Here is a 132,244-nt window from a genome sequence, read left to right on the forward strand (position 1 = left end):
CAATCATTGCGGTCTATTTCTGAGTCTTGCATCTTTCTTGAAAATTCAATAATTTCTTGAAAGTCTAAAAATGCAAACCAATCAAAGGCGGTCTATTTTTTTTACGGATATTTTCATTACTGAGAAGACAAGAGTGAAAGACAACTTGGGTGTTATTGACCTACCGTAAAGACAAGTTAAAGACAAGTTGGACGTGATTAACATACACTCTCCAACTTGAGGGGGAGTGTTGAGATATATTATTTATGGAATATATCCTAGATATTATATCTTAATATTCTTCCATTTATGGTTAGATTTATAGTATATTTTATTTTATTTTAGTATTTAATTATTTTATATTTTCCTCATTTGTACTAGCTTGTATCCTATTTAAAGGATATCAATATCAATGATAATACACACCTTCCCAATTATATTTTCTATCTCATTCTTAACAGTTTTGTTTCCCTCTCCAACCGATATGGGATCTCGAAATCCACCCCCTTTGGGTACCCAACGTTCTCGCTGGCACATCGTCCGATATCTGGCTCTTATACTATTTGTAACAACCCAGACCCACTGCTAACAGATATTGTTCGCTTTGGTCCGTTACGTATCGTCGTCAGCCTCACAGTTTTAAAATGCATCTATTAGGAAAAGGTATCTACACCCTTATAAGGAGTGTTTCGTTCCCCTCTCCAACCGACGTAGAATCTTATATGCTCTTATCTTTACAGTATATAGTTTACAATAGCATTGGTTTAAGTCTCGAGCAACGAAACATCCTCGATTAAGAAACTGGTTTAGTTGATAGTTTGATTATGAATACTTGTTGGGCTCATAAAAATAAGTAAATAGGAGTAAAGTAGACATTGAATTAATCATTTGAATTAGTCATTAATTACCTAACTTGGAATCTCCTTACGGAAAGAAATTTAATCTGAACTCCCAAATTGAATAAATGGATTAGATCCATTGCTAAAATAGTGGATTAGAATCATTATTAAAACACACCACTTACACCCACGTAGGTCCCACCCTCACGCCTTTCACTTGGATTAATTACTTCATCTAAACATATTTTAATTACCTAAAATTAATCATTATCAAATAAACCTTAAATTATCACAACATAACTTTTAAAAAATTATATTGTGGTAAAAATGATAGATTTCTCTTATTTTAATTATAAAAAAAAATATTAAAATAACATAAAGCTAATTTTATCTTTTATCCTATATTTTTTATATAAAAAAAAAAAAAAAAAATTGACCAAATTTAATTTAAAATTAAAACATTGATTTAGTTCTAGAAAAAAATAGATATGGTTGATAAAAAGAATTAAAAAAATAAATAAAAATATTAGCACGATAATGTGTGGAGGACCATGTGTCACGTAATTAAAGCCTCCTTAAAGTTTGCAAATCATAGTGTTTAGAGAGAAAAAAAAATGATGCTTTGGAAATTTTTATTTATTTCTTAATATTAAATTAAATAAAGTTATATAATTAATTAATTAAAGTAGTTTTAGGTGTCGACTGCCAAAAGCCACAGCTGTGCGCCACTGNAGTTTTTTTTTTTTTTTTTTTTTTTTCTTTTTTTTTTTAACCTTTTGTTTGCCTTAATTTTTTTAAATAAAATTCTATTTATAACCTTAATTAAAACATTTTTAATGCATTGATTAACTTAAGATTATAAAAAATAGTAATAATAAAAAAAATTTAAAGATAATGAAATAAAATGTAAATAAAAATTGAATGACCAAATATAAACCAAGTTGAAGCCTCCAAATAAAAAATATATTTTAGCTTTAAAATAATATTTACAAATAAAAATAAAAAAATAGCTGAAATAATAATCCTATAAAAATTGGTCATTTAAAATTATGGTAGAAAATTTAGAATTGGGTCCACTAAAAAAGTCCAACCTTTTGGGCCCAAACTTTGGGCCCATATTATAGCCCAATAACAACGGCCCATTAGGGCCTATAGCCCATATTTGTTCCAGCGTCTATCGGTCATAAGGACTGTTCTGATTTCTGGATCTTCTTCTTCCTGAGAAAGTGGCGAATCCGGCGGTAAAGCTATCGAAATGGACGTTTTGGCTGTAATTGGAGTTTTGTTGCCATTTCCATACTATTACGTGTTATGGACACGGCCACAATTGTGGGTGAACTTGTGCGGAAAATGGTGCGAGCCTTCCAAATTGATGGCTCAGGTATCGGTTTTCCTCAAGCTGCTTCAGTTCCTCTCCATCCTCCATGTCTCCTCCTTCTCGTGGCCGCCGCCTCTCTACTTCTGGCCTCTCATGGCCTTCGGACAGTTCTTGAACTTCAGGTCTCTATCTCTCTCTCTTCCTTTCTCTCTGATGTTATTTGCGATCTGGAGGTAGAAGTGACAATTTATTAGGTGTTTTTGTTTACTAAGTAGTATGAAAGTGATATAAGACGTTAAATCTCGAGAGAATGTGGTTGTTAAGATTGAATTTAATGCCTATTGGTTTTGGAGATGATGATTAGCATTCTGAAATTGTGAATTTGGGATGAGTTTTGAGGAATTTTAAGTTTGGGATGTCTTTTGAGCAGTGTAGAAAGTAAAACCATTTGAAGTAAAAGTGTCTTTACAATTTTAAATGAAGATTCTAAAGGTATCTCGAATTCATTGTAATTTTGTTTCTTCATCAGGGAGAAGTGAAACTCTAATTCAGTACCTATTTTGAGTCTAGCGACTGTGGATCAGATCAATGACTTCAATACTCCAATTAACCATTCCTTGGATGTACATATGAAAAGGTTATCTACCTTTTTTGGATAAGAATTGGTTGTAATGCACCAAAAGAAATTATTAGAGAGTGAAGCACTTGATGGGAGAGAGACCAGCTTGACCTAGAGATTTGAATGATTACAGACAAAAGATTAAGACAATTACGAAATTCTTTGTCAAAAGATGATTACAAAATTATTTAGTATAGTAAAGCCATAAAGAAACATGAAGGTCAAGATTTTGCTCGCATTCTTTATTCTGGAAGGCCTTCCTCTTTCCCACACTTCCAATGAAATCAGAAAACATCTCAAACTACTGGTCACATCCTATTGATGCCGAAATTCCTTATTGGGCAATCTGTGGAAGGACAATAGATGCATCCTACAGCCTATTTATGTTGGATGCATTGTTCGGGGTATCCTCTTTCCACAATAGGATTGCTACATTGTGCTTCCAAGTACCAATGATCTCGTCCTTGCTATCCCTCTTTCAAGAATGCAACTTGGTTTTGTGTTTCCCTAAGAATGTTTTCCCTTTGGCCTTGAACAACTCTTGAGATCGTACAAAAAGTTAGTCCTTTCTGAAAATGCTATTTAGGGATTATCTGGGAAATTACCGACTTTTCAAGGATGTTGATATTGAAAGTGAAGAAACTTGGAATGCTTTTCACTTTATATTCGTTATATAAAGTTGCCTATTAAAATATTTTTGTAACTTTATGTGTGTGTGTGTGTTTGTATGTATACCTATATTCTTTATTAATTCTAATTGGAGCTAACTTTTAATCCTCCACTAGTTTCATTTAAGTTGATGAGTCAAGCACCTAGTGTATTTCTTGTGGTGTTAATGAAGACCTGTTTCCAATTAAAAAAAAAAAAAAAAGAAAGAACTGAGGCGGACGGGTTTACAATCTAGAATATCAAGATTTGCCCCTATCAATTACATAGTGCAATTGTAAAAAGTGAAAACCTGTGGAGCTTGTTGCATCGAAGTGAGCATCTCAGCGATTCAAACTCTGTAGCTGAAAAACTATTTCCATGCCTAGGATTCTGTGTACCTTAAAGACGAAATTGATTGCAACTTAAGAGGCTTTATCATAATGGTTAACAACGTCACACATTAATAGGTGGCTGGTAAGGATTAAGTACCTGAGGAATCGTTAAAGAATGTTCAATTTGATGGTGTCGAACTTTATTTCCTCTCAGATCCTTTTTTGTTGATTTCAGAAATAGAAAAGTGATGCTTGGAATAGTCAAACAAGCTTTATAGAGACCATTTTCCCAGTACAATTGTCTCGTTTGGTTGTTAGTCTTCACAAAATACGCCACCATTTACTATTATTGGGATATCATAAAGTACACATAACTAGGCTTACTTGAATGTTCATTTCTTATGCTCATGTTTGCAAATTCGAAAACAAGATGATAGGTAGAAATCAAACTAGATCCAAATGAAAAATTACAGTACCCGAGCACTTCAAGAAACTTGGACGGTGAGATCCCATATTGGTTGGAGAGGTGAAAGAAGCATTCCTTATAAGGGTGTGGAAATTTCTCCCTGACAGACACGTTTTAAAACCTTGAGGGGAAATCCTGAAGGAAAAGCCCAAAAAGGACAATATCTGCCGTTAGCTGTGGACTTGAGCTGTTACATGGACTCCCCATCCAAGAATAGACTAAGCATCAAAATCAGCTGCCTGAGTTTCCATTCAAAGGGAAGGAACTAAAGCACTAGTGCAAATCAAGATTGAAGGTTTAGGACATTCATAACTGTTATGTAACTTCACTATTCCAGGCACTGCTGGTGGTTTATTTTTACAATGTTGCTGCAGTTTTGCAGACTTGATTGGCTAAAATCTATATCGACAGCTGTGGCTTGTAAAGTTGAGTAATATTTTCTTTATCTTCTGCCATGCAACAGGGTCTACCAGTTACTCGGTGAAGCAGGTGTTTACTATGGAGTACGATTTGGGAAGAATATTCCGTGGGTAACAGAGTTTCCATTTGGATATATAAAAGATCCTCAGTACGTGGGAAGCATTTTGAGCCTTCTTGCTTGTCTTTCTTGGGTACCCTTGCAATATATTCTGCTCTGGACAATGGGATACGTCTTTATGATGCAAGTTGAATCCAAGGAAGATCTCACAACTCGAGCAAAGCCTCAAAATTAAATTTGTGAGAGACTAATCTTGGAACAGCCAAACATTGGATCAACACGTGGTCTGTGGAGGCTGCTTCAAGCATCCGTTAATAACATCCCCCAAATCAAACCTCTTGAAGTTTTGAATGAAATCCCGGGTTGAGTTATAGATGATATCCTCAACTTTATGATTTTGCCAATACTTTCTTAGAACTACTAGGAATAAGAATTTTTCCACCAACTTTGTGGATTCCTCTTCATTATGATGCCAGTTCTTCTTTTGGAAACTGGAAATCTAGAAAATTAGTCTACTTTCTTTGTGATTTACTTCAACAGCTTTGTTTTTGTAGTTTAAAAGCAAGCAGGAACTTAACTCTTGACAACGTTTCGTGCTACAAGAGGACTTTGTGGACCCTGTTCTTCGCTTTATAGAATCCGAAATGAAAATCTTCGTTTTGAAACATTTGATGTTCGATCACGAGACTTTTCTTTAAAAGTTTTTTATGTGATTCAAGACACAAGGGTGACAAGATTTAAGCGCAAGATATGGTTGGTTGAATGGTTACCTTTTCAAACATTGTGGCTAGATTTGTTGCTTTTGTTGACTATGTTGGATGCTTGTCTTGCCTGTTAGGATGCTAGGTTTAGGTGCTTTTAAGGTCATTTATTGGTGTTGCCCTCTTTTGACCATTTTTTGTTGTTAATTTCAGAATATTATTAAATTTTATTTTAATTTTTTTTTCTAAACTTTTAAAATTCATTCCTATCAAATTCATTCAATTGCTTCAATAATTTCGTCAATACAGTTGGAAACAAGAACGTCTCGAACACCCCAAAACCGTGAACCAATTACCCAATTTGAATCTCGTTCCTTTTTGGATAAGAAAGTGACTTTACTAGTCATTTTTCCCTTATCATTTTTCCCTTATCTTTCTGACTCAACATCGAGTTATTGTACTTTTTTTCTAAGGTTTTTTTTCTTCAAAAATCTCAAAACGATCTTCCCCATCTCCTAAAATCTGTCAAATCTTCTCTTCTTTCAATGTGTATTTACAGATTAATCTCAAAGAAAATAGTCCCACTTTCTTAACTAACTAATGTGGGAAAATCTTCCCCGAAATCGCCGCCGCCAGCGCCGCCGTGAAATTGGGGTCCTTCGTCAATGAAGACGCCATCTGTTCAACAAGAAATTGTTGCATTTCCGGCGACTGAAATCTTGGGCTGGAGGTGGTTTTAGCTTCAGAGGGTGATTTGGGCTTTCTCGAGTCGAGGGGAGTTGTCGGCGCCGCTGGAGTTAGGCCGACGCAGCGAGCAGCAGCAGTGCCGGAGGTGGCTTCCATCAGAGAAGATTGTGGATGGTTGTGTTCACCTTCGTACGTAGCTACCAGAATCGACTGATCCTCTACACTTCTCTGAACCTGCAAATTCATTCCAATCAGCCAAGAAATCCTTCAAGTTCGAACAATGCTTTGAATTCAAAAATTTACCTTCTTTTTGACAGGGCAGGTCGGAGCAAAAGAACACTTAAAATAAGCTCGAGGACAAGGATTATCTCTAGTGACCTTCTGGCCGTATTTCCGCCATTGATATCCATCTTTAACAACCTGCAAAATCCAACAGGTAAGTTTCATACAAGAATCCCATCTTCCATTACAAAATTGGGTACTTTTTCTGTGTAAAAACTCACCAAATTTGAATCAGAAGCACCAATTTTGACTTGAACTCGAGTGGTTTTAGAAGATTTGTTAATGGTTTCCTGTTTTGGCTTCTTGTATGATTCTTCATCAGTTGAACTACTCTCAGAATTCCCATTAATTCCAACCATATTATTATTGTTACTACTCTCAGATTTCCTCTTCTTCGAACAAAAAACTTCCTTTTCTCCATTTTTGTTCATTTGATCCACCAGATGACCTCTCAAAGTGTTGTAATTTTCACACACAACAGTCAACATTTCAGTTAATTTCTTGTTCTCTGCACTCACTCTCTTCAGTTCCTCCATTAAAGCACCAGTCTGAGATCAAAAACAACAAACCCATCATCAAAATCATCCCAAAAACAGCATTAAAAAAGAAACCCAAAATCTCTACCAAGAAACTGAAATCAATACCTCTTCTTTGACAGAAACCTTCTCATGATCCAAATAATTCCTCTCCTTCTGCAAAAACAAAAAGAAACCCAATTCAGAAAACAAAAAACCCATTTGAGTATAAACAAGTACAGAGCTTGAGGCTGTCTCACTCACCGTCACCGGAGCTTCGCCGGTGAATCTTAAAGGATGAAGATTGAGATCCAGAGAAGTGTCAACAGAATCCAACCAAGAGGAATAAGAAGAAGCCATAGGCAAGGAAGAAACACCAAAAACCCAAGTCAAAAAACAAGAAAAGGTTCGATTTTTCCTCTGTTTGAGGGATACCCAGAAGTTATTTCACAGTGCAAAAGCAATTCCAAGAGGCAAAAGAGAGAAAGGAGAGAATATATAGAGGTGGGTCGGAGAGAAAGAGAGAGGAAAGTCGATGGAAAGAGAGAGAAATAGGATAAAACAAGCTGGCAATGACAATTTGAAGGAAAACTCATGGTGAGGTTCTGATTTGGTGGGCGCTGCTTCTGCTGGTTGAGCTAGTTGGGGCTTCAAAGTCAAGCAAAACCTCTGCTTCATCGTTGAATTTAAATTGTAATTAATGTTTTTGTGGGGTCCATTTAGGGTTTTTTTATTTATTGCCCTCACATTTTTTTTAGAACATTAAAAAAAAATATATCTGTATTTCTCTAATTCTCTCAAATTTAATTTTCTTTGTGTAATAAAATTAGAAATTATGACCAATTGAGTCTTCTTATTAATTCACTTTTGGTTGATAACCAACGACGGATTCAATTTCAAATATTTTGAAGGTTGACTTTTTTTTTAATTACCAAGTTGGGGTTGACTAATTAATTTGGTCAACTAAAACTATCCATTTGGTTGACAATTAATCTTGGTCAATCCATTTATTTTCTTCCTTTTCTTCTCAAAATAAAATCATGAGCTTAATCAAATTTAATGAAATTCGTGTCGTATTAATTAGAAATGGATAATATACCTAATAACAGTTTCTAATTTAAATTTAATTATTACATTTATAATTAATATAATTTAATATCCATAAAACTCAATCCATAATCTATTGTATAATAAAATTTGAATTAAAAATATTTATAAAAAAAAAAAAAAGGAATAGAATTAAAAGGAAAAAGAAAAGAAAAAAATGAAATTAGGAAGAGATATGTTGACCAGATATCAGTCTCCAGCTATTGTCTAGAGAGACAGATATCCAACTGGAGCCCTCTTTTCCGCACGTTTTCAAAATATTTCCCACGCGTCATTTTAATTATTTAAAAAACAAATAAAATAGCCAATCAAATTTTAAAAAAATATATATAATAATAATAAATTTCTTGGTAGGGCTGTCTCGTGACTTCCACACGGCTTGAGTGGACACGGTATAGTCACGTGACCACATCAGTTTATTTATATTTTATTGTTGTCTTGACATCGACATTTGTAACGAGACACGGAGTAAGAACCTTCCCCAAATAAATTGACATTTTTATTATTTCATAAAAACATTTAATAAAATATATCTTATTTATAGATGTAAAATATTTATTTATTAAACTTTTAAAATATTCATTTTATCAATATTTTCATAAAAGAATTTAAGATATTAAAATTTTAAAGATCAAATATAATATTTAAATTTATTAAATTGGCTAGTTGGGCCCACCAAGGCAATATTATTAAAGAGGGTGAAAAAATATGGCATGAATTCCACATTTTAAACCTTTACCTTTTTTTTATTTATTTATTTTTTTTTTTTTGTTAATTATTATTCTTTTTCCATTTAGATTCATCCCCTTCCCATTATAAATCCAAAAAATAGTTGTTTTTTTTTTTCATTAATATCCAAATTTAGAGATCCTAAATTTAAATAATTTGACTTATTAGCATAATATAATATATATATATATATATGAACGGGTGGATCAAAATGCACATTTTAAATAATTTTTTTATTTTGTCCCTTTATTATTCTCTTTGATTATACTTATAATATAGTCGGTTATTGTATTTTAAAATATATATATATTCCATTTGACATTTTTAAAACTTCGTAAAGGATTTACATATCAATATTTATTTGGTATATTTCATCCTAATAAATATAAAGTATTTTAAAATTTTTATTTTGCTTAGAATATAACGGTAGAGGTAATTATTTTAATTAGATAGTAATACAGGATAATAAAATAATTATTAATTATAATAATCCACATCATACCGACACAAAAATTTGAAAGTAAAGAGACAGTGGGCGGGACCTGCCCGTCTACCAATGTGGACTTTTTATTTTATTTTATTTTTTTTAATAATTTTTATATTAAGCTTTATAAAACAGTGAAATAAGAATATTATTTGGGCGTTGTATAAGTTAATTGTTGGTATATAATAATGAATTCATTGTTAATTGTGGAAATTTCTGGTATTAAAGCAAAAACATAATGGGGAAAAAACGGCGTCGCATTGGCATGGAAATGGATGCGTAAAAATCCATAATTAGCCTTTGGGCCTAAGCATGGTAGAAACAACACGATGACTTGACTTTGACTTTAACCCTAAATTTTCACACCTTTTCAACACCGTCACACCTTTTAAACCATCTCATTTTGTAGCCAACCCATTTCATTATTATTTTATTATTCTATTTTTTTTTCCTTTTAAATAATAAATTATACCCAAAGAGAAAAAAAATCCCGTGTTTAGACATGCCCTTTGCTTTAAAATCAAACTTTGATGATTAGAGGTACTCAGATGAGCTATTGGATTCTTCACCATCATTATTGAAATAGAAAAAAACGTGAATTCTCTCTGTCTAATAAACACGAAAAAAGTTGGATAACGCTCGGGTCATTGACTTCCGGTACACGATCCGTAGGAGTGTTAATTATGAATAAAATAAAATTAAACTCGAGAATTAATTAAATTAATTAATTAGATGAAAAATTTGGAAGTGCCAAACAAGACCCAACACTGCAACACGTGGGATTGACTTGACTGGACCGACGAGATTTAGATTTTTTTTTTTTTAAATAAAAAATAATAATTTAAAATGCTGGATTACCAGTCAAAACAAAGCTCCACAAAATGACGTCATGCATGAGATAATTGTTTAAACAAAGTCTTGCACATTTGGAATGAGAACATTCATCCATATCCATCCAAGTAATATATTACGTGGCTCGCCACGTCACCCTTCCTATTTTTAATAATTCATTGTGAAATCCAATGGCTACTTGGCTTCATTTCATTTTTTTTTTTTTAAATATAATGTTACCAACAATAAAATTCATGCATTCATACATGTTGACATACTTTGAACAAATGACATTTAAGTAACGTTCAAAGAATATCATCAAAATTATTAATGTTTTCGTATTAATTATGTTCACCATTGAAGTTCAATGAATTTTATCAATTATTTAAAAAGAAAAAAAATCACGANATTTGGAAATGGCCTGAAGCTAAAAAACTCAAAAAAGAGATTAGGCTGGCGGGTGACTATAGAATGGATCTCGATTTTAGAATTATTATTAAAATTAAAATAATTTTTCAATAAATTATAACTTTTTATTATTTTCTAGTGAATATCGAACCTGTCGTCTCATTCCCTATGAAATGGGCAGACACAACAACTATAGAGACCTCTTCGTTTTTTTTTTTTGTTATTGTTAGCACTTTGTATATCAAGTCATAATTTTTTTTTTTTTTTCAAGCGACATCTATCGTATATAATAGGCCAGTGAGTCGTTTATAAAGATCTTTTATCAAGTACACGATCGAGATATGACCCAAGAATGAAACTCCAGCTAACTCCATACTAGCAACTAAGGTAAGACGAGACGGTGAGTAAAGGGCACGTTGACCGTTGATCAGACTAAAAATGATGGAATGCTTTCAAAATGATAATCGGTGTCGGTGTCAATTCAATTTTAACTAAAATAAGCATAACATGGAGAGAGGGAAAAAAAAAAGTTGTAGAAAATATGCATGCAACTCGTGGTAATCCGACAAGGATAGAGAAAAGTCAAAATAGAAGTTGGGCGGAGAGGCAGGTACGTTAAGAACATTGATTTCGACAGGACGCCGTCCTAACATTCCTAAGTCTTCACGATGGGCTTGACCATGACCAAACAATATAATAATTAATTAATTAATTATATTATATTGTTTCTTAATACTATTATAAACTTTCAATAAAATTTTATATTTAATATTTTAATTATGATATAAAATTAAAAGTTTAAAAAATAAATATTATTACATTAAAACTTTATTATAAAATGAAGAAAAAAAGAATACGATAATTTCCCTAATGTTTTTATAGTTTGGTGGTGGTCCATTGAATTTGCACTTATTTTCAGCCTATGTTCTGGTTCATGAATAAATGGAAACTGGCTTCTGCTGGATTTTTTTTTTCTAAATAAAATAAAAGAGAGAAAAAGACTCGTAAACTATATTTAAATCTTATTTTATGTGATCCTATTCTTCATTTTTTTTAATCCCGAGTAAATTAATATCAATCTTGCGTTTTTATTGTCGTAAATTTCTCATTTAACGAATGTACAACTCAACCGTTCTTACATAAAAGACCAATTAAATCTCACACAACACGAGACTCTCGAGTATTTTTTTTAATATTTGAGCTTTTTTTATAAATTATTGACGTATAATACACGTTTTTTCACTGATTTTTTAACATGGGTTATATACTCAATCATAATACAAATAATTAAAAATAATTTGAATTAATTGGGTTTAGAATTTGAAATTGAATTGAAAGTGAAAAGAAGAATATATATATATATATATATATATATATGTTAATGAAAAGTAGTTGATGGCACGTGCGAGAAAGTGATGGTCAAACAAGTAACGACCGACGCGTGTGAACGGGCGACAGCCGAATTTGAAACAGTTGGTCATTTAGGCCAAATTAGTCAAACAGTAGTTTTTATTTTATTTTATTTTATTTATTATAATTATTATTTGGATTTTAATTATCTAATTATTTTAAAAATTACACAGTATAATCAAGATGTAACATATATGGGACATCAATAAAGGACAAATTAATTATAAAATTTTGCATAATAACCCCTTTCCAAATTATAATATTCTTTTATAAGATTGTTAAAAAAAATTAAAATTATTAATTAAGTAATATCATATTGTAATGCCGAATATTTTCACGTTAAGCAATATAACACTAATTTATTTGATTATTTGAATATAGTCAGGAATGGTTTAGAATGAGAGTGAATTTAAGTATGCATGCATATAAGCTAAAGGATAATGTTTTACATGCAGAATCGCATACACACGTATGTTCATATAAGTCATGAAAGTAATGAGATTATAAGTACATAAAAATTATACGAGCAGAGTCAATGTATATGAAAGTGATGCATATCTAGAGAGACCTACGATATATAAAAATGACGCACGCTTAAATGGAAACCTTTAAATTATTTTACACTTTCTTATATTATATGTTTAAAACGTTTGTATCGGGATATCGAGTAAAATATTTTAATTGGTGTAACGAGTTTAGTTTAATCTAAGTTTTTAAGTTGAAAAGTTGGGTGATTAAGGAGAAGTAGCAAAAGGAGAGAGCCCAATGAAAGATAGGCCCCGCAGGCCTATTGATTGAGGGAAGCCGACAAAAATCGGCCCGTTATAGAATATAGCTCAAGTCAATCTAAATAATAAAATTATATAAGAAGATAGAAAGATTCTTCCAACTCTCCAATCTCGATGATCATAAAATGTTGAGCATCTTTGTCGATACGATCGTTTGTAATCATGACCATCACGTTACTTGATATAAGGTAGATCCATGTTCTCGTTTGGTCTAAGTAACAAATCACGTTAGCACGGATAAGTACAGCATATTTTTCGTCTTTCAATCAAATAACTTTTTCGATTTAGAACATCAGCTTAGCTAAAGCATGCAATCTACCATCATCAGGTCAAGCTTCTATTCAAGAGGTGTTTATTTCTCATACTAATGTTAATATCAACATTTAAGTCAGAGTTTCAAAACTAAAATTACTTATTTGTAGTTCTTCGTGAACATGCCAATATTTTTCGATGTTTCTTCTTCAGTTTTATCATTTTTTGATTTAATCATCGAAATATATCACTTGAACAATAAATAAATAAATATATATATATATATATATATATATATATAATTCAAATTTAATTTAAGAAGGATTAGCGGATCATATCTACTAGTGGATAGTTTCAACTATTACACTTTTTCATTTATGGATAAATAATTTAAAACTTTGAAATTCGTATTTTTTTAAAATTATTTTAAAAGTATTACAGTAATTTTAAGATAAAATACAAGTTTTTTTTTTTTTTTTTTTTAATAATTTTGCTAAATTTTATTAAAATATATGAACTAATGAGAAAATATAAAACTAAAATGAAATAACATTACTAAAAATGTTATTTTAGGAAAAAAAGAGATTAATTTTTCAATTGTCGGTTCAAAATCAAATCGGACACTGATATTTTGTCGGTATCATTGTTTTTTAATAAATTGTACTTGGGGAGTGGGGCCCAGAGGGGAGCTTTTGGTGACGTGGCGGAACGTGGGAGGGTAGAGGAGTGCGTTATGCATACGGCCGCCACACGTTAAGAATTATGCTTTTTAAAGCAAATTTAGAGGGAAAAAAAGAGTAGGAATCGGGTGTGTTCGTTTCTTGTATAACGAATGATCTGAACCCTACGTTTTATGGGCCCCTGATTTAGATGCTGAGTTCCTATTGGTCCACGGAATCTCTTTGAAAAATGCCATGTGTTTGGATAATAAAAAAAGGGTGATTTTTTTAAAAAAAAAAAAAAAAATTTATATTATACTTTTTGTTTTAGAAGAAAATTCTACCTTTTATTTTCGGAGGATAGTCGTGGAAATTGAAAAAGTTTTCGACCTTTGAAAAATCCAAATTTGAAATCCATTTCACTTTGGTGTAGAAAAATGGAGTTCATGTAGTCAAATTTGGTGGCTCGAGTAAATGAACAGGGCACAACTTGATCGAGTAGGTTAGATTACTGATAGATTTTGCATACTTAAAGGGCGATAGACGGTTAGTAGGAGAATGCGTGAAGAAAAAAAAAGGAGAGAGAGAGCAATTGATCGGTTGGTTTGTATTAAACCGAGAAACTTATATATAAAAATTAAGATTTTTAAGCGTAAGGGAAAATTTAAAACATGAGACGTGAATGCTTTTTTCTTAGAAGGCACGTTAGTCATGAAAAGTGGTTAACACTTCTCTAACTCTCGTAGATTAGATTACGTATAGACAATATTATGATTTTAATATTTTTTTTATGGAATATTGAGTTTTGAATTTATTTTCTATATTTGTATTAGGATCGCTCAAACTCATGAACACAAACAACATGATAGAGAAAATATAAGGAGAATATTGGCTAAAGTTTTGTATTGATGACTACAAATATATACTGATAGAATATAGAAAATACATTTTCAAAACTATATATTTATGGTTCAGTTTACTATATATAATTTTACCAGATATAACCGTCTACCATATATATATATATATATAATATAATTATCGAACATATAGAGTTTTTTTTTACCGTACATAGTTATTTACTATTTATGATCATTTTCATTTAACATATATACAGCGGATTAAACTATAAATAAGCTCCTAACGTCATTGGAATATTTCATTACAAAATTAATGTAGCATTAATGAAAGGGTTGATTTTTTTATTTTAAATAAATTGTAGAAAAAAAAAAAACCTCTATTAAATAGTCAACCATTAATTTAAGAATATATTAAATTTTCTCATTTAAAGAGGACCTCCTTGTGTGGATGGACCTAACTAGGTGAGGGTATGAAATTAAATGCGTATTAAAATTTAATAATTTAGAGGTAAAGTTTTTTCATATTAATTTCAGCCATTGACATCTTATCATTACAAAATAATTAATTATAATACGACTCAATTATATTATAAATAACTTCTTATCAGCAGAAATTGTTATAAACTAAGTGCAGATTTTTTTTTTTTTTTTATTACTTAATTGAAACTATAATCATTTTGAAAACATATAATTAAATTTCAAGTTGCGGGCTCTAAAATGAGTTATAAGAGGCAACATACTGTGTTTTAAGACCATCTTAAGTTGGGGGTTGCACTATTTTTCTCCACAGAAATTCCGTGAGACCTGAGTCTCAGCTCGTAGAGGACAATGATAAAAATCTAAACTTTAGATAGGTTAGCCTATATTTGACAAATTCAGGCTCGTAGATATTGTTCGTTTTAGCTCGTTATGTATCGTCATCAGCCTCACGGTTTTAAAACGTGTCTACTAGGGAGAAGTTTCCACACCCTTATAACGAATTTTTCATTCTCCCCTCCAATCAATGTGAAATCTCACAATCCACCCTTTTGGTGACCAACGTCCTCGTTGGCACATGACTCTAATACCATTTGTAACAAGTCAAGCAAATATTATCCGTTTTGACCCGTTACATATTTCCATCAGCCAGACGCATTTTAAAATCGTGAGGTTGACGACGATACGTAACGAGTCAAAACAAACAGTATCTACTAGCAATGAGTTTGGGGTGTTACACCGATGCCTGATTATTACTTTTCAATCATTCTCATTAGAGCTCGAGATTTTCAATGATAAAAAAAAAAGCGCAAACAGCAATCACGCATTAATCTTATTTTTAATCTAATTCAAATCTCTATCGAGTCGCATAATTTTACCCCTTTTGTTTTTTTTTGGGAATGAAATGACATGAAAAATGTTCCTAGGACTATAATTAACCAACAACAACTAATGATCAATGATTAGCCCAAGTTACACCTTAGAGATGCCTTAAATTATACATATTATTTGTAATTATTTGCATAAATGATGCTGAACAGAAAAAGGGAGGAGAGAGAGAAAGGAAGGCATGGAGGGTATTTAAAGGAGAGAGAAGTCTGGAAGAGTAAACAAAGCGGGAGCTCTGACCGCCAGCCTATCGAACCCACCCGACATCTTCACCGCCCCTCTCATATTCTCTGGATTTTTAAGGTTCGTTCTTCGAAATCCATTTCTCCAATTTCATTTTCTTTCCGGATTACTTGCCTCAATTCCCTGTTTCGATTCTTCCAAAACTATTTCAGAAAATTTAGCGACTCTAAATGCGTTCATTCCCAATTCTTCGATTAGATTATCTAAATCCGATTTCCTTTCCAGCTTTTGACCTATTCTGCTATGGAATATTGGAACAGGGGATCAGTTTTTAGTTCTGAATTTTGTGTAATTCTTCCTTATCTCAGTCCATGCTTACTTTATTTCGTTTAATTTCTGGTTTTACTTGATTTCTGTGTCTGTTTGTTTACTCTGAGCTTTCGTTCCTTCAGATTTAATATCTTTTCAAATAGAGGGGGAAAGGAAGAGGAACGATCAAATGGCTGCTGGAGGGCCTAATTCTGGGCAGCCACAGTTCTTTTCTAGGGCTGGAGATGAGAGTTTTTCGCACGCGCCATTGATCGAGAACACAGAAACCGATCAGATTGTTGTTCCTGATGTGAGCTTTAATTTTTGTTGTTTTGATGCGTAATACTTAAGAATTTACAAATTATTGGTGAACTAGTCATTTAGTTGTACTTTGAATGAGACGGTGTTTAAGCCTAAGCAACTTGTACGCTATGAAATATTGGCTTTGAACAAAAGTGCTGAAGGAGCTTTTTCAATTGAGAGCTACTGTTGCGTCTTATGTGCAGAAAAAAAGCTGGAAGAACCTTTTTGCATACATGGGCCCGGGATTTCTTGTTTCTATTGCTTATATTGATCCTGGGAATTGTAAGATCTGTAGTTTCTCGATTTGGGCACCACTTTCGGATTTGTTGTTTGTCTCTTTTATTCCATTATGAATCGGATTCTGAAGATCTCTATGGTTTTTCTCAGTTGAAACTGATCTACAATCTGGAGCACAGTACAAGTATGAGGTTCGTAAATGGTATTTTGTGGTTAAAGATCACATTTTGATATCATTTTGCATTTTTTTAACCCGCATCGTTCTATATAGATGGATCAATTATTGAGTAATAAACTGAATATGTTGCTATGAATTGCTGAGATGAACCATTCACCATAGACTTCTTCATTTACATCATTCTATTCAACTATTGAAACTGTCATAGTATAGGATAACCTACTCGAGACAAATTTCAGAACAAGAAAATTTCGAAAAGTTTTCTTTTGGCACAGGACATTCAACCACCACGGTTGATCTAGTGATTAATAATAGCCATGTAAATAATAAAGGGTTTAAAGGAAAGGGTTCAAGTCATAGTGGCTACCTAGCAAAGATTATTATCCTTTGAGTTTCCATAACAACCAATGTAGTAGGTGTGAGATCCCACATCAGTTGGAGAGGGGAACAAAGCATTTCTTGTAAGGATGTGGAAACCTCTCCCTAGCAGACACGTTTTAAAACCGCGAGGCTTACGGCAATACGTAACAGGCCAAAGCAGATAATATTTGCTAGCGGTGGGCTTGGGCTATTACAGTAGGGTTAGACGGTTGTCTTGTGAGAATAGTCGAGGTGTGCATAAGACCAAAGTCCTGTCTTGCCATCCGAATTGTGTGTGCTTGTTACGTTCCTTGTGTGTGCTTGTTACGTTCCTATTGGACCTGACAACTAACACTGCTTCTCCTTACACAGTTGCTTTGGATCATATTACTGGCTTCTTGCGCCGCCCTCGTCATACAATCTTTAGCAGCGAATCTAGGAGTTGTCACAGGCAATAACTCTGCGTAACTTTTTCCTCTTCTCTAAGTTTGTGATATTTTTATAGTTTCAAGACTTTTTATGCATCTTTCTTGTTGTTTTTGGTAAGTGTAGGAAAACATTTAGCAGAGCACTGTAAAGCTGAGTACCCCAAGGTGCAAAATTTCATCCTATGGATCCTTGCTGAAATTGCAATTGTTGCATGTGATATTCCCGAAGGTACAGTAATGTAATCCTAAATCTAATAGTTGAGTGAAGAATATGATAGAACCAAATATTGAAATATGAAAGTTAACAGAACTACAAGATAAAGATAACCCAAGTAATTCGTACTTGGACCGTCTCTCTCGAGTACTCTCACTGAAGCCTAAGCCAACTAAATCAATTCCTTCCTTCATCCTTTTTAACCCACTAGTTATAACAAATTAGATTCACAAACTCTTCAGCTAATTTTGATCGTACCTTACTACCCCAATAACACAACTAATTCTATCCTAATAGCAGTCTCATCAGAATACCCTTGGGGTCATAGGACGCGTATTTTATCTTTTGAATTTTGTGTACTCATGCTGGATGGTTTATTATTATTTTTCTCTGTGGAAGATTAGCGTTTAGAGTTGCTATTAAGGGTGCTATCTTCTGTATCTGGTTCATGACATTCATTGGTATAGAATCCTCGTTTGTTGTCGAAGTTATTCTCAAACCTCCTCCTTTCTGTTTCCAGTTATAGGAACCGCTTTTGCATTGAATATGCTCTTCAGCATTCCTATTTGGTGCGGGGTTCTTCTGACAGGGCTTAGTACACTACTCCTCCTTGCGCTGCAGCAATATGGGGTAGTTCGAGATTTACTTTTTTTCTGGATTATACTTATCTTTCAGCAGTAAAGATCATAAACATTGCTTCGATACTTACATTCAGCTATAATTCTCCCGTTTGTGCTAGGATAGCCAAGGAGATAGCATAATTTTAGATAACTAGACTTTAGCTACCTTAAACGCTCTCCTTGACTGCATTTCTATTCACTTTGCAGATTAGAAAGCTCGAATTTTTGATTGCATTTCTTGTATTGACAATTGCAATTTGCTTCTTTCTGGAGTTGGGCTACGCACAGCCCGATGTCGGAGAAATTTTTTATGGGTTATTTGTCCCTCAATTAAAAGGAAGTGGTGCCACTGGTCTTGCAATTTCACTTCTTGGTGCTATGGTTATGCCGTATGTCTCTTATCTGCTTAAACTACATTCTTAGCCTTCAATTTTTCCCCTTAATACTTCTCAATATTCTTAGTATAACTTCTTGTTCTGCAGACACAATCTCTTTCTTCACTCTGCACTGGTGCTCTCTAGGAAAATACCCCGATCCATTCCTGGCATCAAGGTGATGGTTTCGTCTTCATTAGTCTAATCTGCACGTTTCTCTAAGCTTAAAAATTTTCGAATGAGTTTAAAATCTTGAAGTATTCACTTGATATGTATCACATAACTCCATAAAAGCACGCTTCAATGCTTTCGTTGCTGATTTATTATTTTAATTATAACTCGACATTCTACTGTACTAACAGTCGAAATTTTCTTCACAGGAAGCTTGCAGATTTTATATGATAGAGAGTGGCTTTGCTCTTTTGGTGGCTTTCTTCATTAACGTGGCCGTCATTTCAGTTAGTGGCGCGGTTTGCAATTCCCCAGATCTAAATAAGGAGGACCAAATGAGCTGCAGTGACTTGGACTTGAATGAAGCTTCATTTTTATTGAGAGTATGTTTGATCTACCAACTTTTGCCTTTTCCTTGTTGTTTACCTCATGGGATTTGGTTCCTCATAAGAAGTTTTCTTTACTTTTTTCAGAATGTATTGGGTAAATGGAGTTCCAAACTTTTTGCCATTGCTTTGTTAGCATCTGGTCAGAGTTCTACCATAACAGGAACCTATGCAGGACAGTATGTCATGCAGGTACTCTGCTGGTCCTCTTTCCATGTTAAAGCTCTGCTTCTTTACAGTTTGAATTCTTGCTCTCGTCGGAGTTCGTAAAATTTTGTGAATGTTCATGATCATTAATAGGACCCTACTTGTGGGTACTCCATAATGCTTGATTTCAAGCAACTCTTTGATACTTGTGTTTCTTTGACTTTCCTTTGACGTATTCCTGTTTATATCACCTTTTATTTGAAGGGGTTTCTCGATTTGAAACTGATGCCATGGATCCGAAACTTTTTAACGCGAAGCTTAGCGATTGTTCCTAGTTTGATTGTTGCAATCATTGGTGGGCCTTCTGGGGCTGGAAAGTTGATCATTATCTCATCGGTAAGATATATACTTCCTGTCCTTGAATACACTTCTTCTTTCATATGCTTACGGTTTAATGCACTTCCTCCACCATCTAAGTTTCTTGCCGTAGTTCAATTGTTGTGTGCTGATCAGTTACTGCTTAAAATTGAAGGCCAATGCATTTTGACTCCCTGTAATCTTCTCTTTCGGCAGATGATTTTGTCGTTCGAACTCCCTTTTGCTCTCATTCCCCTTTTGAAGTTTACGAGCAGCAAGACGAAGATGGGTCCACATGTCAACTCCCTCGCGGTAATTTCGACTAATCCAAGGAGCTTCTCTATAACACTCGTTTTTTTTTCCCTTTTGTTAGATGATCCCAACGAAGCTCGAGCTAAACATCATTCAATTCTATATAACAAAAAATGTTGGATTTAAATGGTACTTCCTATCATTCACTAAAATCATGATTTTTTTTTGCTAAAAGTAATTCTTGACTTGAATGGTGCTCATTCGAGTTGATTTTGAAGCCTTTTAAGAATAGTTTGTAATAGGTTCAAGTCTTACTCGAGATTTAATGCCCTACGAACTACTTTGACAACCAACTGTAGTAAGATCAAGTAGTTGTCCCATGAAATTGGTCACTGTTGACAACACCAAGCTAATCTTATGCTATATATTTTCAAAATGCAGATTACGATACTGACATGGATCATCGGTTTCCTCATCATGGCTATAAATATATACTACCTCATAACCCGTTTCGTCCACGTGCTTATTCACAGTGATCTCCAACTCGCAGCAGTCATCTTCATAGGGTTACTAGGATTTTCAGGCATGGCATTATATTTAGCTGGAATTGCTTATCTGGTTTTGAGAAAGACCAAGGAGATCACTCATCTCTTGGCACTAACAACAGAAGAAAGTGAGCGATTGAGCATCGAGCCGAGCAAGACATCAGCATATAACCTCCCGAGCGAAGAAACAGTAAGCATGCAATTGCCTCAGAGAATTAGAACAACCAATGATGTAAACTGACAAATTATAGATAAAAAAAACTTCAGCCACAGAAGGAAGGAAGGCAGATCCTTTGGATGCATGCTGGTTTCATTTGTTTTGGACATAGAACAGACAGGTGAAACTCAAGCACAGCAACTGGAAAGGTGAAAAGTTAAATCAGCTTAACCCAACTCTACCTTCAATACTCCCTTGCTAGCCAAGGTAACTGCTTGAGCTTTCTAGGGCTCCTTTAGCACAGCAGTAAATTACATACCTTTTTGCCCCCTCTTTTTTCTCTCCTCCTAGAGATGACCTTTTATTACTATTGTATTTGGGTTAACATTTTAACTTTCAACTTTTAACCCAACATTAGTAGCTGATAATGAATGGTTGTTGTTTATTAGATATGTGCAAATTCGTGATTGTATAATTGATTCAACCTGGATTTTGGAATTCAAATTTGGCACTTGATGACCCGAACATTTTCTTACATTTCTTGCTATATGATTACGTTACTTACTTGACTTGAATTGCTTCTACTAGGGTCGACATGCTTACCAGCTTCTTCCTTGGTTTGTCCACCAACCACATCCTACTATGAGAAGAGGTTATGCTCTAATATCATCTATAATGTCTCATGTTTAAGATTCATACTAAGATTTGGAATCCATATTTAGCACCTAATAGTTCCGACATTTTCCTGCATATGACTACGTTACCTATTTCACTTGAGCTAGTTCTAAGAATGAAAAACGTTCTAATATCATCAATAACGCTCCATGTCTAGGATTCATACTAGGCTTTGGGATCTATATTTAGCACCTAACAGACATTCCCCTGTGATATGACTATCTTACCTATTTCACTTGAACTAGTTCTAAGAATGAAAAATTATTCCCATGAACCAACAAATATTCTTCGACGAAAATGTTCTTATAATTACTCTAAGAAGCGATACAAACTTAACTTTTATGATTAGAATTAATAAAACACATCTACTCGATTAAATGGTTAAAAGCTTGAATCTTTACTAATAAACGGAATGTAATTAAAATTTTAAATTACAAATCAATTTTCCCCCAATTTCCCAATATGAAAAGAATTACAATTTTTGAATATAAGCGTCATGAAAAATATCAATGTTGAAATTGGGAAGGAAGAGGAAGATGACCCTTTTCTTGTAAGCTCTTCACAGTTTCATATATGCATTGTTTGATAGGTGTAAACTCCATTCCCAATGACTTCAGCTTCTCCACAGTGTATTTGTAAGGTTTCTTCTTGGGATTCACCTCATCAGAACACCTACAAAACAAACCCAATTATTCCCAATTATTCCCAATTATTCCCTTTTCGGTTAAATTACAATTTTAGTCATCGAACGTTCGGGTCCGAGATTTGAGCCAACTTACTTGGTCGGAATGGGATATTCAGGGAAGAACTTGGTAAGAATCTCAACCAATTCACCACGGTGAAGCATGCTTTCCACACAAATGTATCTGCCTGAAGCTGAAGGAGTTTCATAGACCAAAACATGAGCTTTTGCAACATCCTTAACATCCACGTAACCTTGTACAGCATTTACATATGTCTTTGCAGATCCTGTCAGATACTTCATTATATGAACAACACTTGCATTCACACCAGCTTGCAGCAAAGGCCCCAAAACCAGCATTGGATTCACCACTACCAAATCCACTCCTTGTTCTTTTGCCACTTCCCATGCTGTCTGTTCAGCTATTGTCTTTGCATAGCAATACCAATTCTGTACATAATAATGTCCATGGTTAGGTTATATGGATGTTTTTTCTTTTAACTTCATCCAGGGTTCGTTAAAATATCATCACTAGGTTCGTTAAAATATCATCACTAGCCCAACAGAGTCAAGCCCAATAATTATACGAGCTCATTGTATATTCATTTTATGAAAATGGTTTAGATGCACCCTACCAATATTTTCATCTCAAAAAATACAAAGCACCAGAGTCTCTGCATAGCACAGACTCAGTAGTTTCTATAGAGTGTCTTGTAATCTCTTCTTGATTAGTGTTAATAAAAAGTGCTAGTGTTTCTCACAACACACAGGATTATTATGTTAATTACCTTGGTGTTCTTGCAAAACTCGAGATCACTCCAACAAGACTCATCCACCACTGTATCTGGGCTCCGGTTAGGGTTCATGTAGACGGTACCGATTGATGACGTGAACACTACCCGTCGAACTTTTGCTTCGGCGGCAGCAGCCATGACATTCTTTGTCCCAATTATGGCTTGTTCCACCTTTTCCTGAAAAATTAGAGTTTGAGTGGGTAATTTGATAGTAAGCTAAAGAGTTGGATAGGAAAGAAGAGAAGAGGATGAAGTTGTTACGGGATCATCGGTGACCGGAGAGGCGGTGTGGAAGACGCCATCGCAGCCAATAATGGCAGCTTTAAGGCTATCAAAATCAAGAAGATCAGCACTGAACAAAGACAGCCTCTCTTTAGCTCCTTCCAGCTCTTTCAAATGAGCATTCTTTTGATCATCAGCGTTTCTGACAGTTCCTCTAACAGTATAGCCCTTTTGGAGAAGGAGCTTCACAAGCCAAGAAGCAATGAAGCCTCCGGCGCCGGTGACACACACCGTGTGGCCTGAAACTGCAGAGGTGCTGATCGGCATGGCGGATAATTTGGGTGTTTGAAATGAAAGAGAGTTTCAAAAAATGATGCACAAAAAGGAGCAGCGGTTTGAGTGCTTTTTATAGTAACAAATGGGAACAAAACTCGCCTACCACCATTTGTACATTTCTAAAGGGTTTATTAAATATTGGGTTTTGTTAAAGTTTGAATCTTTGGGTCAAAACTTAAGGTTTTTCTTCAAACTCATCGTGCTCCACCGAAGCTGCCTTACCTTCTCTCTCTCTAAAAGCTTCATTGAATGTAGTCTTTCTCTCTCTACTTCCACTAATTTCTCATCATTTTGACTTATTCACCCCTCGTCAAAAAAATGTTCGTGAGTTAGATTGAATTGAGTTGAGTTTAACATTTTTTAGCCTCAATCAACTGCTTGAACCCAACTTAATCGAACCATAAAATTTTCATATTGGATTGACTCACATTCTGGTTTATTGTCATCTTTAAGAATAAAGTTTACACATCCTTATAAGTCAATCCAGATTCACTAAGAGATCTTGTCCACTTAAGACAAAATCTTTGTATCTTTATAAGAAATGTTTTGTTCTCCTCTCTACTCTCTACTAGAGACTAACGTGTGGCACACTGTCTAGTGTCTGACTCTAATACTATTTATAACCGTCAAAGTTGACCGCGGATAATATTGTATTTCTTGGGATTTCACAATAATATAATATAATATTATAAAATAATAATTAATAACCTAATACAACCTATAATAGAATTAAATTTAAAATGAGGGTTATGTGTAATGAGTTTGAGTTAGGCGGGTAGAAAGGCGGGAATTTCAACGGTCAGCAGTCTTTGTTTGACCAACACCACACCCCTAAGTGGCCGTACTAGACGACAAACTGGACCTAATTCCATTTAATTTCGCCGAAATTTCCATTAAAGTATTATGAGTCAATTTTGCTGCCTATATCCTACATTTTCTTATATTTATTTATTATATATATATATATATATATATATATATATATATAATATAATCTTCCTCCCTTACCTTTATCGGAAAAATAAAAAAAGTTTGAAAATGTTGAGTATCGAGTATAGTGACCCTTTGTTAGGGTTAGATATGCACACACGATCAATAACCTCGAATATGTACCTGAGAGATCTAAAACGGTTAGAATTCTTGATGAGTTTTAATCCAATTCATAGGAACTGACGCCCAGTGAGTAGAGTTGGACTATTCCAACTTACGACCCCTTGTGACAAAATACCGAAAAGCATCAAACTTTTGAAGTACATGTGAGACAGTTTTTGTAGATTTTAGATAGGAATTGACACCTATTAGTCAAACCGAGCCACTCCAATACATGACTATCATGATAAAAATAAATAGGTAATTACTAAAAAAAAAAAAAAGAGTTCACTAATAGATAACTTCTGTATCAACTCATGATGATGATGATAACATGGCGTGAGAGGTTTTTTACGAAAGATTAGGTGAACAATGACGACGAGCGTCTCGTGTAGCCCTATGGTGCCAACGTCGACTATCAAAATGACATAGATTGACGAGGTTGAGTTGGAAGATGACCCTTCTCTTGAAGACTCTTCACAGTTTCATATATGCATTGCTTCACAGGTATGAACTCGGCCATGCCCAAGTCCTTAACCTTTTTTACACTAAATTTGTAAGCTTTCTTCTTAGGGTTCTTCTCATCACAGCACCTACCATACCATATCAACACACAAATGCCTAATTATAATTTCGAATCTTTCGATATTTTTCGGTTTAAAATTAACACTTTTGATCCTTAGAGAAGGAGAGATTTAAACTTACTTGGTAGGAACGGGATACTCGGGAAACAAATTAGCCAAAATTTCAACCAATTCTGCGCGATGAAGCATAGTTTCGGCACAAATGTATCTACCGGAGGCTGAGGGAGTCTCGTAAACCAAAACGTGAGCCTTTGCAACATCCTTAACATGAACATAACCTTGAACTGCATTCACATAGGTCTTGACTGACCCTGTCAAATACTTCATTATATGAACTACACTTGCATTTATTGTTTGTTGTAGTAATGGTCCAAGCACCAACATTGGATTCACCACCACTAGATCAACCCCTTTTTCTTCTGCCATTGCCCATGCTGTTTGTTCTGCTATTGTCTTTGCATAGCAATACCAGTTCTGTCCAATATGCAATCAACATAGATTAGAGGGTAAGGCACAACGCCAGCAAGGAGATATTGTCTGCTTTGTTCTATTATATATCGTTGTCGGTCTCACAATTTTAAAACACGTATGTTATAGAGAGGGTCTAGCCTTACTCCGACTAGTGCCTCGTGTCACGGTCATGCTCGTCCAAGACGTGTTGTCCATGACCGCATGCCCATGACAAGCCCAACCCTTTATGTCTTTTCATATTCTAGTGTTTTACTTTTGTATTTTTAGGGAGTATGACGTTTCAGAAATATCATATCTAGACATGAAATGGCTAATGTAGCACAGGGGGATACGACTAGTTGTCAACTTCTCCCTACCCAAGGTTATATACTGTAAGCCGTTGTTATTTCTCTCTTGCTTGCTTATATAACGTCTTTTTCGAAAATCTCTCTTTGCCCTTGCTTTCTAAAACCTTCTCTTAAAACCGAGGCCAGAGGCTCGAGCATACGTCGCTTGGCCGTAGGCGACGCAAGAACGAATTGGCTTAGCTCACTTGTCGTTGGAAAATGAGTGCCGCATAATCGCAAGTCTGCTGTCATTAAAAGTGCGATTGTGACATATCGCACCGTTCGATAACTGACTCTGATACCATTTGTAACAGCCCAAACCCACCGCTAACATGTATTATCCTCCTTGGACTTTCCCTTTTTAAAATGTCTACTGCATAGATGTTTTCACATCCTTGTAAAGAATGTTATAAGGGTGCCAGTGAGAACACTAGGCCTCGAGAGGGGTAAATTGTGAGATCCCGCGTCGATTGAAGAGGAGAACGAATCATTTTTTTTATAAGGGTGTGGAAATCTCTCCTTTCTCTTCTCGAGAGTGAAAGCCCAGAGAGGACAAATTCAATTTTTATCACCTATTCTATTATTTTATTGTTTTACTCCGATCTTTAATTAAACTCGATAAATTTATAAATAAAAAATTAAAATAAAAGAGGGGGAAAAGACAACAAAAATATATTTTGGGAAAGAGGCAAAAGTTAAAAATGCTAGTTGCTTACCTTAGTGTTTTTGCAAAAGTCAAGGTCACTCCAACAAGACTCATCAACCACTATGTCCGGGCTCCGATTAGGGTTCATGTGCACGGTCCCAATCGACGATGTGAAAACAACCCGTCGGACGTTGGCCTCAGCCGCCGCCATTATGACGTTCTTCGTTCCAATTATTGCTTCATCCACTTTTTCCTATCGATACACATCGTCGTAAATGTTAAACTACTACTAAATTCAAAGATAGTCACGTTGTGATAGTCTCATTGAATAATTTCTTCACTTACAAGGTCATCGGTTACAGGTGATGCAGTGTGGAAAACACCATCACAGCCGAGAATGGCGGCTTTAAGGCTCTCAAAATGAAGAAGATCAGCAGCATACAACGTTAGCCTTTCCTTAGCTCCATCAAGCTCTTTCAAATGAGCATTCTTCGAATCACCTNAAAAAAAAAAAAAAAAAAAAAAAAAAAAAAAAAAAAACATAGACCAAGACACCAACCTGGGTTTCTGACAGTGCCTCTAACGTTGTAACCCTTTTGGAGAAGGAGCTTCACGAGCCACGAGGCAATGAAGCCACCAGCACCGGTGACACAAACTGTTTGGCCGGAAGCTACGGCGGCGGTTGCGGCGGCAAGTGGCATTTTGAATGGGTGAGAATGGAATAAATGAGAGCGTTAGGAGTAAGCAATTTGGTTTTGGTTTTATAAGGCAAAAAAGGAAAGGGCTTTACAAGAACTCCCACAATTCATGCACCTACTACCACCTAATTATTTTACCATTTCATATTATAACATCGACAAATAGTATTAGAGTAGAACCGTTCAGGGTCTAATTAAGGTAGATCTCGAGTAAACGAAACTCAAAATACATAAACCAGAAGCGACGCAGATACCATAAAAGGCTTTTTTTTTTTTTTTTTTTGTATGTGTGAAAGGAATCAAGCTTGTCGTTCAATAGAGAATGGCGACATACGACACTTAGAATTTCAATGAGGTAGGTGTCGTCAAGCTCAAGACTCCAACTTCAACTCTTTCTTTACCAAACTCATATTAAATTATTAGAAGAAAACGTCATATTGACTTTTTTTCCCCCTTAAAAATATAGCTTAGACGTTTTTCTCTTCGACATGTCGTGAAATTTCGAGACATTGTAAAGGACAGTAATCTTGTGGGTGTGGAGGGTTGGGTAAATTAATGATAAATTTGAATAATAATTCATCTACTTTTGAGAAAAATATACCAAAATTTGACAAAGAATTTGACTTTTGACTTAAATGAAGAAAAATTAGGGTAGAAATAAAGAATTTGAATGATGAATTCATTATAGTTAGCCACCTCAAGCTATTCTTTTCATTACCCACAACAACATTATAGCTAAGAAGCTCTCAAAGTCAAACAACAAGTTAACCACCACTTTACTTGTGCAACTAAGATAGAACATTCCTTCCATTTCCCGAGGTTGGTTAGATATGGATCAAGATTTGAAATTCGGGTTGGATACCGGATAGCCTCAACATTTTACTGTAACATGACTATGTTACTTGATCATCGCTTGTAAGAGTGAAGACTACCCCCACAGATGAATCATGGAGTTCCTATGATTGAGTTACCGAAAGGGTGCTAGGTGGTGACTTTCAATTCTTTTAAGTCTTCTTAATTATTCTATCCTCACGACTTGAAACCTCTCCCTAGTAGACTCATTTTAAAACATCTCCTTAGCAGACAACGTTTTAAAATATTGAGGAGAAACCCAGAAGAAAAAGTCCAAAGAGGACAGTATTTGTTAACGATGAGCTTGAGCTGTTACAAATGGTATTAGAGACAGTTACTGGGTGGTGTGCTCACTCGCTGGGTCTCTAAGGGGATGAATTGTAAGATCCTGCATTGGTTGGACAATATCTGTTAGTGGGGCTTGCATTGGAAACCTCTCCCTCGCAGATTCATTTTAAAACCTTAAGGGTAAGCTCAAAAAGACAATATCTGTTAGCGATAGACTTGGACTGTTACATATAATCTCAGTTCATTCATGTATCTCTCCTTTACTCGGTTGTTACATAGCTCATATATTCTGCACGATAAATGAGAAGGACCAACAAAACAAAGAGAAACATATGGGTTGTCCATTTAATTTTTATACAATATACATTTTTTGAATTCCACACCCGACCCGACCCGACCCGACCCGGTTTTTTAAACCGAGAGATTTGGCAGCGACCTCCTACTTAAACCTCTAAAACCTCTGTCCTCTGCTCTTCTTTTTTCTCGAGCTTCAATCCATCAATGGCAGTGCTGAAGCTCATCCTCACTCACTCTCGCGGCCATTGCCTGCCAAAACCCCCTTCTCTTTCACCTCCACAATTTCTTCAATTTCACCGATACCTCTCCTCTTCTCAATCCGAATCCAGCCCGGATCCTGATTCTCCCCCCAATGAATCCTCTCCAAAAACTTCCACCTCTCGTTCCGCTCCTATTCAGCCCGTCTCCTACGCCATTAAGCCCAAGCCCCAATCCGCTCAGGACCTCGATTCCCCAGAATCGACCCAGTCTCCGCCTCCCCGACGGCCGCCTCCAAGCCCGGAGGGTCGGAGGTCGTGGACTCGCGAGGATATTCGCTATATGAAGGATACTCCATCTATAGCTCCGGTGTCTTATCCGTCGCGAGTTGCTCCGCTTCCAGAAGACAGGGTTTCGGCCGCGGGCGAAGGAGAAGAGAGTGTGGAGAGTGCGCAAATGGAGGAGGAGAGGAAGAGAATTGAGGCGGAGAAGCAGTGGAGGAGGAGGGTTTTTAGGGCTTCGGAAGAAGATAAAGTTACTGCTCCATTTCCAATGCTGATCAAGGTTGAGAAAAAGGAGCAGAAGGTGGTTCTTGATTTGATGGATGCAATCCGTCAAGTGAAGGTCAGTGTTTAAGCTTATGATTTTAATTTTTCACCACGAATTTCTCTACCGAGGGCGTTTCTAGAGAATCGAAAGCTGTTTTCCGACAGTGATGAATAATATGAACATTGAAGTGGTAGATTATAACTTATGAAATGGCTCATTGTTTAATTTTAATTTGTTCTAATTAAGTTCAGGCTAGTACCAAGCGGAATTTTGATGAGACTGTTGAAGCACATGCAAGATTGGGGGTCGATGCCAGGAAAATGGTAATGTGCCTATTATCTCTGTACTTCATGGATTGTTATCTCTCAGTAGGAATAGAGTTTGAATGATTCAGTTACTAGCTTAGGAACAATGGAGTTTTAGGGGACAAAAGAAACCTCACAATTTTCTTACTCACTGGGTGATTGGAATGTGGCAAGTGTTGTTTGTTTTGATTGAAGCTGGCCTTGCAGCTGCACTAGTGTGTGCAATAGAGTTATCGAAGTAGCTTTACACGGCATATATACGAATGATTTGGTTGTCTGATTCATTGTTTGGACGATCGGTTGTTTATTCTGGCGCCTTTTTGTTCAATAATAGCCATGTCAATGAGTAGCTTAGAGAGAATGACTGAGAATGAGTTCAAGCTAAGATGACCGCCTGCTTAGAATTTAATATTATACAATTAGATGTAGTATAGCCTGATAGTTATTGTATAGCCCAAGCCCACTGTTAGTAGATATTGTCCGATTTGGCTCGTTATGTATCGTCATTAGCCTCACGGTTTTAAAACGCATTTGCTAGGGAGATGTTTCCACACCCTTATAAAGAATGTTTTGTTCCCCTCTCCAACCGATGTGGGATCTCACAATCCATCCTCCCTTTGGGGCCTAGCATCCTCGCTGGCACACTGGCCGGTGTCTGGCTCTAATACCATTTGTAACAACAAAAACTCACTGCTAGCAGATAGTCCTCTTTGACCTGTTACGTATCACTGTCAACCTCACGATTTTAAAACGCGTCTACTATGGAGAGGGTCTAGCCCTACTCTAACCAATGCCTCACAACATTCGGTGAATGGCTCTAATACCATTTGTAACGGCCCAAACCCAAACCGATTGTAACAAATATTGTGGGTGGCTGGTTCTTTCTGTGATATTCTAGGTAGATTTGACAATATTTTTTTCCACTGCAATATTGTTTGCATTCATATCTTTCTTTTTTATGAAATGCAGCAAGTTCTGGGTAACATGACTCTGCCCCATTCCATTGGGAAGGTAGCATCTGAACTTTGTTTGAATGAGCATGTCACATTGGAACTCAATATTATAGTTACTATGTTGAGAAAAAAAATACATTACTTTTCAGACTGTCAGAGTAGCCTTCTTTGCTGAAGGGGCTGACGCTGAGGAAGCAAGGGCTGCAGGAGCCGATATTGTCGGCGGCCTTGAACTTATAGGAGAAATTGCAAGTAAGAATTGACCCTGTTGGTTTTCCTTTTTGTTATTAGGGAAAATTTCATTTTCGTTCTTGTACTTATACTCGACTCAACGAGTCTATTTTATCCTTAAAATTTCAATTTCACCAAATTTAACGAAACTAATCCCTTTTAAGGCCTCTCTATATTCTCTAGGATTGTCATTGAAAAAAATGATCAAAAGCTTTACAAAATCTAGTTAGTCCTGTTAGTTTGATGATCAAACTTGAATATGTAGCTAATCAATGTTTGGGACTTCATTTCTCTAACTCTGTGTATGCAGCCAGTCGGAAATTCAATGTTGATAAGTGTTTCTCAACCCCTGAAATGATGAGGCGCATTGGAAAGGTGTATAGAATTTTAAATTTTTGTGGTTTGTTCTGCTGTTCTATGCTGATGGCTGCTTACAGAATATTATATAAAAAAGCTTACTCAAAGTTTGATCTTAATTACTGTTCAGATTTCAAAGATTTTGAGACAGCGTGGATTGCTACCAGATCCTAAAGTGAGCCCATAATCCTCTGTTTCTATGGTGCTTGGTTGCTTAGAAATTGAAATGAACTCAGATTTGCTGATATATTGTATAGTTAGGTACTGTGACCAGTGATATCAAAAGGGCTTTAAAGAAAGCAAGAGAAGGTCACATGCACTTTAAAATGGATTCCACGTCTATTGTTCATGTGGGGCTTGGGAAGGTAAAAATCAATTTAGTTGAACGTATATTGCTTGTTTTTACGAGGAATCAACATGGTGAATGTGAGATCCCACATCGGTTGGAGAGGAGAACGAAATATTCTTTATAAGAGTGTGAAAACTTCTCTCTAGCAGATGCATTTTAAAAACGTTGAGGGGAGGCCCAAAAGGGAAAGCCTAATGAGGACAATATTTGCTAGTGGTAGGGTTGGACTGTTACAAATGGTATCAGAGTTAGACACCGGACGGTGTGCCAGCAAGGACGCTGGGCCCCAAAGGGAGGTCGATTGTGAGATCCCACATCGATTGGAGAGGAGAACGGAGCATTCTTTATAAGGATGTGGAAACCTCTCCCTAGCAGACGCGTTTTAAAAACTTTGAGGGAAAGCTCAAAGGATCTGCTAGCGGTGGGTTTGGACTATTACAAATGGTATCAGAACTAGACACTAAGCAGCGTTGTGCTAGCGAGGACGCTGGGCCCTGAAGGGGGGTGGATTGTAAGATCTCACATCGATTGGAGAGAACGAAGCATTCTTTATAAGAGTGTAGAAACCTCTCTCTAGCAGATACGTCTTAAAAACCTTAAAAGGAAGTCCGAAAGGGAAAGTCTAAACAGGCCAATATCTGATAGTTGTGTGCTTGAGCTGTTGGAAGCTGAATAAAACTTTCTAGGAACATACCCTAAACTATTTCTTGCAGGTGAGTCATTCAGAAGAGTCCTTACGAGAAAATATCGGTGCATTTGTGAATGCTCTTTTGCTTGCGAAGCCTGTAGGCTTGAAAAAAGGCAAGTTCTCTCTTATTTGGATGAATATCCAATAATCAATGCAAGTTTATTTGTGACTGAACTTAAAATATGCTGTCATTACTTGCAGCCTCAAAATATGCTGGATATGTAAATTCCTTCCACATATGTAGCACGGTAATTCTTATAAACCTTGTTCCATTCATTGCAGTGTCCACATTTCATATGGGGCATAGTGATAAAACCATTGAGTTCAGCTAAAATGATTGTGTCAAAATCCCTCAGGAATCTACTAGGATATTATACAATACTCAAAGTTACTCAATCATTAGTTTCTAATTTCAAACTTGATGAACATGGATCTTGAAAGTTTTTGTCGACAAACATTGTGATAATAGACGAGCTTAGAGCTTAGCTTCTCTGCAACTTTAAGATATTCTATGCTTCATGCTGCTAAGGCAACTGCTAAATGTCTAATAAATAGTGAAGCAATTCATTATTCTTTTTGATGTGCAGATGGGTCCTGGATTTCCAGTTACGATACAATCGTTGTCCAAAGTTGCAGATCAATACAACAAGAAGTACTTAAGCGGCATGGTTCGATAATAAAGGTCGTTTCGTCGCCATTTTTTCAACTTTGACCTCCCCCCAACTATAATTTTATTGTCACAAAGCATGAAGTAGTAATTCCTTAACAAGCCTTCGAGCCTCTTTTGCAACTTTGACCTCCCTTCCCCCAACTATAATTTTCTTGTCACAAAGCATGAAGTAGTTCCTTAACAAGCCTTCGAGCCCCTTTTGCGCCGTATTCCTTGTATGAATATCAATGTCATTCTTTTTGTTTTTTTTCAACAATATATGGAGGTGAGGTGAAGGGAATTGAAACCTCCAACTGTCTTTTTTTCTTAATGGTATTGTGTTATTTCTTCAAATTAAATATCTCAATTAAGGATTCGAGCTAGCTAATAATTATTCAAATTTTTAGCATAAGTTCGAGAAGTGAATAATGATGACGAAAGAAGATTGAAAGATGTGAAATTCTTTGTCACCCAATTGGGAGAAACTTTGAAGATTAAGGCATTTTTAGGTCACACATGGACCCAAATATATACCACCTATTCATATTCTATCTTACTTCAACTTTTTTAGGGTTCTTCCCCACTTCTCTTGATTTGATTTTGATTAATAATTCTCTTTAATTTTGGAATAATCTTAATTGAATGTTAGAATTCAAACACTTGAAGAATTTGAAGGCTTAATTTTATCTATAAAATATTGATGCTTTTGTATTGAACACACTCACCATGCTTTAAACAAGCATCTTTCTTAGGCAAAAAGTAAGTCATTTTAGCCTCACAATATATATGCTACCAACGCACATGTCGGGAGGAAAAATATACGTGGAAGCAATAAGTTAGAATATCTATTTCCAATTAAGTTAAGTCATAAATAATAATAAAAGAGATACAAAAAAAGAGAACGATGTTGAAGGCTATACCTAGTTCGCTCCAAACTCGAATTAGGTCGGACCCTCAATAGTCTAACAAAAGCTATTGTTCATTGGAAATAAACAAAGTACACAATCCCTTCAATACAAGAAATAAACCCTCGAGGTCATACCCTAAAAACTCAATATACTCATTGTACATTTATTAAAGAAGAAAGGCTAACATCGCACTCTGTCCAAAAAAACCTTGTTGCTGGGCAATATATATATATGAATTATGTTATTTTGACCTAACTCGTAAATAAGTCGGACCCTTATAACTTTTTGTGCTTGTAAGCTTTAGATTGTTTTTCAAAACGTTGTTGCGTTGAAGCACTACTTTCAGCATCTTGACACTGTAACTTTTTGTATTGATTCTCTATATTTCTATGGTATTATGATGCTCTCTTTATTGTTACGAGGTCGTCCTCGTACCAAAAATATTATAATTAACATGAAAAAGAAGACTAATAAATTTAAGTTAAGAAACAATGGATCGAAACCAACCTACCTTAGAACAATATTTATGAAACAAACAAATATGGCATAAATATAAATAGTTTTTTTTGTAAATTAAGAGATTCTCTGCATCACCTTCCATAGTTTATTAATCTTATACTTGTTTTAATTAATAGGAGATTAAAATACTAATTAGCTAAAGAGCTTCAAGGATACTTCATCATATACCACCATTCATGTGTTCGAAACAATATTTTATGAATCAAATAGTTCGTATTGTGTACATACCTTATGGTCTTCATTAGAATTACCATCCCTGACCTAAACGACCGATTTTCTTTGTTTATTCGGTCGCCCGAGCCCGAGGAAACTTCCCGTAGCTGCCCTAGCTAGTTGCTAGCTGATTGCTAGTAGCCTTAATTTGCTCCCATTGACAAGGAGGGGTGAATGAATGGATGAGGGAGACATCTCATTTGTTATACCTCAGAGGCACATGTAATGTTTTCTTACCCTTCTGAGGCACACATGTCTTGATTTTCTAAGACAAAAAGGCACATGTTAGCTCAAATAATATTGGTTTATGTCTACTTTCTATATAGCCTTGAATATCAACATGTAATGAAATCATACATTCAACGTGCACAAGTGTTTGCCACGTTACAGTTTGTCTTTTCTAATAATTTCGAACATTTAAATAAAAAAAAACCAAATCTAATCATGAAAATTCATAGACTCAAGAACAAAAATCATCATCCAAAGGATTGTTTAGAACTATAGCATTCCATCGAATCGTTATACCTGATTTCAGATCAGATCATAGGAAATAATATCCAAGTGATCTTAGAAGATCCATATTATTGAAGGCAACAATGTAATAATGGCATTTGAGAGATGTACAATGATTATTAAATATCAAATCTGTGATATCAGCTCAATTATAACTAAACTAATCCAAAAAAAACTTTGAAGATGCAAATAAAAAAATCAAAACTATGATGAGAGAGGACCAATTTATTAACAGCCAGTGACTTATGTTCTCTCTCTTTTTGTCTTGGGATTCTCTTAAGTCAACCAATTTTCTTCTATAAATAATCAATCATTCAGCTTAGTTCACTCTCCAAAGACAAAGGGACAAACCCCAAAACCAAATTGAAAAAAGTTTACCTTTCTTTGTTCCCACTCTTTCTTCTTCTATCAAGCTTTCAAGTTATGGACACAGAGGAAGTTCCTTCGCCTGTGACGCCGGGGACGCCCGGAGCCCCACTGTTTGGAGGACACAAGGGGAATCACCATGGAAGTGAGAATGGTAAAAGGTCTCTTCTCAAGAGCTGCATCTCCTTCAATGTTAATGATTGGGGCACCGAAGAAGGAAGCTTATCTAAAGTCTCACTTGCAAGGAAGGTAACCCTACAAGGAAAGGTCATTTCGGTAGCTAAAGTTCAAAACTTTACACCGACCCACATCTCTTTTCAATGTCACTTTATATTTTAACCCTCTAATTTTTCATTTCAACTTCAACGGTGTAAAGGAAGAAGAAGAAAATTGTCTTCCCCTTAGTGTCTTATATTCAAAAGGATTCCTAAAACAGAGTGATATTCAAGAAGAGTTCCTTCAAATATTTTTCTAAATTTTTAAAATTGAGATTTTTTTGGGCGGAAGGATATGGATCTCAAACACTTTAGTTTAAGATATGTACCTTAACCAGTTAAGCTATATCAATAGGTTGGAGCGGAGTTCATTGGCACTCTGATGCTCATCTTTGCTGGAACTGCCACTGCTATCGTGAACCAAAAGATACAAGGAACTGAAACGCTCATTGGCCTAGCAGCCTCCACAGGCATGGCAGTGATGGTTGTCATCTTATCGACCGGCCACATCTCCGGAGCCCATCTGAACCCAGGCATCACCATTGCTTTCGCTGCACTAAAGCACTTTCCATGGAAGCAGGTAGCCGCCATGACATCTCCATGGCATTCAATCTTTTAACTTCAAAAAAGTTGCTTAAAATCTTTTGAGCTTTTCTGATATGCCTTTTGCAGGTGCCGGTGTATATTGGAGCTCAAATAGTAGCTTCTCTATGTGCGTCATTTGCATTGAAATGGATATTTGATCCCTTTATGGGTGGAGGAGTGACTGTTCCTTCATGTGGATATTCTCAAGCTTTTGCTCTTGAGTTTATCATTAGCTTCAACCTCATGTTTGTCATTACCGCCGTTGCCACCGATACTCGGGCTGTAAGTACCTCTTCTTTTCTCTTTCCTTCTTCAATAAAAACACAAAAAAAATAAGCTTTATTTTTATCCATACAACGTGCAAGTAATAATGCTCAATGTACTAAAACTAAGTTAAAATCTATGTATTCAAAACCTTAAAACAAAAAATGAAGTAACACCAAGCTAACCTAGGAACAATTAAACTAGACAAGATATTAATAAATTATTTCAAGATTCTAATTTTGAAATCATTTGGCAAGTTAAAACATAGAACAATTTCTTTTTTATTATTATTTTTAAAATCTTTTGAGTTCAACAACTATGGAGTAGAGAATTGAATTATCGACCTTTTAAGATGATAATTGATGTCTTTTGATTCACTGAGGAGCTATACATGGATTTACCAAACTATTTCTTCCTTGACACTACTAAAAAAGTCTTTAACATATCTAAGGATCCACTAAATTATTTCAAATCCTAAGCTCTTAATATTCTGAGTAGTCCTTAAATTTTTTTAAAGGTTATCTATTACAAGCATGAATAAATAAAGTTTTGGGATTGAATATGAAAAGAAAATGCAGGTGGGAGAGTTGGCGGGAATCGCGGTGGGAGCAACAGTCATGCTCAATGTCCTCATCGCCGGGTATGTTCAAACAATCCCATTAAATTATTGGACAAGGGCAATCATACTCTTGAGCTAACACTTTGTATTTCGCTAAATGTGTTGAGTTGACTGTATTAGAGCTCATGATTTATTCTTTTTCTAGTGTGTGGATTTTGAGTGTGTAAAACAGTATAATTGGTTAACCAAGTTCATTCATGTTCTTCAAAGAAAAAAATGTGGATCCTCCTGTATGATGCAATTAGAACTAGTTAAGTAGATGTCAACTAAGTGGCTCCAGTTTTGAAGAGGAAACAGTTTGAAATTTAGAGCATCTTATGAACAATTTCACCACCACCTTCACCAAACAAGGAACAAACTAAAAGCTTTTCATTTTGATCATGCTATAGGGAAACGACTGGAGCTTCAATGAATCCAGTGAGAACACTGGGGCCAGCCATTGCTGCAAACAATTTTAGAGCCATATGGATTTACCTCACAGCTCCCATACTAGGGACATTATGTGGAGCTGGAATCTACACTGCAATTAAGTTGCCTGACCAAGATGGCGATGCACGCTTGCCTTCCACTGCAAGAAGCTTTCGAAGATGACGACAGCTCCCTCGCCCGATCTACCTATATAACCTGAAAAACGTGATGATCATTAGATTGTTGAGTGATCATACAGATCATAAGAGAACAATAAGATGGAAAACCAAATGAATTATTGGTAGTAAATACATGACAGAACAGCGTCGACAGACTGGGTTCAGATATCGGTCTTGTGTATGATGATACAAAGGATTTCCAGTTTTTAACAATGAAAAAGAAACTCCCAAGAATTATCTTGTAATCTGAAATGAAGCAATAGAAGTTGACTTGTAAAATCAATTGGGGCAACATCCAGAAAACCACATAATCTGTGTTCTTTTCTATACAATAAGTTCTTGGTAAGCTTATATACACTTTTACTAATCTCATGAAATAACTACTTGACTCTACAGCATTTTAATTATCATAAAAACGAGTGTGGATTTCAGTCAGGGAGGATGGGATATCATGTTTACACTACTCAAAATGGGAAGGAAAAAATGAGCTAAACCATGAAGATCCTTTGATTCTATACTGCAATCAACCAGCTCAGAAAATCTAATCAAACACATCGCTAACTCAGTAATTAAACACATCGCTGATCATGAAATGCAGTACTTTAAGCATAAAACTATACCTTTTTTTTTTTCTAATTTACAATTCTCACCTTCGAATATACGTAGCACAGTAAATGAAGTTTAATATTTCTTCACAACACAAAAAAGAAGTAACCTCAACCAATCATGCCATGGAATCTCAGTTAGTGTATAATTTATAACCCAATTTCAAACATTGATCCGAAATGAGAAAAATTAAACCACATTCTCAAACAGAACACAGAAGTTCAATTCACCTCCAACGTATCCCTCCATTTCTCAAAATCGCCACAAAGGACTAAGTCCTAAATCGAAGTAAAACCGTTCACTTTCGTACAGAAGTACTCGAAAAACCAAGCCTCTTAGACCATTAAAATGTCTCGATTAGGGCTAGCTTCTTTGCCGCCACCCCTGCGGATCGAGAATCTGAGAGCGTGAAGAAAAAAAGAAGCGATCAAAACGCCGACGAGATCAGCAACAGCATCCCTGGTAGACGCTCCGGCTGACTTGAAGAAGCCGAGTTCGTCGGCGACCTCTTTGGCGGCTCCGGCGAAAAGAGAAAGAACGGATCCAATCATAATTGAATGGCGGCGGATGAATGGATACCGTGTCAGTGTGGCCAATGCAGCGAAGAAGACGGTGAGAGTGAAGCAGAGAAGGAAGTGGTAGAGCTTGTCGGGAGCAAACCATGGATCTTCGTCGTCGTCCATTCGCGCTCTGGTTTCCCTCTCTTTTTGGTTCGATGCTTCGCTTTAATTTGCTATTTCATTTATATTTTGTTCAAATTTTCAAAATTAATATTTTTACTTTTTTTTATTTATTTATTAAATCATATATTTTTTTTAATAAATACGAAGTTATATATCTTATTCAATCAACTACTGAAATTAAAATTATCATCCTTAACAAGGATGATGAGTGTCTTATCCATTGAACTATACCGAAATTGATATGAACATTAATTGCAAACAAACTAATTCACAATTCTATTTTGTTCTATAATGAATCATATCTATCAATCCCGAAAACATATAGAAAGTAATCCAAACATACATATATATAGATAATTGTAGTTATAGGCATATGAGAAAATATGGATCCAAGGATTTGTTAAGAGATGAGTAGCCACATAGCCACATTGTGCTCACTCCAGTGAATAATTCTAGCACCCGATATGACTAAATATAGATAATTGAAATTATAGACATACGTGTTTGAACATATACTATACTATTATGCATAGTCGTTCTTTAATGTAACTGTACATTCTTTAGTTTAAAGTTCTACTCTATAACGTAGAATACATGAGTATTTTATCCACTTCGGTTTCCAAGCGAGGCATCTACATTATTGATATTACATACACTCCATGACACCCCGACCCGACAAGGGATTAATGTACAGCGACACGACAATATGAAGAATATTTAATGAATTACTGAGGTAAAAATTGTTACAGATAGAGTCAATAAGAAAAGATAAGATGGACCCTGTAAAGAGTATGGAAACAACAAAAGCACATAACAACTTCAACACGGTTTCCAAGAACATAATCACAACTCACTTGGTCAACCAGTAGATAAAGATAAGAAATGTGCATACGGACGCCACAAGGGAGAGTATGATTGTGTCCATTGACTTTTTCCTCTTTATTGCTCCAAGAATATGATTTACCTGGATCATCATTCAAATTATATCAATCAAATGGATTCACCATTTGAATACAACATAACAAGGATTTATGCCACTGCTTAAGCTATATGTTCGACTAAAAGGTTAAAAATTTGAGTCCTCCAATCTACGTATCATTGAACTTTAAGAAAAAAAAGTGTCGGATGTTTTTTTTTTTAATTCATCATTGTCTTATTTCATCCGGAATCGAAATTCTTTCCACCAGATCTATTATGCATGTATGAAATCTCATTTTAGCAACTATTTGAGTTGAGAACTATTTGTGTTACCGATCGAAAAAACTCGTAAATATATATATAGAATCACTTACGGATGGAAGGCGACTGCTAACGTTACTGAGCTTTGAGTTGATGCCACCGAAGGTCGATCGCTGGAAGACAAGTGCACCTAGGGTTGCTTGAGCTTGTGAAATCACATTATCCATCTATAATACGAAATTCAGTAAAAACCCAGATGCCGGATTCCAATATGTAAGTAGCTGTTTACTAAACTGAAAATAAATGACAGGTTGCTGAACATGATTACTTATACATAAATGTCAAAAAACCATTTCAAAAACGAAACTTGGTCAAAGATATCAAAACCAAACCTTCACGTTGAGTATAATGGTGTTCATGCAAAAAACTATGACATAAATAGAAATACCTGTCCTGTGCTACGGCTAACAGATGCGTGCTCCTTTAGAAGAGCTTGTTCTGAAGAACCCGGACTATCTTCCAATTCGAGTCTTGAACGATCAAACTCCCTGAAGTCGTCTAGAAGTGAAGCATGTTCTTGCTTGGCTCTGAGGCCGGAGCGAAGACGATAAAACTCCTGCACTAAATCGACAAAACTTGGTCTAAGATTCCATATGAGACATATTCACAACCGAATTGTAGCAAAAAATGAAGATCAAAAGAAAAGGAACTTGCAGAAGCTGGACTATGTCTATCTGCTTAGCTTGATGCTTCCTATAGAGTAATTATAGACCAGGTCTCACAAATGAGCCTAAAGAGGTCCAATGGTTACCCTCATTCTCACCACTCTTCACATTCAAAAATATCACTAATTAGAGGGCAGAGATCATCAAAATAAGGGAAAATAAGAACATATGTGGTATCTTATTCAATTCAATTTCTTGTTTTCAAATTTATTAAATTCATTGAAAATAGTACTTGAATCAACATTTATACATTTTTAGTGTTTTCAAAATCTATATTCAACAACAGTAAAAACATGGAATGAAACACTGATTTCAATTAAATCCCTTGTGTTCTATATTCTTGTTTCTGAATCACCTACCATACACACCCCATGTTCCTATCATTACAGAAATGCCAAACCAAATCCATGAGTTCACTGTTGTTAAGGAAAATCTTCAAAACATGATTATCTAAAAAAAAAAATCAACAGAATGAATTGGAAGGAGACAAAAATTAACAAAACGAAGTACTCGATAGCAGTTCCTCCCTTATAATGCGAAAAGATCCACATTGCTAGTAGAAAAAGAAAATTAAGACATACCTGCGTAAGATCTTGAAGAATTTCTTGATGTCTAGTTAAGGTATGGGAAACCATTTCAGAACCACCAGATGAGACCCAAGCTTGCATCTGCGAATTCACTTGTTGTAGCTGCTTTAACAAACGTTCTATCCCAGATTCAACATCATTTTCTGCAGCATCAACATTTGTAGAAACTTTTGTTGAAACCAATTTTCGAAAAGAATTCATCTGCTCATCCAACTGAGCTTCAAGTTTCCTTGCCTGTAAGCACATAACAAACATTATCACTACAACAATGAAATCAAAGATTGGAGATGAGACAAAAAACATAATTTCTCATACGTGCAAAAGAAGTGAGATAAAATTGGCGAGACAGACAACGCCCTCCTAAAATTAGAGTATCTTATTATTTCCAGAAAAACAGATAGCATAAAGAAGCATACAAGAATTGCGCCGACAATTATAATCCTGCGATTAACGGCTTCAACAATGTCATTGTAACAGAACCCGCTCAAGAATACAAGACCATAATTACATCTCAAATTCCAAAACCCGATCCTCCAAATTCAAAACTAGCCAATCGCCGAACCTAAACAGCTATAGATCACGACCTAAAAGTCAAACCATCAATCTTTCCTGATTCCTCAAATAACACACAATGAAAACCGCTCGTAATCATCATTTCTCAAACGGCAATGTTCAAGGTCACCGACAATCAGAAATAGGGCCAAACATACAACCAAATCGAGAAAAATGAGTATAGTAAGACAAACAGAATCCAAAAACCGAAAAGAGACGAAAAAAATTGATGATTCAAACCTGTTTGCGAAGAGCATCCCACGAGCTAGGCATCTCCATGGATATGGACATCAATTTATCGATCAGAAACAAAAACAGGGGCCAATTTCTGCGAATCGAATCCTCTCTTCTCGAATCTTTTCAAATCCTCCTCTTTTTGTATGGATTGGTGAAATTTCCCTTTAGAGGACGGAGAAACGGATTCGTTCAGAGACGAGACAGATCGTCCGAAAATCAACCGGCAAATTTTGCGTAATCTGTAATCCTCCGGAAAGGGAAAAAAAAAAAAAAAAAAAAATTCAAATCCTCTACGGCGTTCTCATTTTAAAACTCTGCATTATGGCTCTTCGGTGAGCCCCATTATATGTCAACCGCTGAAATTTTTAGTTGACTTCTATTTATTCTAATCGCTTCAAGCTCTTCATGAAACGTCGTCGTCAAAGGCCGTTGCCGGTTTGTCGTCACTTGCGTGAATTTGGGCCCAATATTTGTCTGGACTTTTTCTAAGCCCAAATCCTCACGAAAATTGTAGTTTGGGCCTTTTAAGTGTTCGGCCCAATTATTTTATATTGGGCCATTGAGATTTTTTTCTAAGCCCAAGGTTTCAATTTAAATAGTTTTTTAATGGAAAATTAGGAACTAAATAATATATAAAAATAAATAAATAAACATAATAATATTTGAACCAAAAGCTAAAAGCATATAGTTTTGGTCCCAATTAACATTTTCCTTAGTCATTTCAAACTTTATTCTTTGCTTGCTTCCTCGAACAAACACTTTCCCCAAATTCGACTTTACAAACTTATGCTTATTCGACATCCAAGTCAACAAAAACCGAAGTTTTTTATTTTTATTTTTAAATTATTAATATTAGTGTGTAATAGCTCGAGTCTACTGCTAACAAATATTGTCCTATTTGAGCTTTCACTCATGATTTTTAAAACGCGTCTATTAGGGAGAGGTTTACACACCTTTATAATCCACCCATTTGGGGCCTAGCGTCCTCATTCACATTCGTTTGTCTCTCCAATAGATATGGGATTTCACAATTCACCCTTCAGAGCCCAGCATCCACCACCTTTATGGCCTGGAGTCCTCGCTAGCACACCACCCAGTGTCTGGTTCTTATATTATTTATAACAGTCAAGCCCACTGTTACCAAATATTGTCCTTTATGAGCTTTTCTTTTCAACCTTGGTTTCTAAAACGCGTCTACCGGTAAGAGATTTCTATATCCTTACCTAATCAATCCCACCACTATTTGTATAAACTTTATTCTATTGACAACGAGCATTGTATAAATATATAACGATAGAACACTCGAACCGTTGAAGTCAAAGTTGACTGCTAAAGCGAGATTTTATTGGTTCACAAGTGAGCTGACATCATTTCACAAGTCTTAAAAAAGATTGGACGTGATATTTTAGATAGAATATGTTCAAGTTCAATGGTTTTATTAGATTAATAAATCGTATTAATTGATTTAATTTGACATCTTACGGACAGAACAATAACTTTAATATATATTAGTGAACCACTTTAATTAACTCATCAATTACACAACCTAAAAGTGGACAAAGAAAATCTACACAAAGATTTTTGGAAGAAAAATTAAGAAAGCTATGCTAAAAAAAAATCATATACATTGGACTTTCTCTCCCATTGGATGACATTTTATAAAAGCAAAGTGCACTCTTACCCAATAGCATCTCCTTTCTTTTCGTTCAATTCAGTTCAAACACACTTAAAACACCGTTCCAACACGATCACGATTTAGTTACTTGTTCATTCAAGTCCATCACTAGTAGATATTATCCGTTTTAGCCCGTTACGTATTGCAGTTTTAAAACAACCCTATTAGAGAGAGTTTCCCGACCCTTGTAGGGAATGTTTAGTTCCTCTCTTCGACCGAGATGTAGTCTTGCAATTTCATAAATATTTGATGTAAGAGGAAGATTATGCATAAATAAAATTTATTTATGTGTTTTTTTTAAAAAAAAAATTGGCTCACTTTCTCTGTAATTTGATATAAAATTTCAATCCAATTGTCGGCCATTTGTCACCTTTTTGAAGAAGGCACAAGGACAAACCACATTTGCTATTCACACGTGGGGAGGTCCCATTGGCTTCTAAATTTAGTTGAAATCATATTGGAATTAAATTATTAAATTGTTAAATTAGCATTTTGTTATTTTTAAAATAACGCTAATTAAAATATTATAATTAAATTATTGAAATTATACTCGTAAAATTGTAGTAAACCGAGTTCAATGATTTGAATTCACATGGTAAAAGATTATAATATACTTAAATTAAAAAAATAATAGAAAAAAAAGGATATTCACATTTAATATTTAAATTAAAAATTGGGATAATCTAAGTTTTATTTTATGCATATGCAATTTTTATTTTTATTATTATTAATTTGGATTTATTTGAATTTTAAAAATGGTAGGAATTAGACTTTAATGAATTATTTATTGGAGGTTTCTAAATAAAATTATAAAATAAATTTTGGTTAAGANTCCAACACGATCACGATTTAGTTACTTGTTCATTCAAGTCCATTACTAGTAGATATTGTTCATTTTAGCCCGTTCCGTATTGCAGTTTTAAAACAATCCTATTAGGGAGAGTTTCCCGACCCTTGTAGGGAATGTTTAGTTCCTCTCTTCGACCGAGATGTAGTCTTGCAATTTCATAAATATTTGATGTAAGAGGAAGATTATGCATAAATAAAATTTATTTATGTGTTTTTTTTAAAAAAAAAATTGGCTCACTTTCTCTGTAATTTGATATAAAATTTCAATCCAATTGTCGGCCATTTGTCACCTTTTTGAAGAAGGCACAAGGACAAACCACATTTGCTATTCACACGTGGGGAGGTCCCATTGGCTTCTAAATTTAGTTGAAATCATATTGGAATTAAATTATTAAATTGTTAAATTAGCATTTTGTTATTTTTAAAATAACGCTAATTAAAATATTATAATTAAATTATTGAAATTATACTCGTAAAATTGTAGTAAACCGAGTTCAATGATTTGAATTCACATGGTAAAAGATTATAATATACTTAAATTAAAAAAATAATAGAAAAAAAAGGATATTCACATTTAATATTTAAATTAAAAATTGGGATAATCTAAGTTTTATTTTATGCATATGCAATTTTTATTTTTATTATTATTAATTTGGATTTATTTGAATTTTAAAAATGGTAGGAATTAGACTTTAATGAATTATTTATTGGAGGTTTCTAAATAAAATTATAAAATAAATTTTGGTTAAGATAGGGAGATATCACGAATGTAATTAGGTCAATAAATTAAACGACATGACTTGCTAGGCTACAACCACGAAGATTCAAACCCTTGAAACCAATTTAAAAAGAAAAATAAATAAATATTTCACTGTTCGAGTTAAGCTATGTTTGAGTTGAATCATGTTTCATATAAGTTTGGAATGTTTACGTATTGAACCATCTTACCATCTTTTGAGGATGGAAAATTCGAACTTTTGTCCTCCGACAATAGGCAAATCTTTACCGTGTTTGAGAATCTTTTATGTTTTGGCTTTTTTTAGGNGATAGGGAGATATCACGAATGTAATTAGGTCAATAAATTAAACGACATGACTTGCTAGGCTACAACCACGAAGATTCAAACCCTTGAAACCAATTTAAAAAGAAAAATAAATAAATATTTCACTGTTCGAGTTAAGCTATGTTTGAGTTGAATCATGTTTTATATAAGTTCGGAATGTTTATGTATTGAACCATCTTACCGTCTTTTGAGGATGGAAAATTCAAACTTTTGTCCTTCGACAATAGGCAAATCTTTACCATCTTTGAGAATCTTTTATGTTTTGGCTTTTTTTAGCTGTTTTATTACAAGAATAATGTATGATGTCGTTTTATTTTAAACTTTGAATTGTTTTATCATAAGTATAATCTAAGAATCGAAAGTTTTCTCTCCATTTAGTAAAAAAAAAAACATGAATTAAAATTAAGATTTGGATAGTAGATTAATTTAGGAAGAAAAAAGAAAAATTCGAAATTTTTTAATGGTTTCAAGTTGTAATGAAGTTGATTGATTAAGGCAACAAAATAATTGATTTTGAGTTGATTTGATGCAATGTGTAGAAGATGCTAAATGATAATTATAATGTCCAAATTCAAATACTTAGCAAATGGTTGAAGACACACAAATTAATGTCATTGCTTTTCAAACGATGGATGTGACATTAAATTTCTTCAAAAAATATATATATATATATATATATATAATTTAGCCCTTCAATTTTGTTTAAATTCACTTTTTAAAAGGTTATTATCTTCTTTGTCGTTAAATTTTCATTTAAAAAATTTAAATATATTTTTAAAATTAATGTTATTAGAAATAGTAAGTAATTGTTTTTCTTAAATAATAATAATTAAAGTTTAAAATTGTATTTTTTAAAAACTTTAGATATTATAACAAAATAGGAACGGTTCGAGACTCAATTATTAGAAGTAAGTGGAAAAAAGAAATTAAAAGCACTATAATAGTACAAGGTCAATTCCAATGAGCTACTTACCTAGGATATTAAAGTCCTCCGAGATAGACAATATAATACAAGTTAAGTAGCTGTCTTGTAAAATTATTTCAGTGTACAAAAATTATCATAAATCCTCCAGATATAAATCTTTTAGCTAAACTACACCTTCTGAATTTATATTTATTTAGTCCCTCTAATCCAAAAAGTTTCTTACAAGGACCTAAACTCTCTGGAATTTCAATTTTGTACCTAAATCCTTAAAAGAGTTATCATGAATATATACGTGTAAATGGTTCACGTAGATTACAAGTTTTGTATTTAGTCCCTATGATTCGAAAGAATTTGTTTTAAGTACCTAAAGTTTTAAGTTTGAGGGGAGTGAATAAACACGAGGCTCCGACCAGATGACATCTAAAGAGAGAAAAAAAACAAATGGGGACAGAGTGGGGATATGTGTGAAAACACTTTAAGGAAGAGGCGCCAAAACACATGAAAAGAAAGGCTGTTCTTCTCATTAGCTTCACTTGCTATATAAAGAACTTCTAACTGTAAAACAGTGCCATTTCTCTGCTATACATACAACGACAACCACTACATTTATTGCCATATCCATAACCTTCTTCTTCTTCTTCTTCTTCTTCTTCTTCTTCTTCTCCTTCTTGTTTCTCTCTCTACTGTGTTTTTTTTTTTTTTCTTGTTCTTCTTCCTCCTTCGATGTATCTTCCCATATCAGAGCCATCCCCTTCTGAATCTTCAACGATCATCTCTGCTTCAGAGTCTTCTCCACCATGTCCAAAAGAGGATCAAGCAACAGACCAAATTAACCCAAATTCTCAACTGGGTTTTGATCTCAGCCTCTGTAACAATGATTCCGATCATGGGTCCAACCCGGAACTCAATCTAATCGACTGTTTCGATGCCAATTTGGCTGCAGAGCCAACTGATACAGAAACAGAGCCGAGGGTTTTCTCTTGCAACTATTGTCAGAGGAAGTTTTACAGTTCTCAGGCTCTTGGGGGGCACCAAAATGCTCACAAACGTGAGAGAACTTTGGCGAAGAGGACTCACCGGGTTGGGTCGGGGTCGAATTTTGGGTTCGCTCATCGGTATTCGAATTTGCCTTCTCTTCATCTTCATGGATCGTTTAGTAGGTCGCTTGGAATTCAGGCTCATTCCATGGTTCATAAGCCTTCTTCTTTTCATGTTTCTGGAATTGGGTCGTCGGGAATTTATGGTCACAGTGGGTGGTCACGGCAGCCGCTTGATCAACAACCGGCGATTGGGAGGCTGCCGCAGGGGAGTTCCCACATCGGAAGTCTTAGATGCATTACGTCAAACACAGGAGCTGCAAGGTTTGACGGTGTGAAAAAATTCTCTACGACGGAAACGCCGCCGCCGCTCGAAGGGTTCTGGTGGGATAGCAGCGGCAGTGGCAGCGGCGGTGGTGGCGGTTTCAGTCACTTGAAGATGAAGGCTAAACAAGATGAGTTATTGAAGCTTGACTTGTCTCTTAAGCTCTAATCAGAAAGGGAACTTTCTTCAAATTTCTTTTTTTTTTTTTTTCAAAATTTTCAATTAGATGGTTTGTTCTAAGATGGGAATTGATTTAGATCCTTATTTGTTTTCTTTCTTCCTTTCCCTTTCTGCTTCCAATACTTGAGAAGATTCTCTGTAAATAATCCATTTTGGCAACAGAAGAAGAACAAAAAAGTAGACCTCTTGAACGGGCAATTCTCAAAAGAAAATTCTAAAAAAACCATTGTTTCTGTTCAAATTACTTTGGAATTTGAGAAAGTAATGCCCTAGTCTCTCTTTCCTTCTTTTTCTCTCTCTAAAAAAGGTAGTGATAGATAGCGATGCAGCAAGTTCCCACTAGTACAAGTTGCTAGACTTGAAGTATAGGTGTTGGAGGAAATTTCTCATTCATGCTTTTATGGACATTATAATTAAGATGGATCCACACGCATACACTAAGAGAAATGTGGGCGATGAAAAAGTTCCAATTTTGAAAGCTTAACCATCTCTTAAGTTGAATTTCAATGTCTTTCATTATTCGTACTGTCCACATCGGTAGGGGAGGAGAACGGAACACTCTTTTATAAGGATGTAAAAACCTCTCTTTAGTAGACGCGTTCTACCGAGGAGAACGGAACACTCTTTTATAAGGATGTAAAAACCTCTCTTTAGTAGACGCGTTCTAAAACCTTGAAGGGAAGTTCGGAAGGAAAAGTCCAAAGAGGATAATATTTGCTAGCGGTTGGCTTGAGTAGTTACAAATGGTATTAGAGCCAGACATCGGATTATGTGCCAGCGAGGAGGCTAAGCCCCGAAGGGAATGAACACGAGGCGGTGTGCCAGCAAAAACGCTGGGCCCTGAAGGGGGTGGATTGAAGAGTCTCATATCGATTGGAGAAAGGAACAAGTGTCAGCGAAGACGCTGAGCCCCGAAAGGGGGTGAATTGCGAGATCCAACATTAGTTGGAGAGAAGAACGAAACACCATTTTATAAGGGTGTGAAAACCTCTCTCTAGTAGATGCATTTTAAAACCTTGAGGGGAAAGCCCAAAGAAGACAATATCGGCTAGCCATGGGCTTAGGTATATAATTACACGTACTTTACGTTACAACCTAGTTTTAAGAATAACTAAACTGGTTTATTCTATTTGATGAGCTTCCCTACACGTTACGATCTAGTTTTGAGAATAATTGTATAGATCAAATAATTGCATAGTACAATAGAACAANGTTCCCACATCGGAAGTCTTAGATGCATTACGTCAAACACAGGAGCTGCAAGGTTTGACGGTGTGAAAAAATTCTCTACGACGGAAACGCCGCCGCCGCTCGAAGGGTTCTGGTGGGATAGCAGCGGCAGTGGCAGCGGCGGTGGTGGCGGTTTCAGTCACTTGAAGATGAAGGCTAAACAAGATGAGTTATTGAAGCTTGACTTGTCTCTTAAGCTCTAATCAGAAAGGGAACTTTCTTCAAATTTCTTTTTTTTTTTTTTTCAAAATTTTCAATTAGATGGTTTGTTCTAAGATGGGAATTGATTTAGATCCTTATTTGTTTTCTTTCTTCCTTTCCCTTTCTGCTTCCAATACTTGAGAAGATTCTCTGTAAATAATCCATTTTGGCAACAGAAGAAGAACAAAAAAGTAGACCTCTTGAACGGGCAATTCTCAAAAGAAAATTCTAAAAAAACCATTGTTTCTGTTCAAATTACTTTGGAATTTGAGAAAGTAATGCCCTAGTCTCTCTTTCCTTCTTTTTCTCTCTCTAAAAAAGGTAGTGATAGATAGCGATGCAGCAAGTTCCCACTAGTACAAGTTGCTAGACTTGAAGTATAGGTGTTGGAGGAAATTTCTCATTCATGCTTTTATGGACATTATAATTAAGATGGATCCACACGCATACACTAAGAGAAATGTGGGCGATGAAAAAGTTCCAATTTTGAAAGCTTAACCATCTCTTAAGTTGAATTTCAATGTCTTTCATTATTCGTACTGTCCACATCGGTAGGGNCCATCCCCTTCTGAATCTTCAACGATCATCTCTGCTTCAGAGTCTTCTCCACCATGTCCAAAAGAGGATCAAGCAACAGACCAAATTAACCCAAATTCTCAACTGGGTTTTGATCTCAGCCTCTGTAACAATGATTCCGATCATGGGTCCAACCCGGAACTCAATCTAATCGACTGTTTCGATGCCAATTTGGCTGCAGAGCCAACTGATACAGAAACAGAGCCGAGGGTTTTCTCTTGCAACTATTGTCAGAGGAAGTTTTACAGTTCTCAGGCTCTTGGGGGGCACCAAAATGCTCACAAACGTGAGAGAACTTTGGCGAAGAGGACTCACCGGGTTGGGTCGGGGTCGAATTTTGGGTTCGCTCATCGGTATTCGAATTTGCCTTCTCTTCATCTTCATGGATCGTTTAGTAGGTCGCTTGGAATTCAGGCTCATTCCATGGTTCATAAGCCTTCTTCTTTTCATGTTTCTGGAATTGGGTCGTCGGGAATTTATGGTCACAGTGGGTGGTCACGGCAGCCGCTTGATCAACAACCGGCGATTGGGAGGCTGCCGCAGGGGAGTTCCCACATCGGAAGTCTTAGATGCATTACGTCAAACACAGGAGCTGCAAGGTTTGACGGTGTGAAAAAATTCTCTACGACGGAAACGCCGCCGCCGCTCGAAGGGTTCTGGTGGGATAGCAGCGGCAGTGGCAGCGGCGGTGGTGGCGGTTTCAGTCACTTGAAGATGAAGGCTAAACAAGATGAGTTATTGAAGCTTGACTTGTCTCTTAAGCTCTAATCAGAAAGGGAACTTTCTTCAAATTTCTTTTTTTTTTTTTTTCAAAATTTTCAATTAGATGGTTTGTTCTAAGATGGGAATTGATTTAGATCCTTATTTGTTTTCTTTCTTCCTTTCCCTTTCTGCTTCCAATACTTGAGAAGATTCTCTGTAAATAATCCATTTTGGCAACAGAAGAAGAACAAAAAAGTAGACCTCTTGAACGGGCAATTCTCAAAAGAAAATTCTAAAAAAACCATTGTTTCTGTTCAAATTACTTTGGAATTTGAGAAAGTAATGCCCTAGTCTCTCTTTCCTTCTTTTTCTCTCTCTAAAAAAGGTAGTGATAGATAGCGATGCAGCAAGTTCCCACTAGTACAAGTTGCTAGACTTGAAGTATAGGTGTTGGAGGAAATTTCTCATTCATGCTTTTATGGACATTATAATTAAGATGGATCCACACGCATACACTAAGAGAAATGTGGGCGATGAAAAAGTTCCAATTTTGAAAGCTTAACCATCTCTTAAGTTGAATTTCAATGTCTTTCATTATTCGTACTGTCCACATCGGTAGGGGAGGAGAACGGAACACTCTTTTATAAGGATGTAAAAACCTCTCTTTAGTAGACGCGTTCTACCGAGGAGAACGGAACACTCTTTTATAAGGATGTAAAAACCTCTCTTTAGTAGACGCGTTCTAAAACCTTGAAGGGAAGTTCGGAAGGAAAAGTCCAAAGAGGATAATATTTGCTAGCGGTTGGCTTGAGTAGTTACAAATGGTATTAGAGCCAGACATCGGATTATGTGCCAGCGAGGAGGCTAAGCCCCGAAGGGAATGAACACGAGGCGGTGTGCCAGCAAAAACGCTGGGCCCTGAAGGGGGTGGATTGAAGAGTCTCATATCGATTGGAGAAAGGAACAAGTGTCAGCGAAGACGCTGAGCCCCGAAAGGGGGTGAATTGCGAGATCCAACATTAGTTGGAGAGAAGAACGAAACACCATTTTATAAGGGTGTGAAAACCTCTCTCTAGTAGATGCATTTTAAAACCTTGAGGGGAAAGCCCAAAGAAGACAATATCGGCTAGCCATGGGCTTAGGTATATAATTACACGTACTTTACGTTACAACCTAGTTTTAAGAATAACTAAACTGGTTTATTCTATTTGATGAGCTTCCCTACACGTTACGATCTAGTTTTGAGAATAATTGTATAGATCAAATAATTGCATAGTACAATAGAACAAAACAACAAAATACCTATCAAATACAACCTTAAAAATAAGATTAAAAAAAAATTCACACACAAACGAGGAGTTGGTGTCATAATTCAAGATCCAACATAACATTATAATTTAGGCTTCTTGTCAATCAAACATGTTTGTGAGGGAGAGAGAGGATTTCAATATGAAATTCAAAGAGTAAATAGTGGTGTGCTGTGTGGTCCATGAAATGAGCACAAATTTGGATGCTTGTAGTTTTCATTTAATGAGACATGAATATATACGCAGATAGATTAGATAGAATGGGTGTGATGACAACATTCTTGACCCAATTGCAGTTGAAAGTAATAGACCATCACATTAGAACATCAAAAAGAGGTAGGTATAGATAGAGCACACCTTGTGAAAAAGCAATGGAAGCCACATAATGGCCCTCCCCCTCCCTCCTCACCTATTCCATCACAATCATCATTTTTCACACATTATTAAATTGTGGGTAAATCTTCATTGGCTTGATTTCTGACCTACAGGATCTCCTAATAAGGCCAAACCAGTGGTGGGGTTCAGTTCATATCCCAAAACAAATCATGTTCACCTTAATCATTCATCTAAACTCTGATCATTAGTCATAATAAAGGAACTAATTTCTCTCCTAGTATCAATATCAAGCAAGATGTAAAAGTAACAGAAATCTGGGTATTAACACACTTAATGACAATTAAATCTCTTACTTGTTTATCATACCATACAAACCTTCCTGAAAATGACCGAGCAAGCTTTGGGTGTTGGCCATTTGTTGCTTTGTTACTTCATCAGTTGGGGTGTCCATTCTTTGCAACATTGAAGAATCATAGCCTTTGATTTTGCATCTCAACTAAAGCAATGAGTAATTTATCAGAGGTTGAGTAATGAATCAAGTTTCATCAAATCAANTTTTATAAGGATGTAAAAACCTCTCTTTAGTAGACGCGTTCTAAAACCTTGAAGGGAAGTTCGGAAGGAAAAGTCCAAAGAGGATAATATTTGCTAGCGGTTGGCTTGAGTAGTTACAAATGGTATTAGAGCCAGACATCGGATTATGTGCCAGCGAGGAGGCTAAGCCCCGAAGGGAATGAACACGAGGCGGTGTGCCAGCAAAAACGCTGGGCCCTGAAGGGGGTGGATTGAAGAGTCTCATATCGATTGGAGAAAGGAACAAGTGTCAGCGAAGACGCTGAGCCNAAGTACTGTGCTTAAAATTTACTGAAACAAAGAACAATTATTTTCTTCAGATACACAGCAAAAGTAGACAGAGAATGGACTAAAAAAGAATTGTGGATTTATGATCACATAGCATCAGGTGAAGTTTAATCCAATTAGTGTCTTCCTCTAAGGATAACTGGTCATCACTAAAGAAGGTTTAATCCAAAAACAAACCTTTTCTCAAGTAATCTACCTACAAAATAAGTTAATGCTTTAATGTGTCAGAGGGTCAAATCCAAAAACAAGCCACCTGTTTGGTCCAACAAATTGTTTGAATATCATAAATTTACTGTACAAAGTTGAATTCAAGCTAAAGCTACAGTAAGAAGGCCTGGGACAAGGTGGGGTTGGATTTGTTCTGACCTTCGGGTCTGCAACACAGAATGACGAGCAGGAAGACAATCACTGACAATGACTTCATGAATTCAGTACTAACAAGTAGTTGATTTATGGGGAGAGGAGAGAGAAAATATGCACATGTAAGTAATCTTGGAACAGTTATTATCACTTTTATTATGTTCAAAATTCTGAAAAATGCATGACACAAACAGACACAAACAGGAATGGATCATAAACAAAATGGGCATCAATCCTTTACCTATTAACCATTACATTGGTAATGATAGAGGCTACTGGCTCGAGCAATATAATTATTAAACATAACCTGGAACCATTGGATTCTTGCTTTTCTCTAGCTTCATCAAAGGGGAAAAGTACTATGCGTAGGATATTGCAGCAATAGAGGCATTTCCTTCATCTCTTGGCATCTAGAGAAGATCCTCCACCGTGGTTTTCATGCTTAGCATCTTTTCGTTATGTGCACTCATTTGCACGCCCTTTGGGGAAAACAGGGGCCGCTACTATTTTCTCTCCACTAAGATGAATATTCATAGACTTGCTCAACTCTGGCGCATTCCCCATGTTGCTTGGATTAGTATTTTCCCCATGTTTGGTTTTATCCACTTCTTGACCCTTTTCAGAGTTCTTTTTTATACTATCACTCCCTGATTGTTTTCTGGATTCAATAGCAATTTCCTTTATAGTCTCCTCGAGTTTATCAAGTCTTGTTTTAACCTCCTGAAGTTACAGAATCTTTTCATGAATTCCTTCTTTTTCAGCTCCACGTCCTGATATGGTGGCTTTGGTTAAGTAAACCATTGAATAACTGAAAATCACAGAAAAACATTGTTAAGTGACCAAATCAAAGAACCAAAAGGAAAACTCAAATATCCAAATTCCCTTGGGTTTGAACATTGTTATCTATTATGCTTAGTCTTTAAACTGTGAACTTTTGACTTCCAAACTTCCACATTCTCATATTTATTTACTAGGTGTAGCAAAATGCTGTTCAGAGATGAATTCATTTTCCAACACCAAGTCACTCTTGAAATCACTGGGTACCATAACTTTTGTTTTTTAGACAATTACTAGTTCTCATAATTCATAATTTAACAGAGTCTCAAAAAGTTAAAACTTCTACATTACTAAGTTTATGATGCCAAACATGAACATATATACTGCTAATCTTGATTAAGAGACAAAATGATGATGCGGTCATTTCATCTCTTACACTGATATCTAATAAAATAATTACTAATCATGAAAACTTATGGTTTAAAGATTGTCCCAAAGCTATATTTGAAAACTATAGTCTATTTTTAAAAATGAATTTGAACATTCTGAATCGGAGAACTTATTTGGTAAGATAGTTTTTCAAATGGTTAAAAAAAACAGACAATAGAACCAAGTTTTACTAATTTCATGATAATCTTAGATTACAGAGAAGATAAACCAGAAGATGAAAGACAGAGCAAAGGAAGAAAATAATGTTAAATTATGAAATGATGAAATCAATCCTGAGCATGAAAGGAAGATGTTATGGCAAGAAGAGAATCATCAGACAGATATATGAATTTTGAACACACTTCAATTCTAAATGCACAAACCATCAGTATCTTATACTGATATGTTATTTGACTTACAAACAAAAAATACAATGCATTGCTATTGAATATCAATCTCTCTACTCATGGAAACATAAACACAAACATACAACACGACCAACTTAATTCAATCCCATTTTACAGATGTGAACACAACAACTTGATAAGATGCCCCAAAAGAACTTGAAGAACCATAAGCTACTGGAAATGTAGAACTGATCAAACAGCCAAGGAAGAGGAAGATAGAGAAGAGAAATGGATACCCAAATTTCTTTTCCTTTGGAGGTTCAGTGAAGAGATCATGAAGTTCAAGTTATTCAGCTGCTTGTAAGCCTCGTTGTAGCTTCTCAGATCCGATTCAACCGTGCTGTCGCCATTAATCCTACAATTGTTGCTGTTCTTGTCGGTCGGAATGTGGAATTTCGAGCAAAATGATCGGTTTGAAAATCGACTCNTTACAGAGAAGATAAACCAGAAGATGAAAGACAGAGCAAAGGAAGAAAATAATGTTAAATTATGAAATGATGAAATCAATCCTGAGCATGAAAGGAAGATGTTATGGCAAGAAGAGAATCATCAGACAGATATATGAATTTTGAACACACTTCAATTCTAAATGCACAAACCATCAGTATCTTATACTGATATGTTATTTGACTTACAAACAAAAAATACAATGCATTGCTATTGAATATCAATCTCTCTACTCATGGAAACATAAACACAAACATACAACACGACCAACTTAATTCAATCCCATTTTACAGATGTGAACACAACAACTTGATAAGATGCCCCAAAAGAACTTGAAGAACCATAAGCTACTGGAAATGTAGAACTGATCAAACAGCCAAGGAAGAGGAAGATAGAGAAGAGAAATGGATACCCAAATTTCTTTTCCTTTGGAGGTTCAGTGAAGAGATCATGAAGTTCAAGTTATTCAGCTGCTTGTAAGCCTCGTTGTAGCTTCTCAGATCCGATTCAACCGTGCTGTCGCCATTAATCCTACAATTGTTGCTGTTCTTGTCGGTCGGAATGTGGAATTTCGAGCAAAATGATCGGTTTGAAAATCGACTCCAACTGGCTCTGGCGCGAATCATTGGCCCTTGGACGAGATGGCGCGTAGGGGAAACTGTGGAATGAATATATACGTCACTGACTCTGATGAGATCGACGAGGCTTCATTTGCCAGGCCCATTGAGGTACAAATATTTGGGCCTGAGGCCCAAATATTGTTTAATTATATATTTTTATAGTTAATTTACAAAAATAAATCAACTAGGTTTTTTTTTTTCTTTTCCTACAAAAAATAAAATAAAATGGATTATGTTAAAAAATTTAAATAAAAAAAAATTATATTTAAGTGAGTGAATTCCCTCTTAGAACACTATTGATGGTACCCACTAGATTGAGAAGATTCTCATTTCCCAATTCCACTTTAAAGAACACTACAAGACTTTGTTAAGAATCAAGCAAAATTATGATTACTCATTAATTGTTTTTGGTAAACTGACCAGTTTTTTTTTTTTTTTTTTTTTTTTTTTTTTTTTTTTTTTTTTTTTTTTTTTTTTTTTTTTGTTTATGTTTCCAATGATCATTTTCTATTGGTTCGAAGATATTTAGCTATGGAGTTTAGTGGATTCAGTGAGTGAGTGGAACTGAGATCGAAATGTTGTGCAGAAGAATTTCCAGTAATGGCGATTCAGGGACGGCGCCAGTGTACCTCAATGTGTACGATTTGACGCCCATTAATGGCTACGCATATTGGCTCGGTCTCGGTGTTTTTCATTCTGGTGTTCAAGGTCTGTTCTAATTTAACCTTCTTTTCTCGCTCTAACGCTTCGATTTCTCTGCTGTGTTAGATCTGCATTCTGATTTCTGATGCTGAATTTTGGTTTGGTGGTTTTGAATCCACTTTTGATGAGTTCTGTTTCTGGTTGGTTGCTGAGAAAATGGGGGGAAATTGATTGAACTTCGAGGGTTTTTGCTTTCTGTGTTCCTGTTTGTGTGATTTTGTTCTTGTAGATTTTTTTTTTCCCGATGTTTTCTGGACCTCCTATTTTGCTGGATTTTGTTTGGATGGTGAGAAAATGTTGGAAAATTAAACGAACTTCGAGGTTAATACTCTTCTGCTGCATTTCTTCTTTGTTTTTGAGGCATAATTTGGTCCTGCTGTTTTCTGGATTTCCATTTTTCTAGGTTGTGTTTGGTTGCTGAGAAAATGAAGGAAAGTTGAATGAACTTTTAGTGCTCTAGTTTATAGTTCTTGAACTATAATTTACTCTTGGACAATCGTTCATGATGTTTTCTGAGTAAGAAAATGACTGAAAATCAAATGAACTTGGAGATTTTTTTACTTCTAGTACACTTGTTCATTGTTCTTGAACTAAAATTGAATGAACTTTGAGGGTTTTTTTACAACTTTTAGTGCATTAGTTCATTGTTCTTGAACCATAATTTACTCTTGGAGAATCATTTTTGGTTTTAGTACAATAATTTGTTGTTCTAGAGGTTTAATCTAGTGTTCTTCTGGATCTTGACCTCCATTGTTGATCTAACACTGAGAAATCTGTGGGATTTCTGATGCAGTTCATGGAGTTGAATATGCATTTGGGGCTCATGAGTATCCAAGTACAGGGATATTTGAAGGGGAGCCGAAGCAATGTGATGGATTCAAGTTCAGGAAATCAATTTTGATTGGGAAAACGGATTTGAATCAAGCAGAAGTGAGGTCATTAATGGAGGAACTTAGTAAAGATTATAGAGGAAATGCTTATAATCTAATCACCAAGAACTGCAACCATTTTTGCAACCATGTTTGCATCAAACTCACTGGAAATCCCATTCCAAGTTGGATCAATCGTCTTGCTAGAATTGGTATGATTCAACTTCAGCTCCTGTTTTGATCCAAATTTACCTTTCCTTTCCTACTTTTTGCTGTTTGTGAAGATTTTTCTGAATCATTTTGTGTTTGTAAGGATTTTTCTGAGATGGGGTTTGAATGCAGGGTGGATTTGCAGCTGTGTTTTGCCAGCAACCTTAAACTCCACGAAAGTTGGACAGAACAGAGTGCAGAACAAGAGAAGTGAAGAAAAACAAGAAGGAGAAGAAGAGAAGAAGAAGGAATCGCCATTAACAGCTGAAATTGCAGCTTCTAAGTCTTCTTCTTCTTCTTCTTCTTCTTCATCTTCTCCAACCATTCTCCGCAGAGGTAGAAGCAGAACCAGACGCCCTCGTCCCCTAAGTTCACCATTGATTCCCACATCAAATTCTTGAAGCTTTTTATCAGTGATTATGTAAATTTTTGTATTATTTGGCAAAGTGGGTTGTTTGTTTGTGTCTGAATTGTTTTCCCCATTTTCTTGGATTTTCTTGGGCTGCCATTAAATTTACAGGCTGGGTTTTGAATTCCCAGGTGAGATGTGAGTTGGAATCCAAATTTCGATGATATTTCTTCGTCCCATTTTAGTAGCTTCATGTATCACTCCTTCCCCTTCACCTTTCTCATGTACACAATTTCAAATTGAATCGAAAGACATGTATATTTCGATAGTAGCCGTGGCATACCTTCCAAATCGAGGGTCTCCAATAAACACAATACATGCATAACACCGGTGGGAGAGGAGGCCCTTCTCACTTAAGCTCAATTTCCTTACCCTCGTGTTTGAATGTAAGGTAATATTTTTGTCTAATACTGAGATGAAATATAAGTAAAAGCCTTTATAATGTGCATATAATTTAGAAAACAAGCTTTTAAAATCATGTAAAATAACCCTTAAAATTAGCCTTGGAATTGGGAAGAGATGTAAGAAAGGGGGGAAAGGCAAATAACTAAAATAAGGAGCAAATTTGCAAAAAAAGAAAAAGTTGTGGCCATTGTTTGCAATAGAGCTCCACCTTTGTGACAATGGTGTTTCTACTTTTGCTCTTTTTTGAATGCTTTAAGGGTCAAAAAGTTTGAGAATTTGGCCATTTTTTGACATTTATGCAACCACTACCATTCACTTTCAAACTATAAACATCTACTCCATCCATGTCATAAGCGTTTTGCTTTAAATATTTGTCTTTTAATTTGGTATTTGAATATTTACACACATACATGCACACTTCTTAGTAATTAATAACAAGTATATTAGCCAATAGCTAGGCCAATTATGATATGTATATATTATACCAAGTATCGAGTGGACACCTTTAATATTAGAAAATTAATTGAGAATATAACAAATCAACCTGAAAAAAATAACGACAATAATCAAATAAAATCACTTCACAAAACTCTGAAGGTAAACCCCATAAGAATTATAATTCAGCAAAAGTTTATTATCTTCATTCATTTTAAAAAGAAAACCAATCAATTTAGATTTTTTTAGAAAAATAATATAGGATTTTTTTTTTCTTTTCCCCGTTGGTCCAAATAAGTGTTCGAAAAGGCAATAAAAATATTCCAACACTTATCCTGTTAGAAAATTTTCAGCCTGAGCTGCTCTTACAAGTAAAAGTAAAATAGTCGAGTCTATTGGATGGCTAAGATGATGAAGAATGGATACCAAAAAAAAAAGGTGGGACTTGGGAGGAAACTTTAGCAGAATCATCCATGAATGTTTGAAATTATAACTTTAGCATAAGAATGGGAATCACCCTCGATTTCAAAGAAGTTAGAACAGTGAAAGAAGGAAATATAAGTGAAAAATCTGCTGCTATGCAATGTGTAATCCAACCAAGCGAGCCTGCAGAAAGAAAGAACAAGTTCAATAAATGTGGTCAGCTCGAAACGACGAAGTACATTGAGTCTGAAGTGCGTAATAGGATACTTGCCTTCAACGACTGTGGGAGTATACAATGTATGATGAAGACATTCGGTTTTTTAACTTTGTTTTGCTTGTAACCATTCAACAAAATTGTCGAGGATCAACGGCCAAGCAAGTTCCGAATCGTAATTGCTCAGGTCCGGAAAACTTATCTGCACAATTATCATCATGATTCATGGGTCACAAATTGAATTGAGGATATCAATAGCGAACAAATCAATTGGGGTGGATAGATAAGTTATTCTCACGAGATAACTGTCTGACCCAACTACATATGGTTAAATTTCAAGTAGGTGGCCACCATGATTTGAACACATTCCTTGTATGTTTATTATCACATGGCTCTAATCGAATAGGATGAATTGATCCCCTCCTAGATTGCCCAATTAGCAATTTAATAGTTTTCTGTATTTTTAGGTTCATAAGGCAAGCAAAATATAAATATTATAGTTCTTAGATTAGTATAATTATAGTTTTGTAAATATATTATGTGTTAGTTTTGTAATAGGATGAGTTGATCCCCTCCTAGATTGCCCAATTAAGCTTGTACATTTAGATATATATAGTATATATAGATATATAAATCTAAATACCAATCTTATTGAATAAAAGGGATAGGATCATTGGATTGACAATGACTCTCTTCTTATATTCAGAGCACATTTCTAGTAGGTGCACTGCGATTATTTTCACAAAATAACTACCTAACCCTACTACATTTGGTTGTCAAGAAAACTCATAGGCAGGTGGTCCTCATCGTCATGACTTAAAACTATTCCCTCTAAACTCTTTATTGTTTTCATGGCTCTTATTGAGCCCATGGTCCATGGTAATACTGGGTGGGGAAGATGGAAAGCAAATATAATGAATTGTGTTAATGTGCTTTGAGGGGAAAGGGAGAGATAAAATACCTCATTGCAGAACCGAAAGAACCCCATCCATTGATCCATATTAACAACCTTATAGTCACTTTGTATCTGCATACATAATACGAGCAAATAAGAAATAAATTTTATTCTGCCTAGATGATGGGGAAGACAACAAACAGGGGATTAAACAACCAATAACCCAAAAAAAAAAAAATAATCAAAGCAAGAAAATTTTATTACTCTACAATATATCTTTCAAGGTTACCCATGTGCTTAAGTTCTCCTTGTGAGAAGCAGATTAACAGAAAAACGAATTGCCTAGAAAGCTATGGCTTAAGCTACCAGAAGAAATGTGGTAAAGTCAATTTTATCGACACGGGGCAGTGTGCTCCACTATGTATGCTAAAGAGAGGCCAAAACTCAAGAATGTAACTCTCTCAGACTAAGTGCTACAATTAAATATGTAGAAGCACTTTGAGGCAGAGGTGGAGTCGACTGAAGTGGCAAATAAACCATGCCCATGGATAAATGTAGCAATTTAGATGACACAAGCGTAGTGCAGCACTCACCTTCAAGTATTCAACAAATGAATTGACTTGAGCATGAAACTGAGACCCTAAAACAAGATTCAGCAGCTCGCATATACTCTCTATGTCAATACTCTTTTGCTTCTCCTCTAAGAAAAAAAAAATATTAATGGATTAAAGAAAACGTAAATATCAAATTATAGAGTAGAAGAAAATGAACCGATCTTCAAAATAAAAAATACACTAAAATAATTTGTTTACCTGTTAAACAATACCGAAATGCATATGAATAGAAGTCCACAAAATTTGATGGCCTCCTTACCTTCTCAAAATGTGAGGTATTGATAATTAAGAACTTTATGTGTAAAATTTCAGCAATCCACCAACTATATGTACTTGTTTATTTTTGAACTTTTAACAAGACAAGAATGTACCTCTTTCTCGAGATCTGGTAGTGCCTTCTTTAGTTTACTAACAGTGTCAGCCTTCAGGGATTTGAGGCCTCTACGCCATTCCTCCTATAGAATAAGCAATAGGTTAAGGTTCCATAAAATGAATTTACTAAGGAGGGGGCACGAGGGACTAAATGCTTCATCATGTCTCAAACTGAAATTAGAATATATAATAAGATGGAACATGGGCATGATGAAAGAAAAGGAAGAGAACAGTAAACACGAGGAAAATAAGATAAATAAACAATCAACAAAACTTTCCAAATAATTTGAAGCTATGAATATAAATGACAAAATTTTCCATAGAACTGAAGGACACAGTTGCATGTTCAAGTTAGGTCATAAACTAAAGAATTTTCCTTACAAGCTGGTGCTTAACACACAAAATATACACTCTACAGATTACCATACTAATTAGAAAATGAATAGAAAGGATTCAATGATGTGGATGCATTTTGCAGAAAATAAAGGGGAACTATACGAGAAAGAAGATCTGCTGTATAACTTATATAATATTCGGAGGCCCACAAGAGAGTAAACATTCTTACCAGGTTAAAGTATCCCTGTTTTTCAGCTTTCATTTTCCTGGTATGTGCAATCCATTAGTTTCTAGGCAATGGGATCATAGACACAAAAATATTGAGTTATCGTATCAATCTAACTACAACTTACCAAGCAAGCATCAAGATCCTTACATCAGTGTGATCCACTTCCATGTCTGAACAAAGAGTTTCAATTCCTTCTGGACTGTTAAAGAAATAGTCAGTACTACATACCATATGGATCTTATCTATACATGTATTCAGAAGTCTCCTTAAAGATAAGGAAAACAACCTTCTTGTTCATTACAAGAACATGGATGGGAAGTTTTGATGTAGAAGGATAGTATTATTATACAAGAGTAAGCGTGAGATATCAACCACAAAAGGAAAAATTTTCATTATTTGAATATTGCTGGGAATTTAAACAGTATAATACTGAATAAAAAAATATATTTGTACCACGCAAACCTAACTACCAATGCTGAAAATTGAGATATTTCCATGGGCCAAAATTCGACTTACTCGATCAAACCAGAAGAGGCATTGGCATATGAGTAAAATAGGCTATTGATCCGTTCCAACTCTTTTGTGCTTGCTTTACTTGAGGCTGAATAAATTGAGAATCTTAAGTTCATGAGAGTTGAATTAAAAGATCGTTGTGAATAACAAACGATCATAAATCATGTAGTTTATACCAGCAAGAACGAAAGGAGGGACTTCTATACAAAACATAAACACAATACGACGATCATAAATCATGTCCCACTAAACCTTCACTCTATTTCAAGACTAACTAAAATCTTAATATAGTTCTACACGCAGTATCAAAAAGACACAAATCTCCTTAAAAAGAACCATCAAGAAAGTAATTAATCATGCGTGTAGCACGCGATTAACTACAACACATACACAACACGACGATCGATTTCCATGGCGATAATCACAGGTAGAAGAATTCGAATTCTGGAAAAGAAACAAAAAAAATCAAATACCGGAACGAAAGAGATCCACGGCGGAAGAATTAACGGAAGTTGAATTTGGTTGACCGGTTTTCCTTGTAGTACGCCGCATCTTCTTCTTCCGCAATTCGATTGCAATGGAGGAGATACTAAGAGAAAGCAAAGAAGAAGATTGATTTTTATCGCACCAAATCGGAGAATAGAGGAAATATAAAAGCAAGAACAAAACTTCGGCTTTCCTTTTCTTTTATTTTCCTTTTCTTTTATTTTCCTTTTCTTTTATTTTCCTTTTTATGACTATATTTTATTTCCTTCCTAAAATAATAATAAATAAATAAATAAAATATATGAAATTACGTAAAGAATTATAATAAAATTAGTTTAAAAGTGTTTATATGTAATTATTTTATTAGCGATAATATAATTATATATTAAAAAAAGGGGGGAAAAATTGTTCAATCTTGTTCTTCTTCGACTTGTCTCCTCATTTCCAATTCAACTAAGCACCGCGTCGGAGCAGCTTGCTTTGGACGCTGAACAAAATCTTCAATTCCATCGCCACTGAAGGTAAATCGAAATCCCTCTCTTTTGTTTAATGCTGTTGAGCTATAGAAGATCGATATCTGCATTTGCGAATCTCAACCCTAATAAATCCTTCGAGGTAAGGAACTTTCGATTTTGCTTCGTGTGTTGTAGAGTTTTGAGTTCGGCTTAATTTGAAAACCAGTTTGACGCCGAGTGATTCTGTCTCCTGCCTTAGCTTTATTCCGATGGCCAATCGATTAGCTGCAAAAGCTTGCAATCTTCCTTCACTTCCTCATCTCAAACATCTAATCCAGTAATAATTATCCATCATGGATGCTTTCCACTCCCTGATTTCTTAGCTTTAGTAAGCCACTTGAAATCGTCTCTTCCATGAATTTCAACTCTACCACTTCATGTCATTGCTCATTTGGCTCTCTCGAGTCATTCAATCGGCTAATTTAGGGAATGATCATGGGTTTATAAGTGAGGAATACTAACTCCATTGGTATGAGGCCTTTTGGGGAAGCCCAAAGCAAAGCCACGAGAACTTATGCTCAAAGTGGACAATATCATACCATTGTGGAGAGTCGTGTTCGTCTAACATGGTATCAGAGCCATGCCCTAAACTTAGTCGTGCCAATAGATTGGTAAATCCTCATATCCTCAAATATCAAAGCCTTTTGGGAAGCCCAAAGCAAAGCCATAAGAGCTTATGCTCAAAGTGGAGAATATCATATCATCGTGGAGAGTCGTGTTCGTCTAACCATTCATACTTACAATTTGAAGTTCTTTTTAATAATCTTCTTTTGGGATAGTGGACTATTGTTGACTATCTTAAGATGACAAGGATTTTTCCTAATTGTTGCGCTCATAGAAGGTGGTTATTTTCTGAATTTTAAGTGATCATCTGCTACCAATAACCCTAATTTGCTGTATCTTGATTAATGGTTCTTTAAATATTTCTATTTATTAAACTGCACCCTCTTTCAGGCGCATCACACTTTTGTAACTGCAGGGTCGCATGGTGCTTTTAATATCAGGGACAGGGACGAGGATAGCTGTGAGATCCCACGTCGGTTGGGGTGGAGAACAAAACATTCTTTACAAGGGTATGGAAACCTCTCCCTAATAGATGCATTTTAAAAACCTTGAGGGGAAGGCCGAAAGGGAAAGTCCAAAGAGGACAATGTCTGCTAACAATGAGCTTGGACGGTTACAAAGGCTTAAGGTTCCTTTCAATGCTTATTAGATTTTTAACTTCATAATCCTCAAGTCTTCTTAAGATTTATAAAATAGCTTGGAGAGTTGCATGGGAACTTTGTTCACATTCTGATACATAAAACTTGTTTGGTGGAATGATGCTCCAAAGTAAGTTCCCCATAAGTTTTTTGCTCAATTTAATTTTTAAATAGATTACCTTCATTGCCAGTTAGCTTTATGACCAGAGATCAGTATGTTTTATGACAAGATTAAATTGAGCTAAAAAACTGACGAGAAACTCTCTTTTGAAGTTAGCAAGTATAGGGGTGGGCTCTTGAATTTCTTCATTACTTGTGTTCTTTTCCTTTGTTCCTCTACAATCCATCTCTTTCCATTTGGTTCCCATCACACATCACTAGTCTTTGATTCAAAAGCTTTCCGACCCTGAGGTAATAAGCTTGACATAGCAAACAATTACTTGGAGCAATTGTATGATAATTGCTAGTAGTTATTAACTCGAATAAGTTTAGGAAAATTGTTAGTTTTTTGTTTAAGAGAATTGTTAGTAGTTGCTGACGGGTGGAAAAGGTTTAGGAAATTTGTCAGTGCTTTCTCCACCATAAATACTCATAAGATCCAATGTTCTATACACAACAACAAAGAGAGTTAAAAANAATCGGCTAATTTAGGGAATGATCATGGGTTTATAAGTGAGGAATACTAACTCCATTGGTATGAGGCCTTTTGGGGAAGCCCAAAGCAAAGCCACGAGAACTTATGCTCAAAGTGGACAATATCATACCATTGTGGAGAGTCGTGTTCGTCTAACATGGTATCAGAGCCATGCCCTAAACTTAGTCGTGCCAATAGATTGGTAAATCCTCATATCCTCAAATATCAAAGCCTTTTGGGAAGCCCAAAGCAAAGCCATAAGAGCTTATGCTCAAAGTGGAGAATATCATATCATCGTGGAGAGTCGTGTTCGTCTAACCATTCATACTTACAATTTGAAGTTCTTTTTAATAATCTTCTTTTGGGATAGTGGACTATTGTTGACTATCTTAAGATGACAAGGATTTTTCCTAATTGTTGCGCTCATAGAAGGTGGTTATTTTCTGAATTTTAAGTGATCATCTGCTACCAATAACCCTAATTTGCTGTATCTTGATTAATGGTTCTTTAAATATTTCTATTTATTAAACTGCACCCTCTTTCAGGCGCATCACACTTTTGTAACTGCAGGGTCGCATGGTGCTTTTAATATCAGGGACAGGGACGAGGATAGCTGTGAGATCCCACGTCGGTTGGGGTGGAGAACAAAACATTCTTTACAAGGGTATGGAAACCTCTCCCTAATAGATGCATTTTAAAAACCTTGAGGGGAAGGCCGAAAGGGAAAGTCCAAAGAGGACAATGTCTGCTAACAATGAGCTTGGACGGTTACAAAGGCTTAAGGTTCCTTTCAATGCTTATTAGATTTTTAACTTCATAATCCTCAAGTCTTCTTAAGATTTATAAAATAGCTTGGAGAGTTGCATGGGAACTTTGTTCACATTCTGATACATAAAACTTGTTTGGTGGAATGATGCTCCAAAGTAAGTTCCCCATAAGTTTTTTGCTCAATTTAATTTTTAAATAGATTACCTTCATTGCCAGTTAGCTTTATGACCAGAGATCAGTATGTTTTATGACAAGATTAAATTGAGCTAAAAAACTGACGAGAAACTCTCTTTTGAAGTTAGCAAGTATAGGGGTGGGCTCTTGAATTTCTTCATTACTTGTGTTCTTTTCCTTTGTTCCTCTACAATCCATCTCTTTCCATTTGGTTCCCATCACACATCACTAGTCTTTGATTCAAAAGCTTTCCGACCCTGAGGTAATAAGCTTGACATAGCAAACAATTACTTGGAGCAATTGTATGATAATTGCTAGTAGTTATTAACTCGAATAAGTTTAGGAAAATTGTTAGTTTTTTGTTTAAGAGAATTGTTAGTAGTTGCTGACGGGTGGAAAAGGTTTAGGAAATTTGTCAGTGCTTTCTCCACCATAAATACTCATAAGATCCAATGTTCTATACACAACAACAAAGAGAGTTAAAAAGCATAGTAGTTAAGCTTCCAAGAAACTCTCTCCTCAAGTTGTTTTTTAAGCTTCATTTATTTTTTTCGGTATATTTCGATTGTGGGTCATATCCAACCCAAACAGTGGGCCATATCCATAGACAAGACCCTAGTTGAGCAAGTGATACTAACGGACTTGGTGTGACATCTTTGTTTTGTTTTGTTTTGCTTTGTTTTGTTTTGTTTTGTTTTGTTATAGGTATGATATGGTGCCCCTACAGATTGAAATCTCTTGCGAGCGAACTGTGGGAATCCTTCTCTTCCCAATATTTTTCTTTTTAAATTAAGGTTTAAAGAACAGAGGGGTGGGATTTATATAGGTATGCTAGGATTGGAGTAAAGGGGCAGAAAATCACAACCCTGCAACAGCCAAGACCTTCATTTACTTGCACCTACCGCAGGCACTTGGTTGGAATGCATAATTTTGATGATTTCTGTACTTGTTTAGAATGTTCTTGCAGGCTTAGAATTTCCCCCCTTCGAATGTATCCTATTCTCTGATGTCAAATTACTACTAGGTTTAACGAGGCAGCACAAATTTTGAATATATTTTTACTTCAGATCCTAGTGCACAAGTTTCTTTGTATGATTTGGAAACACTGATCTTTCTTATACATGGGAAATTTACACCATACTTATTATTAATATTGTATTCCCATTAGTTACATTTTGTTGATATTGACATATGAATACGGGTGTACATGGTCCGAGTTGGGTTGAGAAATTTTTAAATTTGGATTGGTTAGATCAGTAACTCAACCCAATCCTTTATTTTCTGGTCGAGTTGTAAAAAAGCTTTTATTTATTCATAATTTATAATTATTCGATACAATTTTATATAAAAAAAAATATATTAAAAGTTCACCTACAAACACAAATTCAATCTCTACAATTCGGGTTGGTTGGGTCCGGTCGAGATGTCGAGTTGATTGTACACCTGAAAGCAAAAAGAAGAAAAGAAAAAAAAAGACAAAAAAAAGTTTGGTATAAATTTGGACTATTCCCAGGTTTCTCCCATTTCCATCACTTTCTCTCTCTCTTACAGTCTTTCTCTCTCTAAAATGGCAAGACCTCAGCAGCGCTATCGAGGAGTCCGGCAAAGGCATTGGGGCTCTTGGGTCTCCGAGATTCGTCACCCTTTACTGTAACTCTTCTAATATCACTTCTCCTCTACTTTTGTTCTATAAATTTTAAACCAATTAATGAACTAAATTGTTACTTTATTATTTTTAAATATCAAAATACGTTTCTTTAATAAATTATGATATGATATAAAAATTTGAATTTTTTTTTTTTTTTTTTTCTTTTTGTCTCTCCTTCAGGAAGACAAGGATATGGCTGGGAACTTTCGAAACGGCGGAAGACGCAGCCAGAGCATACGACGAAGCAGCCAGAATCATGTGTTGCCCTAACAATCTCCCAACCAATCACAACTCGCCACGTCACTCTTTGTCCGCGCCGCCGCCGTCCTCGAACCTTCTAACCCCCACATTGATCGAGAAGTTGCAGAAATGTCGAACGGCTTCTTTCCAAATGGTCAAAAAGCAATTCCCAAACAAAACCCACTTCTCCGACCGGAAATCCGCTCACCCAAGTCGCCCTCACCCCACCAATCTCAACGACGGCTATGGTGCTTCCGGCGTTCACTTACCGGAAACGGACGCCAAGTGGGTCGCCGGCGGCGAGGCTCAGGAGATCGCCCGGCTTGAAGATGATCACGTAGAGCAAATGATCCAAGAATTGCTTGATCTTGGGTCATTTGAGTTTTGCCCTAATAATAATAATTATCTTAATGATATTGAGTCTACAAATAATTAAAATATATTATCTAATAAATAAATTTAATGCACTTTTTCCTTTTTTATATTTAATTTTTAGATTCAGTAAAAAAAAACGTCATATATATACACTATATACGTTATTATAATATTACTTTAATTACAAATTTTGTGACGAATCGTTCTTTCTATTTGATCTCTATTTACCATTATAGTATACAAAAAAAATTTAAATTTTAAAGTTCTAAATTAATTTTTTAAAAATTTAAATTATTAAAATTCTATTCATCCATAGTGGCACATTGTGATGTCTAACTCTGATATTGTTCATTTTGACTCGTTACGTATCGTTAACCTCACGTTTTTAAAACGCGTATATTGAGAAGAGTTTTTCACACTCTTATAAAGAATGTTTTGTTCTCCTCTCTGACCAATATGGGATCTCACAATCCACCTATATCTCATTCAGTCAGAGAAATTGACAAATTCTTTGTTTTTGTTTTTGTTTTTTTTTTTCCAAAAATTTATTAATTGATTAAAAAAGTAAAAAGAATGGTTTGTTTGATAAAGTACACGATGTAGCTACAACCTTGGATCATGTGAAGGAATGAAATAAATAAAGAAAACTATGAAAAGAGGTTGAAGATATAAGAGAAAGGGAGGAATAAAAAATAAAGATAAAGAAAAACAAAAAAAAAAAATTAATTTAAATGAAAAAAAAATTATATAATAATATTTTAAATAATATTAATTATATAAAAGAGAATAATCTCAAAATTAATTTATTTTTATGGCACTTGAGGACAGCCTACATAAAAACAAGTGGAAATAATATATAGATAGAATGAGTATGTGGGTCAAAAGTGATTTTTAAAAATAGAAGAAACAAAAATAAATAAATAAAAAAAATAAAATAAAATAAAATGGCAGGAGATAATAAAGCTGTCAAGTCCGTTATCAAGGTGAGAACAAAAAAATAAAAAGAAAAAATAAAGTAGGCGAGAAAACAAAATAAAAGTATTTTAAAAGTTAAATTATAATCATTATCATTTTTTCCCGAACCACATTCACATTTTTATTCTTTTTAAAAATTAATATTTATTTTCATCTATTAAAAGTTTTAAGTAACTATTAAATAAAAAAATATTTTAAAAAGAGAATTAAAATTAAATATTTGGTTTAAAAAATAAAAAAAGTAGAGTATCATTATTATGGAATCGGATCTTTAATTATTAGCGTCTATAACCCTTTGTTATTTATTTATTTGGGTTAATCTATTAAATGGTAATAATTTAACTTTATTAATTAATTTTTCGTAAATTAAAGTTGTGCATGGAATGGAATCCATCAATTAGCAACAAATTCCAACATATTAAATCCTTCCCTTTCTCTTTTTTATTCATAATTGGCTTCCATTTTTATATTCATTTTATTAATTGTATATGCTTTTTTTTTTNTGTTTCATGTCTTTCCATATGAGCCATTAACAACATTTCATCCTCTTCTTCTAGCTTTGCATACTTCAATTCATTATTCTTCTTTGGATATTCATATTCAAAATGACCTAAGTCATGACACCTATAACATTCAATAGTTGCTTTGTTGAAAGTTGATCTTCCTCTTCCGCGTCCTCTGCCCATGTAAGTTCCTCTTCCTTTATTACTTATTTCCGTTTGACCTTCAACTTTTAGAACTTGCTCCTCTCCATTAATGCTGGATCTTCAAAAATTTTGTTCATGCACCACCAACGAACTTTTTAATTCATCAATGGACATGTTATCAGTATCTTTAGATTCTTCAATGGATACTACAACATAAGTAAACTTTTTAGTCAGGGTATGCATAATTTTTTCTACAATTTTCTTGTCAGGCATATCTNCAAAAAAAAAAATCATGATTTTTGTAATTTATTACTATCAAGACAAACTTAGGTTATTTTAGCATATTTTGTTTCCGTTTATCAAATATCAAAGAAAATATGTAAATCTCACATTGACGAAAACTAAGGGAAGGGTTCCCCCATTATAGTGGTCTAGCGATCCACATCTGGGCTCGAACCTCTGCGCACTTTTCTTGGCCGGGCATGCGAGACGACGTTGCTGAGTATGTGAAGACGTGCCTGTCAACAGGACAAGGTCTATGTGGGACGATGTTGGGGACAGAAAGAAAAATAAGTTGTATATCGCGAGTATAAGAAGCAATTATTAATTTTTAAAAAATATATTTTAATCCTCTTATTTTCACGATCATTTTTTATTATATATATATATATAAAAAGAAAAAGAAAAAGAGTTATAATGCATGCTTGAATGCAGTTATTGATAATATATTGGGTATTGCTTCAATTATGAGTTAAAGAATTTTGTTGATGTGAATCATATAGATAGATAGAGAGTGATAGCTCATCATTTTCATCCTCTTTACCTTTATTGCATCCTCTCTATTCACATTCTTCCCACCCTATATTGTATTAATAATGACCACCCTCTTTATTTTTTTATTTATTTTATTTCTTTTTTATCACCATCAAATTCAATTTAATAAAATAATTATATATTATACTCTTATTATTAAGATAATAATATTTCAATATAGAAATGCATTTTGAATTTGGTCGAGGATATGGGCTTTTTGATGGGCCCATTTCATTTGAGGCCCAACTAAAAAGGCCCAGAAGCGGGAAGGACATGGCCGAGATCCACTTTCTTGTTATTAAATAAATAATTATAATAACATAATAAAAAGAAAATGAGTAAGGGCAAAAATGTAAATTGAGGACGGGAGGAAAACAGAAAGTTGCAGTAATGGCGGGATCTCAGTAACCTCTGAACGAGCGAGGGTTGAGGAGAAGCAAGAGACTCGCTCTTTCGTTCCTTACGGTTGAAGATGCTCCAAAAACTTCACCATAAAAGCACCAAGCTCCTCATCACTCCACAATAACATAGAAAAAACAAAAAAATATTTTACTATTTCCCCTTCGATCCACGATTTGAAGGAACCTGAAGATGCTTTACTACTCTGTGATTATAGGAAACTGAAAAAAAGATTTCGCCATTTTTTGTTGTATAATCATATATATATATACAAACATATTCTTCTGCGGTATTCTATATAGTGTTGAAAATGACCGATATCAGCTTGGAGGAGATCAAGAATGAGAACATTGATCTTGTAAGTTCTTCTCATCTTCTTTACGTTTCTGCTTTCGGTAATGAAGTTTTTGGTTCACTCNTTTTTTTTTTTTTTTTTTTTTTTTTTTTTTTTTTTTTTTTTTTTTTTTCTGTGCTTGGCGATGCATTCTCGTTCTGTTTCGATTGAAATCTTTTTCGAAACTTCGTTGATCTGGTAGTGAGTGATTAGTACTTCGATTGTTTTCTGTATTATTGCTTGTTGGAAGGCCAAATTATAAGATAATTTTATGCTATGATTTCAAAATAGTGTGGCTTAATCAACTGTGTGTTCATGATTAATCAAAATAACATAATTACGTGTCAGTTATTTTCAATCCACTTATATTTATGACTGTTTGATTTATAGGAGCGCATACCAGTTCAGGAAGTGTTTGAGCAATTGAAATGCTCCCTAGATGGTTTGTCCTCAGAGGAGGGGCGCCAGAGGCTTCAGCTCTTTGGCCCAAATAAGCTTGAAGAGAAAAAGGTCACTTATGACTGAGATTAAACACAAATTTCTCCACTTTTAGCTTCAGTGAAAATGAATATCTAACGGTTTAAACTCTTCTTCACAAACAGGAAAATAAATTTCTGAAGTTTCTTGGTTTTATGTGGAATCCACTTTCATGGGTTATGGAAGCTGCAGCTATCATGGCCATTGTTCTTGCCAATGGAGGGGTAACGTTTTTCTCTATCCCTCTGTTTTTAAAATGTAAATCAAAGTTCTTGCCGAGACACTGATATGATTTCAATGGATAAAATTGCAGGGGCAACCACCGGATTGGCAGGACTTTGTGGGTATTACTGCACTGCTTATTATCAATTCCACAATCAGCTTTATAGAGGAAAACAATGCAGGCAATGCTGCAGCAGCACTTATGGCCGGTCTTGCACCAAAAACCAAGGTCCTTCGTGATGGAAAATGGTGTGAGGAAGAGGCTGCAATCTTAGTTCCGGGAGATGTTATCAGCATTAAGTTGGGAGATATCATTCCAGCAGATGCCCGTTTGTTGGACGGTGATCCTCTTAAGATTGATCAGTCAGCACTTACCGGGGAGTCTTTGCCAGTTACAAGGTGCGCTGGTGATGAAGTGTTTTCTGGTTCCACCGTCAAGCAGGGTGAGATCGAGGCTGTTGTAATTGCTACTGGCGTCCACACCTTCTTTGGAAAGGCTGCTCATTTGGTTGATAGCACAAATCAAGTGGGACACTTCCAAAAGGTAATGTGCAAAAAGGTTTCACGTTCTCTTTCACAGTCAGAGAAATGAAAGGTTTATATGTTTGTCATGTTCTATTGTATTCAGGTGTTGACTGCCATTGGAAACTTCTGTATTTGCTCGATTGCTGTGGGGATGGCGATAGAGATAGTAGTGATGTATCCAATTCAACATCGTCGATATAGAGATGGGATCAACAATCTCTTGGTGCTTCTCATTGGTGGGATTCCAATTGCCATGCCAACAGTGTTGTCAGTCACAATGGCCATTGGTTCTCATAGGTTATCCCAGCAGGGTGCTATTACAAAGAGAATGACGGCCATTGAAGAGATGGCTGGAATGGATGTACTCTGCAGTGATAAGACTGGAACTCTAACTCTCAACAAGCTTACAGTTGACAAATCCATGATTGAGGTGTTCGTTAGAGATGTCGACAAAGATACTGTAATTTTGCTTGGTGCTAGAGCTTCCAGGGTTGAGAATCAAGATGCTATTGATGCTTGCATTGTTGGCATGCTAGGCGATCCTAAGGAGGTATATTCTTTTAAATATACAGCAAATAGTATCTGCTTTTTCCATGGCCTTTGATGTTTTCATAGATGACATTCTAATGTGTTAACCTTCTCTTTGATTACCTCACAGGCCAGAGAAGGCATTAAAGAGGTCCATTTCCTGCCCTTTAACCCTGTAGACAAGCGTACAGCTATTACATATATTGATAGCGATGGCAATTGGCATAGAGTGAGCAAAGGAGCACCGGAGCAGGTTGTAGAACTACTGAAACTTATGCATTGTCTTTCTCTAGCTCTACTTCATATTTACATATTTGGAATCTGGACAGATTATCGAGCTCTGTGACCTCCGGGAAGATATCAAGAAGAAGGCTCATTCAATCATCGACAAATTTGCTGACCGTGGTCTTCGTTCTCTTGCTGTTGGCAGACAGGTAATTGTCTAGTTTATCTTCAAAATTGAAATATGTAATGAGCTTGATTATGACGAAATCTCCTCGTTGGTACAGACCGTTCCAGAAAAATCCAAAGATGCTGCTGGGGGACCGTGGCAATTTGTTGGTCTCTTGCCTCTCTTTGACCCTCCAAGACATGACAGTGCAGAGACAATCCGAAGGGCACTTAATCTTGGTGTTAACGTTAAGATGATCACCGGTGACCAACTGGCCATTGGGAAGGAAACTGGGCGCAGGCTTGGAATGGGCACAAACATGTATCCATCTTCCTCCCTCCTTGGACAAAGCAAGGACGAATCAATTGCTTCTTTGCCTGTTGATGAGCTTATTGAGAAGGCCGACGGATTTGCAGGCGTCTTCCCCGGTGAGTAGTAGGATGATTAGATTCATGTAAAGTTCTTATAATATAGCTTTTTTGTGCCTTTGCATACTGAATGGCTGTTGTTAAATGCAGAGCACAAATATGAAATTGTGAGGAGACTTCAAGAGAGGAAGCATATTTGTGGAATGACAGGAGATGGTGTGAATGATGCTCCAGCATTGAAGAAGGCAGACATAGGAATTGCAGTGGCTGATGCAACTGATGCGGCAAGAAGTGCCTCTGATATTGTCTTGACAGAGCCAGGACTGAGCGTGATTGTCAGTGCTGTTTTAACAAGCAGAGCCATTTTCCAGAGAATGAAGAACTACACCATCTACGCAGTTTCAATCACCATCCGTATTGTGTTGGGCTTTATGCTTATTGCACTCATTTGGAAATTTGACTTCTCCCCTTTCATGGTTCTTGTCATAGCCATTCTCAATGATGGCACCATCATGACCATCTCTAAAGACAGAGTAAAACCTTCCCCTCTTCCTGATTCATGGAAGCTCCGCGAGATCTTTGCAACTGGAGTTGTTTTGGGCTCTTACTTGGCCGTTATGACTGTTGTTTTCTTCTGGATCATTAACACCACTGATTTCTTTTCGGTAAGAAAATTGCAAATAATCACTAACCCAGATTGAACTTTTTAGCATTCTGCTGCTTATCCTTGTTCTTATTAACGTGCAGGATAAATTTGGTGTCCGTTCCATCAGAGAAAATAATGCTGAGCTCACAGCAGCTGTGTATCTTCAAGTTAGCACAGTCAGTCAGGCACTCATTTTCGTCACAAGATCTCGAAGCTGGTCATTTATTGAACGCCCTGGTCTACTCCTCGTGTTTGCATTCTTCGTGGCACAGCTGGTAAGAGTCGTAACCCATTAGCTTGGTTATATAATGTTATTTCCTTCTAAATTGGATTTATATTATTTGTTGTCAAGGTGGCTACGCTCATTGCTGTGTATGCCAACTGGGATTTTGCGGTTATGAAAGGGATTGGATGGGGATGGGCTGGAGTGATCTGGATCTACAGCATAGTCTTCTACATTCCTCTGGACGTTCTCAAGTTCGCCACTCGATATGCATTGAGCGGCAAGGCTTGGGACAATATGCTCCAAAACAAGGTACGTAAAAAGGACTACAAAAAACAAAAGGCACTTTTAAAGAACTCTCGCTCATTGCTCTCACATACATTTCAGATTGCTTTCTCATCAAAGAAGGATTACGGCATTGGGGAGAGAGAGGCTCAATGGGCTGCAGCTCAACGTACCCTTCACGGCCTGCAGCCTCCCGAAATGTCAGAGCTCTTCAATGACAAAAGCAATTACAGGGAGTTGTCTGAAATCGCAGAGCAAGCCATGAAGCGTGCTGAGGTTGCAAGGTTGAGGGAGCTTCATACATTGAAGGGGCATGTTGAATCGGTGGTAAAGCTAAAGGGATTGGACATTGAAACCATCCAACAACACTATACTGTTTGAAGATGAAGACAGAGAAAGGATTTTCAGGTGCCGGAAAAGTGGCCGCCGGCGAGAGCAGCGAGACACAGAAATCAAAAAAAAAAAAAAAAAAAATGAAACTTATTATTATTAGTTTTTATGTTAGGCTGTGTCTTGCTGTTTGATTTTTGTAGTAGGAAGTTAGGGTGATGGCAATAAGTCGCCAGCATGTGTGATTTGTGATTGCAATCCGACGCTGGTGCTAACCCCATACAAGTGGTGTGGGTGTTATTATTCCATTTTTTTGTTCACTATTAGTAAAATAAAAGTAGTATTTTTGTCCCAAGTCCATTTGAATCGCATATTATCTTCAACTAAACCATTAAAATTTCAAATGGTTTTTTTTTTCATCATATGAATGACCATTATGGAAGTTTTTCGCATGATTCACATAAAAATGGAATCTTTTGTCTAAATCAATTAGAATTTTCGAAATGAATCACTAAAAATTTAATCTACAAAATACTTATCCATTAGAATTTGGTCTAAATCGACCAAATCCTAAACTTCCATAATGAAACACTAAATATGTAATCTACAAAACATTAAAAGTACTTAAAATCAATCTCTAGATATTTCTAATAAAAAGCTTTAGTTCAAATAGTCTGAATTGTAATTCCATTACCTAATGTGTACCTATGCGCTTAAGTTTGAGTAGTTTCGGAGTTGAAGTTCCAAGCCCATGCACATGTCGAGAACATCACCTAGAATTGAACATAAAGAATCCAAGCATGTAAAAGCTTTGTAGTCAATCAAATTCATATTAAGCATCATGAATTATACTACCATGAATTTATTGATATTTTCTATATTACACTATATTTATAATCATTCATATTAACATATAATCGACCAACTATGGATTCATCATTATAATAAATAAACTAACCAAACTCAATCCAATCCTAAGAAAACAAAATACAAACTTCTAATATTCTTCAGAGATGCTATTCAAATTTGGTTCCCAATTATCAGATGACCCAAATGGTCTCTTGGGAGACCCTCTAATATTCCCATTTTGCAAAAATACCCTCTTATCATTCCCCTTCAAATCATCACCACTTTCCCACCTCACACTTCTCTCGCCCTTCTCCTTTGGAACAAAACACATCATACACTTTCCACCATTCAAACAATCCGATTCCAAACCTCCATTTTCCTTCATCTTCTGGGGGTTTCCCACGCTGTTTTCCGGTAAGAGGTAGTATTTGCAGCCCAGCATGAGCGTCGTGTCCGGCGAGACGATGGCCCATGGATGATTAGCTGATTGGGAGTGAGTGAGGGAGAATTCTGGGTTTCGGAGCATGATCTCCGCCGCCCGGATGGGACCGTCGTGGAGCTCTATGTGACCGCCGGGATGGACGATTCTGACGAGCTTAGACTTGGCGCCATAGCTGCACAGCCAGCTTGAGAAGGCAGAGGCCATGGAGTATTTGCAGAGGAGGTTCTTAGAGGACAGATTTTCAAGTAAGGTATCGTCGTTTTCTATGATCTGTCATAGGATTAATCGTTAGTTTGTGATTTATTCAAGTTTGTTCATGTAAATTGAAAACGAAAGAAAATTAGAATTCAAATTCTAATTCTAAGGACCAATGTAAACTGAAAATGAAAGAAAATTTTTATCTTTCATAAACTAGATACTAATTTCAAATTCTAGAGACCAATTAAAAACTAATTTCAAACCGTAGGAAACAACTAGAAATCAAATTCAAATACACCAAAAATAAAAATGTATTTTATCCATAAATTTTTGGCTTCAACATTCAACTACTCAGAGAGAGAATACTTACATAAATTAGCATTGGAAGTCGCAAATTTGAAGGTAGCAAGCAGTGACTATTGAGAGGCATGTCTATTAATTCACTGTGCTGCTGCAGCATTAATAAATATCAGAGTTGTGCTGCTTTGAAACTCAAGAAGTCAAAACATAAATGGTATAGAAATCAACGTTGTAATTGCGAACTTCAAGGCATGCCATGGTCGAAACAAAACAAAACAAAACAAACCAGTCTATTCTATTCTATATAAGCCCCTTTTTCTACATGGAACATATAACATCACCAGAATGCATACAAGATTATGACCGAAGAAGCATAAATGAAGCTTACTGTAGTGATAGCAGCACTTTTAGCTCTGCTGCTGATCTTTCAACAAGTACCTGTAGAAGCAGATGCTGAACAAAAGCAGAATCAACATGAAAGAAAAGGGTGGAAAGATGAAGAAAAGAGAAGCAAACCCAGAAGCAGAAGCAGAAGCAGAAGCAAACCCAGAAGCAGAGGATCCAACTGTGATCCTTTTTACCGATACTTGTTTGGAGCCTGTGGCCAGTGGCCTTTCCCAACCTCCCCTTCAGATAACCCATTTTTGTCACCCTCAAGGCCTTCTCTGCCCCCTTTAGTTTCTTCCCCTCCTCCACTTTATCAGCAGCAGCCAGCCCCCTTAGTTTCTTCCCCTCCTCCAGTTTATCAGCAGCAGCCAGCCCCCTTAGTTTCTTCCCCTCCTCCAGTTTATCAGCAGCCAGCTCCTCCAGTTTATCAGCAGCCAGCTCCTCCAGTTTATCAGCAGCCACCTTTGGCTTCACCTGATACTCCATCTCCACCTCCTTCATCTCCCCCACCTCCCTTGGTTCCATCACCGCCGCCGCCGTTACTATCTACTCCGGCCCCTTCGGAAATGGTTCCACCTCCCTTGGTTCCATCACCGCCACCGCCATTACTATCTACTCCAACACCTTCAACCTGGTTTCCACCACCTCTGGTTCCTTCACCACCACCACTGTTTTCTAATCCAGCACCTTTAATAACCTTCTCACCACCTCTGCCAGAATTTTCAGTACCTCCACTGGTGCCTGATCTGCCACCTCCGTTTGATTTCACACCAGATCAACCACCGTTCATCCCTATATTACCTCCACCACTGGTATCAATCCCGACCGAACCATCGCCTTTCACGTTTCGTCCCATTATCTTTCTTCCACCTCCCCTGGTTCCTTTAGTTCCAGAAATTCCTCAGGATCCATTTCCCTTTGTGTCTGCACCACCAGCACCAGATACCGGTTTCAATGAACCATTAGTGCCCCTGCCACCTGAACCGCCCTTCACAACTCCATGATTCCATCACCATCTAAAGAGCTGAATCCTTTATGAATGCAGTAACTAGCAGCCATCAACTAGTTGATCATAACAGTTATTTACCATTTCAAAAGTTCCATGTAATGTTTGACTTCGGGCGTTTGTAACCATGGTGATTACGTTATGGATGGAAATATATAAAGCATAAAACTTCTACATATGGACTAGATATCACTATTATTTTGCTATAGAAATCTCTAACCTTTGAAAACGTTCAAAACTAGAATGAATTGGTCTTTCTTTAGTTAATAATTAGAAAATGTAATATCCTCTGTATTCTCAAGTGTCATGGTTTAACTTTTCTTTCCTAACAATTAATTCACATACTGATTCATAAGGTCAAAGCTTGAAAATTATAACTTTGTAAAAAGAAATCCAAATTACACTTGAGAAACATAAAACACAAGACAAGTCCTCAGGGTCTCAACATGTCGAACATAAATACACTTGGGAAAAAAAAAACTTGAAGCTTCAGAAATGCATCAACTTAACCAAAGCTGGGAAATCGGTTCCCCATTGTGGCATTTCTTGACACATTCCAGAACCATCTCTTGTAGTTGTTTCTCAATATCTTCCATGGGTTGGCAAGCATCAATAACCTGCAATTAAAAACAAAATCCAAAATACAGTCGGTCAATCCTCTTTTTTTTAAAAAAAAGCTAAACATCACTCTTTTAACTTGCATGAAAGTTTGTCACTAAACTTTATTATATAATGATTTAGTTTCTATACTTACAATTCTCGACAAATTTAATCATTAAACTTAACTATGTGACAATATATCCATCATTCATTTGTAATAATTTAGTCTCTAATGTGAAAATTTTTGTTAATAGATTTTCTTTCCTACTTGGATCGAAAAATTGGTAAGGACCAAATTTTTTTATAAATTATGAAGACTAAGTTGTTACATAATTAAAGGAGGGATCAAATGGTTACAAATCTGAAGTATAGGGACTAATTTTTAACTATCTCAAAATAAATGACTAAATGTTTCTATCCTAGAGTTACGAGCCCAAGTTATTACAAATTTCAAACTTAGCCTATAGGAACTAAACTGTACAACCTAAAGCATGAGGACTAAAAGTATTCATTAACCAAACAAATATGAAGAGACAGCTTCAACTATGACCAACACGAAAGCCCAAAGCAATTCCTAATGCATAAAGTCTGTCAATTTTCCAAGACTAAAGAAAGCAAGTTACCTTCCAAGAAGAATCATGCAGAACTTGATAGTATTGGTCAACTTTGCTCTGGAACTCAAGCTGCTCATATCTCTCACATCCATATCCTCCTCTTTCTGATGCTTTCTGATCATTCAACATATTTCCTTATTCATTAAGCAATCATAATATAGATTGAAGCTTTTCAGTTGATAATTTGTGTTGTTGGTGGGGGTCGCAAATCAAAGCATTTTCATCATTAAGATAAAAAATGGCGGTACTTCTAGATAAAGTCACGAAAATAGTTATCCTTAGATTGCACAAAGGACACAATTCTCTTGATTTTAATTGATTATACTTATAAGTCCATTTTCACCAATGGCATAATAAAAAACTTCAAAATAAGTCCGTAATAACACCTGCTCTACTTAAACTACGGCTTATTGTATGCTAAAACAATACAATTGATTGAGTTCCATAGAAAAGTCTAATACAAATATACAATTGCTTCTATGATCTTCAAGGACGTGGTTGAACGTTCCTATCTGAGCAAGGACTTGAAGACAATACAAAAATGTCAATATGTATATATGTGTGTATATAGCTTCGTTTCATTTACTAGTTGGAAAGGGTGAATTATGGTAAACCATCCAAATAAATGCATTTAAAATTATTTCAGAAAAAAGATGATATAATAATTTAACCAACCTCTGGAGATATGTTTAGGTACAGAACTAGATCTGGAGCTAGCAAGCCAACCTCCGGCGCCTGCAAAGGGCAANTTTTTTTTTTTTTTTTTTTTTTTTTTTTTTGACAATAAACTATGGGAATATATTACTATAACCAAAACAGCTTAGGGCCAGGGGGATGAGAGGACCCTCTACTAAAAACTAATGAAGCAAAGCCTACTAATCATGGAGGGTTAAGGCTAGGAAAGTTACAAAAGAATCTCGTGTCTTAGACACCGCAAAGAAGAAATGAAAAGTCAATAATAACAAAACATGTCACATAACATCGCTTATTTGTATTTTTACCTTACACCATTCAATGCCAAGTCCTTTTGCAGATGAAAAGGCCACCCCTGAATATGAATACCGATCGACAATAAGAGTGGTTCCACTCTTCAATTTAGTTTCCATTAATGATCTGCATGGCATTACAGTAATCAAACACAAATCACATGCTTTTGGGACAGATATATATTATTCTTTATCTAAGAAGATGAGGATATAAAAAGGTTTGGGTCGCAAGTTCACAACTACTTGCTTGGAACTTCTAAAACCCAGTTCACAATTTTTCATTTTGAAGCTTGCTACTTGTTCACAGCATAGAAAGCTCAATCACTAGTTAGGAACTGAAAATATATCAATCTAAGAGACTAAAATGCAAGTTGTATTAAGAAAAATTAACAAACCTTTTTTCCCATCGGTTAGCACTGAAAAGAAGATGTATCGTGTGGTCATCCAGCTGTGATTTGTTTGAAAGATAAGAAGATATCATCTGTCCAACACTTGTAGTTCTGTCAGGAAACCGCCAGAGTTCGGCAGAATGCCCAAGTCCTTCTAAGTACTGGACTAATCTACTGGACTGTGTAGTCTTCCCACACCGGTCTAAACCTTCAAGAACCACCAAAGCTCCTCTAGAGTTACTGTTGCAACCTTGTAGTATAGAGTTCTGATTCGTTCCCATTTGGATATTCCGGATAAAAGCCTTAGAAGAAATTTTCAGTATAAAACTTGAGGATCTTCTCGCTATTACTGCTTCAAAACTCCTAAAAATTAAAACAAAAAAACAAAGACAAAGACAAAGACAAACAAACAAACAAACATAAGAGAGGTCTTCTATATTAATCACCGTGACTAAAGCAGAACTATCTAATGCATATTTGATATTAAAAAATGTATTGCACCATTGAAAAAAATCAAGTGTATTCCTAACCCTATAGTTCACAAAAAACAAATATATAATAATGATTATCCAAAATTAAACATCATGAATCACAGGTGAAACAAGAAATTAATCTTACAATGGCCTATAGATTGTGGAAGCAAGCATTGAACATGTCCTGAACTTGTAACTGCGTAAAATTGTATGCACAAAAGCTTTATCCCCAAGTAATCAACTACCACAAACAGAACTCGTAACCCCAGCAGATGCAAACAGCACTAAACAGCGCTTTACCTGCATTTGAGAGGAACTGTGAGTTCCGCAGTTCAAAATAACTCTCGATTTTCCGTATAACCAACCTGACGCAAACCATGGCACGCCGAAAGCGAGAGGGAGGGACAATCTCAAGTAACAGCCTAGGTTTTTAAATTTCCGGAAATTCATAACAAGAAGTTAATAGGTTCACGAATACAGAACAACCGTCTTCGTTACAGGTTTACCTCAAAACCAAAGAAAACCTAAAACTGGCGGAGGAGGAAGGAAGGCGTACCTTAGAGATGATAAAGCGGCAACAGCACAGCGACGAAGACGATGGAGAAGGAATTTCTCGCGGCAGATCGAACGGCGTTGGTTCAGTGGAAAGCTTAGAAAATAGGGCTGATTGAGGGAAAGGGAGTAAATGAGAAAGCGCGGGAGAGACTGCTTCGGCCAATATGAAATGGCGCCAAACCCTATGGAGGTTTACTAAAATAAATATAACTAATTATTTAATTAAAATAATTCAATTATAATTTTTTAAATATATAATAAATTCATATATCTGTTTAATATAATTTATTCCACCGTATTTTTGAAATATACATTATACATGAAAGTTTATACGATTTTATTAATTATTAAAATTGATTTAAAATAAACTTAAAAACGTATATAAATGGAAATTTAATTAGTTATAATTAGTTTTGATGATTTGATTTAATAAAAATACTTTATTTATTTAAAATTCTAATAGTATGTATCATGAAATACTTTGGATTACAAATTTGATATAATAATTTGGTAAACTTCTAAAAGCCAAAATAAAGGCTTTATTTATAATACTATTTTGATTATTATTATTATTATTTTTAAGTTCTCAATAAAATAAAACTATATCACTTTCAATATCATTGGAGGTATAGTAAACTTTAATCAATGATGAGATAATAAAGAAATAAATAAATAAATAAAATATCTGCGAAGAAAAACGAATTGAAGAGAAAAAAATAATAATCTGGAAAAGGAAGGTTTCAGTGTAAAATGTATATAAATATGGAAATGAACAAGTTCAACTGCAGACTAAAATTGTTGCAGGCCACTGTACTTTGAACTCCATTATTTCGCAGCAAGAACAGGGCAATCCATTTTGCAGCTAAAGAAGAAATGAATTCAAAAACAGTACTACATCGCCTCAGGATTTGTTAATACAATCTATTGAAATAAAAAAAAAAAAAACTTACGAGATTGATTCTACACTTTCCCATTATCAATGAACTATCTATCACTTCATGATAGATATCATATGATGATATGAATGAAACTGATGTAATTCCACGGAACTCTCTCCAACAAATCTGAGTGCAAACCTCAGGAAAGCGATTTCAATGCATGTAAGAGAAGAACGGAGACAACCTGTGCTTCAGTTCTTGTAATCTGGGTTGTCTCGAAGACCGAGTTTGTTAAGAACCATACAGTAGGATTCCCAGTCGGTTCGTCGAAGATACTTCAGTAGCTTTTTCCTCAGTTGCACCATTCCAAGAAGACCTTTCTTAGAATGCTTATCCTGAGAATCACATTTACCATGGATATATAATATCAACTACAGAGACCATCTAAAAATTTGAACCCATATGGTGTATTTACAGCAACACTTTTGATAACACAGATTCAAATTCAAAATGCAAACATGTGGGAGAACGGGTATGGTTCCTAATACTAGAAATGAAAATTCGATACGAGATGAAATGGAATCAAGATAAGCGTACATATTAACTTAAAATGGAGAGTGGATGAAAGGAAAATACGGTTGCATTCACCTTCTTGTGCAAGACAGCAGTTAGATGATTGATTTTAGTGGTAAGTTGCGCAACTGCAGAGGACACCGAGAACGAAATTAAGCATCACAAGAACAAAAAGGATGTCAAAATCTCTACTTTGAAATATTCAGCTGCTTTAGCCTTAACAACCTCCTGGTCTCATGTCTGTCAAATTACTCGCAAAAACAAAGGGGGAAAAGAAAGATTTACCTTGAACTCGAGCAGATCCACAGTCTGACTCCGACATTTTAAATTCTTCTCTGACTTTTGCTAACTCGATTTTCAGCTTATCAGCAGACGACATGTTATCCGGATGGAAATACTGCACGAAACGACTGATTCGAGTAAATGACCAATCAAAATCAAGTAGCTCAACTTTCACAAGAAACTGCAGAGTGAAACTATGAATGCAACTTTAAAAATGAGAATCAGGAGCTTGCTTGTATTTTAACAATTAAGGAAAATCAGGAGTACCATTACCTTAGATGAATTGGAGAATGGAACAAGAAAAAATCAATACTTTCATCAACAATAAGAGAACAAGCAAACATGTGTGGTCATGATGTCCGGCAACCATAACTTTCAAGGACTATGATAGTTTTAAATTGTAAATGGAAAAAGAATCGCTAAAACTAATTAACAATACTTGGTTGAAATCACGTACCTTTTCAACAAGATGTTCCTGAGGAGGTTGTAGCATATGGTTTGGTGTTCGACCTAGCTGACCCAAGATATCGAGCCGCTGGACTGGGAGCCGAAAATGAAGCAATTTCAAACTTTCAGTAACTAGTGTTCTAATGAATAGGTCCAACAGAGAAACTTCATAATATATAAACATGTGAAGATTACATTATCTCAATCGCTTTTTTCTAATATTTGTGAGTGTTCATACCAGCTTGAGTGCACTTTGACTATTCTCACAAAGTTACAATCTGAACCTAATATTAAATCTTAGCCAAGTAACCACCTTTCCTTGAGCTCATGCTCTCCAATTGTTCAACTCTTAATTAGAAAAGTATCTAAAAACAGCCCTTAATGGTTCATAATCTCTACATGACCGGCTAAAGAAATAATGCACTTAAAATGGCTTCAATTCTTCCCTTTTACCGTTCCAGCGTTTAAATGGCTATTTATTTTTGCAAGATTTTCAGTCCACTTTCTCTTCCAAGTTTCAAGAACATATGCAAATTTCTTTTAACAATTTCAAAGAAAACTAGTTATAATTCCCAACTGTACATGAATTTGTTTACTCACTTGTCGTTTTCTTTGCCTTTTCATCATCAGACATCTTCATCTTCACCAAGCTCTCCCTCAAATCCTGGAATGAAATCCCCCCAATTTTCGACTCGGTTTCCTTCTCCTCCATTGTCCTTAGCTTCATCAACCTCTCATTCAACTCCGTCAATGAAAACCAATTCTTCTCTTTTGCTTTTTCTGGCCTCAGAGCTCTCAACTTGGTCCCCAATTCTCCATGGCTATACATCTTCACAAACTCAGTCTTCATTCCCTCGTTCTCCCCTTGTTTTCTGTCCATCATCTCCTTCCCGAAAACCGACGCTGGCAACCTCTCTGTTCCACCAAACACCGATGTCGACGCCGGGTCCGTCGGTTTCAATTTCAAGCTGTTCTTAAATGCCGATAACGACATTGAATCCCCACTCTTCCGTTCATTTTGCATCCCCTTCGATGGACTCACCTGCCGCAAGCTCTCCCGAATAGAATCAAACGACAGCATGCCGCTACGGCCACTTTCAGGTGCACTACCATCATCGCCCTTCCTCATCGCGTTCCTCTTGTAAAGCTCTTGAAACGAGATACCACGCTGCCAGGACGAAGAAGCTGAAGATGGTGTAGGGCCAAGCTCGGAGGGAGGAGGCACAGACGATCGACTGCGAAACTCAGAGAGATTCTTTCTGATTTCTTCGAGTGAAGCGGCTTTCGAAGCCGGAGAACTAGATCGATTCGGGACAGAAGTGAATGGATACGAAGGCTTTCTAGCACTCGACGGAGAAGGGGATTGCTGCTGCTGTTTGAGGCGCGCTTTAACATCGCTGAAGTAAGAGGACATGGGAGACTGAGCTGAGCCAGTGTCGGCAGAGGAAGAACTATCGGTGGGCTCGTCATTTGGATCAGATGGGGCGGAGGAATTGGAGGAGAAGAGGTGGATGAGAGAAGGATTGGTGAGAGTTTTAGGGTGTTTGGGTCTGAGGCTGAGTTGAAGCGCCATCGGAAGAGGAACTGAAGAAGGTTTGGAGTGAGGTTTTGCCAGACAAGAGGAAGAAGGTGACTAGGGTTTCAGAAATGAGCCTACGGAAGCTGGCCAGCACAACCGGGTCGGGTCGGGTCGCCCGAGAATAATATATTTTGAATTTAGGTAAAAATTAAACTTTTGTTTCCTATAATTATAATTTAATTTATGGATAATTTTACAACACTAATTAACATATATCCTCGTTAGAGACTTAATACATCAATTTTTAAAAAATGAACTAAAATAAAATAAATTAAACTAACTTTAGTCTTTTGAACCTTTTTTTTTTTTATGTGTAATAAGTTTTTGATAAATATATTAATTTAAATTTCTAATATATTAAATATATATATTAATTTTTTAAGTTTAGTACTCAAAACACAAAATTAAAATTTGACCTTTGAAATTCAAATATTATGCAAAGGGTATTAGTTTAAAAATATGGAAACCAAATAGAAACAAAATTGAGTTTAAAAACTATTGTAAGAACTAAACCTTTGTTTGTGTTCAAAAATTATACAATGGGAATGGAAAATGTCTGATGAACAATTTATGCAGAGTATTCTCAAAATGCTTCCTACCTGAAACGATAGATAGTTATAGTTCTGAAAAAATGAAGACCATAAACTCAACTTGTTCATACAGATGCCAAGCATACAAAATGCAACCAAATTGTGAACAAGAACCTACAAATTTGAGGAATAGCACCGGAACTGTGAATTGAAACCGTTATTAGGGCGCATTTGAAAAGAAACTGAAAGAGAGGTGAGTGTAGGATCCCTCGACGTTTTCGACTCAAACTGTAGCGAGTTTATGGGACTCGATCGACTTTAATAGCTCCTCGCCCATCGCTTTGCAGCCCACTAGTTTCTGTGAAGTCAAGCAAATCTTAGGATGACCAAGCAGAGGAATTAGAGATAATAGTTATTAAAAGTATGAGAGAGGAATGTATTACAATTGCCATGAAAATCTAAGAACTCGTAAATTTGGATTTGAAGTTTAATACGAGGGGTGAGAGATTCTGTAATATCCCATATTGGTTGGGGAGGAGAATAAAGGGTGTGGAAACTTTTCACTAGCAGACGCGTAATGGGGAAGCCCATAAGGGAAAGCCCAAACAGGACAATATCTGGATGAGTGCCGGTTCTGCTGCGTAACTAAGACACGTTTTAGAGTCTTGAGGGAAAGCCCAAAAAGGACAATATCTACCAGCGTCGGGCTTGGGCCGTTATAGATTCGAACCTCTAATTTTTTGTAGTCAACTCAGAAGTTTAAATTTTAGAACTCCTGAATCACTACCCCCAGGAAAAGAAAAAAAAAACTCGAAGTACTTCGATGTATGGGAACCTATGGTCTTTATGTAAACGCCTTTCTTTTATTTGGTGGGAGCAAAAAACTGTACACAATCCCAAGGGAAGTAAAACAAGTAATATAAACAACCAAACTCTACAATCCAACTCAATTTGATTGGTTTAGGCGCAAAAACTAGCTAAATTATTAACTTTCATGATAGTGAAAACATATTGGTTGAGGTAATTGGACAGTTCCGTCAAGATTTTCACCCTTTTTCCCCCCAGATGTTCTGGTCTTGTTGGTAGGTATCAGTTTGATTAGGTTGATATATATACCTTTTACCGGATGCAACGACTACAATAAAGTAAAAGAGAGAGAGAGCAAGAGAAAAGATACGTACACATCCAGCTGAGTATATGTCACCGGTTCTAAACCCTCTTTCTAGAGTATCCAAAACTGCAGCCTCAATTCTTTTGGCAGCACTTTCTTCACCAATGCCGTACTTAAGAAGCATAGCAGCACTGAGAACTGTTGCCAATGGATTTGCCTTATCCTACAGACAACACCATGTCATTTCATAGCATAACACTTTGCATCCTTGGGAAATTATTTTGATGTTTTAACAACACAAACCTGTCCAGCAATATCAGGAGCTGAACCATGTATAGGTTCAAAAAGTCCAGGTCCCTGTACAAACGATTTTATTAGAAGGGAAATGTATAAAATTTAGATCACCAGATAAATCCACAACTTCTTTCAAAAAACCAGAATAACAATGCAAGAGAATGATTTTGACTACCGATTCACGAAGACTTGCAGATGGAAGCATCCCAATACTTCCAGTAATCATGGAAGCGGCATCCGACAAAATATCACCAAATATGTTGTTTGTCAAAATTGTATCAAACTGCAAATTTCCACAATCAGTCCCAATAAAACTCAACTTTCCCATCAGAAGAGCTATGAAATTCATAGCAAATGGACAACAAGATTCCTTTCAATGCAGACCTGCTTTGGATTACGAATTAGCTGCATTGCAGCATTATCAACGTACATGTGCGAGAGTTCGATATCAGGATATTCTGCAGCAATTGCTGTCACTCTTTTCCTCCAAAGCATTGATGCCTGCACAATAGTCAGTTCTATAGTAAGGTTTCTACATCATAGACTGTACATAATATATTGAGCTGAAATGTAAGATTAATATATAAATAAAGCAGGGAAATCCTAAACTGAATGCTTGATCTTAATCATTACTCTTCAGCAAAACTTAGAGAAATTTGTACGAGACAGCCATTCTCAAAATTGAACTTTGAACTTGTTTCTAGCAAAATAAATGGATGGTCTGAGGTTGTTCTCTCAAGGGAAAAAAAACTGATCAAAGGCTTACGCACCTCCAACACATTTGCTTTATCCACAGAGCAAACTCTTCCTTGTCGCTTCCGAGCATTCTCAAATGCCACTCGAGCAACCCGATCAATCTGACATAGAAGATCATATATAGTTCATAAAATAAGAAGGGGCTTATTTGGGTTATGGAGACAAATTAAACATGTAATTTTAATTTCCAGAAAAATGAAATGTAGAACAACTAATCTTCTAATTGAAGATTTATATCAAATAGCAATGCTTTTTATGGTTGAAGAATAAAAAAATAGAAAAAAATAAATTACCTCATGTGCTGCATACACTTCAGTATTAAATCCAATTTCTTCCCCATTTTCACTGGTTTTAAAACCTCTTGGTTGCCCAAAATAAATACCTAATACAGGTGGAAGAAATCATGGCACCTTTATTCAAAACCCCAAAATTGAGAAATGGAAGGAAATCAAGGCATGCAACCACGTTTCATATGGGAGGGGCAAAATTTTACCTCCAGTGAGTTCCCTTACGACCATGAGATCAACACCTTCAGCAACCTCTCTCTTCAAAGTTGAAGCGTTCACCAACTGAAAGGGTAAGAAATGGAATAATCAATAGGCAATAGAGTTACCACATATAAGACTTAAACCTTTTATCGACAGGTGAATCCTCACAAACTCACAGGACTGCACACGAATTTATGCATCTCAATGAAAATTATTACTGGTATATGCTTTCATGTTTCATTTAGGAGTAACAGTTGTATAAGCAAACTGACCACTGAATATAATACAAAGCAATGAAAAGTAGTTCGGACAACTTGACACTGAAATATGCCAACATATTAGGTCATGTCATTATTAATTCATAATTTTGAATCTATCCCTCCTACCATGAGGCTAGGTCTAGCATTAACATGCAACAAGGCTACTATAGGGCTTCAAACACACTACTTTCCCCTGTCTTCAAATAATTGAATTATATGGAATATTCATGCCAAAATGTCTTGGCCATGCATGAACATAGCTCAATACTTGAGGCATCTTCTACCCTCCGTGAGATAAAGGTTTCAAGTCCCTACTACGCCATTTTCCGTACTAAAAAGGTAATTTAATGGCAAAATAATAGTGGGGAAGGATACCATAGAAATTTACCTGAGGAAAGACAGTTGCAGGTCGCAAATTAGCAAATACTTCAAGACCTTTCCGAAGTTGAAGCAACCCAGTTTCTGGCTTCAAATGTTTTGGATTGTCGTCCCATTTGTACCTTAATAAAAGGAAACAGCCATGAGATGTTAAAACAATTTTTAAGGAAGAAGTCAATGTAATAGCACAAGATATAAGTAAAAATACCCTCCAATTGCGCCAAATAGAACAGCATCAGATTGCTTTGCTGCTATAAGCGTCTCATCTGGCAATGGAACCCCCGTCAAGTCAAGTGCAGCTCCGCCCACAGGCATCTCTTTGTAATCAAATCCAATCCCTAACGAAACGGAAGCCAATCTCATCAAAAATCAAACGAAAAATAACTCACCCAACAATTTTACAACATGACGCAGAAAGGAAAACTCCTTCAACTTTCTTCAGCTCTTCGCAATTTCCTAAGTTCGTTTCAGCAAACAATTAATCCCTATTACTGTCTTCAATCTGATTGCAATGCACATAATTACAAAGAAATCCATATACTGAACGTCTAAATTAAAGAATCCAGTATTCCTTCGACAATACATAGACCCAAACACTACCATATATAACACAAAAGCAACACCAAAATCAAACAAGCATCATAAATTCTCTTCACGCAACTCCAACAGCATCCCAACAGAAATGAAAATGAAAATGGAGAAACAAAGACAGATTAGAGGGACCTTCAAGCGAAGCAGCGAGATTGAGAACATCCTTCGCAACGGCAATAACTTCAGGGCCAACACCATCACCAGGAAGCAGAGCGATATTGAAACGCCGGGAAGGAGAAGTTCCAGCAGAGCAAGTGACTCGGAAAAGCTTGGGCGATGTCTTTGAAAGGCTAATAGATGGGGAGAAAAAGTTGGATGGCTTTGCGTTGAGATGCAGAGTCGCCGCCGCCGCCGCCGCCGCCGCCGCCATGGATGAAGGAAGCAGAGAGCTCGAAACAGTGAGATAAAGAAATGCACAAAGAATGCGCTGTGGAAGTTGCAGCGATTGGCTTCTCTTTTCTCTATTTATTCGTTTTTTTTTTTTTTTTTTTTTTTGCGTAAGATTCCACTTCGACAAAATTAACAATTTCACAATTTTAAGTCAAATTTTACTTTTTTATTTAAATTATTCTTTGCTAAAAAATCACGTGGGACCCACATTCCATTTTTTCACCCAATTATCACTAATTTTTCCAATAATTTTAATAATTAAGAAGAAAATAAAATTAATATACATTACCTTATTTGCATAAATATTAATTCCATGCATGTGTTATTTATTTTATTATTTGTCTTTTTACATATATTTAAAAAAAAAATGACAAATAAATTAATTTATAATTTAGAGATTAAAAACATGTCATAATTTGAAGAAGCTGTGGAAGGAGGATCGAGCAACGGGCATGATGAAGAAGAAAACAACACAATGTTGAAGTGGTTCTTGCCTTCCTAGGACTGCGTGTTCTGTTGACAGCGGCGTCCACGCCATTGTCCATTCGCACCGAACCCTTAAAATGCTTCAAAATTTTAACTTATCTAACAAACCCTGTTTCAATTTCTCCTTTATAAACCCTTTTGAACACTCAAAACTAGCAATTCAATCCTTTTTCCATCTGGGTTTTTGTTGTTCTTTTGAGGGTTTTGGCCTAAACTTAAGGGGATGCTGAAGCTGGTCTTGAAAGGGGGAAGTAGGCCGCCATGGGTGGGCTTGGCTGCTGCTGTTTGGGTTCAAATAGCTAGTGCTTCTTCTTATAACTTTTCTCTTTATTCCCATTTCCTTAAATCCGTTCTGGGTTTGAATCAGCAGCAGCTTACGATACTCGGAGTTGCTAATGACATCGGGGAGAGCGTTGGGCTGCTTCCTGGACTTGCTTGCAACATATTTCCTCCTTGGGCATTGGTTTTGGTTGGTTCTGTGTGTTGCTTTCTGGGCTATGGAGCTATTTGGCTTGCTGTTAGCAGAACTCTCCCCAGTATGCCTTATTGGCTGGTGAGTTCAATCTTTAACTCCAACTCTCCAAACTCTCACCATCACCACTATGATATTGACTACTTTGAGCATATGATATTGACTACTTTGAGCATAAGCTCTCGGGGCTTTACTTGTAAGCCCATAATCAAAGTACACACTATAAAGCCTCCCCTGAGGTCTATGTAGCCCTCGATCAGCCTTCCCTTAATCGAGGCTCGACTCCTTTCTCTGGAGTCCTCGAACAAAATACACTTTGTTCGACACTTGAGTCACTTTTGACTACACCTTCGAGGCTCACAACTTCTTTGTTGACATTTGAGGATTCTATTGACATGGATAAATTAAGAGCATAATTCTGATACCATGTTAGAAAATCGCGACTCTCTACAATGGTATGATATTGTCCACTTTGAGCAATAAGCTCTCGTGGCTTTACTTTGAGCTTTTCCAAAATGCCTCATATCAGTGGAGATGTATTCCTTGGCTATAAACTCATAATCATTCTCTAAATTAGTCGACCATAATTATTCTCTAAATTAGTCAACGTAGACTCGCACTCAATAATCCAACGCTCTCCCCTCCATTATGTGCTTTAACATTTACTTCTGCGTGTGATGGCAGCTATGGCTCACACATTGTATTGCTACAAATAGCAATGCATGGTTCGCAACGGCTGTGCTGGTAACCAACATGAGGAACTTCCCGCTCAGCAGAGGTACTGTTGCTGGAATTCTGAAAGGCTATGCCGGGCTTGGTGCTGCTGTATACACAGTGATATACAGCTTGGTTTTCAGGAAGTCAGCTTCGGATTTGCTGCTGTTTCTTGCAATAGGGATACCCATTTTTTGCGTAGCCTTGATGTACTTTGTTCGGCCCTGTACTCCGGCTGCTTCAGAGGATCCATTTGAGCGTGGCCATTTTCTTTTCACACAAGCTGCTTGTGTCTCGCTAGCTGTTTTTCTAGTCTCCACCACAATTCTATATGCAAAAACCACCCCTAGTGATGCTGTGGCATACCTCTTAGTTGCCATAATGGTTGTTCTATTAATGTCTCCTCTTGCAGTTCCCATAAAAATGACCATTTGTTCTACAAAGACGAAGAAACTCGAGCCTCGAGTTGAGTCTGCCAAAGCTTTAGCTTCTGGAGAAAGCGATTCGTCGTCCAAAATAGAACCTTTATTGACACCATCTTCCTCATCTACAAATCTTAAAGGTTTCTATGAGAATGATGATGATGGATCAGATGCAGAAACACTTCTTGCTTTAGGAGAGGGGGCCATTCATAAGGAGAAGAGAAGACCTAAAAGAGGGGAAGATTTCAGTTTCCATGAAGCTGTTATCAAAGCTGATTTTTGGCTGCTTTGGTTCTCGTACTTCCTCGGGGTCGGTCCGGGAATAACGATTCTCAACAATTTGTCTCAAATTGGGATTTCTTTAGGTGTTAACGACTCGACGTTGCTGTTGGCTCTTTTCAGCTTATGCAACTTTATCGGTCGTTTAGGCTCCGGTGTTATTTCCGAACACTTCGTCAGGTAAATTACTTTGGTTTTCTGTTTACAAAAACAGGTCGAGTGCTTTGCTCATTGGTTCGGCCATGGTTGCTCAATGCAGGTCAAGAATGATACCACGGTCGCTGTGGATGATGTTTGCACTGATACTCATGGCTATAGCATTCCTCCTATATGCGTCTGGCCTCACGGGTACTCTCTACATTGCCACAGGTTTCACTGGTATCAGTTTTGGAGTTCTATATTCTATGATGATCCCTATGGCATCTGAGATTTTTGGCCTCAAGAACTTTGGAGTGATCTTAAACTTCATGCTGCTGGGGAATCCAATTGGAGCAGCTCTTTTCTCAGTTTTTCTAGCCAGTACTTTATACGACAATGAGGCTGCGAAGCAAGGTTCGATAACCTGCATCGGCCAACAGTGTTTTAGAATCACTTTTTTCGTTCTTTCAGGCGTGGCGGGGTTCGGTTCGATCTTAAGCCTAATTCTTACGATTCGATTGAGGCCAGTCTATCGAAAGCTTTACTCCAGTGGTTCATTCCGCTTGCCTCTAAGTACAGTTCATTGATGTTTGGAAGAGGATTCTCTTGGCTTTGGCCAACTTGTATTATATTAATGTTGTAACTATTAACTATAAATGAAACGGGATACCAAAAGAAATTTCAGAATAGGTTTGGATTGGATTAGCCCATGAATGGTGTCGGGCTCTGCTATCATTTGTAACAGTCAAAGCCCACTGCTAACAGATATTGTTCATTTTGGCCCGTTACGTATCCCTGTCAGCCTCACAATTCTAAAATATGTCTATTAGGGAGAGGTTTCCACACCCTTATAAAAATGTTTTTATTCTCATCTCCAGCCCATATGAGATCTCACCGAAAAACTCGAGAGACAGAGTGGGGATGCTTGAAAGTTTGAACATAGTTGTCAAAGTTAATGATTTCTCCATAGTAATCAAAGCACATCAAACTTTCTTCCACAGTAAGAAACAAAATTTCTCAGCAAAGAAAAAGTTGTGTTGAGAAAGAAAAAAACAGGAACAGTAAACTGCAAAGAGCTAAGAAAATGGTATTAACTGAGAATAATGACATATCAATATTACAACATAACATTACAAACCTCAAGCCACAAGAACAAAAGCTGGGTTTGGCAGAGATTATGATCTCCTAAACAAAATCAAGATCTAATTCATGCCTGTTAGAAAAAGAGACCTAAAGGGCATGAATGATTGTTCAAGGAAAAGTGAAGAATAAAAGAGAAGACAACATGATTTTGAATCAGAGCCTTGTTCCTAAAGCTTGCATTCTGCTAGACCCACCACTAAAAAAGAAACAAACAAAATGAAGCATTCCCAAGCCTTGGTAGTATACTAAATTCTAATCCTAGTGTTGGTGGTAGAACACAAAAACCTATCTCTCACCATCAAATTAACCCAAACAAAAGAATTGGGGAAATCCAAAACAGAAACAACTGAAATCTACAAATGTTTCTAAAATCATACTAGAAATGTTGATCTTAAAATCTGGCTAAGAATTCGAAATTCTAATGTCAACACAATTTTCAAGACTTAGGTAGGTTTCAAATTCTGAAACATCGTATCCCACCTGATCTCCTCAACGCCATTGCTCCAGTAACCATCCTCCTCCTCCTCCTTTTTCTCATCCCGGCGAAGATCGTACACAAGCGGACCGGAGAAGCTCTCGATTCGCGGCCACACACCTGGCGCCGGACTTCCATTAGTGAGTAGAAACCTCCCTTGCTGTTTCGCGACCATCAATTTCTTATTCCTCTTCAGCAATTTCCCAGAATAGGTCGATTTAGGGACGACGACTAGGGCTTTGCTGTCGTCTCCATCATGGACAGAGAAATTGCGAATCAACTTGGCGAAACAGCGCTTGGTTCTCTTGATTGCGAGAAGGAGACGAGTGATCGGGCGAGGATGGAGAGCGCCGTCCTTGCGAGCTAGCTTGAGGATCTCGAGACGGTGCTTGGCAATGGAGATTCCAATGCTCTGTAGAAATTCGTGGTTGAAATAAACGATGTCTTCCTGTTCAAGCTCGTTGTGGGATAAGGCGAGGCCGTATTCGTAGACGAGAGAAGGATCTAAGGTCGTTTTTGAAAGCCATGAGAACCAATCCATGGCCGAAAATGTCTGAAAATGGCTGAATGATTCTTCTCTGTGGCGTTCCTCTGTTCTTCTTGAGTATGTCTCTGTGAATGATGCATTTTGAGAGACAGAGATATGCACNAGAAAAAAAAAAAAAAAAAAAAAAAAAAAAAAAAAAAAAAAAAAAAAAAAAAAAAAAAAAAAAAAAAAAAAAAAAAAAAAAAAGGTCGGTTTAATTTAATTTAATTTGTGTTAATTTAATCACAAGGATAATGTATTTTGATTCAACGTTTAAGGTCGACTACTCTCACTAAGTTAATTTAATTTATCTTAATCCCAAATGTTTATTCAATAAAAATATGATAACTTAAAATTATAGTTTTTTTTTTTTATAAATAAAATAAAGTGGAAAATATGGTGGACTTTTGTGACCAAAACTTTATTTCTAACTTTTTTTTTTTTTTCTATTTTCTTCTTTGACAAATTTGATGTTATATTATATATATAATTATTATTATTTAATCAAATTCGATAAAAATTAACTTTATTTATTTTCAAGTATATATTATAAAATAGACGCGAGGATAAAAATAATGAAACTAAAATAATATTTTAATTAAGAAAATGAACAAAAATAAATAAATAAATAAAGTTATAATGGGTAGGTTGAAGCAACTACTTTGGTAGTTGAAATGTAATTAAAGAGGTAATGTTAAAGTAAATTTATAAAAATACAAAGTGGAAAATTATTGAGTTTAGCTACCAAACTAANAAAAAAAAAAAAAAAAAAAAAAAAAAAAAAAAAAAAAAAGCATTAATCAAGCTAAAAATATGTGAATGTGAAAAAGGGTTTTTTGAGTTTTTTTTTTTTTTTTTCTTTGCAGAAATACAAAAAAGTAGAAAATTATTGTAAGTCAACCTTTTGGGTTTGACTTATTTTTTTTATTTTATTTTATTTTTCCTTTAATTATGTGCGTGGGATGGTCTTCCATCACTATCTCATTCAAAAACTTATATCTAATGTGTAAATTATTTTTGTGTGTGACATGCTTTTATTATTTTTATTTTCTTTGGAGAAAACCACCACCACGANGTTTTTTTTTTTTTTTTTTTCTTTGAAGAAATACAAAAAAGTAGAAAATTATTGTAAGTCAACCTTTTGGGTTTGACTTATTTTTTTTATTTTATTTTATTTTTCCTTTAATTATGTGCGTGGGATGGTCTTCCATCACTATCTCATTCAAAAACTTATATCTAATGTGTAAATTATTTTTGTGTGTGACATGCTTTTATTATTTTTATTTTCTTTGGAGAAAACCACCACCACGACAATAATAATAAACAAAACAAAAGTATAATAATTATAAATAATTTACTTTTAATTCCATCTTTTACATTTAAAAAACGAATTCAATGTCATCCTCGTGCCTTTATTAAAATTTTAGGTGAGCGATCGATAAATGTTATTTATTTTGAAGAAATTGTTATTAATATGGTTTGATAAATACCTAAACTTTTAATTCGGTGTATAATCGATTTATTATTTAAAATAAAAAAAATAAAAAACCTATTAAGTATAAAATTCAAAGATTTTTAAAATGACATTAATTTAGTGGGCTTGGCCTTTAAACGAGATTGGGATGCCAAGAATTCACAGATTGGTTTATTGGGCTGAACAATGGGCCTACTCTGTATTGGGCCTGAACTTTTGGACCTTGGCCCAATGAAACTGATCTATCATATAAATAGAATTTTCCTCTTTTTAATTTATATAATTATCATCGTTAATCCCAATAATATATTGATATCATAAGTATTCAACACTTTCATGGTAGGTACTTTTTTCAATTAAAATAAATTTAATCATACATCCAACCCAATAAATAATATATTTATTAATTACTTACCTATTATGAAAGGAAGAAAATCTATTATTAACGTGTTAATTAAGCATTACCCATTTAAAAAAAAAAAAAAAAACTCGAGATCAAGCTCATCATTTAAGATCATTCAATTACGAGAGTTTTTGCCTACTCGAACACATCTCTTTAAATTAGATAAGACATTTATAATCATCTCATTGATAGATAGTTCGATTTCTCAATCCTAATACTCGTTGAACTCTACACAGAAACACGATTAAACTGGACGATGGCTAAGTATTTGAATGATCGATCGCTCAGTCTCTCAGGATTTTAGAGGAACGTTTATTTTTTATTTTTTGAAAAGAAAAATGGGGATAAAAGGAGGATTCTGTTTTGGAAGAACCTTGTTAGGGAAATGAAAGGAAGAAGAGACAGCAAGAATATTTTTCTTTTAATCTTTCAACTTTCATTTTACCCATTATTCATTCCTCTCTTCCTTCCTCTTTCTTCCCACACTCCTTTTTTTTTTTTGTTTTTTTTCCTTTTTTTCACTTTTCTTTTTCTCGCCTTTTAAAATATCATTCATTTTATTCCTTCGCAACTTCTACTATTCGGTGCCGTATCTTTTTTGGGTATTTGTCATTCGGTCGAGATTTTGACTCGCATCAATTATGCTTCGCTCACAACGTTACTATCTTATGTTTGTCATTTTATTCTATTGGAGGATGAAAGTCTCACGTTCACTAATTTAGGGAATGATCATGGGTTTATAATCAAAGAATACTCTCTCTATTGGTGTGAGACCTTTTGGTAAGCTCAAAGCAAATCCAGAGCTTATACTCATGTTCAACTAACATATTCGAGAAACAGTTCACGTTTATTTGAAAACAAATTTTCATTAAGGGTTGAAAATAAGTCTATCGTGAGTATATATAAGAAAATAATACCTTGGATTGGACTCATTTGGCTGATTCCTCGAGAAGACCCAACAAGTCGGACGGAACTGATTTGACCGATTCATGAAGGGCATAACGGGTATTTTTTTAAAAAATTATTAAAATTTTCAAATGTACTTGTATTTAAAAAAAAAAAAAAGTTAAAAAGTAATTTTTTAAAAGTTATTCCAATCCTACACTTTCAAACTTCATTGATTTAATATAGGGTTTCCGAGGTGAAACAATATGATGAGAATTAAAATTAATTCTCTTTTTTGCCCTTTTAAGGAATTCAATTTTTTTAATTTATCCATTTTATTTACCATAATAATGCGTCGACTTTGATGACAATATTTATAACTTTTCATTAAAATTTTGTTATTTATCATTCATAAAAAGTCAATTATTTGGACTATTGTGAAATTACAAAAATATCCCCATGAATTCAAGTTGTTTAAATTTGAAAATCTTTGTTAGAAAATGACATCTATCTTATTCCATACAAAATTTTTATTTTTAAAATAATATTTAGCTAATAAATTTCACGTCACATCTAGATTATTTAAAATTTGAAATACGAGTAAAATGATTTTTTTAGAATTTTGTATCATATCGTTTTTCCTCTTTTTCAATAAATGTCTTAATTAATTAATTTTTATCTCTAATTTAAAAATATAAAAATTAGGGTAAATTTATTTTATTTGAAAAATATATTTATTTTACTGCTTTGCCCTTGTAAATTATGACTTGTTATGATTAGAATTGGCATCTTCATGTCATAATATCATCATTTTTTTTTAATTAGAATATAAATATTGTTTTATTTTCTACCTAAAACTTTGTTCTATAAATTGTCACATCATATTAAAACTATTACTCTTATTTATTTATTTAATCGATCAATATATCACATCAATCTCTAAGTAATATCTTAATATTTAGATTTGTTTATGGCTCAATGCATGACTTTTGTAATGCAATTAATTTTAAATAAAATTGATATTTACACAAATGACAAAATTAGGTAAACATACAAAATGGTACCTAATTTTTGTTCCATAATTATCAATTTCCTTATTAATATCTTCAATTTCAATTTTTCAGTCCTTTTTCAAAATAATTTTATTAGATGTATTATTAAATTATTGTTGCATTCCAACGACCCAGATCCACCGCTAGCAGATATTGTTCTCCTCCTCAATCAATGTGGTGACACTCTTTCCTTGGTGGTTTGTTCTCCTCCCCAACCAATGTGGGACATCACAATCCACCCCCTTCGATGCCCAGCGTCCTCGCTGGCACTCTTTCCTTCCTCCAATCGATGTGGGACCGCCCCCAAATCCACCCCCATTTGGGGCCAGCGTCCTTAATGGCACACCGTCCCTTTCAGGCTTCCACTCAAGGCTTTAAAACGCGTCTGCTAGGGGAAGGTTTCCACATCCTTATAAATGGTGGTTTATTTTCCTCTCCAACCAATGTGGGACATCACATGTATAAACATACGTGTATGACTCAAAGCCTCTAGTTGTAATCGACGTTAATGTTACTATCAATGACGAACTATAACTACATTAACCACGTGAGATCTCAATCGGTTGGAGATGGGAACGAAGCATTCCTTATAAGAAAGTGAAAACCTCTCCCTAAGGAATGCATTTTAAAATCGTGAGGTCGAAGTCCAAAGTGAACAATATCTATTAACGACAGCCTATTACAAACTATTAAGACCATTAATCACGATACAATAACCTAAACGCCACTTCTTTATATATTTATTGAAGGTTGAAATTTGAGCATATTTTAACTAATTTAGGTATTTTTTATATACAAATTAAAAAGAAATAAAAGTTTTTTTTTTAAACACCTAGCATTTAACACGTGTCAAGAGTGGTGGGTCCCGCATCAAGGGGGGAGGGAGCGTGGACAAAGGCGCGTAGAAATAGATTTTGTACGAAATAAAATAAAATATTGTTTTTAAAAAGAGAAAATAATAAATAAAAAAATAAAACCTCTTCAACTAACTTTTTTAAGTATATAAATTTGATGAAATCGCATTACCTCATTTGTAAAAATTTACTTTTTTTTATATAAAATATTTTTTTTTTGTCCTATTCCTTTGAATTTACTTTTTTTCTTTATTGTAAAGATGTACGGTAATTAAATTACCACTATAATTATACTAATCTCATAATTATTTTTATTTTTAAAATAATGACGTGGACAAAACATTAAAAATAATTTTTTTTCCATTGAAAAGACGGGCGCGTGGGGTCACACACGACCTCTACTAAATGGTGGGTCCCACATTTTAAAAATTTGTATTTTAAAAAATGATGATAAAATTAAAATTAAAATGAATTTCTCTCGTCTGTTTGTTTTTAACCTCAAATATTATTTACAAAAATTAATAATTGAATAATTGAGAAAGAGTTAACCAAATAATTTTATTTTTTTTAAAGTAAAGTGTACTGGGTATGGTGGGTAACACATCATGGCCCACCTTGCCTTTATTATTATTATTAATTTATAATTAAAAAAAAAATGCTTGGATAAGGAAAAGACAAACAAAAGAATAAAGGTATTTTAATTCTTAATTATTGGGACTGAAATGAATGGAAACATAAAGTCAAGAATAATTCAATTTAAATTATTTTAATAATTAATTTATATTATTTTCTCAGTGGAGAAATTATCGATCCAACCAGATGCTGTCTTGTAATTGGAGGCCATTCATTTCTTTTCCACGTCATTTTCACATTATTAAGTTTTTTCGTGTGTTTTTCCAAAATAAATATAAATTATAATTTTAGCTCCCATAAAATCCTATACTCAAAAAATAATAGGTAAGAGGTCAAAGTGGGAATAGTATTTTTAAGAATATGTTTTGCATTAATATTAAAATGTACATTAAAAGTAACAAAAGTGGGTATTTAGAAATGGAAATTTAAATACAAGGTGGGAGCCATTGGGCAAGAGAGAGAGGGTGAAGAGATCCTTAAAATTTTCAAAACACAAAAATGTAAATGTTTGGTTTGCCTGTCCACATCATTGCATCCCCCACAAAATAATAATAATAATAATAATAATAATATCAGTGCTTCCGAACTTTATTATATATATCAATAATTTGTACCTTGATTTTCTGTGGCCTAATCTTACGGGTACTTGGTTTGAAGTAATTACGTGCTGGATGACCTAATTTTTTTTTTTTCTAAAATTCACGTGAGTAAGAACAAAACATGATATTCAGCAAAATTTTTCATGAAGCGTGCTGTAAGGACAAAACAAACTAATATGACTATTGACATTTCATATGATATAATCGGTATCTTATCCGCTTTGCTACATTTCAGTTGGCATTTCTAGTCGCACATATTGTGATGATAAACCCACCCAACTTTTGAATTGTCATATATATATATATATATATATATTATTGAATTTTGAAAAGATGCAACCCTTAAGAGACTTCGAAAAGTAAGGACTTTCCAAAAGTAAGGAATCTTTAGCGTACTATGTGGAAGAGTTCATATTATTTGAATTTTATTAAAAATAATGTTGCTATGATATGTATGACCTGATCTTTTTATGCGAAAAATATTAATTTAAATAATGCATAAGATGATGTTATGGACTTAAATGTTCGCATTAAAAACCATAAAACAAAACAACAAAAAATAATTAATAGAAAATAAAAAAAATAAAATATTAAAATGATAACCTGAGAGTTACAAAATAAACAAAATGCAACTATCCTACACACATTTTATGGTATTCAACGCGACACTATCATCATCCATACAAGAGTATCTTGTCTTTACCTGAAATATAAATGTAAGAATAATACAAAACATGAGTATTTTTAAAAATATTTTGTAAGTAACTTCGGAGTCGAAAAATGGAGTCAAAATGGGAATTAATTGGAATTAAAGTGTATTGGTTGGTATTTGAAACTTGAAAGTGATCCATTTCTTTATTTTATTTTTGGGGTTGGAAATTAAATGAAATTAATATTTTTATTAAAAAGAAAAAGAAAAAAAAAGGGTGCATCTTGCCAATATTAAATGAATGGATGTGGAAAATAGATAAAGGCTCCAATTCAAACCTACCCTTCTTTTATTCCCCCTTTCTCTCTCTTCCTTTATCAATCCCATAACACTTCAATTTTTTATTATTAAAATTTCCCTCTTCAATTTATTGTTTTACCTTTTTTATTATTATTATTATTTTATTTTTATTGCATGCCATGATTTCAATTCATGAATATTGCTAAATTTTATGTCAAATATAAAAATAAACTTTTTTAAATAATATTAAAAAAAAAAAAACACAAATTTCAACATAAAAGAAAGCTTTTCCCTCTTTCTTTTAAATTCTATTCTGATTTTTTTACTTTTCTTTTTTTTAACTTTTATTTATTTTAGCCAAAATATTAATCTTAATTTTTTAAAAATAAAAAATACTTAAATAATAATAATATCAGTTTTTTCCTTTTAGAAAAAGGCTGAGGTGGATTTGTGTTACATCATTTCGTCGGTGACAACTGGTATACAGTACTGAGTGGTTTTTCTTTTTCTTTTATAATTTTTTTTTTTTTCCCCCACAAAGGGAATAGTTTGTGGTCCCCACCCCAAAACCTGTCCCATCGGCTCCAAGTCGCTGACAAATTACCTTCAAAACGCGTGTCGTTTCCTCAATTTCCCACCCACGTTTTCGTTAGTCAACTTATCGCGATAAAATCCACAATACCTCGCTTCTTTCTCGTTTTTCACGATATCTCGCTACAAACGAATATATAATAATTTTTTAAAAAAATAAAGACTGTTACGTCATATACATGACATTTGAATAGTTTACATCTTTTTAATTAAAGTATTAATTAATTAACTTTATACTTTGTACTTTATTTCAAACTAGTAATAGTAACAAAATTCAATAATTAATCTTAATTAGAGAGCGACCAAGAACGTAACAATTGGATACAAAGGACATACCCGAATGGTAAGGAAAATCAAATGTCAAATAAGGCCAAAAGGTCTAATATAGGACAAAGTCGGACTAGTGTATAAAAAGAACTTGACCATCATGAATAAGAGAAAAATTCGGACCTTGTCCGTCTCGTAATGAACATGTGTCTTGCATGCTCCCAATTTTTAACCTTAATCGAAAAGGATAAACGAAACTTTAACAAGATTATATAACGAAACTCTAACTTAAGTATCGAGTAATTCATTGATATATAGTCTTTTATTAAAGCTATATGATAAAAGGTTTCATTTGCTTGAAGAATAAGTATAATGTTATTTTTTTCTTTCTTTTTCTAACGTTACCTTTTTAATTTTAAAATCTCTACGTTCCTTTGCTTGAGAGCATCTTTCAACGATCTTGTGTTAGATTTTATGTCATTCCATTTTAATTTTTTATTCAAAATTTTAAAATTTAAATATTTATTAAAAAGTTTATCGAATAAATAGTAATGATTAAATTATAAATAAATATGTAATAACTATATAGGTTATAATTATTTGTAGTTGTTAAATTTAAGATAATTTATTTTTTAAAATTTTTATTTATAACTATTTAGTTTTTTAATTTTTTTTTAATAAATAAATAAATAAAAGGGCGGAAGACATTGGGACAGTCTGCACTGTACACTCCACTAATTAAGGTATCTCAACTGGGACCCACTTGTTCATGCTTTGTCTTTGTTTTTAATTATAATTTTTAAATTTTCTCAATGTGGGTTTTAGTTATTTATTTAGAAAAAAGCCAAATTTATATATATATATATATATAATCTATTGATGTCATGTCATTAATAAAGTTAAATAAATGATGAGATTGTGTTTATATGATAAACACAAGCTTAATTTTTATTTATTTATTTATATAAATTAAAAATTCAAATCTTTCATTTTTTAATAATATTATTAATATAATGCATGGACCATATAATTGATTTTTATAAATATTTTATTAAATCATAAAGATTAATTTTGAAATTAAATTTAGAATTTTTCGAATCATATTTTTAATTTATAATAATGCCATCCCAACTTAGACCATGAATAGGATGAATTTGAAGCATTTAATGCAATATGGAAAGTCCAAAAAAATTGATAAGATCTTTAATAATAATAATAATAATAATAATAATAATACATATCCGTCAATATATATAAATATTAATTAATTAATTAATGCAAACCAATGGCCTTCTTTTGACCACGTTTCTTTGGCATTTTTTGTTTCTGAAAAATTCCACCATGTGGAGTCGATGTTCCATTGATGTTGATCGATAATAAAAAAAAAACTTTTTTTAAATTCAATTTTTCATATAATTTATTATTATAATTATGCTTCAAATAAATAAATAAATAAATATCAAATATATAATCTTCTACGAATTTATTTTTTAAACAATTAAATTAAAAAACAATAAATATTTTAGCTAATAAGTTATGGTTGTATTATTATTATTATTATTATTTTAATATATGATTTCGACTTGTCTCGATCTTATTATAAATAAATATTAAATGTATATAAGATGAGAGAGAAAATATTATTTGTAGAGAGAGAAAAAAAAGTAGAAGTGGTCATTTATACAGTAAGGTCGCTTTCCAAATAAAATAAAAAAATAGACCCACTATTCTGACAACTGACAACTCTCACACCGGGAAATGAGAGCTACGATATTTTTGTTTTATCGCGATAACACCATTTCACGTGAATATATCGCGAAACTTAAAAGTTGCATTAAATATAATTTTATATTTCGTACTATTATAAAAATAAATAAATAAAAAGAATTAAATAGATATTGCCGAAAGTGACATCCTATCTCATCAATCCTCTTGTCCCATTGTGCATGAACTTTTAACTCCTAACATTAAATTTAATCATGGTCAAATCACTTATTAATTTTCTTTTTTTATTTTCATTATTATTTGTTGCTTTGCATTTTATATTTTTTTTTTCAAAAATTAAATTATTATACTAATCAAATTTCATAAAAGATTTATTTTATTGGATAAAATTGAGTCGGCTTATATAAAGATACATTGAACTAACGTTTAACTTTACCTGGAATAGGGGAAGCGTTTGTGGAAACCCTTCGTGTCTTTCTCTATTTTCGAGGGTTCATTGTATTTAGAATTCCGGACTTTTCGAGCTCGTAACGGATGGCTAGAAGTAAAACGAGGGTCGGTTATCTATGCCAATACATGTGTTTCTTTGTTTTTCTTACTCGACACAAAAATCGTGAATAAGTTCGGTTACAAAATCTGTTGTATTTATTAAACTCCAAGTAAAAAAATTATTAACGTCGGTTTAATTCTTGGGTACAATTATTGAATTGAAAAGATAATAAAGGTGGTTTGGCACGTGTCACACCATTTTACATTTATTTTATTTTATTTGATTAAATAATTTTGTCCTATAGTTTATTTTATATTATAGGTAGATAGGTAGGTAGCTAAAATAACCCAAATATGGTCATGATTTTTATTACTATTTTGCTATTATCGTCATTGCTGTCGNTTTTTTTTTTTTTTTTTTTTTTTTTTTTTACAAAACTATATAAATAAAAAAGTTTAATTAATTTTTTATTAAAAAAACATAAGGTTTTACAAATTAAGCAACAAACCAAAATTAAATTAAAAAATTGGTCCAAATAAAAATTATATTCCAAACTTTACCAACCAAAAAAAAAGTAATTTCCACTTTTATTTATTATAAAGTGTGAGGCATTTTTAAAATTATAATACTTTTATTTTTATTTTTTTAAATTATATATCACATGGGTTTAAAAGTTGGAATTTTTTGGTAACTGCAACAAAAAAGTGGAAAATAGTAAATAAAAGGCATCTGTTTTTTTCAACTAAAATTAAGAAAAGTAAAAAAGCTTTTATTTTCTTTTTTAGCAATTAAAATAAATAATAACAGAAGCAAACCGATATTCTTTTTAAAGATTTTATTCTCAATTCTTTTTCTTCCAAAATTTATTTAGTAATAAGAGCCTATGATTAAACGTGTTTTACTTATAACGATTTTATATTTGATGATCTTCTAAGATTTTTTATGGGATGCATGTGAATGAGGACAAAACATGTTGAAAATACTCGTGTTGATCTATGGGAATAGTTTTCACTCTTGAAAAGCGAGAAGTATGTAAAATGTGAGCATGTCGTAGAGAAATGCCGGGACACACAGATGCTGAATTTGAATTCTAAATCTCGAGCATGAATCGTTTCAATTTTTAAATAGTATAAAAGAAAAAATTAATACATAAAATATGATAATTTAAGTAAAGTGATATGACATTAGAAAAAGGAATGTATAGACATATCTCTCTCACATGGGATGTGATAAATAATTGGGGTTTTAGTTTTAGGTTAAGGTTACCCATTTTTGACACCAAATAGTACAAACTTTTTGTTTACCTCCTCTAGAAAATGACACTTCCCAGTACTATTATTATATATATATATATATATTTTAACGTATTGATGCAAGTTTCACAGTTTTAAAATGTTCTACACTTTTATAAGAAATGTTTCGTTCCTCTCTCCAACCGTTGCATACGTGGTCCCTATTTTATGCCTGTTCGAAAATTTACTAAGGACTCTAAGGAAAAAAAACAACACTTCAGACATTCAGTAGATTATTCTATTTTTTTAATATAAAGATTCAAATATTTAACTTCTTAATAAAAAATATATATTAGAATGGTTCGGTTGAATTACAGATTTAAGTCAATTTTTTTTATTTTTTATACTTTAAATATATATATTGAAAGGGCGTACTTTTATAATTAATTATTTTAGCTCAACTACTTTTGAAATACTATTCCCAAGGGTCCTATCATCCATAAATGATATCAAATGTTCTCCTACAACATAAATGTAGATATATATATGTATATATATTGCTATTATGGGCAATAATTTTTTAATATTCATTAATGTCAAGGACTATTCAAATCCATTGACCAAGGTAAACACTAAGTCGGTATCTACAAAAATAAATAAAATAAAATAAGTATAGGAGGGTTTGTACGGTAAAAAAGTAATTAAATGTTTATAACCATCTTTTACCAATAAAACATATTTATTTATTAAAGTAATTAAAAATTAGAATTTGATCATTAATCTTAGGGTAAAAAGTAAATGTAGTATGTGGGGTAAGTTATACTAATAAGAAAAAAATTGTCTATATGAATATTAATAATTTAATGAAAATAAATGAAATATTGGAAAAATCTTGGTTAGCCAATCACAAGTCAAGAAACTGGGAAAAAAGCTTGGAAAATAATTTCAGGTAACGTACGTACCGCTGGAAAGGGACAACAAGGGGCTCACCCACCTGCTTTTACCAAACAGCCCCTACTCATGTTTCTAAATTACAACTTTGCCACTGCCTAATCCCGATCCAACTCATTGTCTCACATATCGCGGTATCCCGCGCGCTCTAACGAGATATTTGAAAATAGCGTGAACATTGCATATCTTTCACGTCTCGCAATCATGAAGCGGTAATACTGTATCACGTGATATAATAAGTAACGCATCTCTCTTTGGAGTGGGTCCCAGTGGCAGGCTGTGTAAATTTAATAAAAATTTGAGGGCCAAAATTTGGGGGTCCCTCTCCCGAGAAATCTTGTCGTTTATTGGGGGATCTGAGCGAGTAATTTATTTGATTATAATATATATTTTTTAATTCTGAAATTTGGAAGCCGGGAAGCCATTGATAATTCAGAGATTTGAACTGAACTGGTTGACCTTTTGATCCAACGGTTTAGATTCTTCGAACGTGTTGGTCTATTACACACCTGATCATATCCATGTTATTAATGAGAAGCAGAAAATCACGATTTATTATCGTTGGGTTAAAAACTGTATTTTGAATTTGTTTTTAATTTTTTTTAGTTCAACAAATTACCAAAAATATATATTTGTTTTCTTAGAAAATGAAAAATAAGTTTTCGGATATAATTATTTTATTTAAAAGGATACAATGGTAATTAGGAGTTATAAGAATATTTAGGGTAATAAAACAAAAATCATCTGAAAGATTTACAGATCATTTTGAAGATTTAGCCAATAATTTTCCCGGGGTGAATAAATAACTGTTTTTTTTAATTTATTTACTCAGCTTACAGATTCCGCGCTGATGAACTCGACAAAATCAAGCCGGCTAAGCGGGGCCCACCCAATCTGCACTTATCACGCATCGTGACTGTAGTTATAACTTGATAGGTTATGTATATTTTAATATTTTCTTATTTTATCCGCAGATAAGTAAGTGTGCTTATCATCTGCTTTAGCTGTCTCCTGGTCCCTATATAAAATCACCATTTCTGCAAGTTCATGTATGTTTCTTGAGAGAGAGAGAGAGAGAGAGAGAGAGAGAGATAAAGCTTGGGAGAGAGAAAAGAAGAAGGAAGAAAGAAAGAAAGAAGAGAAGAGAAGAGAGAGTGAAAGTCTTCATTCTAGAGAGAGAAAGAAGAGAGAGAAAACTTCTCTAAGCTCTCTCTCTGTTTCTGAGTTTTGTGTATTTCTTTTTCGTTGTCTGAACTAACCCTTCTATGTTCGTTCTCGTTTTGTTTTCAAGGTATGAAGAAATCTCTCTTTCTCTCTCTCTCTCTCCAATTCTCTCTCTATCTTGCTATTTCTCTCTCTGTGTTCGTCGAATCTATTAGCTTTTTCTTGGTTCTGGATTTGTAATTTTTGTTCCCTTTTCTTTTTTATGCTTCACCTGTTAACCATCCTTTCTCTCTCCATTATTTGCTCTTTTGCATCTTCGATTCCTGTAGGGTTTAAAGCCGCTTTCCTTCTCTGTTTATAGAAAACCCTAAAATTATTTTTCCTTTTCGACCAATTTCCGTCGCACCAATATGCCTCTCACCTATTTCTTCTCGTAATTTATCCCTTCGATTTTGTTTCTATTGGTTACTTGTTGAAGGTAATTTTTGGCAGCGTGTTCTGATTTTTCCGTTCTGACGAGAATTTTTTTTTTTTCACTGCCCCGCTTTTCCTGTTCGATTCTTTAGGTATTTTGCTCGATCTGTAACTTTTCTCTCTTTGAATTTCATTTTCCAGATCTAGCGGTCTTTTCTGCCATTACTGTTAAAAACGGAGGCGGTTGTGATGTCGTCCCTCAGCAGGGAGCTGGTGTTCTTGATTTTACAGTTTCTCGATGAGGAAAAATTTAAGGAGACAGTTCACAAGTGGGATATTTTAGTTTTTTTCTTTTTTCTGGATTAATTTTTCAGTATTTTGTGCTTGAATTTGCAGTATTAATTGCTTTATTTTCCAAAATAGGCTTGAGCAGGAATCTGGGTTTTTCTTCAATATGAAATACTTTGAAGACGAGGTTCATAATGGGAACTGGGACGAAGTTGAGAGATACCTCTCTGGTTTTACGAAAGTAGATGATAATCGCTATTCAATGAAAATATTTTTTGAGATTAGGAAGCAGAAATATCTTGAGGCATTGGACAAGTAAGCTCACATTTTCCATTTTCTCGGTTTTCTGTGGCTATAAATTTGAAGTTTCATCTCCTGGGTTCCCTTTTAGTAAGATTGTTTCAATTTTTTTTTCTCAATTGTATCAGGCATGACCGCTCCAAGGCAGTAGATATTTTAGTAAAGGATTTAAAAGTTTTTTCCACGTTTAACGAAGAACTTTTCAAGGAGATTACTCAGCTCTTGACGCTGGAGAATTTTAGGTATGGCATTACATTAACAGGATATGATTTTTGCCGAAGAGCTAGTTGGTAATGTAATGCATTGCCTCATTATAGGGAAAATGAACAATTGTCGAAGTATGGCGATACGAAGTCTGCTCGGGCTATTATGTTGGTTGAGTTGAAGAAGCTTATTGAAGCAAATCCTTTGTTCCGTGATAAATTGCAGTTTCCTCACCTTAAGAACTCAAGATTGCGTACTCTTATTAATCAAAGGTGATTTATTGGCACTCTTGATTCTTTTTTCATGTAGTGTACTCCTTCCTTCAATGCATGCGGCCTTTGCTTCACCGTGATTTAGTTTCTTGTTCAATAGACTCAAAATTCCTAATCATTTGTATTTAATGAATTTAATGTTGAAACATTTAATCAATCTGTAAATTGCAGCTTAAATTGGCAGCATCAACTTTGTAAAAACCCTAGACCAAATCCAGATATTAAAACCCTTTTTGTGGATCATTCCTGTGGACAACCAAATGGTGCTCGGGCTCCTTCTCCTGCGAACAATCCGCTTCTTGGATCCTTACCCAAACCTGGAGGTTTTCCTCCTCTTGGTGCTCATGGGGTGGGTTATCTGTTGTAATTGGTAATCTCATTGTCTTTATTCAAGTAATTAAACATGCTCCTTAAAGAATTGTGTTTTTCTGTTCAGCCTTTTCAGCCTACAGCAGCACCAGTTCCAGCACCGCTTGCTGGTTGGATGTCCAACCCTTCAGCCGTTACTCATCCTGCAGTTTCTAGTGGAGGTGCCATTGGTCTTGGTGCTCCATCTATGCCGGGTAAGTTACGTTCCCATGCATTTAGGTGCCACGTGGTTATTATCTTATCATGCTGATGTAAGCTACTCTAATGGCCATGTGTAATTGAAGTTTTTTTTTTATAATATATATTTTTATTTCTTTGATAGCTGCTTTGAAACATCCACGGACTCCACCAAATAACCCTTCTGTAGACTATCCTTCTGCGGAATCTGAAATTGTTTCTAAAAGGCCAAAGCCTATGGGGATGTCTGATGAGGTAAAATCTGTTTTGCCTTTATTTTGTACACGCACATGATTTTAGTCCAAATCCAGGCATGTCACACCTGTGCTCAGCTTATTGTTTTGTTCTTACTGCCTCTTTTGTCATATAATGAAGGTAAACCTACCAGTTAATGTTCTGCCAGTATCATTTGCTGGTCATGGTCATGCACAGGCTTTTAATGCACCAGATGATTTGCCGAAGAATGTTATGCGGACACTGAATCAAGGGTCATCTCCAATGAGCATGGATTTTCATCCGGTCCAACAAACTCTGCTTCTAGGTATATTTAGATTTATTTTGTATCGACATTTTGTTTTAAATTACCAATAGAATTATGTCTCTGAAGAAAAATCTCTTTTCAGTTGGCACAAATGTGGGTGAAATAGGGTTGTGGGAAGTTGGATCTAGGGAGCGACTTGTTTCGAGGAGTTTTAAAGTCTGGGATCTCAATGCATGTTCAATGCCTTTACAGGTATTCCTTGTATACTAATGTTGCAGGCTAAATCTTATCACGATTAGTTTAATTTTACTTTATCTTGATGATTTCCAGGCAGCTCTACTTAAAGAGCCTGATGTATCGGTAAACCGTGTTATTTGGAGTCCTGATGGTTCATTATTTGGTAAGATTGTATGTTTCCTTGGACATATTATGTTATTGAAGTGAGCATTGGTCGTTGAATGAGTGCCGATTTTGTATAGGTGTTGCCTATTCAAGGCACATTGTTCAAATATACTCCTATCACGGTGGTGATGACCTGCGACAGCACCTGGAGGTGAGTATGATTAAGAGTGTTGTATGTATTGTGTACTCTTCCCGTCTTGTAGTATGACACTGAAGTTTGTGGATCAGATTGATGCTCATGTCGGTGGAGTTAATGATCTAGCATTCTCCAATCCCAATAAACAACTTTGTGTCATAACATGCGGGGATGACAAGACCATTAAGGTAGGTTATTTCTTACTTATTTGGGTCATTTAAGGAAGGGAAAAGAGCTTCCATTTGTTGACATTTCTTTTCTCTTTGGATGTTGTTAGGTCTGGGATGCTGCCAATGGTGCAAGACAATTTACATTTGAAGGCCACGAGGCTCCTGTCTACTCTGTTTGTCCTCACTACAAGGAAAGTATTCAGGTTTGCCCTTGATGCAACCCGAGTTTTTGCGAGGCTGCTTGATGCTTATTCTGCCTAACCTGTTGCATATTTGTTTTTGTTTCTCTTAGTTCATCTTTTCAACAGCACTGGATGGAAAGATAAAGGCATGGCTATATGATAATATGGGCTCACGAGTTGACTATGATGCTCCTGGACGTTGGTGCACAACCATGGCTTACAGTGCAGATGGTACGAGGTATGGAATACTTGCTCAGCTGTTTTGGGAATGCTCAGACTTGGCTATTTTTTGTGCATGGTAAATAATTTTACAGCATTTTTATTTCTATCTCACTTCAATTGTTTTGTTGGGGGGTTTTAGGCTCTTCTCATGTGGGACAAGTAAAGATGGAGAGTCTTATATTGTTGAGTGGAATGAGAGTGAAGGAGCTGTTAAGAGAACTTACCAAGGGTTCCGCAAGCGGTCTCTGGGTGTGGTACAATTCGATACAACTAAAAATCGGTTTTTGGCTGCTGGTGATGATTTCTCCATTAAATTTTGGGACATGGACAATGTTCAACTTTTAACGACTGTAGATGCTGACGGAGGGCTCCCAGTAAGTTTTCATGCTAGTGAACTGAGAAGTTAAATACTTATGGTTGACATTTGCTTATTCCGGTTCATTCCCTATAATATCAAAGGCAAGTCCACGCATCCGCTTTAACAAGGATGGCACCCTTTTAGCTGTTTCTGGCAATGAGAATGGAATTAAAATCTTGGCGAATCTGGATGGAATCCGGCTACTACGAACATTTGAAAATCTTTCATATGATGCATCTAGGACGTCAGAAGCTGGGACAAAGGTAGCTTTATTTAGATGTTTAATGAATGAACTCTTCGCCATTTTGTTAATTCTTCTTCTAAATATCTAATTAACTTTTATTTAATTTTTCAGCCTGCAATAAATCCAATTTCAGCTGCTGCAGCTGTGGCAGCAGCAGCAGCTGGTAGCGCCGCAGATAGAGGTGCTTCTGTCGTCAGTATGGCTGGAGTGGTTGGTGTTGCTTAATAGCAAATTAATGTTTTTAGTAGAAGCTTGTTTATTTTTATGTCCCCTTGCCTGTCTGGATAAATTATGAAACAACGAATTCATACTTTTTTTCCCCTGATTCATTTAACTTCAAGCATATAAATCTTCCAGGCTGGGGATACCCGAAGTTTGGGGGACGTGAAACCTAGAATTACTGAAGATTCCAATGACAAGTCAAAGATTTGGAAGCTCACTGAAATTAACGAATCATCTCATTGTAGATCCTTGAGGCTGCCTGAGAATCTAAGAGTAAACAAGGTTAGTCCTAAGATTTTGAGCTCTTAAGATTTCTTGGAATGCTTTGTTCTTCCTTCTCTGACAATACCGTGTTCTTGATTTACTTAGATATCTAGGTTGATCTACACAAATTCTGGAAGTGCAATCTTGGCATTGGCATCAAATGCTATTCACCTGCTATGGAAATGGACGCGAAGTGAGCGTAATTCAACTGGCAAGGTATCGGAAAATATTATTTAGTTTTCTGTCTGATATCTGGTTCTGTAGCCCTTTTAGTTAGACGTCCGAATCTAATTTCCATTGTATCTACAATAATCAACACTTTTCTATTTTGAAGGCAACTGCAAATGTTTTGCCTCAATTATGGCAACCGTCGAGTGGCATTCTAATGACCAACGATGTTGCTGACACTGGTTCTGAAGAGGCTGTTCCCTGCTTTGCTTTATCCAAAAATGATTCTTACGTCATGTCAGCTTCTGGTGGAAAGATTTCCCTCTTTAATATGATGACATTTAAGGTAACATATAATGCTCTTCAGTTGGTCATTGCGATTATCTGGCGATAGGTTATACCTATCTCAACCTCTTTGCAACGCAGACAATGACAACTTTCATGCCGCCACCACCTGCCGCCACATTCCTTGCTTTTCACCCACAAGATAACAATATAATTGCCATTGGCATGGATGATTCCACAATTCAAATTTATAATGTCCGTGTGGATGAGGTATAATACCTTCAAGAACCACCTTTTCTCTAATTAAACCTTGTGGAAATTGTTATGTTATCAAATCATTTGTTGATTCAGGTTAAGAGCAAGCTTAAAGGTCACTCTAAAAGAATAACTGGCTTGGCCTTCTCTCACTTACTGAATGTGCTAGTTTCATCCGGAGCCGACGCACAGGTATTTGCTTAAACCATCTTGTGTAGGTTTTGTGGATTGCTTTTTGCTGTATGGTTTCACTGTGTTCAGATATGTAGCAATCTAATTATGTGGCCTATTGCACTTTGACTAAAGACAGACGCAGTGAAATTGTACTTGTAATTCGAGCTTTGCCATTTATCTCAACTTTTTACTGAATATCGAAGAGTTCAACAAATTCCTACCTTTGAACCACCTATTTTTATTTGTTGCTTATACAGCTTTGTGTGTGGAGCTCTGATGGGTGGGAGAAGCAGAAAACACGATCCTTGCAACTTCCAAGTGGGAGGCCATTGTCATCACAGTCAGACACTCGTGTACAGTTTCATCAGGACCAGATACACTTTCTGGTTGTGCACGAGACTCAGATTGCAATATATGAGACTACCAAACTTGAGTGTGTAAAGCAGGTCTTTCTTTTACCCCCTCTTCCTGTTCGTTCATCAGTGTTTTGTATTTGAAGCAATGCCTTACCCACTTCTCCTTTGTTCATTCTCATTTTAGTGGACGCCGCGGGAATCTGGTGCACCAATCTCTCACGCAACATTCTCTTGTGACAGTCAAATGATATATGCCAGCTTCTTGGATGGAACTGTCTGTGTGTTTACTGTTGCTACTCTCAGATTACGTTGTCGAATTAGTCCTTCAGCTTATCTTCCTGCTAGTGTGAGGTATTTCTCTCATGCTACTTTGTAGTTTAGGCACACATAAGTTGTTGAATCTTTTTGCGGTAATGAGCTCTTGGAATGTGCATGATAACTCAATCTGTTAGATGGTTTATTCTCAGTAACAATTAACGTGATACTGCTTTTCAGTTCACCCTAGCTAATGCTTGATTTGAATGAAAAGTATGACATGATGTTAGCTTCAGTTAATACATGATGTGAACTCGGTGCTTGGTTATATACTCGAAACAATATTGGTTCTTGTCATTTTCATGTTCCAGAAATGGAAAAGAGCATGACTTTGTATTCAAATTTTGAACTCATTATCTCCATTTCTCTTACATTTCACCTAACACGTCCTTTTCAGCAATGCTTCTGTTCAACCACTAGTGATTGCAGCACATCCCCAAGAAGCAAACCAATTTGCTTTAGGGCTGTCAGATGGTGGGGTTCACGTCTTCGAACCTCTCGAATCAGAAGGGAAATGGGGGGTGCCTCCGCCCGTTGAAAACGGATCAGCATCAAGTGTGCCAACGACTCCATCAGTCGGAGCTTCAGGTTCAGATCAAGCCCCAAGATGATCGAGCAGCTAGCACGAGTGCTTTTACATGCTTGGTTGCTGGCCCTCCAACTTTAGGTATACTTCAGATTTTAACTGGTTGACCCTTTTTTTTCTTCTCCCTGAACATTTGTTAGCCATGTTTGTATTTTGTCATATTTTTTTTGGTTTTAAGGTTGATATTTCATTTCCCCAGTTTGTTGTTCATGATATGTAGTTTTTTACTCAAGGAAACAGCAAAAGATGTAGATTTATCTTCTTTCCTCAGATTCTGTGTAAGTTAACATTCTGCAGGAGTATTACTAATAGTCAAATGACCTTCTTACTCATGAATCTCTTCTCAATTTTCTTCTCTCTTCCTTTCAACTATATTGTTGTTATTTTATTATCTTCCATTTTTTACCTTATGCTAGTGCTGTTCATAGATTTGATCCAGGATCGAATTGTTTGAGCTCCATATTTGCTCAACTTAGATAGATCCAAACCATAAAATTTAAGATCTATTTAGAAAATTCTCTTAAATATAAATATTTTGTTCTTATTTGTACAATTATTTTGAAATGGCTCATTTAGTTAAAATGTTATATATCCACTGGCTTAGCCTTTTGGGTTGAAATCATGGAGGAAGATTCTTAATGAACTACAAAAGCAGAGAATTTGGTGAATAATATTGAGACAACTCGGTCGTGGAATCTAACTGTGTCCAATTGGTAAACTTGTGTCACTGACAAGTAAAAGCAACTGATATGGACTTTAAAAAAGGTTCCTTTCTGGGTTCAATTCTTGAATCTTCCTCTACCATCTCTCAATAAAATCCATTGCTGTGAGGCTGATTGTGAAGATTTTGGATGCTCTGAACCACTTGAAAAGAGGAATTAAGGTCAATACAGAACAGAAGAAATATGAAAGACTGATCTTACCACCCACTGGCTTTAAAAGGATCATTGACCTATGAACTTAGAGAAATATTTCTCAATTATTCATTTAGAGATTTCTTGTTTTGTTTTGGGTTTTAAGTCTTAAAACGAAAGGTTTTTTGATTTTAAGTTTAGAAAAAATTTATGAGTAATATACTAAGATATTAAATATATATATATATATATATTTTAATGTTAACACACTTTGAACAGGAAAAGTAACACAATTACATAATGAGGTCATTGCTCAAGTCGTCTGTAGCTTGTACATAAGTTCAAAAAGCTTAGACAACAGAACAAGAAGGCATTGTGTTATTGAAAAAATCCATCGGAATCCATTCCGGGAGTAAAGTAGAATCATTATTTTTTCTGATGGGGGTGGGCAGTTCAGAATTTGAAGAAATAATTATAACCAACAATCTACCAAAGCTTGATGATTGACTACATCCCAGATTTGAATTATTGGAGAAAGTACATGGAGGCGTTTTTAGCAAGCGTCGAGGTCTCGGCATGGAGGCGGTTTTGGGTCGCCTAGCAGGGTTGTGTTTCCTCCTTCTGGTCCGCACCTTATGCGACCTGGGTTTTGTGTTCCGTGCTGAAATATGGGGCAGAGATGTTGCATGTTAAATGAAGCAGCATTGTGGAGAAAATTACATAAACTAAATCGTTGAACTAGAACAGGTACTGGATGATAGCCAGCTAGTTGATTATCTTACCGGTGGTTTCTCCCCTCTTCTCAACATCTCTACTATCTCAACGACCCGTTTGGGAGTGACATCTTCCTGAAAATGGAAAATACACATAAATTCACGAGGATACTTGTGTTTTGAGTACAGACAGTCCATTTTACTTGGTTGAATGAAAAATATTATGCTGCACCCACATAGTAATTGTATGAGTATCCTTCAGATCCATTAGAGTAATCGGCGACTGTAATCATTGGGGCGTTAACACAACATCCCTACAGACAATTAGCAGATATCAGATCAATATCTTCGTAGGTAACTCGGACAACTTAGAGCGATACTTCAAAAGAGAATATAGAAAGAGAGGTTGAAAGAAGAATGACAAAAATCCAGGAACTTATCTAGACAACTTGACCAGCATTACGTGGAGAAATAGTAGTAACATAATATAAGGGCAATGATTAATAAACTCAAAAGCAGTTCGGGCAAACGACCTTGTTTTTCACACGAACGAGACAGAAATTAACAAGGGGATGAACTATAGCCAAATTACTCAAGAGCAGGGCTAGCAGTGAGACAGAGCTAGACTCCAATAAGCTACGCTATGCTATGCTATTATATAAGAAAAAACCGTAAAGAAGGTCAAGGTTGAATCCAAGAAAATAGAATGAGAGAAGAAAGAAGAAAGCTCACCATGCATTCCATTTCTCCAACAGAGAACAGACCATCCTTTGTTACTTCTGCACATCACAAATATTATGGGCTTATCTTCAAATGTATACGTTTTAATACAATGTAAAATAATAAAAATTTGAAAAACTATATGCATACAGTACGGTTTAAACTTTCATTACTGTTGTAAAAGTTTTGTGGCAGTATTTATATTGTTGATTGTACAAGATCAAATGTTGTGAGTGTAAATGTACCACCTAAACATTAATAACTTGATTAAGTTGAACTCTTAAATTTTTAATCACTTGAAATAATTGTCCCATCTTTCCATGAATACTGCCGCATAACACTTACCGTTGCGTTTCACTCCCAAGTGTTTCAATAAAGCATCTTCAATTTCTCGAGAGCCACGAATCATACATGGAGTAGTGCCACAAACTAATAAGTGATACTTGCCCACCTGAAAATCAATTGATGAAGTTCAGCAGGTGAGCTGAGTTGCACAATTCTACAAGTAGAAATATCAGAAATCCAAAATGAAAATATTGGAGAAACAATATGGACCTATTCATTCTCTCTCACCTTGGCTCGATTGAACATTGAATAAAATGTTGCAACCTCATATACACGGACAGGAGCAACCTCAATAACCTTAGCAACCTGTGTCAATCATTTTACAACAAAATATTGACATAACATCCATCAAAACCAAAGACATACACTTTAAAACAACTAATCAACCAAATTATGCTGCAAGACTTATATTCAACTCATAATCAATAATAAAAGAAAAATCATTGGAAATCTAGAAAGTGCATACTTTTGTGATTAAGTATTACAAGAATTGAAGGGCTTTTCTTTTTATTACAAGTTTCTCAAATATTGGAAAGCAAATGAATTCTGCATAGCTGATGCACTTGACAAATTTAAATACAGAAACGCTAGCAAGGTTGTTATCTACGAATTTGGAGAGTATAAATCTCCTGTGTAAAAGATCACCTAATAAATTAAGTTCTTAGGCTGATTTTCTTTAGAAGAAGCTTCCAGTTTCTTATGGCTTGTTTTCTTCCTAAGGATGCTCTTGTTTTGGGCTATTGCAGCTGAGGCAATCATTTTGGGGCCATGGTTTGTGCACAATCATAGATTAAATATTTTTAAGGATTAGCTAAGCAGCTGGGAAAAGTAGTTCAATTTAGCCAAGATCGAGGATTTCTTTTTGTAATTCACCATCATTAATTGAGGTGCATTAAAATATCTCGCTTAAAATGTGTCTGTTTGTATTCTCTTTTCACTCCTTATTGGAGGTTGCCTCTTTTGAATATTTTTGTTCCTTTCAGTATATCAATAAAAAGTTCAATTGAAAGGGATTAAGTATCCTCCAATAGAAGGTAAACAGAACCTAAGTGGAAAAAGGGTTCCTTGGGAGCTATATTTGAGATAGTATTTGTAGGGACAGTATGCACAATTTGACTATTTCTGGAAGTGCAGTAAGCAAAGCATATCCATCTACTGTTTTTTTTCTTGTTGAATAAAAAGCTAGTTGTAATTTCAGTTGGAAGGCTTGAAATTTCCTCCAACAGAAGGTAAGCAGGACCAAGGAGGAAAAAAGAGTTCCTTGGGAGCTATATAGAAGAAAGATTTTGTTAGAATAAAATGCCCCCCCAACATGAAATGTAAGAGTTTCACATTACTGACACAACATGAAATGTAAGAGTTTCTTGAAAGCATAGAGCAACATACTGCATTCATTGCAGAAACAGGAAGCCATCCTCCATGCTGCTGTTGTGCAAGATCTAACAAAGGAATGACTGCAGATTGCTTATAGTTGGAGGGATAGTGGGACATTATCTCTGCAGCCTGTATATGAATATAATCAACTAAACCATAAAATTGAAAAACACTCCAGCATACATCAGTGGAATGGATGTAAAACGAAACCAAATATGGCAACGTGCAAGGATACTAAACCCACCAAAAAATCTATCTCTACAAAGAGACTTAAGCTTCCACCCATTACAAATGAAGAATATTGAATATTCAAAATGTAGGAGCACTAAGATAAAGCAAGTGTCCACCCATTTCCAATGCACGATAATAGTTAAGATATCAAGATTTTGGGGGAAAAAACTTTCAAAATTATCTATCAATTATGTTGTGACATCACGTATATTGGGCATTATTTTGGTTAAATCTTCAGCAACATTCCAAGCATCAAAAACCGAAGAGTGAGTGCACTGGTATGCATCATCTAGCCATGCATCTAAAAACAACAAATCGTAGCAGATTGTTTCTTCTCCAAAAACAAGTAGTATCTATCCCTTAAGAGCTGTTGGATCAAGTTAACAGAATATTCTCCTTTTCTTTTTTCTTTCAATGAAAGTATCCTGACAAGCAAATACAGAAGAATATCGATCTGGAAGCCATCCAGATTTCCTAGATAACTAAAAGCTAACTCCCATTTCGGAACTAAAACGCCAGAAATTCCAAAATTCAGAGAGCATTCGAAGCACCAACCTTTTTTTTGTTGGGCTCGGAGAATTCCCATGGCAGATCAGGATTGTTATCCGGGGTATCAATATGCTGCAACACATTAAATTCCCACTCGTTAGACCGACAAAAATTGGGCATTTCATTAAATTCACGCAACACAACAGAGTAAAATAAAAAATTAGAAGAAAAACAGTCGCGAACTCACATAGTTAAGGGCAGTGGAGAAGCATCGCGAAGTCTGCAACAGACATAAACACAAATTAGAAAAGGCAATCGGGGAATGGAAGAGAGAGTATAAAATAAAGCGAAAGAACACCTGACGGAAACTTTGACGGATTCCAGCTAGACGATTGGCAGCCAGACGACCTAGCATTTTCGATCAGAGACGAGTTAAAGGGCTGGAAGTTGAACTCGAATCCGGCTAGGAGAGAGAGAGAGAGAGAGAGAGAGAGAGAGAGGCCGGGGAGAAGAAGCAGCTTATTACTGGCCTGTGCCCGCCACGGTGAAAGAGATACCGAGAGAAGTGGGCCGATTAAACGATACAAATTTAGAATCTTACCTCGGCCCAATGACCCAATTTTGATATTGGGCCACATAATTGCTTAGGCCCAGCTCTCTTTATTTTATTTTATTTTATTTTACATATAATAAAATGTTATTATTAAACCCCAAACGCCTNAAAAAACCCGTAAAAAAAAAAAAAAAAAAAAAAAAAAACTCGGCCGATTTTTAAAAATTATTTTAATGATAATTTAAAATTGTGTAAGGGTAATATTGTAATTTGAACAATTTAACTCAATAAAAATTATATTTTTTTTATTGTATTTCCGTTCAGCGCAGCAGTAAAACGTCAGCCGACCTGTACTACTTTCCCCTCGGAAAAGCATCGTCCTCCATCCGCAACACCAGCAAGAGAAAAGCGCGCCAAAGCTTCTTATCTGCTTTCCAACCACCGCACGATGCCGGAGTTACCTGAGGTGGAGGCGGCGAGGAGGGCTATTGAAGAGCATTGTGTCGGGAAAGTCATCAAGAAGGCCTTGATAGCTGACGATTCGAAGGTCATCGACGGCATATCGCCCTCTGACTTCGAGGCTTCGCTCTTAGGCAAAACCATCCTCTCCGCCCATCGCAAGGGCAAACACATGTGGCTCCGCCTCGATTCTCCCCCTTTCCCTACATTTCACTTCGGTACTGCTCCCTCTTTATATCCTTGATTCTTTTGAGGTGCATGTGGTATTTTGAAGTAACGTTTGATCTCCTGCTATTGAAAATTGATTGTTTTTCCTCATTTCTCGTGGAACTGTTTGGGTGAAAACTAAGGGAATCTTGGATTTTGTTGGTTTCATGTGAATAATGAATGTAAGGGGAATTTACGAAATTCATGCTGTATTTGGAATTATGCGAGTGTGATTAGTTGCTTCAACTATTTAAATTTTGGCATTATTGTTAGTGGTGCTTTTGGTTCTTCTCTAGTTTCCAAATTCATGATGCCACTGTGAGCCTCATTATTTTCCAAATTTTAGCATTATTTTGTTTCATTTGTATGTTGATTTTAGGTTGACATTCTGTTATATTTCTCTTGTTGATTGGGTCATTCTCTTCCTAATAGTTCTTTATGATGCTCATTCTTTTACCCATTTAGACTTCCTATGGTCTCATTCATTTTCGTGTTGGTTTCCTCCAGGGATGGCGGGTGCCATATACATCAAGGGCGTAGCTGTCACGAACTATAAAAGGTCAGCCTGATTAGAATAAATTTGTGGTTCATGCACTGTGCAATTACAGCTAAATAAAAAGTTACTCTGTTGGGAGGGATCAAATTTCTTGTTTCAAGATTTTAATTTGGTGATTCTGCATGCTGAAAGTTCATATAAATAACCAAAAACGAGCGTAAATAATGGAAATTTATAAAACTGATGACTGTAATTAGTTAGACTCATAGTAACTACCTTGAGTGATACGAGTGGACTAGATAGAGAGCAAATTTGTACTAATTTCAAGTATATTTTGTTGCATACATCATTTACAACCATTGATATCTTGGAAAGGATTTTTCATATCAGCATACTGAACAGTGTATTGACAACACAATTGCCTAATCTAGTTGATACAGTTTTCCCTGTAGTCGTGAAATGCAGACTGCAAATTGTAGATTTTACTGCTTGTAGCCTTGTTCGATTGTCTAGGTTTTTTGGTCGCATATTTTCTAAACATGATTTAGACTGCTCAAATTATGCAATCACATCCTTACAAATATATCAATGTGCTTTTGTCATTAATTACAAGGATCTTTCAAAAGAGTAATTTCTGACTGATTTTCGATTAACAAATGGTGATACATACAGGTCTGTGGTTAATGAAGATGATGAGTGGCCTTCCAAGTACTCAAAGTTCTTTGTTGAGGTAAGATCATGTGTTTTCCTTACTAGTAAAAGGTTGCTAACTAATTGTCTGCGAGCCTTTGTATACTGAAGGGCTCATTTGTTTATATATATTTACCTTCTACTTCAAATTTATTTATGATATTTATGATCACACAACAGATTAAATTTTCTTCAGTTCTTTCTACTTTATGTCATTACAACATAATCCCGGAATTCTCCTTCTGCAGCTTGACGATGGTGTAGACCTATCCTTCACAGACAAAAGGCGGTTTGCAAAAGTCTGCCTGCTGAAAGATGTACCTCAATATGACTCGTGAATCACCTTTATTTCATGGATTCTTTTAAGATCTGGTTATTTTAGTAATGAATCGCCGCTAAGTTCATACATTCTTTCAATAGATGGACATTCTTATCAGCTTCTCTAACAATTTTGGTTTTTTACAGCCAGCTTCAGTGCCCCCAATATCTAAGCTTGGCCCAGATGCTCTTTTAGAGCCTATGGCACTGGATGACTTTATTGAATCCTTGGGCAAGAAGAAACTGGCTATTAAGACTCTATTGCTTGATCAGGTAAAAATTTCTACAAATTTCTCAGTAATCTACTTTCACAAAGCATAGTTTTTAGATTTAGTTGAAGCTGTGTCCATGGCCTGAGGTTCAACAATAGGATTGCGTTGTTTTGTAATGGTTCAGTGTTCGATCATTTTGGTATTAGATTAAAGAACTGACTCTGTGAAGTTGCAGTATCCCAGAGTGTTATAAACCGCAATGTTACGCAGGATTAGAAATGAAAATTTATTTTCTTAGTTTTAAAATGATGATTCTTATTAGTCTTTGTCTAACTTCGCAGAGCTATATTTCGGGTATTGGCAATTGGATTGCAGATGAAGTGCTATATCAAGTAAGTTCACCTTATTTTGTTAGCCTGAAATAAAATGTGATTAAAATCATAGGAATGCCCGGTGAGGTTTATTTCATGGTGTTACTCTGCGTGTGAAAATATGGATACAGTTCTCTTTTCAATTCCATTTCTAGAGATTACTTTTGGGGCTTTAGATGAGGAGTGAGGACTAATCAGTTAAAAACATCTATTTAAAAATTTTCTCTCAGGCGAGAATTCATCCAAATCAAAGTGCTGCTACCCTATCCAAAGAAAGTTGTGCAGCTTTGCACAAGAGCATACAAGAGGTACGGCTTTGCTCTTTTCTCTCCCCCATCCAAATCGTCCCCAAACCTTGCTGCCCTACTTGGAGTTAAGGCATGCTGCACTCTGTTGAGTTTTTTTAGTAAAACATTCAGTCTTCATGGAAAGTATGGAGGAACCACCTGTAGGTCCTTAAACGAGCAGTTGATGTTGATGCTGAGTCCAACAACTTTCCTGAAGAATGGTTGTTTCATTTTCGGTGGGGGAAAAAGCCTGGGAAGGTCAATGGTAAGCCTAGTTAGATATTTGATCATTTTGATGAAGCAACTGTTTTCACAGGTAATTGAAAAAGCGCTTGAAGTTGGAGCAGATAGTAGTCGGTTTCCTAATAATTGGATTTTCCATTCACGCGAAAAGAAGCCTGGCAAGGCTTTTGTTGATGGTTGGCTCTTTATTTCTTGTACACATGAGTTTCATGATTTCTAGTGTTGAAATTATTTAGACATGAATTTGTTCAGATTCAATTAATCTCTGTTTGATTAAAAGAAAAATATAAACATCATGTACACTTTTTTTCGTGAAGGGAAGTTTGTACTGCTTTTATTTGACCATTTCAGGCTTTTGTTAGGTGCCCAAACAAAGAAAACACAAGATACTAATATTTTGCGGTACCAAAGTGAAACTACTTTCGAGAGGGCTATCTCTCTTTCAAGTCCCAGAATGGACAATCCCACTATGAATGATCCACTAAGGTCCCTAACGCTCCTTATTTAGTACCCAGACACTGCAAACTAATTACTACTATGCCCTTACATACCCTCCTAATCTCCCCCCCCATAAACCTCATACTAGTACTCTCACTGATTTCTACGCATGGTAAGTTAGTACATGTTTGAATGATAAGGAACTCCAATCTTTGTTTGAGCACACTCCACAGAGAGAGTAAGAGAAGCGAAAATCAAAATATGCAAGATTTGTTGGCTAAGGAAACAATAAACAAAAAATAGTTCCCAACCTACAATTCCTTTGATCTTCTGCAACGAATAAAAGAGTAGTGATTGATCAATAACTGATAGGAAGTGATTTCTTGGATTTTGATTTTTCCCGAGAATCTCATGTTACGTAGTAGAAAGATTCGATGAGCAGTCCAAGTTGTGGTATTCTTGGACTGCTTCCTCTGGCATGTAACATAAATTTGCTTTTGGTAGAGGAGTCTTTGATTCATCCGCCGGTTAGAAAAAAGGGCTGGTTTTGTGAATAGTTGGCCTATGTGCTTTGTTACAGGGTCTTTGGGGTAAGAGGAACCATAACATTTTTAGGGGAATGAAGCATTCTAGGAAGGAATTTGATCATTTGTTAGGCTCCATTCCTTCCTTTGGCTTCGGTGGTTAAGAACTTGTGTAATTATCCAGTAGGTATTTATATGGCTCAATTGGAGTCATTTTCTTTAATTTGGCTCCTTTTGTGTTGGTTTTTTTATGTCCCTGTCTTCTTAAGCTTGGTTTCAATTAAAAAAATATTGCCTTCGGTATTGTTTTCGTTATTATCTCAAACATGTCTGCCGTATATTGTGGCAGGTAAGGAAATCCATTTCATCACTACAGGCGGCAGGGTATGTTGCACTAGAACATGAAAACTAATCTGGCACTTATGTCCCGCATTATTACATACATCATTTAAAGGCCTCATATGATGAATATATTCTTCTCCTGTCTTAGACATCGGCCTTCGTACCTGAGTTGCAAAAGCTTACTGGAGCTGAACCGAAAAATCAAAATTCAAAGAGAAAAATCAACGAAGGCAAAAAAATGAATGATGAGGGTGTTGGTGAACTAGTGAGCAAGACAAAGAAAACTGCAGATACAACAGATACAAAGACAAAGTCAAAGCCTAAGGGTCCCTCTAAGAAGCCTTCAACCAAAAGAAAATCCAAAATCAATGAGGACGATGGCTCTGATGAAGAAGCTGAAAACGATGATGCCAGTGATGATGAAGACAACATTCATGACATTGGAAAGATGAAAGCGGGAAAGAGGACGAACGTTGGGCGAATGCACGATGCTTCTGAATCGGAGAAGCCTTCGAAGCAAACAGTTCCTAGCAGTCGAAGTGGTAAGCAGAGGAAGAAAGCAAAGTAAGTTCATGTCCTTATTACCATATGTAGTGTTTTTTTTGTTGATAATTATGAGAACATATGCCTGCAGTTGGAACTTGCCTTCTTGTCATGACTGTTAATCCTAGCCGTAGATGTGGGCATGGCTTTTGTATCATCTGTTCTGTTCCCATCATTTTGAAGAATGTTGATAAGATTAGGAAAAGGCAAATTTATCATTCTACTTGGTTCAGCCCATTTCCTAAATGTTTTTAGTTCATTCATCTCTCAAAGGATATTTGCTACTATTTTATTCCTTACGTTTTGGTGTAATGGCTCGATTTTTAAACATATTAAGTTCCTTTTGTTGGGGAGGAGATCGGAGCATTCCTTATAAAGGTGTTGAAACCTCTCCCTAATAGATGCGTTTTAAAACTGTGAGGCTGACGACGATACGTAACGGGGCAAAGTGGACAATGATCTTCTAGTGGTGGGCTTGAATTGTTATAAATGGTATCAGAGCCAGACACCAAGCGGTGTATGTCAGTGTGGACGCTAGGTCCTTAAGAGGGTGGATTGTGAGATCTCACATCGGTGGGAGAGAGGGATGAAATATTCCTTATAAGGGGTGAAAACCTCTCCTTACCAGACGTGTTTTAAAATCGTGAGACTAACGGTGATATGTAACGAGTCAAAACGGGTAATATCTACTAGCGGTATAATGGTATAATTTCTTCTTTTATCTTAAAATTATTCAATATGGATTAATATTAATAAACTATATTTAAAAAATCAAAATAGTGTTTATTAGAATTTCTTTGTTTATTAGAATTAAACAGATAAATAATGCTTTTGAAAGCAAATTTTACAAACAAAAAAATAATATAATTTAAAAAATATTAATACATAAAAAATTAAATAGAAAACAATTAAAATAAATTACAAAAACGAGTTAAAAACATATATTTAGCCAATATCTTCGGTTTCTCGTTAAGAATAAGATCTAATGCCTGTGTTTCAACCAGGAAACATGTAGACGACATGTCGTTCTTACAGAAAGAATACGACCCAAGTCCAAGCTCAATTCCAAGTTCTATGAGTGCCTGGAGGGGAAAAACATGTCGTTCTTACAGAAAGAATACGACCCAAGTCCAAGCTCAATTCCAAGTTCTATGAGTGCCTGTAGGGGAAAGGTCGATATAACAGACTTTGACGCAACAAAGCTGTTGCACATACAGTTATTTCGAGTGGAAACGAACCTGTCAACAGAGAGTTTTTTTTGGGATCAACCTACATTTTACACTTCAATGAATCTTAATATTGGTTAGTGTACTCGAAATTAATTAAATAATAATTTATTTTTTTTTTCAAGAAGAAAATATAGGCAATGTTTGCATATATCTAAAATTGAAATCTCATTTCCCGTTTCCAATAATTGATTAAAAAAATAGAAAAAGAATTTTGTAGCGAAGGTGGAGCCGTATTTTGTAATGAAAAGGGTAATTTTGCAGTTTCTCTGAAAATAACTATATGAAACTGTGGCGTCAAAATTACAGAGGAACAAGAAGAAGAAGAAGAAGAAGAAGTAACAATGGCGCTACGAAGACGAGTTACGGCTGTGGAGAAGCCAACAGATAGGCAACGAGTTCGCTCCTCAAAAGTAAGGCGCTTTCTAGGTTTCTTTTTCTTTGGCTGAGTCGATGGAATCGATGAATTACACTTTCAATCTCGTGGTATTTTACACTTTTTTTTTTCCCCTTTTACTCTTCTTATCGAAATGAAATTCAACTAAGCTGCGATTTGGATATAGAAGCCGAAATCCGGATCGGAACTTCCGAAATTCTGTGGATCCATACCTAACGACGAATGATTCCAACAATTGGAGTTTGTTCTTCTGAATCTTTTTCTTTACGTAGAAAGAGTTGATTGTTTCATCTCGAGTAGATGGATGGAGTTTCTCTCAACACTGATCCTGTGGGCGATGAGGAGGCAGATTATTTTGAGATCGAAGGGGATTCTGTACTTGCAGATTATGTTGATCAAACTGGTATGTTTCAAGGAGAAAATCCCCTTCCTCCTGCTGTGGGTATGGAGTTTGAGTCTTANAGATGCGTTTTAAAACTGTGAGGCTGACGACGATACGTAACGGGGCAAAGTGGACAATGATCTTCTAGTGGTGGGCTTGAATTGTTATAAATGGTATCAGAGCCAGACACCAAGCGGTGTATGTCAGTGTGGACGCTAGGTCCTTAAGAGGGTGGATTGTGAGATCTCACATCGGTGGGAGAGAGGGATGAAATATTCCTTATAAGGGGTGAAAACCTCTCCTTACCAGACGTGTTTTAAAATCGTGAGACTAACGGTGATATGTAACGAGTCAAAACGGGTAATATCTACTAGCGGTATAATGGTATAATTTCTTCTTTTATCTTAAAATTATTCAATATGGATTAATATTAATAAACTATATTTAAAAAATCAAAATAGTGTTTATTAGAATTTCTTTGTTTATTAGAATTAAACAGATAAATAATGCTTTTGAAAGCAAATTTTACAAACAAANTATGAGGATGTGTACTACTTTTACAGTTGCTATGCAAAAGAACAGGGATTCGGAGTCCGAGTTAGTAACACTTGGTATAGGAAGAGTAAGGAAAGGTACAGAGGAAAACTTAGCTGTAGCAGTGCAGGTTTCAAGAAGAAGAGTGAAGCGAACCGACCGAGACCAGAAACAAGAACTGGCTGCCCTGCTATGATAAAATTTAGGTTGATGGACACCAGAAGGTGGAGAATAATTGAAGTTGAGCTTGATCACAATCACTTAATCAACCCAACTAGTGGAAAGTTTTATAAATCTCATAAGAACTTGGGTGTTGGAACCAAAAGATTGTTGCAGTTAGATAGTGCTGAAGAAGTGCAAAAAGTTAGACTATTTCGAACGGTTGTAGTTGATGCTGATCACAATGGATTCTTGGATGTTGATGAAGGAGAATTTGGAAATAGTGTTGATGATTCCAATCAATTGANCATAAAAAATTAAATAGAAAACAATTAAAATAAATTACAAAAACGAGTTAAAAACATATATTTAGCCAATATCTTCGGTTTCTCGTTAAGAATAAGATCTAATGCCTGTGTTTCAACCAGGAAACATGTAGACGACATGTCGTTCTTACAGAAAGAATACGACCCAAGTCCAAGCTCAATTCCAAGTTCTATGAGTGCCTGGAGGGGAAAAACATGTCGTTCTTACAGAAAGAATACGACCCAAGTCCAAGCTCAATTCCAAGTTCTATGAGTGCCTGTAGGGGAAAGGTCGATATAACAGACTTTGACGCAACAAAGCTGTTGCACATACAGTTATTTCGAGTGGAAACGAACCTGTCAACAGAGAGTTTTTTTTGGGATCAACCTACATTTTACACTTCAATGAATCTTAATATTGGTTAGTGTACTCGAAATTANATTGAAGTTGAGCTTGATCACAATCACTTAATCAACCCAACTAGTGGAAAGTTTTATAAATCTCATAAGAACTTGGGTGTTGGAACCAAAAGATTGTTGCAGTTAGATAGTGCTGAAGAAGTGCAAAAAGTTAGACTATTTCGAACGGTTGTAGTTGATGCTGATCACAATGGATTCTTGGATGTTGATGAAGGAGAATTTGGAAATAGTGTTGATGATTCCAATCAATTGAAATTTAACGAAGGTGATGCTGTAGCTGTTGAAGATTTTTTATGTCAAGCACAACTGACAGATTCAAATTTTTTCTATGTTGTGGATCTCAATGAGAAAGGATCTCTGATGAATTTGTTTTGGGTTTCTTCAAGGTCGAAGGCTGCGTATAATTATTTTGGTGATGTTGTGTACATTGACACATCATGTTTAGCAAACAAATATGAAGTCCCATTGGTTTCAATTATTGGAATAAACCATCATGGGCAGTCTGTCTTATTTGGTTGTGGTTTACTTGCCATGGAGGCAGCAGAATCATATATATGGTTGTTTAGAGCATGGCTTACCTCTATTCTAGGACGACCTCCACAAGTAATCATTGCAGATCAATGTGTAGCGCTGCAAATTGCTCTTGCTGATGTCTTTCCCAGAGCTTCTCATTGCATTTCTTTATCTGATATTATGAGAAAAGTTCCACAGAAGCTAGGAAGCCTGCTCGAATACGAAGAAATCGAAACTGCAATCTGTAAAGCAGTTTACCACTCCTCAAAGCCAGAACAATTTGAGGCNTATTTTTTTTTTCAAGAAGAAAATATAGGCAATGTTTGCATATATCTAAAATTGAAATCTCATTTCCCGTTTCCAATAATTGATTAAAAAAATAGAAAAAGAATTTTGTAGCGAAGGTGGAGCCGTATTTTGTAATGAAAAGGGTAATTTTGCAGTTTCTCTGAAAATAACTATATGAAACTGTGGCGTCAAAATTACAGAGGAACAAGAAGAAGAAGAAGAAGAAGAAGTAACAATGGCGCTACGAAGACGAGTTACGGCTGTGGAGAAGCCAACAGATAGGCAACGAGTTCGCTCCTCAAAAGTAAGGCGCTTTCTAGGTTTCTTTTTCTTTGGCTGAGTCGATGGAATCGATGAATTACACTTTCAATCTCGTGGTATTTTACACTTTTTTTTTTCCCCTTTTACTCTTCTTATCGAAATGAAATTCAACTAAGCTGCGATTTGGATATAGAAGCCGAAATCCGGATCGGAACTTCCGAAATTCTGTGGATCCATACCTAACGACGAATGATTCCAACAATTGGAGTTTGTTCTTCTGAATCTTTTTCTTTACGTAGAAAGAGTTGATTGTTTCATCTCGAGTAGATGGATGGAGTTTCTCTCAACACTGATCCTGTGGGCGATGAGGAGGCAGATTATTTTGAGATCGAAGGGGATTCTGTACTTGCAGATTATGTTGATCAAACTGGTATGTTTCAAGGAGAAAATCCCCTTCCTCCTGCTGTGGGTATGGAGTTTGAGTCTTATGAGGATGTGTACTACTTTTACAGT

The 132,244-nt window shown here is 35.3% G+C and overlaps 26 protein-coding genes and 2 long non-coding RNA genes across 50 annotated transcripts in view; 15 read left to right on the top strand and 13 right to left on the bottom strand.

The window, feature by feature from the left end:
- The first annotated feature begins 1,991 nt into the window (after window positions 1–1,991).
- Window positions 1,992–5,344, top strand: LOC111787888 (phosphatidyl-N-methylethanolamine N-methyltransferase). Its single transcript, XM_023667983.1, has 2 exons — window positions 1,992–2,318; window positions 4,665–5,344. The coding sequence occupies exons 1-2, from the start codon at window positions 2,074–2,076 to the stop codon at window positions 4,912–4,914; spliced, it is 495 nt and encodes a 164-aa protein (XP_023523751.1). The 5' UTR covers window positions 1,992–2,073; the 3' UTR covers window positions 4,915–5,344.
- A 287-nt stretch (window positions 5,345–5,631) lies between these two features.
- Window positions 5,632–7,623, bottom strand: LOC111787887 (probable WRKY transcription factor 40). 2 transcript variants are annotated; one of them, XM_023667982.1, is made up of 5 exons: window positions 7,129–7,623; window positions 6,994–7,041; window positions 6,571–6,897; window positions 6,371–6,487; window positions 5,632–6,301 (listed from the first exon to the last, which is right to left on the bottom strand). In XM_023667982.1, exons 1-5 carry the CDS (start codon window positions 7,222–7,224, stop codon window positions 5,978–5,980), a joined length of 912 nt encoding a protein of 303 aa, XP_023523750.1. In that variant the 5' UTR covers window positions 7,225–7,623; the 3' UTR covers window positions 5,632–5,977. The 2 variants fall into 2 exon arrangements, with proteins under 2 accessions (XP_023523750.1, XP_023523748.1); XM_023667980.1 differs by having other exon boundaries at window positions 6,994–7,623.
- Window positions 7,624–15,930: 8,307 nt separating this feature from the next.
- On the top strand, window positions 15,931–21,503 carry LOC111787889 (metal transporter Nramp6-like). 2 transcript variants are annotated; one of them, XM_023667984.1, is made up of 14 exons: window positions 15,931–16,060; window positions 16,393–16,559; window positions 16,756–16,834; window positions 16,940–16,980; window positions 17,700–17,778; window positions 17,880–17,984; window positions 18,490–18,599; window positions 18,797–18,978; window positions 19,072–19,141; window positions 19,344–19,517; window positions 19,608–19,712; window positions 19,932–20,063; window positions 20,241–20,336; window positions 20,718–21,503. In XM_023667984.1, exons 2-14 carry the CDS (start codon window positions 16,440–16,442, stop codon window positions 21,060–21,062), a joined length of 1,638 nt encoding a protein of 545 aa, XP_023523752.1. In that variant the 5' UTR covers window positions 15,931–16,060; window positions 16,393–16,439; the 3' UTR covers window positions 21,063–21,503. The 2 variants fall into 2 exon arrangements, with proteins under 2 accessions (XP_023523752.1, XP_023523753.1); XM_023667985.1 differs by lacking the exon at window positions 15,931–16,060 and adding an exon at window positions 16,072–16,288.
- Window positions 21,504–22,057: 554 nt separating this feature from the next.
- Window positions 22,058–23,684, bottom strand: LOC111787891 (cinnamoyl-CoA reductase 2-like). The gene is made up of 4 exons (XM_023667986.1): window positions 23,391–23,684; window positions 23,124–23,306; window positions 22,433–22,785; window positions 22,058–22,325 (listed from the first exon to the last, which is right to left on the bottom strand). The coding sequence occupies exons 1-4, from the start codon at window positions 23,676–23,678 to the stop codon at window positions 22,160–22,162; spliced, it is 990 nt and encodes a 329-aa protein (XP_023523754.1). The 5' UTR covers window positions 23,679–23,684; the 3' UTR covers window positions 22,058–22,159.
- Window positions 23,685–24,950: 1,266 nt separating this feature from the next.
- Window positions 24,951–27,533, bottom strand: LOC111787892 (cinnamoyl-CoA reductase 2-like). Its single transcript, XM_023667987.1, has 5 exons — window positions 27,363–27,533; window positions 27,149–27,303; window positions 26,874–27,056; window positions 25,482–25,834; window positions 24,951–25,369 (listed from the first exon to the last, which is right to left on the bottom strand). The coding sequence occupies exons 1-5, from the start codon at window positions 27,502–27,504 to the stop codon at window positions 25,195–25,197; spliced, it is 1,008 nt and encodes a 335-aa protein (XP_023523755.1). The 5' UTR covers window positions 27,505–27,533; the 3' UTR covers window positions 24,951–25,194.
- Window positions 27,534–29,118: 1,585 nt separating this feature from the next.
- LOC111788572 (50S ribosomal protein L1-like) lies at window positions 29,119–33,526 on the top strand. Its single transcript, XM_023668944.1, has 10 exons — window positions 29,119–29,760; window positions 29,937–30,008; window positions 30,960–31,001; window positions 31,093–31,195; window positions 31,485–31,549; window positions 31,662–31,706; window positions 31,789–31,896; window positions 32,594–32,681; window positions 32,770–32,816; window positions 33,156–33,526. The coding sequence occupies exons 1-10, from the start codon at window positions 29,143–29,145 to the stop codon at window positions 33,243–33,245; spliced, it is 1,278 nt and encodes a 425-aa protein (XP_023524712.1). The 5' UTR covers window positions 29,119–29,142; the 3' UTR covers window positions 33,246–33,526.
- Window positions 33,527–34,116: 590 nt separating this feature from the next.
- On the bottom strand, window positions 34,117–39,323 carry LOC111788574. Of its 6 annotated transcripts, XM_023668950.1 has the most exons (6): window positions 38,843–39,323; window positions 38,140–38,252; window positions 37,894–38,043; window positions 36,281–36,846; window positions 35,749–35,991; window positions 34,117–35,122 (listed from the first exon to the last, which is right to left on the bottom strand). In XM_023668950.1, exon 1 carries the CDS (start codon window positions 39,293–39,295, stop codon window positions 38,948–38,950), a length of 348 nt encoding a protein of 115 aa, XP_023524718.1. In that variant the 5' UTR covers window positions 39,296–39,323; the 3' UTR covers window positions 34,117–35,122; window positions 35,749–35,991; window positions 36,281–36,846; window positions 37,894–38,043; window positions 38,140–38,252; window positions 38,843–38,947. The 6 variants fall into 6 exon arrangements, 4 of the variants coding, with proteins under 4 accessions (XP_023524718.1, XP_023524717.1, XP_023524715.1 ...); XR_002814176.1 differs by lacking the exons at window positions 38,140–38,252; window positions 38,843–39,323 and adding an exon at window positions 38,657–38,835; XR_002814175.1 differs by lacking the exon at window positions 38,843–39,323 and having other exon boundaries at window positions 37,894–38,034; window positions 38,140–38,230.
- On the top strand, window positions 35,033–38,285 carry LOC111788573 (aquaporin NIP6-1). The gene is made up of 5 exons (XM_023668945.1): window positions 35,033–35,985; window positions 36,307–36,531; window positions 36,624–36,818; window positions 37,379–37,440; window positions 37,809–38,285. Exons 1-5 carry the CDS (start codon window positions 35,794–35,796, stop codon window positions 38,008–38,010), a joined length of 876 nt encoding a protein of 291 aa, XP_023524713.1. The 5' UTR covers window positions 35,033–35,793; the 3' UTR covers window positions 38,011–38,285.
- Window positions 39,324–40,000: 677 nt separating the features above from the next.
- LOC111787489 (Golgi SNAP receptor complex member 1-1-like) lies at window positions 40,001–42,869 on the bottom strand. Of its 2 annotated transcripts, none has more exons than XM_023667462.1 (5): window positions 42,579–42,869; window positions 41,781–42,020; window positions 40,923–41,090; window positions 40,588–40,701; window positions 40,001–40,259 (listed from the first exon to the last, which is right to left on the bottom strand). In XM_023667462.1, exons 1-5 carry the CDS (start codon window positions 42,627–42,629, stop codon window positions 40,146–40,148), a joined length of 687 nt encoding a protein of 228 aa, XP_023523230.1. In that variant the 5' UTR covers window positions 42,630–42,869; the 3' UTR covers window positions 40,001–40,145. The 2 variants fall into 2 exon arrangements, with proteins under 2 accessions (XP_023523230.1, XP_023523231.1); XM_023667463.1 differs by lacking the exon at window positions 42,579–42,869 and adding an exon at window positions 42,203–42,384.
- Window positions 42,870–47,498: 4,629 nt separating this feature from the next.
- On the top strand, window positions 47,499–50,272 carry LOC111787918 (zinc finger protein 3-like). 2 transcript variants are annotated; one of them, XM_023668014.1, is made up of 2 exons: window positions 47,499–48,404; window positions 49,850–50,272. In XM_023668014.1, the coding sequence occupies exons 1-2, from the start codon at window positions 47,811–47,813 to the stop codon at window positions 50,060–50,062; spliced, it is 807 nt and encodes a 268-aa protein (XP_023523782.1). In that variant the 5' UTR covers window positions 47,499–47,810; the 3' UTR covers window positions 50,063–50,272. The 2 variants fall into 2 exon arrangements, with proteins under 2 accessions (XP_023523782.1, XP_023523781.1); XM_023668013.1 differs by lacking the exon at window positions 49,850–50,272 and having other exon boundaries at window positions 47,501–48,827.
- A 220-nt stretch (window positions 50,273–50,492) lies between these two features.
- On the top strand, window positions 50,493–51,614 carry LOC111788506 (zinc finger protein 3-like). Its single transcript, XM_023668842.1, has 2 exons — window positions 50,493–50,522; window positions 50,616–51,614. The coding sequence occupies exons 1-2, from the start codon at window positions 50,493–50,495 to the stop codon at window positions 51,402–51,404; spliced, it is 819 nt and encodes a 272-aa protein (XP_023524610.1). The 3' UTR covers window positions 51,405–51,614.
- A 796-nt stretch (window positions 51,615–52,410) lies between these two features.
- Window positions 52,411–56,888, bottom strand: LOC111787919. The gene is made up of 3 exons (XR_002814056.1): window positions 56,675–56,888; window positions 54,510–55,010; window positions 52,411–53,477 (listed from the first exon to the last, which is right to left on the bottom strand). It is a non-coding gene; the product is annotated as an uncharacterized LOC111787919 (long non-coding RNA).
- A 441-nt stretch (window positions 56,889–57,329) lies between these two features.
- LOC111787920 (deSI-like protein At4g17486) lies at window positions 57,330–59,259 on the top strand. The gene is made up of 3 exons (XM_023668015.1): window positions 57,330–57,590; window positions 58,378–58,665; window positions 58,796–59,259. The coding sequence occupies exons 1-3, from the start codon at window positions 57,458–57,460 to the stop codon at window positions 59,062–59,064; spliced, it is 690 nt and encodes a 229-aa protein (XP_023523783.1). The 5' UTR covers window positions 57,330–57,457; the 3' UTR covers window positions 59,065–59,259.
- Window positions 59,260–60,231: 972 nt separating this feature from the next.
- LOC111787921 (DCN1-like protein 4) lies at window positions 60,232–64,196 on the bottom strand. Its single transcript, XM_023668016.1, has 10 exons — window positions 63,982–64,196; window positions 63,512–63,596; window positions 63,120–63,194; window positions 62,996–63,032; window positions 62,430–62,513; window positions 62,257–62,317; window positions 62,038–62,144; window positions 61,511–61,576; window positions 60,607–60,751; window positions 60,232–60,518 (listed from the first exon to the last, which is right to left on the bottom strand). The coding sequence occupies exons 1-9, from the start codon at window positions 64,058–64,060 to the stop codon at window positions 60,656–60,658; spliced, it is 690 nt and encodes a 229-aa protein (XP_023523784.1). The 5' UTR covers window positions 64,061–64,196; the 3' UTR covers window positions 60,232–60,518; window positions 60,607–60,655.
- A 158-nt stretch (window positions 64,197–64,354) lies between these two features.
- Window positions 64,355–68,425, top strand: LOC111787922. Of its 2 annotated transcripts, none has more exons than XR_002814059.1 (3): window positions 64,355–64,515; window positions 65,464–65,582; window positions 67,993–68,425. It is a non-coding gene; the product is annotated as an uncharacterized LOC111787922 (long non-coding RNA). The 2 variants fall into 2 exon arrangements; XR_002814057.1 differs by having other exon boundaries at window positions 65,489–65,582.
- A 366-nt stretch (window positions 68,426–68,791) lies between these two features.
- LOC111789278 (ethylene-responsive transcription factor ERF003-like) lies at window positions 68,792–69,611 on the top strand. The gene is made up of 2 exons (XM_023669995.1): window positions 68,792–68,937; window positions 69,116–69,611. The coding sequence occupies exons 1-2, from the start codon at window positions 68,855–68,857 to the stop codon at window positions 69,609–69,611; spliced, it is 579 nt and encodes a 192-aa protein (XP_023525763.1). The 5' UTR covers window positions 68,792–68,854.
- A 2,813-nt stretch (window positions 69,612–72,424) lies between these two features.
- Window positions 72,425–77,054, top strand: LOC111787545 (ATPase 9, plasma membrane-type). Its single transcript, XM_023667543.1, has 12 exons — window positions 72,425–72,742; window positions 73,109–73,228; window positions 73,321–73,419; window positions 73,509–73,961; window positions 74,046–74,492; window positions 74,601–74,723; window positions 74,800–74,904; window positions 74,980–75,289; window positions 75,380–75,894; window positions 75,977–76,150; window positions 76,228–76,410; window positions 76,486–77,054. Exons 1-12 carry the CDS (start codon window positions 72,695–72,697, stop codon window positions 76,762–76,764), a joined length of 2,856 nt encoding a protein of 951 aa, XP_023523311.1. The 5' UTR covers window positions 72,425–72,694; the 3' UTR covers window positions 76,765–77,054.
- Window positions 77,055–77,687: 633 nt separating this feature from the next.
- On the bottom strand, window positions 77,688–78,981 carry LOC111788070. 3 transcript variants are annotated; one of them, XM_023668227.1, is made up of 3 exons: window positions 78,891–78,981; window positions 78,573–78,650; window positions 77,688–78,274 (listed from the first exon to the last, which is right to left on the bottom strand). In XM_023668227.1, exons 2-3 carry the CDS (start codon window positions 78,630–78,632, stop codon window positions 77,711–77,713), a joined length of 624 nt encoding a protein of 207 aa, XP_023523995.1. In that variant the 5' UTR covers window positions 78,633–78,650; window positions 78,891–78,981; the 3' UTR covers window positions 77,688–77,710. The 3 variants fall into 3 exon arrangements, with proteins under 3 accessions (XP_023523995.1, XP_023523994.1, XP_023523993.1); XM_023668226.1 differs by having other exon boundaries at window positions 78,573–78,653; window positions 78,891–78,972; XM_023668225.1 differs by lacking the exon at window positions 78,891–78,981 and having other exon boundaries at window positions 78,573–78,849.
- LOC111788068 (extensin-like) lies at window positions 78,166–80,071 on the top strand. 5 transcript variants are annotated; one of them, XM_023668222.1, is made up of 3 exons: window positions 78,170–78,254; window positions 78,886–79,198; window positions 79,244–80,071. In XM_023668222.1, exons 1-3 carry the CDS (start codon window positions 78,207–78,209, stop codon window positions 79,891–79,893), a joined length of 1,011 nt encoding a protein of 336 aa, XP_023523990.1. In that variant the 5' UTR covers window positions 78,170–78,206; the 3' UTR covers window positions 79,894–80,071. The 5 variants fall into 5 exon arrangements, 3 of the variants coding, with proteins under 3 accessions (XP_023523990.1, XP_023523988.1, XP_023523989.1); XR_002814098.1 differs by having other exon boundaries at window positions 78,166–78,254; window positions 78,896–80,071; XM_023668220.1 differs by having other exon boundaries at window positions 78,886–80,071.
- A 169-nt stretch (window positions 80,072–80,240) lies between these two features.
- LOC111788069 (thymidylate kinase) lies at window positions 80,241–83,688 on the bottom strand. 2 transcript variants are annotated; one of them, XM_023668223.1, is made up of 7 exons: window positions 83,514–83,629; window positions 83,103–83,257; window positions 82,491–82,847; window positions 82,111–82,222; window positions 81,785–81,844; window positions 81,119–81,223; window positions 80,241–80,512 (listed from the first exon to the last, which is right to left on the bottom strand). In XM_023668223.1, exons 2-7 carry the CDS (start codon window positions 83,129–83,131, stop codon window positions 80,396–80,398), a joined length of 780 nt encoding a protein of 259 aa, XP_023523991.1. In that variant the 5' UTR covers window positions 83,132–83,257; window positions 83,514–83,629; the 3' UTR covers window positions 80,241–80,395. The 2 variants fall into 2 exon arrangements, with proteins under 2 accessions (XP_023523991.1, XP_023523992.1); XM_023668224.1 differs by lacking the exon at window positions 83,103–83,257 and having other exon boundaries at window positions 83,514–83,688.
- Window positions 83,689–84,229: 541 nt separating this feature from the next.
- On the bottom strand, window positions 84,230–87,345 carry LOC111788072. The gene is made up of 5 exons (XM_023668228.1): window positions 86,293–87,345; window positions 85,703–85,785; window positions 85,249–85,360; window positions 85,039–85,091; window positions 84,230–84,785 (listed from the first exon to the last, which is right to left on the bottom strand). The coding sequence occupies exons 1-5, from the start codon at window positions 87,263–87,265 to the stop codon at window positions 84,642–84,644; spliced, it is 1,365 nt and encodes a 454-aa protein (XP_023523996.1). The 5' UTR covers window positions 87,266–87,345; the 3' UTR covers window positions 84,230–84,641.
- A 472-nt stretch (window positions 87,346–87,817) lies between these two features.
- LOC111789379 (3-isopropylmalate dehydrogenase, chloroplastic-like) lies at window positions 87,818–92,122 on the bottom strand. Its single transcript, XM_023670133.1, has 11 exons — window positions 91,812–92,122; window positions 91,297–91,426; window positions 91,099–91,210; window positions 90,456–90,531; window positions 90,256–90,344; window positions 89,977–90,063; window positions 89,591–89,707; window positions 89,382–89,489; window positions 89,216–89,269; window positions 88,983–89,135; window positions 87,818–88,159 (listed from the first exon to the last, which is right to left on the bottom strand). Exons 1-11 carry the CDS (start codon window positions 92,047–92,049, stop codon window positions 88,085–88,087), a joined length of 1,239 nt encoding a protein of 412 aa, XP_023525901.1. The 5' UTR covers window positions 92,050–92,122; the 3' UTR covers window positions 87,818–88,084.
- A 386-nt stretch (window positions 92,123–92,508) lies between these two features.
- Window positions 92,509–95,267, top strand: LOC111789081 (protein NUCLEAR FUSION DEFECTIVE 4-like). Its single transcript, XM_023669723.1, has 3 exons — window positions 92,509–93,108; window positions 93,712–94,622; window positions 94,702–95,267. The coding sequence occupies exons 1-3, from the start codon at window positions 92,779–92,781 to the stop codon at window positions 95,165–95,167; spliced, it is 1,707 nt and encodes a 568-aa protein (XP_023525491.1). The 5' UTR covers window positions 92,509–92,778; the 3' UTR covers window positions 95,168–95,267.
- A 378-nt stretch (window positions 95,268–95,645) lies between these two features.
- LOC111788960 lies at window positions 95,646–96,815 on the bottom strand. Its single transcript, XM_023669556.1, has one exon. It carries the CDS (start codon window positions 96,737–96,739, stop codon window positions 96,167–96,169), a length of 573 nt encoding a protein of 190 aa, XP_023525324.1. The 5' UTR covers window positions 96,740–96,815; the 3' UTR covers window positions 95,646–96,166.
- Window positions 96,816–109,973: 13,158 nt separating this feature from the next.
- On the top strand, window positions 109,974–117,173 carry LOC111787705 (protein TOPLESS). The gene is made up of 26 exons (XM_023667734.1): window positions 109,974–110,120; window positions 110,609–110,736; window positions 110,831–111,010; window positions 111,124–111,237; window positions 111,313–111,471; window positions 111,643–111,820; window positions 111,908–112,034; window positions 112,163–112,272; window positions 112,393–112,558; window positions 112,641–112,750; window positions 112,829–112,898; window positions 112,978–113,051; window positions 113,129–113,224; window positions 113,314–113,409; window positions 113,499–113,626; window positions 113,750–113,984; window positions 114,070–114,231; window positions 114,324–114,422; window positions 114,570–114,716; window positions 114,804–114,914; window positions 115,033–115,212; window positions 115,293–115,421; window positions 115,503–115,598; window positions 115,838–116,026; window positions 116,121–116,287; window positions 116,649–117,173. Exons 2-26 carry the CDS (start codon window positions 110,657–110,659, stop codon window positions 116,860–116,862), a joined length of 3,417 nt encoding a protein of 1,138 aa, XP_023523502.1. The 5' UTR covers window positions 109,974–110,120; window positions 110,609–110,656; the 3' UTR covers window positions 116,863–117,173.
- Window positions 117,174–117,966: 793 nt separating this feature from the next.
- LOC111787706 (NADH dehydrogenase [ubiquinone] flavoprotein 2, mitochondrial-like) lies at window positions 117,967–122,082 on the bottom strand. Its single transcript, XM_023667737.1, has 10 exons — window positions 121,922–122,082; window positions 121,811–121,843; window positions 121,630–121,695; window positions 120,856–120,972; window positions 119,698–119,775; window positions 119,470–119,575; window positions 119,137–119,183; window positions 118,641–118,718; window positions 118,474–118,539; window positions 117,967–118,352 (listed from the first exon to the last, which is right to left on the bottom strand). Exons 1-10 carry the CDS (start codon window positions 121,976–121,978, stop codon window positions 118,245–118,247), a joined length of 756 nt encoding a protein of 251 aa, XP_023523505.1. The 5' UTR covers window positions 121,979–122,082; the 3' UTR covers window positions 117,967–118,244.
- A 366-nt stretch (window positions 122,083–122,448) lies between these two features.
- On the top strand, window positions 122,449–127,478 carry LOC111787542 (formamidopyrimidine-DNA glycosylase). 4 transcript variants are annotated; one of them, XM_023667537.1, is made up of 10 exons: window positions 122,449–122,793; window positions 123,290–123,341; window positions 123,951–124,008; window positions 124,217–124,285; window positions 124,434–124,559; window positions 124,840–124,890; window positions 125,100–125,177; window positions 125,322–125,421; window positions 126,711–126,745; window positions 126,852–127,478. In XM_023667537.1, the coding sequence occupies exons 1-10, from the start codon at window positions 122,565–122,567 to the stop codon at window positions 127,269–127,271; spliced, it is 1,218 nt and encodes a 405-aa protein (XP_023523305.1). In that variant the 5' UTR covers window positions 122,449–122,564; the 3' UTR covers window positions 127,272–127,478. The 4 variants fall into 4 exon arrangements, with proteins under 4 accessions (XP_023523305.1, XP_023523304.1, XP_023523306.1 ...); XM_023667536.1 differs by lacking the exon at window positions 125,322–125,421 and adding an exon at window positions 125,473–125,575; XM_023667538.1 differs by lacking the exons at window positions 126,711–126,745; window positions 126,852–127,478 and having other exon boundaries at window positions 125,322–125,574.
- A 1,209-nt stretch (window positions 127,479–128,687) lies between these two features.
- LOC111787541 (protein FAR1-RELATED SEQUENCE 6-like) overlaps window positions 128,688–132,244 on the top strand; it is a 5,522-nt gene continuing 1,965 nt past the window's right edge. The window contains exons 1-3 of one of the 3 annotated variants that reach the window (XM_023667533.1): window positions 128,688–128,885; window positions 129,036–129,328; window positions 129,789–130,218. In XM_023667533.1, coding sequence (XP_023523301.1) covers window positions 129,170–129,328; window positions 129,789–130,218 — 589 coding nt within the window. In that variant the 5' untranslated portion in view covers window positions 128,688–128,885; window positions 129,036–129,169. Of the gene's footprint in view, window positions 128,886–129,035; window positions 129,329–129,788; window positions 130,219–131,576; window positions 131,775–131,924 lie in introns of those variants that run through there. The other 2 variants (XM_023667534.1, XM_023667535.1) reach the window with 2 other exon arrangements.

The sequence above is a fragment of the Cucurbita pepo genome, chromosome LG02 (assembly GCF_002806865.2).
Source record: "Cucurbita pepo subsp. pepo cultivar mu-cu-16 chromosome LG02, ASM280686v2, whole genome shotgun sequence".
Taxonomy (NCBI): Eukaryota; Viridiplantae; Streptophyta; class Magnoliopsida; order Cucurbitales; family Cucurbitaceae; genus Cucurbita; species Cucurbita pepo.

Excerpts from the sequence above, each read along its gene's own strand:
- LOC111787888 (XM_023667983.1), top strand. The coding sequence starts at position 2,074 with ATGGACGTTTTGGCTGTAATTGGAGTTTTGTTGCCATTTCCATACTAT. Across the intron at positions 2,319-4,664 it reads GGACAGTTCTTGAACTTCAG|GGTCTACCAGTTACTCGGTG; the intron begins GTCTCTATCTCT and ends GCCATGCAACAG.
- LOC111787887 (XM_023667980.1), bottom strand. The coding sequence starts at position 7,224 with ATGGCTTCTTCTTATTCCTCTTGGTTGGATTCTGTTGACACTTCTCTG. Across the intron at positions 6,488-6,570 it reads GTGCTTCTGATTCAAATTTG|GTTGTTAAAGATGGATATCA; the intron begins GTGAGTTTTTAC and ends TGGATTTTGCAG. Across the intron at positions 6,302-6,370 it reads CCTGCCCTGTCAAAAAGAAG|GTTCAGAGAAGTGTAGAGGA; the intron begins GTAAATTTTTGA and ends ATGAATTTGCAG.
- LOC111787889 (XM_023667984.1), top strand. The coding sequence starts at position 16,440 with ATGGCTGCTGGAGGGCCTAATTCTGGGCAGCCACAGTTCTTTTCTAGG. Across the intron at positions 18,979-19,071 it reads CTTGGTGCTATGGTTATGCC|ACACAATCTCTTTCTTCACT; the intron begins GTATGTCTCTTA and ends CTTGTTCTGCAG. Across the intron at positions 19,518-19,607 it reads AAGCTTCATTTTTATTGAGA|AATGTATTGGGTAAATGGAG; the intron begins GTATGTTTGATC and ends TACTTTTTTCAG.
- LOC111787891 (XM_023667986.1), bottom strand. The coding sequence starts at position 23,678 with ATGCCGATCAGCACCTCTGCAGTTTCAGGCCACACGGTGTGTGTCACC. Across the intron at positions 23,307-23,390 it reads CTCCGGTCACCGATGATCCC|GAAAAGGTGGAACAAGCCAT; the intron begins GTAACAACTTCA and ends CTAATTTTTCAG. Across the intron at positions 22,786-23,123 it reads AGTTTTGCAAGAACACCAAG|AATTGGTATTGCTATGCAAA; the intron begins GTAATTAACATA and ends TATTATGTACAG.
- LOC111787892 (XM_023667987.1), bottom strand. The coding sequence starts at position 27,504 with ATGCCACTTGCCGCCGCAACCGCCGCCGTAGCTTCCGGCCAAACAGTT. Across the intron at positions 25,835-26,873 it reads ACTTTTGCAAAAACACTAAG|AACTGGTATTGCTATGCAAA; the intron begins GTAAGCAACTAG and ends CATATTGGACAG. Across the intron at positions 25,370-25,481 it reads GAGTATCCCGTTCCTACCAA|GTGCTGTGATGAGAAGAACC; the intron begins GTAAGTTTAAAT and ends ATGGTATGGTAG.
- LOC111788572 (XM_023668944.1), top strand. The coding sequence starts at position 29,143 with ATGGCAGTGCTGAAGCTCATCCTCACTCACTCTCGCGGCCATTGCCTG. Across the intron at positions 30,009-30,959 it reads GGGTCGATGCCAGGAAAATG|CAAGTTCTGGGTAACATGAC; the intron begins GTAATGTGCCTA and ends TATGAAATGCAG. Across the intron at positions 31,196-31,484 it reads ACTTATAGGAGAAATTGCAA|CCAGTCGGAAATTCAATGTT; the intron begins GTAAGAATTGAC and ends CTGTGTATGCAG.
- LOC111788573 (XM_023668945.1), top strand. The coding sequence starts at position 35,794 with ATGGACACAGAGGAAGTTCCTTCGCCTGTGACGCCGGGGACGCCCGGA. Across the intron at positions 36,819-37,378 it reads TTGCCACCGATACTCGGGCT|GTGGGAGAGTTGGCGGGAAT; the intron begins GTAAGTACCTCT and ends AAGAAAATGCAG. Across the intron at positions 37,441-37,808 it reads CTCAATGTCCTCATCGCCGG|GGAAACGACTGGAGCTTCAA; the intron begins GTATGTTCAAAC and ends ATCATGCTATAG.
- LOC111788574 (XM_023668949.1), bottom strand. The coding sequence starts at position 39,295 with ATGGACGACGACGAAGATCCATGGTTTGCTCCCGACAAGCTCTACCAC.
- LOC111787489 (XM_023667462.1), bottom strand. The coding sequence starts at position 42,629 with ATGTCCATATCCATGGAGATGCCTAGCTCGTGGGATGCTCTTCGCAAA. Across the intron at positions 42,021-42,578 it reads GGGATGCTCTTCGCAAACAG|GCAAGGAAACTTGAAGCTCA; the intron begins GTTTGAATCATC and ends ATGTGCTTACAG. Across the intron at positions 40,702-40,922 it reads TTAGCCGTAGCACAGGACAG|ATGGATAATGTGATTTCACA; the intron begins GTATTTCTATTT and ends TTCGTATTATAG.
- LOC111787918 (XM_023668014.1), top strand. The coding sequence starts at position 47,811 with ATGTATCTTCCCATATCAGAGCCATCCCCTTCTGAATCTTCAACGATC.
- LOC111787920 (XM_023668015.1), top strand. The coding sequence starts at position 57,458 with ATGTTGTGCAGAAGAATTTCCAGTAATGGCGATTCAGGGACGGCGCCA. Across the intron at positions 57,591-58,377 it reads TTTTCATTCTGGTGTTCAAG|TTCATGGAGTTGAATATGCA; the intron begins GTCTGTTCTAAT and ends TTTCTGATGCAG. Across the intron at positions 58,666-58,795 it reads CAATCGTCTTGCTAGAATTG|GGTGGATTTGCAGCTGTGTT; the intron begins GTATGATTCAAC and ends GTTTGAATGCAG.
- LOC111787921 (XM_023668016.1), bottom strand. The coding sequence starts at position 64,060 with ATGCGGCGTACTACAAGGAAAACCGGTCAACCAAATTCAACTTCCGTT. Across the intron at positions 62,514-62,995 it reads AACAGGGATACTTTAACCTG|GAGGAATGGCGTAGAGGCCT; the intron begins GTAAGAATGTTT and ends CTTATTCTATAG. Across the intron at positions 62,145-62,256 it reads ATTTCGGTATTGTTTAACAG|AGGAGAAGCAAAAGAGTATT; the intron begins GTAAACAAATTA and ends TTTTTTTCTTAG.
- LOC111789278 (XM_023669995.1), top strand. The coding sequence starts at position 68,855 with ATGGCAAGACCTCAGCAGCGCTATCGAGGAGTCCGGCAAAGGCATTGG. Across the intron at positions 68,938-69,115 it reads GAGATTCGTCACCCTTTACT|GAAGACAAGGATATGGCTGG; the intron begins GTAACTCTTCTA and ends TCTCTCCTTCAG.
- LOC111787545 (XM_023667543.1), top strand. The coding sequence starts at position 72,695 with ATGACCGATATCAGCTTGGAGGAGATCAAGAATGAGAACATTGATCTT. Across the intron at positions 72,743-73,108 it reads AGAATGAGAACATTGATCTT|GAGCGCATACCAGTTCAGGA; the intron begins GTAAGTTCTTCT and ends TTTGATTTATAG. Across the intron at positions 74,905-74,979 it reads CTCTTGCTGTTGGCAGACAG|ACCGTTCCAGAAAAATCCAA; the intron begins GTAATTGTCTAG and ends TCGTTGGTACAG.
- LOC111788068 (XM_023668220.1), top strand. The coding sequence starts at position 78,207 with ATGGAGTATTTGCAGAGGAGGTTCTTAGAGGACAGATTTTCAAGTAAG. Across the intron at positions 78,255-78,885 it reads AGGACAGATTTTCAAGTAAG|CTTACTGTAGTGATAGCAGC; the intron begins GTATCGTCGTTT and ends GCATAAATGAAG.
- LOC111788070 (XM_023668225.1), bottom strand. The coding sequence starts at position 78,662 with ATGCTGCAGCAGCACAGTGAATTAATAGACATGCCTCTCAATAGTCAC. Across the intron at positions 78,275-78,572 it reads GACTTCCAATGCTAATTTAT|ATCATAGAAAACGACGATAC; the intron begins GTAAGTATTCTC and ends ATCCTATGACAG.
- LOC111788069 (XM_023668223.1), bottom strand. The coding sequence starts at position 83,131 with ATGCTTGCTTCCACAATCTATAGGCCATT. Across the intron at positions 82,223-82,490 it reads GCTAACCGATGGGAAAAAAG|ATCATTAATGGAAACTAAAT; the intron begins GTTTGTTAATTT and ends AATGCCATGCAG. Across the intron at positions 81,845-82,110 it reads TTGGCATTGAATGGTGTAAG|GCGCCGGAGGTTGGCTTGCT; the intron begins GTAAAAATACAA and ends TGCCCTTTGCAG.
- LOC111788072 (XM_023668228.1), bottom strand. The coding sequence starts at position 87,265 with ATGGCGCTTCAACTCAGCCTCAGACCCAAACACCCTAAAACTCTCACC. Across the intron at positions 85,092-85,248 it reads TGGATCTGCTCGAGTTCAAG|TTGCGCAACTTACCACTAAA; the intron begins GTAAATCTTTCT and ends TGTCCTCTGCAG. Across the intron at positions 84,786-85,038 it reads CTGCTGTCTTGCACAAGAAG|GATAAGCATTCTAAGAAAGG; the intron begins GTGAATGCAACC and ends TGTGATTCTCAG.
- LOC111789379 (XM_023670133.1), bottom strand. The coding sequence starts at position 92,049 with ATGGCGGCGGCGGCGGCGGCGGCGGCGGCGACTCTGCATCTCAACGCA. Across the intron at positions 90,345-90,455 it reads CGTAAGGGAACTCACTGGAG|GTATTTATTTTGGGCAACCA; the intron begins GTAAAATTTTGC and ends CACCTGTATTAG. Across the intron at positions 90,064-90,255 it reads AAGTGTATGCAGCACATGAG|ATTGATCGGGTTGCTCGAGT; the intron begins GTAATTTATTTT and ends CTTCTATGTCAG.
- LOC111789081 (XM_023669723.1), top strand. The coding sequence starts at position 92,779 with ATGCTGAAGCTGGTCTTGAAAGGGGGAAGTAGGCCGCCATGGGTGGGC. Across the intron at positions 93,109-93,711 it reads CCAGTATGCCTTATTGGCTG|CTATGGCTCACACATTGTAT; the intron begins GTGAGTTCAATC and ends GTGTGATGGCAG. Across the intron at positions 94,623-94,701 it reads ATTTCCGAACACTTCGTCAG|GTCAAGAATGATACCACGGT; the intron begins GTAAATTACTTT and ends TGCTCAATGCAG.
- LOC111788960 (XM_023669556.1), bottom strand. The coding sequence starts at position 96,739 with ATGGATTGGTTCTCATGGCTTTCAAAAACGACCTTAGATCCTTCTCTC.
- LOC111787705 (XM_023667734.1), top strand. The coding sequence starts at position 110,657 with ATGTCGTCCCTCAGCAGGGAGCTGGTGTTCTTGATTTTACAGTTTCTC. Across the intron at positions 112,751-112,828 it reads CATGTTCAATGCCTTTACAG|GCAGCTCTACTTAAAGAGCC; the intron begins GTATTCCTTGTA and ends GATGATTTCCAG. Across the intron at positions 113,627-113,749 it reads TACAGTGCAGATGGTACGAG|GCTCTTCTCATGTGGGACAA; the intron begins GTATGGAATACT and ends GGGGGGTTTTAG.
- LOC111787706 (XM_023667737.1), bottom strand. The coding sequence starts at position 121,978 with ATGCTAGGTCGTCTGGCTGCCAATCGTCTAGCTGGAATCCGTCAAAGT. Across the intron at positions 119,576-119,697 it reads CAATGTTCAATCGAGCCAAG|GTGGGCAAGTATCACTTATT; the intron begins GTGAGAGAGAAT and ends ATTGATTTTCAG. Across the intron at positions 118,719-119,136 it reads TTGGAGAAATGGAATGCATG|GGATGTTGTGTTAACGCCCC; the intron begins GTGAGCTTTCTT and ends AATTGTCTGTAG.
- LOC111787542 (XM_023667536.1), top strand. The coding sequence starts at position 122,565 with ATGCCGGAGTTACCTGAGGTGGAGGCGGCGAGGAGGGCTATTGAAGAG. Across the intron at positions 123,342-123,950 it reads GCTGTCACGAACTATAAAAG|GTCTGTGGTTAATGAAGATG; the intron begins GTCAGCCTGATT and ends TGATACATACAG. Across the intron at positions 124,560-124,839 it reads AGACTCTATTGCTTGATCAG|AGCTATATTTCGGGTATTGG; the intron begins GTAAAAATTTCT and ends CTAACTTCGCAG.